Source organism: Ammospiza nelsoni, chromosome 1 (genome assembly GCF_027579445.1).
Source record: "Ammospiza nelsoni isolate bAmmNel1 chromosome 1, bAmmNel1.pri, whole genome shotgun sequence".
NCBI classification, from domain to species: Eukaryota; Metazoa; Chordata; class Aves; order Passeriformes; family Passerellidae; genus Ammospiza; species Ammospiza nelsoni.
The window spans coordinates 37,051,286-37,195,464 of NC_080633.1; the positions used below are offsets into that span (position 1 = coordinate 37,051,286).

A 144,179-nucleotide genomic window follows, 5' to 3' on the forward strand; every position below is an offset into this window, starting at 1 on the left:
GTGAAAAGAATTGTCCCATCTACTGGCTGGCTGGCAGAGGTTGTGATCAACAGCTGACATATTGATTAAAGAGGAGAGACAACGGGTAAGCAGATAAACTTTTATTTCCAAAAATAATAGCAAGTGAAATTGAAGCTAAATCACTGGAAATATGCCCCTTTGAATCTTTAAAGGTCAGGAGTGTGGCTCAAAGGTCAAGTAATCAAGGAAGTGGGAGGGTAATAAATGCCCTTAAGGGCCTGAAACAGCCTGAGTTTTGGCCTTCAAGGTTTGTGCAAAGCATCTCCCAAAAGGAGGTGGAAAGGAGGAGGGCAATGTGAAGCCAAGCCCTAGGGCAGGCGGTGGCAGATGCTGCACGCTGGAGCAGCGCTCCGTGGGACATGATGCCAGCCCAAGGGTCTGCCTGCACAGAAATGATACGTTGGATTAGGCGTTTCACTCTGGCTTCAGGAATGAGCTGCATCAAATGTGAAATGCAATCACATTGCTTTGATCTGCCTTCACACTGCGCTCTTTCTGTCCAACAGCGTTTGCAAGCGGTGTCAGGCTCATGGGCTGCGTGGTGCCCTGGGGAAGCGCCCCCAGCAGTGGCCATCCCATCACCCAGACTGTGTTCCAGAAAACCCAGTGAGAACTGGAGGAGGAGTCCTGGAATCAAACCAGTACATTCCTGTGATTCTTCTCCTGGCCATCCTGTAGCGCATCCTTATGTCACCATCATATTTTCTGAAAAATCCCTTCGCCAGGATTTCTTCTCCTGGGAAGCTGAGAAGCCTCAGAGAAAAATGAAAACAATAATTATCTGAGCCACTTCTCCTGTGTTTTGCTGCTTTCAAATGTGGTTTGGACATTGTTTACCAGCTGGTCATTTGATTGGTTTCATGTGAATTGTTTTGACCTAATGACCAGTCATGGTCCAGCTGTGTTGAGACTCTAGAGAGTCACGAGATTTTCACTAGTATCTTGATGAGCCTTCTGTGAGTATCCTTTCACTATTCTTTAGTATAGTTTTAGTATGGCATAATAATATAATATAATATAATATAATATAATATAATATAATATAATATAATATAATATAATATAATATAATATAATATAATATAATATAATATAATATAATATAATATAATATAATATAATATAATATAATATAATCTTTAGCCTTCTAAGAACATGGAGTCATATTCATCATTTCCTCCGCACGACAGGGGACCCTGAAAACTCCACATCCTTAAAAAGCTTGGGAGTGATGGCCTATCAGGCCTATGTAAATACATAAATTTTTGTTTTTCTTTTTTAATCCTGTATGAACCTTTCCGCAGGGCTTTTGAGGAAGAGAAAGGAACAGGTCAGCTAAACCTGAATAGAAGTGGGTTGTGCAGAGCGAAGACTGAAAGAATGGTGGTAAAAAGTGATAAAAAATGGCCCAGTTTTGTAGGCAAATGGAGTCAAAGGACTCCTACTTTACTCCTGCTGCAGCTGGAACACAGTTGTGAACAGCAATTCTATTGGTACCATGGCAATGACCAAAATTATTTGGGTATAAATTTTCATTGCTGGCATGCGTGGGAGGGAATGTTTTGTAAATATGAGGCAACCTACTCCTCAATGAAATTATTCAAATCAGTTTTTAAAAAATCTGGTTATGAAGAATATAGGGAATAAAGTACACAAACTGCAGCTAGCATACCTGACCAAGAAGATAGGAAATTTCAGCCCACTCCAATTTGTCACACTTGTGGTTATGGAGGACTCAAAGCAACTGGCTGCATGCTCAACACTGTCCATATGGATGCCATCACTGTGTTGCCAGCTGTCCAGTAAAAGAGTGGAAAACAGTCCCTGGCCTCTCCAAAAGAAGGTCAGATCAACCCTTTGTTTTCACAATTTCTTTGCATTTTTTAAAAGCCATTTGTACTTTTTTGGTATGAAGGGGCATGTATAGCAGTGAGTTCGGCAGTTGGACGTGCAGAAAAATGCTCCCTTTTACTGATTTTTAATCCTGCTAGTTGATGATTTCAAACATCCCCTCTAGCTATGTTACAAGAAATTTCGAATTTTCTTTCTGCATTCACCTTCCATGCATCACTTATGGTTGTGCAGCAAGCTGGGCTGCCTTTTTACAAGCCTCTTCTATTCAATATTTCCTCTGAAACAACTCAGTGCTCAATCTTTCCCCATTTTCACAGGATATCCAATATCTGAACCACAAAGTGGTCCTCACTTATTTTTTCTTTTGGCTAACTTGGATTTCCTTTAATTTAAACTAGTCTTATAGTTCTCCAGCCATCTCTAGGCATGATTGCCCCCAATAAGATTTTATCTAGATATTTCTTCTCACTCCCTTTTCATAATTTTCTCTCTCCTTTACTCTTCTTCCAGCTGATATTAAATCCTTATTAGGCTGGGGATATAGCATTTTTTCTACTAAGGCAAGCCAACAACAACACCTCAACTTATTTAACCACGCAAGCTGCTATGCTGATAATGATAAAGAATCACTTCTCTTTCCCTTGTGAAAAGACAGCCCAGTTTACCTTTCCCTGCCCTGGTTTGCTGTAAGGTAAGTTTTTTTAAAATTGCTTTTCCCAGGTGAAAATGTTGACTGCAGGTAAAACGCCATGGTTGATGATGGGAGAGTGAAGATGAGTGAAGCTGTTTTTGGGCATGCCACATTCAGGGGAACCCCCGGAGATGGGGCACACATGAGGGACAAATAACTGAGGCAGTGCTGCTCATTTTCAGGACAGGGTCCTGCTTTAGTGTAGATGTGGAATGGTAACAAGGTTTGTACTGCAAAGAATGTTTATTTTGTAATGCAAATAACAAAACAGGGTGCCCTTTGTTTCAAATTTTGTTCTAGCAGAAGATCTTCTGCAAATATAGTAGGATTTTACATGAACTGATGTTTTGAGACAACTACAGCAGTAAGAAATCTCTCTCTGAAACCTCTTGGGGCATTTGACTTGCTCTAAATTTCTGACCTGTGTGTGCTTTATACATCTCTGTACCCACAAAAGTAATGTTTTTTCTATTTTCTTGCTCTATGATGAACATCTGAGCTATACAACACATTTGCTGTGGCACATCTTGTCTGAGGAGAAGGAGCACTGTGGGACACAGCTCCAAAAAGTAGGTTTGAGGCTGCAAGCACACTGTTTGTGTTTGGATGTGATCCTGGAAGAAAATGAGAGGGTTTACAGCCTAGATGTTACTTTAGCACATTTCTAGGTAAGCAAGTAACCTAGAAAGAGAGTCCCAGCTGCAACTGCCATGCTAACATGTCAGCAGCTGGCAAAAAGAATCCTGCATATCTTGCGCACAGGGATGGTACCAGAGGACAAACTAGGGGACCTCTTTAGCCATGGACAGCTGAGAAGATTTTGTATTAAACTAGATATTGCCTGACAGAGTAAGTCCCTCAATTGGAGAAAATTGTGCATTTTCCACGGAGTTTTGATAGCACTCTGTAGTATTTTGAGTTTTGCCACAGCATGCCTTGCAAAAAAGCTCGATCGCCCATGCAGGGGTAGCTATTGTGACCTGATTCTTTCATCTTTCTCTGGCATCTTCCTTCTTTCTCCCCTGTGGAATGCACACCTCCTTGCCCCCTCTGCTCCAGAAGTAACCTGTCTCCTGGCAGTTTGCTCCGGGTGTCACTGTCTTCCCAATGCCAGTGGCTTTTTCAAGCAGCTCTGCAGGGCTCACGGCATGAATGGTGACGACAAAGGGTAGGTGACATCAGACACATGCAGTCCTTGCTGCCTCATATTAAACTGTGGCACATATACCTGAGTAATGGCCTATAACCAGGAGAGATGACATTTGGCCAAGATGACCTGGATCAGGAAGAGTGCCTGGGTCAGGCCAAAATGAAACAATGCAGCTTGAGATAGTGGGAGGGCTGCCAGGAGCAGAGCGGCAGGAAGGCTCCCGTATGAACCTGAAAGCAAACAAACTCACTGCCAAGTAGCACTACTCCTGCTCCAAGGAGGATCACTTATTGCAGTTTGAATTATTAGCTCATTTGTTGTAGTAAAAGAGTGTGTGGACACAAGGCACTGTGAGGAGACCAACCTAAATTACCTCTGTGTGCAAAAAAAGGCCTGGGAGTATATTTATATCCCTGCTTTGCTGTGGGACTGTTATTCAAAGCACAATATAAATCATTATGTAAAAATCAAAATACCTTTGGTCTCCGCAATGTACCTGACTTCAAAGCACAAGTTCAATAAGTTAAGCAGAATTGGTAATACTTGATGTTCTAGCACAGCCTCTACAATATCTCATTTATACTGCTCTTAACATATGGAGCATTCGCTTTGGCAAATGAACTTAGTAATATTTGGTGCTTTCCCAGCACACAGTCAAAGCATTGACTTTGTAAATCATTGCAACAAATCACCAGTTTGGAGGAACTTTTTGCTTTCTTCATTTGCTGAACCTTCCCAACTAAAAGAAACAAGTGAGTGTAATAATTTATACATGGACAGTTTTTCCTGGGTCATCTTACCAATTTAGGTAGTTATACAAAACACGAATCTAAACCCCTGCATTGTAGGTAGTGAGTATTTATAATTATAAGCAACTCGTGGATGTGACTGGGGCTTGAGACTATCCCCAGGCCATGGACCTCTTGGAATCTGGGGCCTATTTGGGTTTCTTTCAGGGTGGAAAAACACACACTGGGGATTCTAGAATATACATGTAAATCTTGTCAGTTAAATACAGAATAACGGGAATCATCAGAGAGTAAAAATACTCCACTTCTTATGGTAAACACCATAACATAAAACATGGTAAATACTTAACTTCAGTTTTATAGCAAAAACTAAGTCCTGCCATCCCCTCCCAGTACTCAATTCACTCTTTTTTAGGCATTTGGCTTTCTTTGCAGCTTAAAATCTATTCCTAGTAATATTCCTTCCCCGTTCTTCCCTAAGTATACATGTAGTATATAATACTACATATTATATATATATGTATATATGAGTATATAATAGTCATTTCATACATTTAGAGAAGTTCTACTCAGTGAGTTTTACTAACAACTTCCCAACTAATAGTGGTTTTATGTCTCAATTTTTGTGCTTCATTACAGAATTCCAGTCTGATATCTTAATCTTTGCTGAAGTGGAAAAGTGTGTTTGTTCATTTGGGGTCTTTTTTGTTTGGTTTTTGGGTTTTTTTTTGGTATGTTTCCACCAGGTGGTAAAAAAAAAGAACTTAAGGAACAGAAAAGGACATAAGGTAATGTTCTAGGCAGACTAACTGGTCCATGAGTCAAGGTGGCATATGCTTGCTGTAGCTGAATACCTAACAGTTCAAATCTCTTGCATTCACAGAAAGCTGGAATCCTTAATGCCCATATCACCTTTGAAAACACTGCCAAAGATTTAACAAAAATGCTTTTGGTCACATAGGCCAAGTTAAAAGACTGTACTTGCAGCCCACCCACTGGGACACAAAAAGGCAATGATTTGAACTCCTGTGCAGGTAATGTGTGACTACAGAGGCTGAACCATTTGGAAGATAACCTCAGCTACAGTAGGAGAAAGAACAACGAAGATAATGGAAAAGAAACAGCTATAATAACCATCTGCAAGCACACACGGCCTCTACTTCAGCACCCATAAAACTTAAAATGATAAAAGAAAAGGAAATTGCTTGCAAAACAGCAAAGACTAAACATCTCTTCTTACACTTTTGTAGGGTTGCCCTCTTTCAGGTATTTGGAGTGCTGTGTGTACTGGCGTTTATTGTGGAAACAAGTACATTCAAGTCTTTTCTTCACTCCCCCTTCTGCCTTGTATCTGCACACATTGTTAGGGACAGAGTGTACCCAAGGGTGCCAGCAGCATTGTCCTGCCCACCAAATCAGCTTGCAGTGCCTGAGCCATGTACCCTGCCCCTCAGCTGTGTACAGGGGTCAGTCCTAGCTCCATCTGCATGACTGTGCACAGCAACAATGCCATTGAAATAAGGGAAGAAATCCAATCACGATCACAGTCACTTCCCCAGACTAGGCTTATTTTTGCCTTTTAGTGACCAGCATAGCTTTGGGCTATCGATAGTTTTATAGCTACTACAAGTCCCTTAAGCGAGAGCATAGTTTTACTGCCTTTTTATTGGAATGCAATGCCAAATCACATAGATGTGTCCCTCCTAAGGCTTATTTCCCTTCCAGAGTGGTACTAAGGCTTTTTCTTTCAACTGGACTGGATCCCAAACCCAAAGCATGGTGTAGCCCCAGACAGTCCTGGAAGAAGCCAAGAAGTGCCACAGCTGAGAGCCGCTCAATGGACCCACAAAGGACATTGAGACCAAGGACAGCCTGCAGCAGTTTTAAATTTCCCTATGAACTTAATAGAACTAAACAAAGACTTTTGCTAAAAGCCAATAGTCCCTTTGAAATTCATGTTGAGTTTTGTAAACTTTTAGTCATTTCAGGAAGACTGAGCTGAATCCCCATCCTGGGTCCCACTGCATGTAAGTTATTTCTCTCCTAGGAGAACAGTGTGTGCTTCATAACTTGTAGCTGCAGACTGGTCTCTAGCCTAGACATGAGCCTTGCATAAATTCAGAGGTCACCAATTGTTATGGCTTTATCAAGAACCTTATTAGTGATCATTAAAAATAATCTTGCTTAGAAGGAGACTGCTACGGGCAAAGCCCATCTTTCCTATTTATTTTATGACTATTAATGTTTTTTTTAATGTTTATACATTAGTGCAAGGAACAGTGTTAGCATAATTCTAGTGTAAAATAAAACCAGCTGTATCCATTATAAGTGCATTACTGCCAGGAACTGTAAATATGTTTATGCCTGATAGCCTTCTGACTCAATAATATCCTGCTATCTCTGTTGGGCAGGCAAGTTTTTAAACCAAGAAAAGACAGGTTATGATTTTCATAACCAAACTGTGTTTCTTTTTGAAGTATGTTATCTAAATTCAAATTTTAAGAAGGTCATTAAAAAAATCTGCCTGTGATTTTAAAGGAGAACAAAGTGGTGGCAAGAAGGTATGATGTGCACTAAGAACAAGTTATTCCTCCCAGATATACACATACACAGACAAACCCTGCCATATCATACCATACAAACAATTTTAATTGTGTAGTTACAGTCAATAACCACTCCTAGTCAGAACATTTCTGCATAAAGAAAATTGTGATACACTTATAAAAACAGCCAGCTGTAACAAAATAACTGGTGTTTTCATAGCAATAAACTCATAAAAAAGAAATACACCTTTATACAGAAAATTTATACAGCTGTAGCTTTAAAATTGATTGTAAACCAAAGGAAGACACATTGCAAACATCAATTATTTTCACATTAATTGCATAATTTTCTAAGGTGATCTATTAGTTTTATTTACCTAAGCTTATTTGCATGATAGTAAAAATTGCATACAACAATAAGAGTGAAGCTTATAGTATGAATTGCTTGGATAACATAGAGCACTTTTTATAGGCAACTGTGTAAAGCACATTTTCTCTATTTAAAACTTTTAAGACACTTTGTTTTACTGCCCATCAAAATACATTTATAAATAGAAAAAAAAATCAGTATGGTAACAAGAGAAGCAATATTACATTTAACGGAAACTTCCAAAAAAATTAATTACAACATGATGCTGCAGGATCTACAAATAAATAATGAGGACTAAATCGTGTTTCACATTTTCTTTTTCATTTTCTCTAAAACCATGTAACAATGAGAATGGAAAAAAAAATACAGTGACCTTTATTTCCAAAAGAAAACAAATCTGAATTACGGCAGTGCCATATAATACAAGGCATTTGTTGGCATATGTTATCTTTAAACTGCATTCCACAGTCTATAGTTCTTTTGTAACATACAATAGAACAAGAGTAACAAACTCTTTTTATTTTATTTTTTTAAATAAATGTGATTTTTCAAAGATCAAGTGTGGAGTGCTACAGTAATAATTAAAAAACAAGAACAAAACAGAAACGAAAAAACAGTAAATCACAAAAGTTGTAATGCTTGTCTGAAGGCTCCAGAATCAAAATCACTGGTATCATGCTTATTGGGTACACTCACAGTGTATCCAGTGAACACAAATTAATATCAAACAATCCTCAACGCTTCATCTGTTGCTGCGAAGCAGTTTGTAAAATAGAGTAAAACATCTAGTGCAGTCTGCATTATCCTTTTTTTCAACTTTTGTGCAAGTTTTGGAAGATTCATTGGCCAAACAATGAATAATAAGGGTTTTTGACACAACGCAAGATGGAATTTTCATTTCATTAGTAAATACCAGCGGCACTGTTGAAAGAAAATAATACTTTTAGATCAGTCTTTCAATTCAGCATTAATCTCTGTGTTCCCTTCTACTGATAACTCTTCTTCTAGTTTAACTGAAAAAAGCGTGTTTGCATTTTTGTCTTGGATGCTGTCTTCTAAATCCTTGAGCAGCTCTTCTTCCTTGTATTCTGCAACATCCACCTCCAAACCAGAATTGTCCTTCAGCTTCCCATGGTGCTTGAGATAATATCGCTGGTTCTGAAAGAACTTGATAATGGTGTACTTGGGCAGGTCAAGCTGAGCGGAGAGAGTCTGGATTGCTTCTTCATCTGGATACAGGCCTACATCTTGTATGAAACTCTGTAGGATCCCTAGGGCCTCCACAGAAATCTTTGTTCGCGGTCGGGGTTTCTGACGATTTTCATCCTCAGATTCAGCTGGTGATGCTACTGTCGGTTGCCTTGGGGGTAGTCTGGGACCTGGCTGTTGTTGCTGTTGCTGCTGCTGTTGTTGCTGTTGCTGCTGCTGCTGCTGCTGCAAGACAAAGAACAGCATTTTTTTGTACATGTATTCTTGCTCCTATTTTGTTCCAGAGAAAATCCTGAGGAGGGAGTGGGGGGAAGAAATTGCAGAGCTACAAACAAAGGCTTAGTAAGTTTAAAAAAAAGGAAGGGAAAAAAAGAAAGAACAAAAAGAACACCGTAGTTTTGCCAGACCGAAAGCACTGATGATACAACATCGGTGCGGTTTAGCTGACAAATTTTAATGAACATGCTCCATGAGTCAAGTGCAGACAAGACAAAATGCTAAATGACATAGTACAGGATTAACTTGACCAGCTTAGCCAGAACTGTAGCAAGGGCAAAGTGAGAAAAGTGCCAGATGAGGGCAAACGTGCCGGAGCTCTGCCAGCAACGGCAGCTGCTGCCCAAAAACAAGGGCTGCAACTCTCTAGCAATAGCTAGACAAACGGGCTGGGTAGTCAGGGGGAAGGAGAGCGTTTTATCTCTTTGAGTACAGAAATATCTCACTGCTGATCTGACCTCAGCATGCACTGAAGTCTCGTCAAACTTGCAAACATTACAACAGAAAATGCTGGCTGGAAGTGCCTAACGTGGCGCTGACAAACCCAGCCTCGGCAAGGACAAAGGGATCTGGAGGTAGGAAATCTGTGTTTCCCCTTCTGGATCTGACCTCTCCTGCCTGCAGTCTCTGAGCTGGCCTGCACTGCCTGTATCCCAACAAATAAACAGGGAATAGACCTATTTACCTGCCTCTGTGTTTGTGCTGGGGATTATTTAGTTAATATTTATAAAGCACTAAGATGCAAAGCTCTAAATAAGTTGCACTATTATTATTAGACGGGAACATGCTGCATTCCAAAAACTCAGGCAATGAAAATGAGCCAATATGCACATCAGAAGAATAAGATAAAGCAAATCATGATGTAAATAATTAACAAGAGCTTAAAATGAAGTTTTGCAAGCATGGATTCAGAAACATTCTTAAAAGGTGAGGCACTGAGCCCTGGGGATAGAAATGTTTTTCTCATCTACCACCAGAGTACAGTACACTATAAGATCATGTTTAAAATCAAAAGCAATTTTATCAGCTACTGTTTGTGTTGACAATTCTTTTGCTGCACAGCACAGGAAGCACTGGTTAGTAAGATATTTTGGATCAGTGAATTTCTTGTCATATGGTACAAACTACCAGTTATTATTAAAAAACAACCACAGCAAAACAAGCAGTAGCTATCACTGCATTTTATTTCCCTTTGAGAGTCTCCCTTCAACAAGTTTTGTCTTTTGGTAGTGGCTTCCAGGCTTCTAAGTAGCAGTTCTTTGAGACCCTAAGAAGCACAAAATGCTGTACAAATGGTATAAATACTGGAGGGATTATAATTCTGTCCACTTCATAGGGGCTCTTGTGGTTGTGGAGACTTTGCACATACATCCACAACGGGTTTAGAAGCCACTGCTTTAAGTGATCTTCATATTTTAAGATCTGACATGAATGCCCTGGAATTGGGGCTCCTTCCTCATCCCTGCTCAGGTCTTTGCATGTTTTATGGTCTGTGAGCAGTCCCATTCAAGGCTCCTGTCCTGAAGAGATTCAAGACTACTCCCAGTATATTAAATTCTTATAAGACTGGAGGCTTTGTATATACAGTTTGAAAACTTGTGTCTGAGCTACATATTTATGCATATACAACAATTACCATGTAGAACAGCAGAGACAAAGCTCAGGCCCAATCTCCCAATCCTTACTCTTACAAGTCATATTAAGAGATTACAATGCAACTGCTTATGTGAATAATATTTATGAGATCAAACACACAACTTTTATCAACAAGGCAAGAAAATCTAACTAAGTGGCATAGTGGTTGAATGTTTATATTGTGCATAAGCTTCTCCTTTTATCCCCTTAAGAAGCAATTTTATTAAAAACAATGTACATTTTCAAACAAGTGCTGTTTTATTACTTAATATAGATCTTTCTCTCTCTTTTTGCTAAATCAAACAGCAAGTTTCCAGGCTTTCACAATTATTTTAGTACTTGATATCCTAAGGGATTGTCTTATTCAGTTTGCTTTATCTTTAATATACACTCGTGTTGTTTCTGGCTGCGAGATAACTCTATCCTTCCTAGCTTTGTAAATATTTTTCTGTGTAGGTAATACAAGTGATACACAGGGTCTCAGCTGAGGCTGGAAAAGCGTGGGGTAATATCTGCCCTTTAAGAAGGAGCAGTTACAAGGTTGACCTCAGGCCTTGTGTGAGAAGTGATTAAAGAGTCCCCAGCTCAGAGAGGCAGCAGTCCCCACTGACAACCTGGGCTACACAGCCGAGCACAACAGCCAGCTCCGCTCCCGGCTGGCAGCACCTGTGCCAGCAAAAAAGGGTGTGTGCAGCTCCAGCTCGGGCTGCCCTGAAGCAGAGGGCAGCAGCTCTTCCAAGCCTCATGGTGTGGGTCTTGCATCCCCTCCTCTCTCTCCCTGACATGGTGCCCTTGTGCCAGCTCACCTGCGGAGCAGCACCCAGCCAAGGTCCAGCGGTCAACAGGCCTGGTAGGAAAGCGCCTCTATGCTCTCCTTTCCCAAGGGTGGTGGGAGAGGGGCTCTGAAGGAAAAACAAACAAATATTGACTCACCCCAGTCTCAACTGGGGTTAAAGTGGGATGAGAAATCCCCTTCCCTTCACTCCTAACCAGGAGGAGCTGCCACTGCTGAGGGTTCTTGCTTGGTTTTCGATCAGCAGCACAACAAGGTCCTCCCGGTCTGCTGGAAGGAAGGCCCTTGACCGGTGCTGCCTTTCGGCCCTGGTGCCTGTCCAGGCAGGCACAGCCAGCACGGGGCCGAGCTCGCCCTGCCCGCACACAGCTGCCTGTGCACTGCCACCACACACGTTAGCAAACACCAGCGAACCGCAACAACAGCTCTGGGTGGTCGCACGGTCTCCTTTGAACCGTGCTGGTGGATGGCAGCGCACTCTTATCTTGCACCGGGAGACCTGTGCTCAGCCTGACCAGGAGGGAAGAAACACTAATTTCCTTTGCTCCGTTTAAAGCTTTATTTACTTAGCGCTCTGTGGGATTGGCCAAGGTAAACTAACCTGAATCTGTTCTGCTGGCACATGGATAATGTGGGAAGGCCTGTCACCATGGTGATGAACTGCATTGCTTTCTTGTTCATAAATGGCATCGCGTTCAGGCTGAGGAAGACTGAGGAACCTTCGGATCATGGAGAGATTCTCCCAGAGGGTCCTGTTTTCTGGTGATGGATCTTCTTTCCAACGTAACAGCTCACAGAGCCACCCCTTGAAGACAAAACCAGCAAAACATTAGGTATTTTTTCATCACACTGCAAGGGACAAAATGAGGGTGAAATGTGTACTTTAGAGGTGCTGCATTCTCTCATCCTCTCACCTGATCAAAAGGGCTTTCACTGCACAGGCTGGGCTTAAAGCAAACACCAATGCACTGAGAGGCTGCCCAGCCATTTCACAGACCCTTACCAACCATAGGCATTTTGGAAAGCATCTTCCCCTTGGTCTCACACCACAGTGCTGCTATTTGTTTGCTTGACTGGAGGGCTGCCTAACGTAAACCACAGCAGTAGAGGAACTCCCTATCATCTCTTCAAAAGACATCTATGACTAGATGCAGTCAAGCGATAATTTCTTAATTTTTGCTACAAGAAGAGGTTTCTCTGCAGGTGAATTTATTTCAAGTGATACAGAACTGTTTCCAGATTGTCCTCATAGACCCAGAAAAAAAATCAGTCTCTCAGTTTTACGTACAGGATTACTAGCGGTTGGGCGGAAGGAAGATGAGCTCTAGCTTCTGATACTCCCTTTATACATTTCCCCATCAAGGACAGAAAGGTGCCTATGAGTATTTGGGGTACATAATATGAAGTCAGCTACATAATCCCCTGCAAGAACTGAAGCAGTTGCTAGTTTGCTTCTGAAAGAGACACAGGAGTTATCACAAAAATTTAATGTTTCTTTACATCTTCTTAAAATTTAATTGAGGATTTTTTTCTCAACTGTGCACTGGTAGTTCTAAAAGAGGAATGCAAACCCTCTAGCTAGGACAGTGTACATCAGCAGAAATTTTCTAGTATATTAAAATTTAGGAACAAAATATTACATGTATAAAACATGCATATTTCCTTTATTTTAGCTTCAAGGATCTGTTTTCAAAAATAGGTCCATGCAGCTTTATTTCTTAATGGTGTAGGAAAGATAATGTGACATTTTATTGAAACAACAAATAATATAAATGTACAGAAGCTTTTAGGTCCTTTTTATACATACCAGTAGTGGATTAATGGTTTATCCAGAATGGTTTACAAACACATACAATAGACTCATAGATATGATATAGATATGTATTTTCTTGAAGATACTCATATCTTTAGCTAATAGTTAATAAATGCAGTGTAAAAATATTCCCACAACAGGAAGACTCAAAGTAAACAAATAATGTTAATGCATTCATATTGTATATGAAAATATTTAGTGAGGTGTGTATAAAAATTGGAAGTATATTTGCTTGGATATAAGGGAAAAACTGAACAAATGACACAGAAGAAAATGCCCCCAAGAAACTATCAAAATGACAAATGTTATAGAGATGGTGGTAGCAGAGCTGAAAAAGCAAAAATTTAAATGGGGCCAAAATCTGCCAGGTGCTCATGAGGTGTGCGAGGGAAGGAGCAGAGACAGGGGAGAGTAGAGGCAGCAAAGGGCTCCCTTACACCCTAGGGATGCAGCACACCCCATTCCTTGACTAAGTGGGGATGCTGGGTATTGCCCCAGGGTTTAGCAAGACGACTGGGAAATGTGGCCAAATGCCTTCACACAGAGCAGAGACACTCAGCCTGTCCTGGCTGGAATTGTATGGCATGTTTTCAAAACAGTAGCAAGGGTCTCTGGAATCTCACTGGAATGTATTAGCAGGGCGAGCTCTCCCTGCCCCTAACAAAAACAGCATGTTGCTCATGGCTCTCTGCTCACCTTGCATCCACGGGGATACTGAGTGCTGGGTTATGCTCAGCAGCAGTATTCCTTTATTGCAGTAAGTTAAAAGTGGTGCACTCAGAAAGCAGAGGCAGCTTCTTGGGGACGGAGGAGAGATCATGATGAAGATAAACCAATCTTGATCTTTTAACAGAAGAGCAGTTACAAAATTCTAAATTAAGGAACCCCAAAGCCACAAAACATCCCATGCCAAAGAGTAAACACTGTCCTTTGGTTGTCTGGAATCTGCGCTGCTTTACACTGAAACTGTTGGCTTTCTCTCTAAAGTGGTGAAACAAAGAGCAGAGCTGTCTATCATGACAGTCTGGTGGAATTAAAAAAAAAAAGACAACTCATCTCCATCTATGACACCTCTCCAAGGCATACACACAGGCTAGAAAAGAAGTCCACCATGCATTTAGAAGATGCAGATGTTTTGTCTGCTGACCACAGGAATCACAGCGTTTGTTTTTCTTAAAAATGAAGTAGAAACCCTTTATAATTAAAAAATATCCAGTAGAAAAAATAATTCCTAGGTAATAACATTTTCTGTTGATGAAACAGATTTCACAACAGTTTTTGATAACTAATGAAAACCTTCTGTCCTTACTGTCTTTTCTGTTTCTGTATTTACTAGGTCAGACCTTATTTTTATTAACTACTGATAGCTAACATTGTATTTCCAACAGTTTTCTCTCAATTTTTGCACTGAAATAATACTTCTAATGCCTTATCTAAAATTACTTGATGAATTGTAACCTGAAACATGTCTCTGCTAGCCTTTCAGGGATTTTGAGATAATGAAGACAGATACCTCTGACAGGGTACACAGAAAAGATTACTGTTCTACCAAAATGTCTCTATTCCACTTGGCACATTTTTAAAGAAGTAGACGCACTCTGATGAAACATTTGATGGAAAACATGGAAACAAACAACTGAATTCTTTTACAATTGCAAGGATAGAAAAAAAATTTTTGGTCTTTATGGTTTATTTCTGCACATATTTATGAAAGCTGATCTCACCAATGTTCTCAGATGAGATAGTGGATGGACAGCAAGAGAGGCTATAGGGGCTGAGTTTGTTAAGAGAGTATGAACTTTATCCCAATATGCTTCCTTTTGGTTCAAGACAATAATTAAAGATAGAAGTATTTAATTTAGTTTCCAGTTCAGTCTTCTGTACATGAAATAAAGGTCATTCATAAAAGTCACCTACATGAGAAAGTACGAAATGTTTTTTACAAAATTTTGGAAAAAAAATAATCCAGACTTTTCTATTGGTTAATTTAAGTTCTGTAAAATTTATAAGTTTTGTTTCCATTTGATCTAAAAAAGGTATGAAGTGCTGCAGATAATGCAGCTGAACTTAAAAGTGAATGTAACAGGGCTGGTTTTTCTCCTTTAATACTTTTTTAAGTCTAGAGCAATTTCTGCCTACTTTCCTTTTTTTCTTGTCTTTATAGTTTTACAGGAAGTGGAAATGACCACAAAATAATAAGGAAATATTTATAAATCAGATTAGATCACAACCAGTTTATACAGCATATAGAGTACATTGTTAAGAAAACAGCATTAAAATAATGAAGTTGATGCATTTATGCAGAAAGGCAAACCCCCCAAAAACTCTGCAATGACATTGGGAACAACCTTGATTTTAAAACAGTAAATTTGCCAGGCAACATTACACTGAATATAAAGAGAGTACAAAGCAAAATATAAACATTAGCCACATGTAAATATGTTTGGAGAACTTTCAGGATGTTACTACTTTTCAAACTGACAAAGTTTAATTTGACACCTTCTGTTCTAAAACCTTTGTTTCTATTCAAAATCACGCCTTTAGCTGCTATCAATCACTATGCTCTCCCTATTACTTAAAATACTGGCATGGGCCCTGGATAAGCTGAAAATGCCATGCAGATGAATTCTGAGATAATATGTTCAAACCTGTTATATACAACACAAATCCTGTAAAGTTATGTATTGTAAACCTACATTTATTGGGAACTAAAAGTCTTAAATCCATCTGCTACAAAGAAAATACTGTTATGCACTTTCAAGTAACCAAGTACCATCTGCAAAGGTCTTGCTACAGTAAGCAAGAAAATGGTGAAAAAAAAAAAGATGCTAAACCTAAGATATTTAAAATAAATAAGAGTCTTCTGTCTGGTTTTCTGATAGGGATTTAGTAAAGAAACACAAGACATTAGAGGGAAAAAAACCTGTGAAAGCCGAACTGCCAAACTTGCAGGAAAAGCGCAAAGAGGATAACTGCCAAAACTTAGGTTCTGCAATACCCATGAGCATGCTTATTTTAAAGAAACCATCTACACATTTTATCCATATATCCAAATTCTATTCTTTTCAGTTAGACCTCTGCTGTGCTTAAATAAAATCTGCTCTTTCACACAGAGTTTCTAATAAAATATTCTTCCATTCTTTATCATTGAAAGGAAAAAGAAATCTATACCTAAGGTGTAAATATCTAGCCTAATTACATCAACTAAGGATAGCATTGCAATAATGAAGAATGTTCTTTGGCCAAAGCCTTCCAGATCAGCAACAAACAGGTCTAGTCTGAAAAGGGAAGACTACAAGGTGAAGCAATTGAACTTGTTTGGTTAATTTGTTACATTGATAATAATTTGCCAAATGATGAATATTTCTTACAGAATAACAATGACTTAAGCATTTCTTAGAAAGGGTTTAGCTTAAATCTAGTAAGGGAAAACATTTTAGAGGATCAATGCTAAGACATGCTCAGGTTTTTTTGGTTATAGTATATTTAAGATTATTTTGTATCATTCTCTGGGGCATATAGTATAATAAAAATATATGGTGCTAAAATAAATCAATCTAAATAGGGAGGTATTTGATACCAACATTTTAGCAGAAAGTGTGAATTGCATTTCAGCATCTACCGTGAACAAAGACTAAATACATAATCCATTAAACAGTACTTCTAACTAAAAAAAAATATTGAGTATTGTAGACTAAACTAAAGTAGGCATTTTGAATGAGCACATTTTCAGCAACTAACTAGAAAGCTAGCAATTTATCATTCAACAAATAATTTTCTACTTTTAAAAGAATCTGTAAGTGTTACTTATGCTAATGAAGACTGTTTTTAATCTGCCCACAAACATGCTAATAGAGGGCAATTTTTATTATTTACAATGCTGAAGGCACTCCAGTTTATAGAACGCAGATATGAAATTACACTTGGTAAAATGGGCTCTTAATTGTCTGAGCAATCCAAATCCTTCACCTCTAACAGGAAAGCTTACAGACAAAACAAAGGAAAAGAACTCAGGGACTAAACTTTAAATATTGACTTTTTCCCCTTCAAAAGCCATCCAACTTGCTTTACAATCTCATTATTGTTCCAAACGGCTGCACTCATCTTAGATACTTCTATTTCTTTACTCAACAGACTCCACATGTACAAGGGAAGAAAAAGGGTCAACACAACCACTACCATATATGCATATAGTATCAGTCTTTAGTATTAAACTTGTAAGCTGCACATTGCACAGAAAGGTTGCTTTTGGAAAAGTCATAATACTTTGAGTGAGATACATAATGGTAGCAAAGGAGTACTGAAAGCATTTTAAATTATTTACTAGGTTAAAAGGGTGAAATGGTACTTTAAATACATCAAATTTCATCATCTGGGCCATTTTTTGGTGGCAAAGTGGTATTGATCTTTCCAAATGCTTAAAATTAACTATTTCCAGAAGGTCATTATTTGATTAAAGGCATTAAAGTTGAGGGCAAGAAATGATGCACTTTGTCTTCTTTCCCATTCAAATAATAGTGTAATTTAATCAGAACTATCCCTTCATGTCCTGTAATAAAAATGTTTGTCTTAAGATATTGTTCTTTACCTAACATATTAACCTTTAAATGTTATGAAGTTCTTAAGAATAATCTCTGCTTAGAGAAGATTCTTCCATAATGCAATGAAAGGATCTCCAGCATTTAAATTGATAAGGCCAAATTTCCCCTACACATTGATTGGAAAATGCATTAAACCCTTCAATTGAGATTTCTCACAGTGTTGAACAGAATCAAAAATTCAGGGAGTTCTGAATCAGTAAACTCATGCATATGGCATTGAGAAGCAAAAATAAGCAAATGTCAATTCAGCACAAACAAATATGACCAATAAATAACAATGGACACTGCTTATTTTCTCTGTGAAATGCTGTTTGTGCTATATTTACATTATCTGAAAAAACAAAACAGGGAACACCCACTGCAGGGTAAGAACAGAACATTTAATTCAAAATTCATTTTCATGCTAAGATCCCTTAAATCTGACTTCTTTCTGTATGAAATACCTGTGGGTTCAGACGTGGGAACAAGCCTACATGACAAGAGCAGTCTTTTTTACCCTTAGATGTTATTCCGGAATTTCCTGCTGCAGGAAAATTTGTTCTGACTGCAGGTTTATCTTTCCTAAAATACATAAAGTGCCCCAGCTACCTCCTATGCAAAGCTGAATAGACTTAAGTGCTTCACAGAAGAACTGAAGTCTATTAAAAGAAAAGCCACTGGGTATTTTTATAAAGACTGGGAAAACTAATAACCTATCAGAGTTAGCAATTTTTGATACTGACCAAAACATTTGTTAGAGTTCATTTTAACTAACTTTTCAGGAAATTTTAAGCACTGATTTCCTTCTGTGAGGCATATAGTTTTGACTAATTTTAAAAACGGCAGTGAATATTCAATACTTTGGGATTTTCCTATTTTTCTAACAAAATTGTGCATCTTGAACTTAGGAAGCAAAAGTTTATTTTCAGCTGGTTACAGAAGATGAGCAGAGATACCAGAATATGAATTCTCTTCTTGGTATGTGGCCTAAAGTGATAATAAACGTACCCAGAACAATGGTTGCACCAGTATTTTATTTACACTAATCAGCCTTAAATTCCAGGCTTTGCCTTTGAGCATTGTCCTAAATCAGAGAAAGTTTGAAACCTGAATCTGTCCTTTATCTCCAGATATTCCTGGTTCATCTATTTTACTGGCTTTCATTACTAGAATGTTGAAAAGGGAAGCCAGATGTGGATTTTAAGTAAATCTCTATCTGCCATCATCATAGATGAGATTTGAAACTGAAAACCCCACAACCTCATACAGCTTTTCAGAAGAAAGGTAAACTTCACTGGCAGAAAAAAACTTCCTTTGAAAAATACTGAGACAGATTATGCCATTCCTTAACTTTCTTATCCAGCCTATTATTCAGCTACACCATCTGTCTGCATGGTACCTCCACCTTTTGTCTGTGTGGTTAAAAACAAATGACCAAATACCTAGCAGTGGTACAAAAATTTTCAGTGAAGTTTTAGGGGAAAAGGTTTCCTAGTGTCTCTTCATCCCTCTGCCTTTTCCTCTCCCTAGCTGCAGCATTTCAAAGTTAAATACATATTTCTATTCTTGTAAACATCCAAACAAATAAATAGGAAAGGAAAACTTGCTAAAGCAACCTCTAAAAATCAATGACAAGCATCCAACAAGTACAGAAGCAAAATGACGCGGAGAGCTGTTGCGCTGCTCCCACAGCCTTGTCTGTCTTACCACATCTCTGTTTCTACACAGAGCCATGGTGAGTGGCCAAAGGCCAGTGCTCGCAAAAAACTACCTAGATTAAGGTCTGAGGCTGTATCAAAACTGGCCCGTGCGTCCCCTGTGCATGAGCACTGCAGACACCACCAGTTCATGGACAGAAAAAACCTGACCTGTAACTCTAAATCTGACTGAAAACATAAGTATCGTTACTTTTTAGTTGAGTACTGAGGAAATTCAATAATCTAAATGAAGAGCTTCTCCCAAGCTTGGCTTCTTTGCTCTCAGCTTCCTTCACCTTTTCTTTCTCCTGTTCAAAAGTATCTTTTTTACAGCATTGCCTTCAATTACCTAGCAATGATAGATATGTACAAGCCCTCATCAAAACCACAATGTATATAACTTTGAAAATCTTATATAAAATGCAACTACATTCATATGCAAAAAGAGAAAAAAGTAATAGATGCAAATATAATGGGTGCAGCTTTACTCTGCCTTTCTGTCCTCCAGATCCTTCCTCTTTCACACACACCTGAGTCAATTGGAATTGTAACTGTGAGAGAACATCTGACAAAAATGGACTTAACAATAATAAAAATAACACAGAAAGAAAAAACACCTGCTAATTATTAAATAAGCCAGTCTTAGTCTGGTACATTGCTTTTTATAGTACAGTCATATAAAATGGGTCAATGGGTTTCACAGAGGGTGACTGATAGTATTTATCAGCCCTTTATCTTTTATTTAAGCAGAAAGAAGTACTGATCTCACTGCAATATCAATGTGTCCCCTGAAAGTAAATACAACCCTAAATTCAACCACGACCCTTAACAGCCCACATTTATTTTTTCTTAAACATGCAATCAATTTTGTATGGCAGCTACATCTACAGTTTAGTTAGAAAAGAGTCTTTAATAGAAAGCGCCTGGCAATTTAAAAAATCTTTTTTACTACTATCAATTTACAGTGAACAGCAAATGTTTATTATTACATTGCTTAAAGAGATTTAACATTTGCTTTGGGTGAAAAGACCTCCAGTAAAAGAGCCATTGGGACAAGTGTCACTTTTGTAATTACTTATATGTTAACCCATCATGTTGTTATATATATATATATTTTTAAAAATATTATAATTTCCCAGATGGAGCAATTTAATTTCATGGCTTCTTGTCACATGTTTTTTTCTTTCCAGAATTCATTTTGGATCAGGGGAAGATCTACCACACATTGAGGAATCACAGGCTCACAGATATTTGGACTTCATTGTAAATGCAGTTCAGCTGACAAGATATTCCAACAAGTGACATCATTCCAAAACATACACAGCTCAAATCCATTCTCAGACATCCCTTAAAATTTTCACAGCCTAACTAAAAGCTTTCATATAGACTTGAATTAGACATTTAAATATCCTGAGAAAATGTCTCATCTCTTGCAGTTAAGCTGGATTCTGTGGCTCTCAGTTTCACAGTGAAGAACACTTAATGCCTCGATAAAGCCAAGGGTGAGGGGAGTCTTAAGAAAATTGAAAAGAAACTTTTCTCTGACTTTCCTCCAGATTTTGTTAACCACAGAAACAGTCAGAAAATTAATAATGTTCATTATCTCAAAGCAGTTAAAAAAAAAATCTTTAAAATCTACACCTGTGAGAGTTCGATGCCTCCCAGCAAATGAGACAGGAGCAGCCAGAAGCACGTATCTCGCCCATGGAAAAAAAAAGGCAGTGAAATCCTCAGAAAGCTAAAATACCCTTACTCGGAGCACAATTGCTTGCGGCAGAAACTTAAAATAATAGGAAAGCTGGATCAAAAGGGAAGCTGGAGAGATCAGGTTTCTCTCTCCTGGGTGGGAACCAACACAAGAGTGCTTCCAGGTAGTTTGCTGTCAGGATGAGGTCAAGAACAGCCACGAGGGAAAAGTTCCTAGAAAGAGCAGCTCTTAGTGTTACAATTTTTCTAACTGGCCAAGAAGAGTGCCAGCCCAGCTGAGTCCCAGTCCCAGCTGCGTTTCCAGACAGCAGTTTCAGCAGTACCTTGTGCCCTTAAGTCAGAGACTGCAGGGAGCAGCACGTGTCTTCCTGCCCTGAGCCCTCCCATCCTGTTCCTCAGGTGAAAAAGATCAATCCTTTTAGGCTCTCTCTTTATATAAAATAAGAGTAGCAAATGATTTACTGGAAGTGAAGCAAACTGGCTCCCTCAAAGCAAAAAATATAAAGAAACTAATTCAACCCTGTCATAGTTCTTTGGGGTTTTTTTAATATGTGGTCTTACATAAAGAGTGGAAACTTCCTTTATCAGTAGAGCTTTCTCTTGCATGCTATAGGTACTAAAGATGCTAAGCAGCAGACTCAGCAAAATAACCAGTCACGTGAATAAACTCAAAGATTTTAACTGATATGTGTGCTATTCTTGATAAGTTGGGGTCCAAAACTTCAGGGAATTCTGCTAAGGACTTTTCAGTCCAAATATCTTTGCTTTACACAGATTCTGAAAACTATATTTACATGCTTCTAAAATTCCATCCTGAAGTAAGGGAACATAACACTGCATAGGAATAAAAATGAGATGCCCCCCGAATAACAATGTGCTTTCAGATAGAATCTGGCAGATTTGAAATTAGATAAATATTTGCAAATTGGAAATTTCCCCACTTAGCTAGCTGCACGCCTGCTCTAGCCTATTCAATAGATGCCAACAGTTTGGGCTAACACATAACCAAAAAATCTGAAGTTTGACTTAGAGGTTAAATTTGAAGAAAATAAAAAAAAATTGATGCAATGAGAAATTATTAGGAACAGCAAAATAAAAATTGATCTGGAACAAAATATCATCTCCTTTCTCACCTTGCACCTAGAAATCCTGCAACATTCTTTCAGGTGTAATGTGTTTTGAATTGCACAGTTTAGGGGAGAAAACACCCATCTGTTATTTCTTACTCCTGCCTTTGCCCAGCAGCCCTTCACCTAATTTGTAATTGGTCACTCCTGTAAGAAATTACTTCTCAGACTGTTACTGTATATTTGTGCTTGCACAAGATGCCTTTATTTGTTGCAGTTACATATTTAGCAGCTCGGTTTTTCAGCAGGAATTCTACCCTGTCATTTCCTGTTTAGTTACGGGTTGAGCTCGCTTTTGTTTTCCGTGCTGTTTACTTGGTACCCTGCTTCCCCCACAGCCGGGAACCACGGGCTGCTCGCTGACTCCTCAGCCTCCTCCTCGCCTCTGCCACCACAGCTTTGTTTGCTTTTATGCCCCTTGTTAACTCTCATACAGCTCACTCAAACTTTCCCCCTTTTTGTTAATAGTTAAAACACTGATATACTCAATCTTCAAAAACCTCATGAATCAGTGATCTGCTCACAGAAGGCACAAGAGAAATCAAGAGTATGGTTCTTTTCCTGGCTAAATCTGTGTCACCATGCAGAGAATGGGAACAATGCTTCATCCTAAAAGCCAGCAGTGCTGGTGACCAGTCCAGCAAAGGCCAAAGGCATGGAGTGCCCACACTGTGCCCCACACACAAAGGAATATGTGTACAAAATCATGGTATGTGGGAGGATGTGCCTAGGGTGAGATTCCAGCAGGCAGGGGACAGGGGTAGGACAGGATAAAGAGACAGATGGAGCAAGAGCAGGTGGTGAGGGTGTTTAAGGGACAGGAAGGAGTGGGAAAAGTCCAAGGAGAACTAAGAGAAGAGCCATACTGAGAGGAATAAGAGAAGATGATGAGATAAAATCAAAACAGAAGGTGAGGGTATAGAATGCAGGAAGAGAGATTAAGAAAATCCATCCTGCCAGAAACAGCACCTCTTGTCAGGCAGACAGCAGGTGCTGCCTGGGGAAGAGCTGATTCACACATCTGGAGTGTAGGAACCAGAACACCTCTACCTAAGAGAGAAAAACTAAAAATAAAAGACTCAGAGGAGGTGGCAGAGGGTGCCATACTTTCTTCTTTTGGCAATCCAGTGCTTTCCAACTGCATGATATTTTTTGAACAGCTTTCTAGAGAAATGAGTGCTGTATTTCCAGATCTTTGCAAGAATCTTGACAGTTCATTTCAACATTGCCTCGTCCAATATGAGCCCTTCCTGTCCTCCTCTTCATCTTACTTCAGACTTATTTTTCTGATATCTGCACCCACAGCACTTCCAGGGATTTGGCTGCTCCTCCAGAATAAGATTTTCACTCTTTTTGGGGCCTGCATGGATCCTGGGGGAGTCACTAATGGAGATGGCACTGCCATGCAGTGAGGGACACTGATGGCACACCTGCACAGACCAACTCAGCTCTGGGAAACCAGTAATGCAGTCAGAAATGCAGCCAGCAGCTGCTGCCCAACTGGTATGAGCATGAGCCCTGCAGCAGCCAGGGGGGCCATCTACATAGCCAAATCTTCTGCTACAAACTGCATCTTTCAAAACCTGTCCTGTTCACTTTCTTGTGACTGACTTCAAACACTGAGTCGTAGCTCCCTGGCTTTTGTACTCTCAATATTGCCACTGCATCAGAAATCACTGCCAATGGATAAAACCTCTTAGTAAAGCTATTTTTTTTTTTTTTTACCTCCCCTGGGAGCCTTATTACAGATTAGATTTGATGAATTTCTATCCCATGTACTGCTCCACTCCTCCCGCCTGACAATACCTGGAACAGCTTTCGGAGAATCTGCTTAGTTCCATTCTGCACACTTACATTTTTTTTTCCTTGCTGCAAAATTTGTTTTAGAGTCTTATAATTAAAACTTTCTATCAAAATAGCATAGATTTTTTTCTCTGTGTAGGAAAACTAGCCAACTGTGATCTACTACAGAGTAGATAGTTTAAAAAACACTACCTTACCAAGTACTGATGGCTGTTTAATTAGGGAAGGCTGAACAATTTACCTGAAAAAATGAATTTGTGAAAAAAAGCAAAACAATTTACAGAAATTTCTAGTCTGCTAAAAAGTGTTTTCATAAGATAATATTTAATTTTTCATTATCTGTTTTCAAAAGAAATATGGGAATATTTTAATAAAAATACTGATTAATTTTCCATTTCCAAAAATTTCTAAAGACTTTGGGGATTCTTTTTTAAAAAGAATCTTTTCCCCAAAGGAAGAGGTACAGGGAAGGGTTAGCAAGGAGACAAAATCCATGTTGAAAAACTTTGGCAGAAAATTTTATTTCTTCTAAATTTAGGTAGCAATGAAGACTACATTTTTTGGTTAGAAGCTCTTCTTAAAGTGAGGTGTTTGCTGACATGTTATTTTCAAAACCAGCACAGTAGGATGACTTCTTTAATAAATGGGCATAAACCCCAGAGATCAGAAAGTCTCAGAGTGAGTGACAAACCCCTGTGTGGTATCTGATTTCTTTGCCAAAACAGGGAAGGTTTTTAATAAAGGTCAAAGAGAAATAATCTCCAAAGATAGCAGTGTCTCTTTCCCCTGTATGTTTACTCTTTTATTTCACCCCTTTACAGCTAAAGGCAGACCTTAACACACACACGCACACACAAAAGGAAACAACAACCAAAGAGAAGGGGAAAAAAAAAAACAGCCTGAAATTTTAGTTACACCACATGTGGTTTTCATTTGTGAAAAATGAACAAGCTGTTTGTGGTTAAACTGTCTAATCTGCTGTTATCAATCTAGCACTGCATTCAAGATTTACAGGATACATCAGCTTCTGTGCCACATTAGCTGTAAAAGGGAGAGGGGGTGGGAGGAAAAAGGAGGAGGAGAGAGTTTATCCTGAGGAATAATATTTCCAATGCAGCCACACTCACACTACATCTGGTTGTGCTGGTAGCGGCAGTTAAATTGAAATATTTCACAGCGTGTGTCAGAAACATGCAGAATGGTAATTATGACAGATCTGATTAAGCCTGAGTGCCACTAGCTCCCTGGCCAGCTCCGGTTGTGCAGGTGTGACCTTGTGCGTGCCTGCGTGTGTAAATAAAATTAATTACAAGCGAGAGGGCGAAGGCTTCGGTGACATCACAAAGCGGAGAAACTCCCAAGGGGGAGACCTAATGGAATATTTTCCCTCAGTCTAATAATACAGTTCATATTGACTTGAGGTAATTAGTGGGATCATTAAAGCAGTTTTCCCGGCGTATTTGGCTGCCTGATCAGATTAGTGAAAATGTTCTTCAGAACAAGCCCTGTGTGGTCTGCCAGAGAAGGAGGAAATAAAAAGCAACAAAGCATATTTTGGAATGATAAGCAGCACTGGACTTTTTTCACAGCATTTTGCAGGGCCAGTCCTGGGAGCCTGGGTGCCTGACTCTCCTGACCAGTTCAATCCTTCATCCCAGGTGCATATGCTCCTGCTGCACGTCACCCGAGACTTTCAAATTTTTGTTCTGCTATACTTCAAAACTATGCCATCCCTATCCCTCAGTGCTTAAAAAAATCAGATAAAAGGCTTGAAGGATCACAAGCCCTAGAAGAAATACATGAAAATAACTGGGGGAAGGAAGAAGAATAAATATGTGATCAGATCCTCCCCACCTCTCCCCAGAAGTCTAACAGAAGCCTGAAGGACTGGTTTGAGGATCATTAATGTTTTCATTTCCTAACAAGCTTACCCCAGCAGAAGAAAAAGGGGGAAAAAAAGCAAGAAGTTTAACTATGATATAAAGTCTTGCACAGTAACAGAACACAGAGCCCTAATCAAGAAATGGACCATTTGTTTAAAAACAGCCTATTGAGCATGCTCTACCTTGCAAATGGAATATGCCAAGCTCTGTCACAGATGGCAAGCTTTGACAGTTCCCATCCGTAGCGTCGATACTCGACAGTTCAGCACAAGATCAGTGACATTCTGTCTCATTAGAGCCACGCTAATTATCACAGCTAGTTTCAGGGGAAACCATGTGTTGCAATGGTCAATTTGAAGGAGTCTGTGCATCAACAAACTGGTAATAAGGATCAGACACCTTATTATATGACAGCATGCTGCCTATGATCTGATTTACTGAATCAGAGGTACTGAGGCAACACTGAAGCCTGATGGGTTATGGAATCGCGTGTACACAATGAGTAGCTGAAATATGCTTTAAAAATAAAAGGGAGCTATATAGAAACAATACAAATAAAAAATTTAAAATGGTGAAGTTATACTACAGAGTTTTTTCATTTGACATTAAGACATGCAGAGATGTTAGAGATCTTGTCAGCCAGTTTTATCTTTAATCAAATCATATAAGATAAATAATTCAAAATGAAAACTGTAAAATTATGGATTATGCTAAATTATAATTCATTCCATACTCTGATTTTTCAGTTTCAATAACATGTACCAAACATTCCTTATGTTGTGCCGTCTTGATGCTTTAACATAATTTTATATTTTGTAAAGAGCTTTCTCTTCTTGGCTCTCTTTTTCCATTTGTACATTTAATGACTTTAACTTGTACTTCTCTTAGCTTCTCTCACTCATTTATGCTCTTTCCACCAGACAAAATCCATCCAACCAAAACCCCCCACTCTGCTGTTCCTGGACACCTGCGGGCCGCATCCTGCCAGGCACTCAGCGGTCCCAGCGCCTCCCAGGGACGCGCCACAGGCTGCGGCCGTGAGAGCGTTAAGCATTAACTCCCAAGCAGAGCAGAGCAGGGCAGGTGTGCACTGTATCCCTCCAGGGAAGCTCTCCTCAGGGCTCAAATATACTCCATCTCCTGAAGCCCCTACCAGTCCTTTAAACGGCAGCATTTGAACAGCTCCTGCTGCCACCCGTCTGGCTGGGAACCTCCAGCCTCAGCTGATATGACCCCTCGTGTAAAGCAGGCTCAGGAAGTACTCTTTTTCATCAGTGTGTCAACAAATCTAGCCTTTGCCTAACGTGTTGAAAGGGATACCTGGCTCCAAGGTGACGTGGGCAATTACATGCTGATGTGAACCACCTTGAAGATTTTAAGGTGGTTTCTCTTCAGTGCATCTTTGTTGATTCATGAAGCTGCCGTCTATTCTTTATTAGGGGGAACCCAAGGCTCACTGAAGTCTAGCCACTCCACCAAAGCCATACCAAAAAAGTGGGATATAGTCAGGATCAATGCCAGCCTTTTCTTGGGTCTCCCACGGTCAAGAGATATGAGAGTCAGCTAAACTCAATTTTTCTACTCCCCTTCTGAGAAGTATTTTTTTAAAAAAAGCTATGGAAATTTCCTGAGATCTTAACCTTTATTTCTGAGAGGAGATATTGTAAGAGGGACTAGGACATGGGGCAGAGGAAGGACATGGAACATTAATTTTTTTCCCCTACCAGAAACCTGAAAATCCTTTTTCCTCTGACCTGGGCAAGACAGAACACACTATGACTCTGTAACTCGGTATTTTGTGAAAGAAACAAATCAGCTCTATCTGCCAAGTTTCACAGTTTCACTGAATGACATGCCGCTTTATGGGGCAATTCTCGATCGCATGCAAAAGCCCATCTTGCTTTCTCAGTTCACACTCTTCCTCTTGCATCCCTGCCGACACCCGATCCCACCCGACTCCTGCTGCTCATGGCACCTCTTCAACTGCCAGAGCAATCACCCCCAGGCAACGAGGGGGGAGGAAAACAACATTAAAAAATTATAAAAAATAGATGTTGTTGTGTGTTTTTGCAGCTAATGTTTTCTAACTACTGTATCTCGCCTTTGCACCGGGGTGAGGGGTTTATTTCCAGGTGGACCTGTGAAACAACAGACCTCAGAGTACATTGTGTTTCCACCTCGCGTCTCCCTGTGCAGCATCCCCCCCTGCTCCACAGAGAATCCATTGTACACTGAGGTTGGGGGGGAGGGAGGGTGGGGGGGAAGGAGGTTTTTAAGCCAAGATTTAAACCCAGGAAGTGACTCAGCTGCTCTGAGGGAGACAAAGGCAGGAGAGAACTTGACTGAGAGCAGGGTGATGGGCAAAGGACTGAGCCCCCTCCTGCCCTGCAGGTTGCACCCCTCAGGGCAGCCTGAAGTGCAGTGCCCTGAGGAAACAGCTTTGGAAATAAATTTCAAGATCCCCTCCTAAAGCCACATTGTTATCAGAGGGTTACTCTTGGTGATAAAAAGGTTTCTTTTCCTCCAGCTGGAAAATAGTTGAATAGATTGTTCTATATCTGCGGTAATGGCATGTTACATCTCTGTGCCAGATCCACAATACCGTGCTTGTTCAGTGTGGGAAGCTGTTTAAAAATGACTTTCCTATTAGAGTATATAGCTTAGTCTCTAGATGGAAAAAGCCAGATCAAAGATATAGCATTTATAAAACTGCTGGTTAAAAAGATAAAAGTGAGATAACAGACATCAATTTTTCACTATAAATCTCTAGGTTTACTACAACATTAAAATTTCCAGTAAAAGCAGGGTTTTATATACCTGAACTCTAATGGCCTATTCTGAAAATATTTATGTCAGGAAAAGCATGGTATTTGCATGCCAAAAGCATTTTTAGTGCCAATGTTTAGCATTCCCTTCCCATTTAACTCCTTCCCATCTACTCATGAGTGCTAGATGCTCTGCCTAGTGCCTACCCATAGGATCTCCTATGCAGCCTCCTGGAAGAGAACACTCCTGGTGCATACAAAGGCAAAAAGTCAACCCCTTCTAATTAAATAGCCACTGTATAAAATACTTGCTGGATGGCTCAGGATGGAGTCTCTAGCATGTTCTGAAAACCATGATTTTACCTCCACACTTTGTATGTGAAACTGCTACTAACCAAAGCAAAAGACAGGGACGGAAGAACAGGAAACTGGGCAACACAACACAACAGCTCAGAAGTAACAGGTCAGAACTACATCATTAAATGAGGTTTATAAAGGTATGGTGGTACTCTATTAGAATTATTTTCAAATCTAAGCATGATTCTGTGAGAACCAAGAGTCTCACCCTCCACATACAGGTATTTTCATTTGGTGAGAAGGGAGGGCATTCAGCACCTCTGGGGCCATAACAAGCCAGGATTGCAGGATTGACTGCAAAAGAGTATTGATTTCACCCATTTATTTCACTAGAAATTAAACTTCTTTAGGTAAAAAAAGCAGGCTAGTGGCCTGAAACTGTAGTGCATGGGACTCTCAGAGGTATGGAGCTTGATATTACTGCAGTTTTTGCAAACTGTAATTTCCTAAATTTAAGAAAACTTTAGCAATTTAACCTAATTTTCAGCAAAGTATTGCTTTCTTCCCTGCTTCATATTAGCATATGCAAGCCACAGCTTTGCAGGATAAGCCATGACATAAATCTAACTTCTCAAAACATAGCAAACATACAGAAACGCTACAAGTCTCTACCTGCCTTATCTCTCAGGGCTCTTAAGTATGGGGGTTTTGTTTGCTTGTTTATCTGTTTTTATGGAATAAAATTAGATTTCAGCATCTGTCACCATCAAGACAAACTCATCCCTGGATCCCACATGAGAACATCGTAACCACTGCAGAGTTACTGAACCATGATACCTTAATGATCATTATACAAATCAACTGGTTTTTTTCTTTTTTTTTTTTTTTTAATAACAAAATTAAGAATGTGCTTCCTTAAGTAGTTTAATCAGACTTTCAGGCTACAAATTTAATAAAAACCCAATATGATGAAATTGTAAAACTAATGTACGCCACAAAATTTTACGTGTGGATTCTTTTAATTTAGAGTTATTCAGGTGTGCTGATTAAATTTTAGCAAATAATACTGTTGGTATTGCCACTCTGCCATTAAGAATCAACAACCTGCAAGAAGAGACAAAACACTTGGTAAACCTCTGTCTTCCTTTTGTGTGCATTTTTGCAAAGCTTTCTTTTCAACATAATCTAACAAAAAACCCATGCAGGCCTATTAGAAAGACAACCTACAATAAAACCACAAGAGTTTAAACAGGGGCATTACGTGCTTTGCCAATTAAAGTTCTAAAACCCTCCAAAGATACGATGTATTCCAGGAATTTGAATTGTAATATCTTCCTTAGCTCCTCAGTATAATCATATTAACTTTTGAAGTATGTATTTTGAATTTAACAGATTTTTAAATTATTCTGTAGATAATATATCAATCCTTAAAAACATAGAAACTTCAAAAATATACTGAATGTATGCATTCCTGTATGGGAAAAGCATTCAACAATGGAAGGAATGTCCTAGCTGTGTCCCCCAAATCCATATACCAGATAGGCCCTTTCCTTTGGGAACACTAACAATTTTCCAGCAAAGTGCACCATGAAACTTCAAGCAGACAAATCATCTCCCACCTGAGTCAGAAAATGAACTCTCTTAAAAGCACAGCAACCTCTGCCTGATCCCAGGACCTCTGCCACAGCAGGCCCCAGCACGCAGCTGCTTTGTTGAGCATCAGGTCCACATGCGGTTGGTCCTCTACAACTCAGGAGGATTTAAAAATAAAACTGTTAATCAACACATTATTTTCTAAGGTGCTTCCTCCAGACTTTTCATTGTAATGAAGTGATTATCCCAGGATTTCCAGTTCCACTCTTGCCAAAGGCACTAACACAATGCAAGGGAAGATGCTCTTTTTTACCTTGGTGCTACCCAAATAGAAACTCCTGTAGCGCATCATTTAGTAGCAATTCTGTACAAAGTGCTCTAGTCAGCAGAACATTATCTGCAGTCTCCTGGCTCAGGCAAGCCCAGCCACCTTGCAGATGCTGGCTCCTTAGACATCCAATCTAATGCTGCCCCAAATCAGTTTATTAGGGAAAAAAAAGGCAAGGCCTTCTAGGCCTTTGTCCCCTCACAGAGCTGGTTTAGGTCACATATGGTTTTACATCACAACTCCAGACTGCACTCCAAAATTAATTAAGTCCTTATATCCAAAATAAGATAAAATCAATAATGTTCAATTTTAGCAGTTTTTAAAAACAAAAATGTTAATCAACACATCATTTTCTAATATGAGTCCTTCAGACTTTTCACTACAACTTGGGTTATCTCAGGATTTCCAGTTCTGAGTATGGAACCAATATCTCCAAACTGAAAAAAATATCACAAAGAGATCTCTCTCAAGAGAGGTTCTCTTAGAGAATATGTTTGAACAAGCCTCTTTTTTGCGCAAGGGAGACTTTTTTGCCCCAAGAAATGTTTACTTGTACCACTGAAGAGCTCCAATGAAGAATCTTTTACAGTACATGCACCTCCTTTAGTATAGGTGGCAGTGCTACATATTGAAAGATTATTAATTGGGTTACTAACAGTCAGCTAGTTCGAGAAGACCCAGCACATCCTAATCTACCTTGGAGGCTACTTCTGCAAAGCAGCTTTCCAGTACAAATGACACTTTATTTAACTACAGACCTGAAAGCATGCTAGACACATAAATTAACATTGCTGAAATTGGTGGGAAAAATAACCCCTGGGAACACAGGTATAATCACCAGAGTAAAATGGAAAAGAACTATGTGTTTGATGTTGTTTTCTGTACTTAGTAGCAAGGTTTGTACAAGAATCTAGATTTCATATCAATGCTCAACTAACCCTGCAATCCTCTGGAGGCTTTCAGGCTTAATTTTGATTGCCTGTCCCTCTGAAAGTCAGCACTGAAAGAGCTGATCCACCTAGAAATTTTAAGGCTTTGCACTTAAATAAATGCACTATTGCACAAATCAGATTAGAACAAAATTATGTGGGCTGATAGACTGGCTTCATACCTTAGCTTTACAGAAGAATGCAGTGGAAAGGGGAAGGTGCAGAAAACGGACAGTTCTCTAACCCCAAGTTTTGACATGTAAATAAAGACATCTGAGGAGCACACAGGTTGGAAGCTGCTGTAACATTCTATCATAATTAGAAACATTTCAAGAGCTCTGTAATTTCCAATCAAAATTACAGTAATTTCCGATATACAAGCCATGATTCATGACAGAATTTTTACATTCCATGGGAGATTATAGTGGCCTGATGTATGACACACTGAGTACAGCACTAACATAAACAATTCAGTTTAATGTTTAAACAGCACTTGGTGTTTAGAATCCCACAATAAAAGAAACATATTATTGTTGAAATTATCACTTTGACAGTGATTGAAGGGTAGGCAGGCATGTGGCCTATAAAGCTATAATTTTTACAGTCCACAGCTTGAGTTTAATCATTTTGATACAACATTTCCAAAATATCCCTTTAAATGCTCCTTACACCATATAACTTAAGAGACAGCATCCTTTCTGTACTATGAACTCCAAAATGTGAACAGCACAGAAGTCAAAAGTTAAAGCCTTGTTAAAAAGAAAACCAGCACTAAAATGCTGATTGCCCAAGAAACATCAGTCTAACTGAGCTTCACTAGCTTTCCCTGGAAGATGCTGAATTTTTCTATGAAGTAATTTTAGAAAAATAAAGAAGTAGTGATAGTGTATTTAACACTTAATCTAATATGAAAATTCAACACTTGATTTCTTTCAACCATTTCTTTCAAGCACATGCCTTTCTCATTTTTCTATATGTTTTTCCTTTACTTCTTGAATACATTCTCACTTAAATCAATGCATTTGTGTACTCCAGTGATCTTTCTCAGAAGACATGTCATTTATGATAATCACAGCCAACAAGTGCCCGCTGATTTCCCTCTTGCCACTAAACTTGACAGAAAATCTTCAGTTAAAGAAAAAAGAATAGGAAACCACGAAACAAAGGCTTAAAACTGAATATGCAATACATATGTATGCATGCAAGCAGGTAACCAAGCAGACATTGTGTTCGACAAAACTATACTTTTTTTCTCAGCTATAACTTGTATAACTGAAATTTTTTGGGGTCCTTTTTTTGTTGGTTTTCTTTTTTTTTGACAGTCCACCTCTCATGCCAGTCTCACCAGTGGGTCTGACTAAATTATTTTTTGCAAAAAACCAGCACCCCAGCGTTCCTCATTGCAGCACATGCAATTGCAAAACAACAAAGCCTCAAGATGAATTTGGCAGCAATACCCAGATCTTGACTGCAGCTTTTGCCACATCCACACCAGCTCAGAACTGATGAACCTGATCCCTTCTGAGCCACACGAAGATCCATGGGCACACAGGGAAGGTGTCTGGCTGGTGGGCAAAAGGGAGTGAGACATCTCAGGAAGCTGCTTCTCTACCCAGAGGTTAGCTTAGACTCAGTAAGGAGCTCTGAGTTGCTGTACTGAGCTGATACACTGACCCAGCTACCCATTTAAACTCACATAGAAACTGATCTGGGGGAATAATTGCACAGGAAATGGAGCTCTTTGAGCCCTGGGAATTTTACCTGGCTTTTGGTTGCCGCAACCTTCGCAAACAGTGCTTGGGACACCTTAGCTCTCTTCATTTCCTGCTGAATCTCATCATAAATGGAAGCATTAATGTTCATGGAATTGTTTTCTGGTTTTCCATTCCTCTCTGTAGCAATAGTAGCAGTTTTGACCTAGAAAATATGAGACATTTTTCATTATGAAAAAGTTATTTCCTCTCTTTCCCTCCCTAAGTAGTTCCCCTTTGCATTTTATTCCTTCTATCCAATCTTTCTCTGATATTCCTTCAGCATTTTGCAGAATAAACATTATAAGTTACCTATAGTTCCAGCAACTGGGAAACAGGAAAATTCTGTGCATTGTAACAGGTGCATCTGAAATTCAAGTTACCATTAACAGACCATTGCAAATTTCAATGTCATAAATTAGGTGGAAACCTGTCAAACAGTCTTATAGAGACTTGTGAACCCTTACATGATTTCTTTGCCCCACACAAATTAAGTAAAAATTGTAAGTGCAACATAAAAGAATCTCTAATGAAATAGAAATCTGACAGATATATCTTGATTCCTGTCTTATGCCCAGTACACTCAAATGCATGATAATGTTGAAAAGTTGTGTCTTAAGATTGAATTTTTAAAAATTTGTCTTATCAGTTTGATTCTTAAGCTGTTTTTAAGAGACAATTTAGAATAATGCATACTTTAACCACTCCTTCATGAAACCAAGATAGGACTTTCTTAAAGCTACTGATTCTAGTTGTATTTCGCTTACATACACCAAATATTTACTCTTCTTGCAATCCAGATTAAGTAAACACCAAACATGTAAACAAGACAGAGTGATTACAGTACCACCTTTATGCTGCATCTGCAGCATTAAGAAAAACAACAAAAAAATACATCAGTAGCGACATGATGTGCAGGAGACTATCCTTTCCTTCATCCTCTGGAAATGATGGAAGTGATGTTTCAACACCAAGCATCATCCCACCAAGGTTAGACTGCAGTTTCTGCAATATCAGTTGAGAGGTACAAAAAATCAGCAGGTACTCAGCTTATCCTACAATATTCTCAGTAGTTTAGGATAACGTCTGTCTTTAGCAGTTACTCTTGCAAGGCTTGCTCAAGATTAGTGGACCTAATGAGCCACTAATCCTAAAGTGGATCAGAGGAAAGGAAAACTGGATTTCTGCCGAGAACCCACAAGGTGATGATGCAAACAAAATCAAACCTTAAGATTTCAATTCAAACATACTGACTCATACAGAGGTTACTGAGAGCTGAATTAATTTGGTTATTCTGAAGTTACACAGCTAGTTGAAGACAGCCATTCAGCCTAATTCTAGGTCTAATGGACAGAGCCTGGCACTTCCAGAAGGTGATTCAGCCTACTCTTAAGCACATGTCTGAACCCACACTTTCACTCTCAGTTTGATCCAGTGCAAGTCAGCTTCTTCCTGTGCTCTGAAGTCCCTTGAGGTTCAAAAGGAAATCATGACAACATGATAATTCATCTTCTAATCTCACACTCTATGAGCATTCATATGTCACAAGTCTCACAATATGGGAGTCAAAGGGTTTGGATGAGAGATGTACTTAGGCAAATCAGCAGTCCATTTTTTCCTAGAAATGCCATCCTCAGTTTGTGTTAGCTATCTTCCATAGTGCTTTTAATATAAAATAATCTAGTCCAGAAACTGGGAGTGCATGCCACTTTTGCTGAACATGATTCGTCCATCAGGCTTTTCAGGAACTGTGCTAACACATGCCCATTAACTACAAGGGGCAAAACTTCAGAAGAACAAGTTGTCCACAAACATTTCCTTGTCCCCATTCTGGCAGGCATTAGCACAAGGGTTCTAAGTAAAAATGGAAATGGAGAAAAATCCCAGAAGGTGGCATAGAGTTATTAATATGATTTTTTTTTCATCTGAAAACAATTAGTACTTTGCAGCCATGCCCTTTTCTGTAATGTGATATTTTACCAGCCACATTGCACAAGAGGGTGGCCAAGCCTGGAACAAAGGTTGCTCAGAAACATTTGAGGCACCTGGCAGCAGGGAGGGAGGATCAGCACCATGAAACTCTCTCCTTCCCACTGCAGAGCAGGAAAAGGTAAGCCTCACACCGGACAAATCAGTACAGGGTTGCAAGAGCAGGTGCATCTCCTGAAGATCATACAGTGAAATCATTTAAAAATACAAAATCAGTGGCAATTTTATAACTTTTAAATAAGAAGGATGTGCCAGAAGATAACTGACAAGTGGTGGGGATGTTAAACATACAACCGTAGACAGACTTATCTCTGTGCATCAGCCTAAGCTAAATTAGGGAATGAAAAAGTGATGGCTTTGTCAAGACACCTTCTTGAACCTTGGGCTTAAATTTTAGGAAACAAATTTCAGTCCTTCCCCCCAAAATAATTTAAACTTGTAACTAATCTTTAGAAGACCGAAGGGGAAGATGAGAAGATGAAGGTATTCAGCTAGCATACACTAGTTTTTGGGAAGAAAACACTTTGCTCTTGTGATCTTGATCAAAATGTGTCTCTTTGGTAAGCACACTGCCTTTTTGATTGCTCCTGAGCTTCAAAGGACAGCTTCATGTTGTAGCAGTACTTCACAGAACACTTAACTGAGCTGTGAACACACAGATCATCAAAAGCCATCACACACCCATGCTGTAGACATAATTTAAACTATGCTACTTGGTCCACACTTCTCAGTGTCCAGTTTAATATGGATATGCATTTAACCCAGGGAATTACTGAAAATCCTCATTTTGGTTCGCAAATCACATCTATCTTTATAGAGGTACAATAAATTCAACAGCATCTAATATGTCATTAAGTTAAAACAAACTCCTATTGCCTTCTGTTGATATTTAATCAGGGAACACTAACTGAATTCAGAAAACACTAATAACTGCATCAAAAAGCAGTATTAGCCCAAAGATCTTCAGGGGAATAAAGTCTTAAAGTTATAAAATGATGGTTTGGGGATTACCAAGAGTTGTGGTTCTCAGTCATACCCTCTCCCTTTCCAATTCACTTCATTGGCCAAGTATAAAAATTCTTTTCCTGTGTCTTAATAATTTCTCTTCAAAGATAGGTGAAGACTCTGGCTGGTCTAGATTGACTATTGGTCTGCTCTGGTCTGATGAATTCCATGCAATAATGTCAATTAACCTCTTGGAGAATATCCATACATATAACTGTTTCATAATTTATACATAAGCAGCATCTAGGCTGTTGTGTTGAATTTAGAATTGAGTTCAAGACAGAGGCTGTTTGAAGCTGGGTTGAAAAAACACCCTCCTCCTCAAAAAAACCCAACAGAAAACAAAAAAGCTCTCAATGGTGCAGCTCCAGGACTTGAGAGAGGAGGTGGAAAAAGTATTCATTTTGGAGAGAAAAACAAAACAAAATATAATCTCTCATCTCATCCACACTTAAGCACAACCTCCCACCCCACCCACACCTACGTTTTCTGTTTAGGAAAGAAACCATAGATAAGCTAATTCTTTTTTTTTTTTTTTTGACAGTAACCAAATATTGGAAATACTAACTGAAGAGGGGAGCATTATTTTACAAATGTAACACACTGAGAATCAGGAATTCATTTGGCCATCTTCCTATCACCAATCAATCTAGTCTTCTAAGAATACTTGAAAAAAAATAACATATCCATCTCCTCCTGGCCTACCCAGATATATCTTCTCATCAAATAAGACTGATTACAGCAGCAAGAAGTTCTGGATTAATTCAGTTTTCCAAAAAAAGGGTAAGTTGTCATAGAAGGAATAACCAGCATGAAGAGGTTTTCACAAACATGGAAGCTCATTCCTTCCCCATTGAAACTGAAACAAAAAAATCTTATATAACACATTCTCATAACTACTGTTTTAGCTTGGGAACAAAAATCTTCTTTAATCCTGGTTTAGTTTTTAATATTACATTGTACATTAAAATTCATAAAGTAGTTCATTCCAGGCAAAACAAACTACTTTTCAGTTCTGCTCTGCAAATAGCAGAGGAGGTACAATAAATGCTGTTGCTTTCAGAACAGCTTTTATCAGGACAAGGTTTACTACTCCATTATTACAGTGGCGCCTGGAAGTGCAGTAATAGTTAAGTGTCAGGGTTTCCATTAACTCTCTTCCATGGTGGTTTTTGTGGGGTGGGAGGAGAGGACTGCATTTATTATTTTGTTCATTTTACTTTCATTAAAATGCAACTTGGCACAAAGATTTTCAACCTAAATCTAAAATTTTGCCAACTTGAAAATAAAAATTTTGCTGGTGGTGATGCATGGCACATGCATATGGGACTAGGACTTCACCATAAAGTTTCAAGGAAGCTGGTATTGTCCCGAACTCCTTGCAATGGAGATTCACTGTTCCTCAAACATCATCAAAGCAGCGCTCTCCTAGATATCATTCTTTCAAGAGTAACATCCTATCTCTGAGACCCAACCCATGATACTGCTTTAACTTGCAGGTACTGTAATTTATCTGCAGTCAGAAAGGCCAGGATTGTATTTAAGAGTTGAAGGTTTTGGTCAATGAGTACCTAGAACCATGACTCATGCAAGATTTTGGCTACTTCTTAAAACATTGCCTTGTTAAAATAATATTCTGCTCTTGACATTACACGTACTCTATTTTTACAAAGGATGATGATGGGCCCCAAGGGTTAAAACAAATTTTCTTTGGGGAATATGGGTGGCATAAAGGTTTCTTCCTTGGCTCAGCTGAAATGGAGATTACTTATCTTGAGAAAGAAGTGTTTGTAACTGCAGGATGGCTAAAAACCTTTAAGCAGAATATTTTGGAAAAGCAAATCTGTAACTTGGCCACCTGTCTCTATCCTTCCCACAAACTGTACAGAGGAGGGGGAGTCATCTTCCCTTCACATCCCAAACTGTCCTGATGAGACATAAAGACCATCCCTAGCACCTCATCATCCTCTAAAGTGTTCCCAGATTCTCTCATTTCCATATAACATGCAGTAGACCCATTCTCTCAACTTGACCTAGGAATATCCCAGAAGGGCCTTTGTGGGGTGATCTGCAAGATGAAGGTGTTGAAGAGTGCAGGGAAATTATTAAAAGAAATAGAATGTGAAAGGACCTTTTCCTTTCCTTCTAGATTGCAGAGGTTAAATGTCTCCATGCAGTACCTACCTGATGGAGATGCTAATACTTATAAATTCCAGTGCCCCAGGAAACAGCCTGACAGACAGGCTTCTGCCCCAGGGGTGGCAACTCGAACAATGTCCAAGGGAAAAATCCTTGTGCACGCCGTCTCCTTGTGCTCAGTCCACCAGTGTGGAAGATAGTAGCAGACTTTTACAACTTGACCAGCTTAGAGGGCTATACACGCATCCCAAAAGCTCATGCATTAGAGGCTAATGATTTCAATTAAAAAAAAAAAAAGTAAGATTTTGCATGTTGTTTAAGTCAGAGAGAAAGGGAGAAGTAACGGGGACAAAGAGCTTCTTAAAGGATTTCAAAAAATAATTGGAACCAATCCAGATACATTAGCTCAAGTAGCAACTAGTAAGAATGCTGCAAAAATGAGATAAATTCAACACTGTTCCTTCTAACTCCGGCACCAAGGTTTATGCTTGGTGAGTTCCTACTATCCAATCAGACCTCCAAGGTCACACTTTCTGTTTTTGCATACAACAGAATGGAAAATTTACACAGAACAAGCTCAGCTGCTAAATGGTTAAGTCTGCTCTACTGTCTGGCCACCAGTTGGCAACACAAAAATGCAAAATAGATCCTTTTCAGGATGTTTATTTTCACATCCTTCCGAAACTGATAACTTGCAATTGCAAAATAAACCTTCATGTGTGGCATATTAGCTCCCATTTTTCATGGTTTCATAGTTTAATTGTTTCAAACATTACACTGGTCTAAAGATTTAATATTAAATATGTTGGCTCTTGTGTAAATTCTGTTGTCAGGATAAACGGTCTGTTTTCTCTTTCAATGGTTATCCGAGAAGCTCACAGTCAAGCTGGAAAAATATTATGCTGTATTCCTGCAAAGTGATCTTTAAATAATTGCTTATAATAAATTTAGTAGTAAGGATGATAGTAGTTTTATTTCCTTAGTAGCAAATATTTAATAAACTGTGGACATTTTGCGGGAGGTATCACAGTAGCAGTTTGCATTGAAAATTTTGCAGTATCCTGACTGTAATTTATTTTTGCTGTGATTTGTAAAGTTATACTTGCCAGTGTTACAACTAGGACAATTTCGCTATTATTTCAAGCACCAAGTATTGTAGTTATCTTACCAACACAGATATATCAATTTTCAAACTTAAGACTGAATACTTAGCAGCAGGTGAACAGTGCTTCAGATGTTTATAGTAGGGAATTCTGGAAACAAGGTCACAAAGAATCACAACTCAGAGGTTTCTACATTCTCAATCTATTCACTAGAGAAAATGTGTGTATTTTGCTGAATGACAGAGAACAGCACAACAACTGGAAAAATAAGTGCTTTGTTCTGTAGACCTCAAGTATTAGTCTATAATGTTTCCTTTTAAACTTGCTTTCCTTTTGAAAAGGATTAAAACAAAAACGTGTGCTGTTTCCACTTTGAACTGTCGCAATTAGGTTAACTATACTCCTTACTCACACTAAAAAAATGAAATGTAATTATGAACAAGAGCACAGTAGAGACAGATAGATTTAGCCCCCCTTTCCCATCAAATTTGGACTTACAGTATGTTTTGTCAGTTAAGAAAACCCCTAAGTCTCACTTTCTTTCTGGCTGCAAGGGATTTATACAGTTTAAAGTGTGAATTAAAACCAGTACAAGGACTACCTCTGACTTGACATCCTTCAGGAAGGTCCTGTAATTAACTCTGTTCTTTAGCTGTGAAATTGCCCAAGACCACTTGAGACAGAGTGAGACATTACCTTGGCAGAAAGAGATAAGTTAAGAAGAGGGTTAGCCTTGGCTCTGAATTACCTGGGCTGTGGGAGCAGGTACAGATATTAAAACAAACTCAAATGTTATTTTAAACACAGTTATCTCTATTTAACTATTTCCCACAAAAGCATCCCTATGTAAATAGATTCTTGTCCTTTATCTTGAAGAATATCTATAGTGGATTTTACAGACTAAACTCAGTTATGATAACAAAACTATACCATTAGTACAGCCTGTTTTTTCTGGTAAAAAATTCTTCTCTTGTGAAAAGTGCTGCAGCAGGTCAAGGTGATCTTCTGTCCTCCCTCCTACAATTTTGTTATTCGTTACTTTAGTGTGGTTCTTAGTATGGATTAGCTGAAGGTAACTTAGAAAAATTATCTCAAGAGGAATTTATAGCATTCTGAATGGGTATAGGACATAGTCACAGTCACAAGCCTATGACTAGATAACAAAAACCTGCTGTTTTTTCTCAAAAAAATCACCCATCGCAAAATTCCCACAATCCAAAGCTTTGCTTTGCTTAGCAAAAGTGGACTGTGTATACGGCATGATTACCACATATCTGCAGATCAGTTTGGATTTTCCTTGCATAAGTACAACCTTGAGCCAGAGCAATGCAGAGTGTTTCTGAAAATATACAGGTTTTGGAGTGAACCATGTTTCTTTGTGGAAATTCTGTGCATTCCTACTGCTCACATGCATTTCTCATGTACCTTAAAACAAGCATCAGAATTTCCTTGATCAGCACAAGGACTGCACCATTGAATCTCTTGATCCCACTGTATCAAACTTTGTAATTTTTGAAGAATTAAATCAAATGAATTTTAGAAAAATCAATAGGAGTTTCATTTTAGCAGATACTACATGAAGCTTTAATGAGCATATCCAAATAATTCAGAGCAATGGATATAGCAAGCTGTTATTTTAAGCAGCTGTCAGTAGCTCAAGATGGTAAAAGCACGCCCAGCATTATGGGACAGGATCTTCATTCCCCTATCACTTTAGTTTTACCTGTTTGCTTTCTGGAAAAATAGTTTTTAAGGCACTAGAAGGTGCTCACACTTCTGCTTTTATTCCCTCTCAGTTTAATGGTCCAAATCCCTCAAAATCCCTATCTGAAGCTAAAACATTAAGAACCTAAGAATTGTAAGATGACAGCTATAAGCTATCATCATCCATGCCCAGTAAAGCTTGTACCTCAATAAAATGAGCAAAAAATTCTGTAGGAACCATAATGGATAGAATTTATCTTAAAATTAGAAAATAGGTAGTAATAAAGTGCTACTATCACCCATTATATTTCTTAAATTTAATTTGCAATATGCCCTGCAAGTAATGATTCTACCAATGTTTAAAAAGTGCGACAGCAAAAGGTTTCTTCTTTCTCAGAAAGGTCTCACCCAGGAGGACAGTGAGAGAGCACAAGAAGCAAACCCCAGAGGCAGAGAGAGTAGTTTACTTGTGGAGGCCGGCTGGGCGGTGTGCTGATGAGAGGCGCCGGGCCCATGGCGGACGCTGCGTTCAAGCTCCTTTCCCTTTCGTCCTGGTAAATTCGATCTCGTTCTGCTTCCGGCAGCTGCAAGAAGTTCTGCATAGCCCGAAGGTTTACCAGCAAGGACTGAGAGGCAGTCTTGGGATCCTCTTCTTTTCGGAGGATTTCTGAGAGCAAGCCCTGTAGGGAAGGAAGAAAATATAGGCTCGAGAGTTAGCCTAGGCGAGTGTCTGTAAAACCATGCTCTGCAAAGCCATTGCTTATCAGTCCTTGTTCTTCTTACCACTGGGCTGGCAATGAGAACAGCAAATGCACAGTTCGCTGCACATAGGATTATATTAATGGCATTTCAGGTAGCAGAGAAGACAGTCTCAATTGTACCCTTAATTTTATAAAGCACCTGTTTTAAATACAACATAAACTGAATCTTCCTAATAGGTCTTCCTCCTTTTACTGGCTTAACTTTTCATGGTATTTTTTACAGTCCACAGATAATCACGAGACATTAAGGATAAGTGAGATACACTGGAGGGTTCTCAGGCTTCACAGGCAAAATGCATACCCAACCTTAAAAAAAGGATTTCACATTTCTAGCAACTTAAGTAGATCTTTGAAAGGATGTGATATTTCACAACTAATCTGAGACTATAAAGTTGCAATGTTTCTAAAATACTGCTTCACTGACTCAGGGCCATGTTTTTTATAAGTCAGTATTTCTTTCTAAGAGTTGCATATTGGAGTTTAACAAGTGAGGAAACTCATTGGATGCCCTCATGTTCCACCTTCTTCTTGCACCTTCCTCTCTCTTCATCAGGACAACCCTAATCCTCAAACAGTCCATTGCCTGGGATATTTATATTTAATGTCAACAGGTATTTGACATCTCCTCTCCCTGCCAGATTCTCCTTTTAAATATGTCATGCATTCAAAATGCTCTGCTGTCTTGGAGTAACAGGATGGTGATAAGAAAGGTAACTTTTGGAAAAGCAGATGTGAACTACTATTCAAAATAAATATTGTTGCCATACTGGGAAAGAGAGAGGGTTGGCATGGGAGGCTCTTTCTTATAGTGCAACAAGGGAACACACACGTGAATTTCAAGGAATAAGATAACACAACGTTTATTTTCCTAACAAACTTTTGTAAGTTATTCAGGATAATTGAGGGGTAAATAGAGAGACGGAAGCAAACAATAAAAAGCCAAAACTAAGATAGGTAATACTGACTGAATATATATATTCCTAAGGGGGTACAAGAGAATGATATGGCCAAGGGAATCTTTTTGGGAAGTCTGATGCCTGCAGCACCTGTGGAAGTTGTCGCGTCTCTCAAAGGTCTTATCCTATCAGGCAAAAGACGCTTAGGGAGGTGCTGCTGCAAAGCCACTGCTCTCAAGCAGCTGTGTCTAGGCAGGACCAGGGCCCACCCAGTGTGGGTGTGAGCTCTGCACTTCCCTGCTGGGCGATGAGGACAGAGGTACCAACCACCACACCTCAGCCAGGGTGGTCCTCATGGCCCTGTCTGTGCCTGCATGTGTAACGGGGAAATGGGATGGAAAAAACCCAACAATCTTTCCAGCATTAAGCATGAAAAATATTTCAGAGGAGGAGGATAGAAAAAAATGCTCTCAGGGGATTCTTTCTTACCACTTTTCATGATCCCTCCTGTTTTCTGGTATCCAGGCAGAAATTTCCCGGAAGGTAAATAAACAAGTTACTGAAAAAGTGGCATTTGGGTCATATTTTCATTTTTTTTCTTAATGATTAGTCTAATAATAAATTTACTTATTAGCAAAAACAGCAAATAAATTAGTGTCTATTGTTTTTTCTACTTTTAAGTATTTAAATCCACAGTTAACAGTGTTTGTTAGTGGTAGGGTTACACAATCCACCTCTAGAGGAGGTACAAAATGATTTTGTTCTACTGGAGACAAGGAAAAGCTGTCTGCAGAGCACAGGACATAGAGAACATAATAGAAAATCTTATGTTGGAAGGGACCTTTAAGATCATTGTGTCCATCCATTAACCGTGCACTGCCAAGCCCACCACTAAACCATGTCCCCAAGTACCACATTTATGTGTCTTTCAGATATCTCCAGGGATGGTTATTCCACCACTTCCCTATCTGCCTGTTCCAGTGCTGGACAACATTTTTGGAGAAGAAATTCTTCCTGATATCCAATCTAAACATCCCCTGACATAACCTGAGAACATTCTCTCTCACCCTGTTGTTACTTGGCAGAAGAGACCAAAGCCCACATCATTCATCTCCATATAGGTAGTTGTAAACAGTGATTTCTGACTGTTTCTGTGCTGGAGACACCTGTCCATGAATAAATGAGCAAGAAAATGAAAAACGAAAACTCAAGTGGAAAATGAAACTCAAGTGGACTGATCATTGTCAGGAGACAAGATTCCTTACAAAAAGCCACCCCACTGTCAGCTACAGGAAATGTCCTTAAAAAATAATTTAGCCCATAATAGAAAATATTTGCTTGAATAAGCCTTAGCCACATAGTGGGCAGCTAAATAAGTTAGAAAAGGCTGGTGTTCTTGTATAACTTTTCCCTCTTCAATGAAATAAGTAAACAAAGAAAATGGTGTTGATATTTTCTTTTTTTTTTTAAACATTTTAGCATTTCCACTGCTGTGGGACACCTCTTGGTGATCAGAAATGCCACTAAGTATTCATTCTCCTCTCTTTCCCAATCACTGTCATGACTCTTTGACCTGGGAGCAGAGCAGAGCAGAGAATAGCAATGCAGGGAGAGGAGGGGAGATGACAGAGCACAGAGAAAGAAGGCAGGAGGAGTTTGCTTCTAGGCTCTAAACCTAAAGGTCAGAATATGTGAGGAAAATCCATGAAAATGAAGATGCAGCACCAGGTGCAGGCAGACTTAGAACACATTTTGCCTGCTTCACATATTATTTCATTGCTACTACTTCAATTTTTGAGCACAAAACTTTAGCTAAAAGTTGTTAGACAGGGTGTACAATGGGAAAAATCCTAGAAAGAAAACATTGGCTCTCACATTCTGGCCTGTGCTGATGTGGACAGATTAACTGTCCATTTTACCAGGCTTAAACTGGTTTTCCAAGATACTAGTCTTGGTGTGATCTCCTGATACTGTACCTCAAATTGCATAAAAACTAAGCTTGTTTTGCAAAGAGATTATAAATACTGTTGGGCTCAGAGCCCTCATCAATGTTCCTCCCTTCTTTCCCTTTGCAATGGAAATGTATTTTTTTAAATATTCCCAGGTTCCATTGGAAAAAAAAAAAAGCAAGTTTACATGTCATCACAAGTATAATTCATTACTAATGGCAGAAAAATGTTCAATAAATATTATCAAGGCTTTCAAAAGCTCATTACAAATTCTTTAAAAATGGAGATAAATTAAAGTGTCTGCCAATATGAACAAAAACACTGCCTGTCTGGCCCTCAGTTTGTCTCCTCCTTGAACATAATCACTGATTCAAATAGATTTTTATCAGTGTGATAGAACTTCAAAGCTTCCAGAAGAAACATGCAAGTTGCCCAAACCTTCCCAAAACACGCAGAACATCCCTGAACACTATCCCTCTTGGTTGCAGGGCCCTCCTATCCCATGTCCAGGTGGAAGATTATTCCCAAACTCCACTCCCAAGCCTGGACCCTAGCCAAGTAAGTTATAAGCAGACACATTCATCTATGTCGCTTAGTAGCAAGAGGAGAGCTGTCATGATAGCGTAATAGCACCTTTTTACCTTTTATTCAATAGTGATATGGATAGTGTACTTTTTCTTAAATTACACTATGAAGAATTATATGAATACAGTGGCAATTTCTGTTATACTTAAGCAGGCAAATTTCTCTCTACCACATAATTTACAGAACTCAAATTCAATAAAACATTACATGATGGTCCATTACTGTTATCAATTTTGAATAATCCATCTTCATTTTTCATTTTACTGGAAAATAAAGTGTGCCAAAGACAAAGTGGAAGGAAAAAAAAGAGTAGTGCCTGAGAAGGTGGCTTGTGTAAACTTAGGTTTTGTTTTACAATTACACAGAGCCACTTAGTGCATCCAAGCATTCTCCTTCAAAATAGCATTTGCCCAGAATTAGCATGAGCACAGTCCTAAATACACAGAAGTTTTCACGTATGAGAAAAGGCATTATACATGAATGAAAGGCAGTACATGCTGGCAGCTAATATTTTAAACAAGCATGAGGCTCAAGTAGAAAGAAGGGAGAGAGAAAACTGGGAAACACTGAGAAATATTCAAAAACCTTCCAATCAAACACCATCACTTGTGGCAAAAGTTCAGACAGAGAAAAGCAGCAAAAAGCACTCTTCCTTCTTTCATAAAGACAGAGCCATGAGGTCACCTCTGTGTAACAGCACTCAAGTCCCTGCAGCAAACCTTACAGCTGAAAGTGTACACAGAGAGAGGCAGCCCCCAGTTCCAGTTCCAGCCACAACCATGACTAACATAACTCCTTGGTCGCACAGTCCGCGCTCGTCACCTTGCCATGCACCAGGCTAAGCTGCGCCTTCCAGTCAAATGTCAGACTGTGGGAACTCAAGCCTTTCGCTTCCTGACTCATGCTAACATCTAGAAACACACAACACAAATGGGAGAGGAGTTTATTTATTTGTTTAGGGCTCTGAGGGCAGTTCAGCCCAACAAATGTTGATGTTGCACTCCAGCTTTAAGAACAAAACAGAGAAGAGTTTAAACTCCCACTTTAACTTAATATTTGAAACAGCAGGCAGAGCTTCTCTGCTGACAGGGGCCTGTGGCACCACACTTTAGGGGGCTACCCCAATGCCTCTTTCACTGTCACCCTGGGTGCTCGGGGCTACCCAAGGCAGCAAACTGATCAACAACTGATCATTTTCTAGCCTGCAAAGCACAAGAAAATAGGGAACTTGCTCTTTCAGGACAGTAGAGGTATCTGCACAGTGCACTGACATCAGCTAAAACAAAATATTATATTTATTATAATATTATGGCAACTGAAACATAAGCATCTCAATTTACCAAAATTATCCTGGCAGACTGGAGACCTTTGGACACCTTGCTTGAGGTGAAACTCAGATCTGCCAGCACAAGTACTAACTCAACAAAGTTTTCCACGGTGAGCTGAAAGGAGGTGCTAACAGGATTCAACCTGTTTCTTTGCATCCAGTGAGTTGGAATCACAACTGCTGAAGGACAAGCAAAACCTCAGATCCTACTGCATGTACTCTGAAGACTTCCTAGACAGACTATAGAGAAATTCCATCTGCCGAAACTACGTCTGCTCCCTGCAACAGTTCTCCTATTGTGCCTGTATAGATGTGAAAGTTTCATTCAAGTTATAGGCATCTGGACCTTGATTAAAGTTTACAAAGCACATTCCTGAGAATTCAGTTTTGAAATTTGGAACTTAAGGGTGGGGGAAATTATTCAAGAACACATTAAAGTCGCATTCTTCCTTAAGACTCGCCTCTAAGGTGTACCTAAGGGGTTTTTTTCTCAGCTTTATAGATAATTAGTAATAGTAAAAAAAAATACTCTCTAGTTCTCAGAAATATCTTTACCAAACTCTTGGATTGTGGAAAGATAGGAAATATTTCTAGTTGACATTTTTGTAGCCAAATTAAAAAATCTTGAAAATTAGGATCAAGTGTTGAATTACCACACTACACTGGGAGAAACTTCCAACCCAAAAACCACCACAAAATTCTGTATTCATATTGTAGAGCATAAGTCTGAAAAATAAAAGCATCTTCAGCCAATTTCGAACTCCATTTTATTGCCTAAACATTAAGCTAAATAACTCTTAATTTATAGATTGCTTCCTTCCTTAACTTTTACACTGAAAGCAAATCTCTCCCCTCATCTGAGACTGTATCTTGACACCAGGGTTTTCTTGCACAGAACTCCGAACCAATTTCAGCGAGTCCTTATGCCTTTAGAAACTGATGGCATGATATGGTCCCTGGACACGGCTCAAATATGCTTGACAGTTTCAAAAATGTCACTGGTAAGCCTGAGTTAGCTTTCTATCTCAGAAAACAGAGCATGAATTTAAACAAGCATTTTCACTTTTCTAGCAAAAAACCCCCAAAACTTAGGATATTACATCACTGTAAGAAAATAACTCCTCAACTGCATCAGTTGTTAAAGTACTATTCTAATTTTAGCTCAATGTGATGTATCCTTCAATAAGCTGTGAGGAATTCAGAAATACAGCAAACAGAGCAAATTTTTAAATTTTTCATGTAAAAATTGCTGGTACCAGTGTTTATCATTGGATATTACCTGTCACTATGGGTAAAATTAACAATTTCCAGGTTTGTAAAGTTCAAATGCACCCGTAACAAACTCTTCTGTACTTCAGTGGGGCTTTGCTTCATATGAAAAGTATGCTGAGATATTTCTTGGCAGAACTGAGATTGACACTCTTTAGGCTCCTAGTATTCTTCCTTTTTGCTCCGTATGTTTGCCACAAAACATAACAAATATTGCAAAATCTTTCCTAGGTAACTGTGAATACTAACTTGATTAGCAAAAACAATTTGTAGGATGTAGGAATACTACTCTGTGTTCTTTCACATAGATTTGATTGAAAATTGCCAAAATATATAGGTGTTATTCATATCACTTTAGGAGAATTGTTTTCAATGTTCATTTTGGGGTTTCCTCCCAGTTCTGGGTCACTCTCAACACATTTTACCAAGCTGGTACACCACAAAGTCTGGAGAAGAACTGAACTTAAACAAATATTTAATAACATTTGTAGTAAGAAAAATACATAGCAATACATATTTTAATATATATTTGGTGTAATAATACTAATATTAAAGTAAAGAATCAGTATTTGCACTAGAAATCTTTTTCTACAGTTGCATTCATCACATTGAAAGAGCATTTTCTCCTACTCTGTCATATAAATTCAATGTCCAGTCAGAACCAATCATCCTTGTATTTCAGGTAACAAGTACTGCTTATGGACAAAGGAAATGCCAAAAGCTGTATGCAAAACTAGCTGACAAAAACTGACCACTTCAGAGGGAGGAAAGCTTAAATAAATGTGGTTTTAGGCAAACATTAGAAAGAAGTAAATATAAAATAAACTTTATTTTCTGAATTACTTGCTTGGCTTTTTTGTCCAGGTAAGATGGCAGCTGCAAACCACTGTAACATGAAGCTACTACTATTGCTTTAATACCTCAGAGTATTAATAATTAAATTTTTAAACACTGTATGAAACAAGAGTCACTTATTTGTAAATATAACAACTAACACTGCCTGGACCTAACTTAATGTAAATAATCCTTGCATGAGTTCATGTAAGCAATTTTGGTATGAAAGGCCCAGATCTTGAAAACCTCCTCTGCTGTAAAGAGGAAAGACACACACACACACAGAGCCCTACAGAGAATTCACACAATGACTGTACTTTCTTTTAGCTAAAGGAGGATGTAAAATATTGTAAGGCAATAGTAATTTGGAACAATTATAAATGACATGCTGATTCAAACCTGCACAAGAGCATATGAAACAGAATTTTTATTCTCTAAGCTATGTAGGGAGAAACAAAAACGCTTCAAGAGAAGCTCAAATGATAATATTTTTTGTTATACTATAATCTACATGGGCAAATTGTTCCCTAAGTATGTGTTTTCATTTAAAAATTGGGAACCCAAAGCAAATTTACCTATGTCTTTTCTAAATATTTCCCATTTTTCAATGTCCTATTAAAAATATTTTATTTTGTGTTATAACATATTTTTAAAATTTTGACATCTTATTATTTGCATCCAATATACTGACATTTCTTCTATAATTTCTGCTTGATTAAATTCCATGCAACATGGCATTAAGTTAAATTCATAGAGCAGAATAAATTATAACAGGGTTAGCTTCTAAAACAGGTGTAAAAAATAACACATTTTAGTGTTACTTATCAGCTTTGCTAGGGCTGGCTTTTTCTGCATTGAAGAGCTGAAGTATATGTTCTGACGTGGACACCGGCAAGCTCAGCAACTACTGCTTTTGCAACAAACTACAAAAATACGTGAAGAGAGTAGATGATCTAGAGATAAAGCTTTTAATTTTTAATCTCTTCAGAAGCCTGAAAAGATGTTATTAGGACTTTCACAGGGAAATAATAGAAATAAATGCAAGTATAGATAAAAGACCATCTCCAGTACACCTGTGAAAGAAGCCAGGTTGTTCAGTGCATGCAGGTGGTCAGAGCGGGTACAACTCTACAACACAAAAGGCAATCTGTTGGTGACTTTGTGAACGGCTCTGCACAGAGCTGTTCATTTCCTTTACTGGGAAATTCAGCTATTCATAAACCATCACAACTGGAGAGGAACCATGCTTCCTGTAAGAACAGTGCATATTTCCACAAACCAGTCCCTGAGGATTTCAGTACTTGGTCAACATGGACAGTAATCCTGCAAGAAAGCATGGTTCCTTCAGAGGAGCTAAGAGACAAGGTAGAAATGACCAGGCAGACTTAGAAGATGGCAATTACTAATTAGAGAAAGAAAGAAGAGACTCTTAGACTTTAAAAAAAATGACAAAAACGACGACTGACCTGAGTTCGGTTAAAAGCCACGCGTGCAAATACTGCCTGTGAGATTCCTGCTCGTTTCAATTCATCACGGACCCACTGGTAGATTTCGGAAGACACCTCTGTGTTCGTTGAGACCTGCTGCTCCAACGGCTTGTTCATGGATCTACTGACAGGAGGAGGGTGGTTCAAGTACTGTTGGTTTAAGGACTGCTGGGCTAGAAGTCTGTTCACTGCATACTGCTGGTTCAGCAACTGGGCCATTACCAGCTGCTGATTTACCAGCTGAGGGCTAATGGGAGTAGATACAAGTCCAGGGTGCAGGTTTGGAAGCGGGGTCCGAACTGATGGTTGACTACCATGAGAAAGCTGAACAGGAGATGGAGGCTGTTCGGCTGTGTTCCCTGGGACTGGCTGCTGACCGAAGTTGACATGGTTGGCACCTTGCTGGGATAGTTCAGAAAGACTATCCATCTCAACTACAGCAGAAAAGAAACATTGAAAAGGCCAACATCAGACTGAAAATCACAACCTTGACTGTCCTCACAAGACATGCTAATAAAAATAAACAAATGTAAAATGGTGCAACGCAACCCAACCATGAGCAGGGCTGCTGCATTCCACTGTGACAGACACAGGGGACTTCAGACAAAGCAGTAAACAACTAGAGATGGGGCAAAGACGAGACAAAAACCCACTCTGTGCTGGAGATGATGCAGGTGAAACAGCAAGTGCATCTGTGCAGAGGGTAAGGAGGGCTTTTGCGGGAAAACATGTCCCAGCCAGAGAGACAGAAGCTCCTGGTGACTGGTTTTGCTCCTCCCATGAAGTCCCTGCCATGACATCTGCAGTTCCCAGCCACTGGAAATCTGTAATAAGTAGGGTGAGGTGCAGACCTCCCTATGCTCTGCTAATTTCTAGATGCTGCATCAATTGTATGGGACTGCTAGGAACTAGTATAATTTATGTAAATTACACAGATGGGCTGCTTTATCTTGCAACCATGTATGCATGGTTTTTTTCAGTGACTTGCAACATGGTTGAATTTTTTCTTATATTAACTCATCTGTCTTTGACACACCCTCCTTTTTAAATAACAGCACAGTTTTTTAAACTACAAGAGTTCTTCCAGTTCCCCTCTTGTGCACGATTAAACAATATCAAGTAACTCAAGGTTGATATGAAGGAGTCTCCTTTTTATCAGCATTTGTAACTTTTTTTATTCTAGGGCTTTAGCAGCTCTGGTCTGGAAATAGCCTTAAGCAAATAAGCTTTTTCTAAAAACCAAAAGTCCAGTATTTTCACAAAAGTGTTGTAGCAATTTTTTTTCTTATCCTAGTAAGACTTTTTTTTTTTTCAAGGCAGTGTCTGAGCTTGTCACAGTAGTTATGATCTTCACTAACAGTCATCAGTGCAAGGCCACCCCTTCCTCCACAAGTATCAGATATGGATGAAGAAATCAGCACTTGGATTCCCACCTGCATCCCCCTCTTCCTCCCCTGTCTTGTTGCAGGCAGAAATTTGATAAATAAAAAACAAGCCAGTTGTTCTGCAGAGATTTCTGGGGTCCATAGCCGGGATCAATACCCAAGCAGCAGATCTGCTACCCCTCACACAGCTGGCTTTGGGGGCAATGCTGCTGCCTCTTCTGCCAGTATCATTTTACACAAGAATACACAAACACACATTTTCTATTCTCTGGCTTCACTGACTCCAAGTGAATGGAAGATGAATCTGTCTTGGCAGAGCGTATAAATAAAAGTTTGCAGGGGTTGCCCCATATATGAGCACTGCTGCAAAGGACGTGGGAGAGGCTGCTGTGGAAAGGTCATTCTGCCCATATGGCCCCTCTGCTGCCACACACATGGACCACCTGAAACCAAGTGAAGTCTTCCCACTAAATTTGGTGGTCTCAGAAGAAGGGTTCCATGTTGCACAGGAGGTACAAAGCAGATTAAGGAAAGAAACTGCCTTTTTTCACTCAGGGAAAGTAGAGATCAACCCAAGTGGGCCATTCACTCGGAACAGTAATTCAAGCAATTATCACAAAAGTGATGCATTGTCTTCATTACAGCCTTAAGCTATAAAAAGCAAGGAACCCGTTTGGGTAGATGAATGATTTTGCCTCAAATACTGAAAGTTAAGTCAAGCTCAAAATTCAATCCAAATTGAGGTTCTATTTCTCCATTCTGTTGAAATCTATGTAGAAATTTTCTGACATATTGTTCAGAATTATGTGAACAGGTTTAAGAGAAATAAAAGGTATCACAGAATTGACAGATTTTTTTTTCCAATAATTTACTTGTGCTTGCAACAAGCAAACAATTGTCACAACCACTATTTGTTAAAAGTAATTGAAATTAGGGTCCCAAGGTTAGAGAAAGATATGAATTTATAAAATTACAGCATTCTTGCTGGAAGGTAGTGATAACTGTAGAAGCCTGTTTCTTTAAATATACATTAGCCAGCACGAAAAAAAAAATACATACATTAAAAAATCAGTTCGTCACAGTTCCAGGAACAGGTTTTCTAAACAATTATTCTGGGTGGTAGAAGATCTCTAGATTTACAGAATGACAGCTTTACATCTCTGGCAACCCAAGTCAGCTTGGCTGTTTCAATAGCAAATATTTATTTAAATGAATTCTTTCACTATATATGTACTTTCTACATCTACTCATCAAAAGCATCCTAAACTTATCGTGAAGGGAACTGGCTTCTTATATGACTGTGACAGACCTCAATGTGACACATAATGGTATGTAACCACCATCAAGGCAATTTTTTTTTTTGCTTACCCATCATATCTTTTGCCTTCTTGAAATGTTTATACCACCTTCCAAATTCCTGACATTTTGCTGCTGAGACATTTGCATAGTAAGTGCTGTTCACAATGGAAGAAATCATACTCTGTGTGAAAAGGGGAGAAGAAAAAAAAAATCTGTAATACAGAGCAGTACAAGTCAAAGCACAAATTATTTCAATTGTTGAGCCAATATATTTTTAAAGTTTGAGAACCATGTTGCATTTAAAATCCTATCATCTGAAGCCTTTTAAAAAACTCATTAATTGAGCATGAAAACTAACCAAGGTATATTGTAAATGGGAGCAAAAATAGCAGATGTACTAAGGGAAGAACAAAGTTATCGACCAAGAAACATCATGCAATTGGATGGGCTCTAGACACAAGATGCTAATCTTGAAAGTGAATTTTGTTCATCCTATTTCTGCTTTTAAATTTGATTGACCCTTCACACACCCACACAGACATACAATTCCTACATTGCCTTTACAAATGCAAGCAGTGACCCAAGTTACCCATGTCCAGTTCCTCTGTGCCACTTATCACAGAGTCGACACCAAAAAAATCACAGGATAAAACTTTATCCGAATGACCTATGAATACGATAAAATATGGGATTTATAGTAGAATAAAATATGTATCTAACAACCCAAGATGAACCCTTGTTTTTCCTAAAACAGGGTATTTTAAGGGATTTGCAAAAACAGGCTTATGAAAAGCTTATTGTCATGTCTAATTCTGTAACTGAGTATTAGCTGTAAAATAGACCAAAGGAAGATCAAGATGATTTTTTCTCAAAGGTTCTCGAGATATCAGATAGCTACAGTGAGAAATTTACCTTCTGCTCAGTTTTGACCAATTTTAAAATAGTGGAATTTACAATGCATAAAACTTTCAGTTCCAGTACATTCTTTTACAAATCAGTTAAGACTAAGCCTTGCAAAACGAGATAATGTTCCAACTTGAAAATTATACTCAGTATATGATGTATGAACAAGAAAATTAGCAAATATACTTTCAACAGACTGAACTTTGCCACCCTTTCAATTTCTGTGTGGAAAGTAGTTACTTTTGGCTTAACTACAAGAATTGTCCAGCGTATCAAAACAGCAATGACAGTCAAGAAGACAAAGCTTTGATTATTACATTTTTTCACTACTTAGCATGTAACATTTAGACATATTTGTGCTGTCTGAAGAATGATTTAGAGCATCAACCCTTTGTTACACCAACTACAATAGCCACTGGAAGGAAGAGCCTGGAGTAGAAATGCAAAAAATGTTAACTTTAGTTCTTCTTTTAAAAGCCTAATTCAATTTCTGACTAAAAGTACCTTCCTTACTGATCTCAGTGAAGTTCATTATAACCATTTTCTAAGGCACTGCTCAGTAGCAAGCTGTTCGTGGAGGCTCAGAACTCCTAGAGTGAGGCAGCATTATTTATGCCAAATGTGGATATCCCCTACTCACCAGGCACATATTTTAATGTTTCTCCGAATCACCAAAATTCTTGCCATTTCTTGATACTAATCTGTTATTTCTGAAACTAGCTAGAAGTCTCTTGTCAATGGTATAAAAGAAGAGTGAAATTTTAATAATCTAGCCTGAAGGACCAGAACCAAGCTCAGCTGATCCCAATTGCAGTTTCCAGTATAAGAGCAGTATACTTAAGGTTTAATATGTAAAAAATTATCTTTTAAGCTCCTTTATAGATTGAACCATCTTAAACATGGGCACATGATATATAAGGTGTGATTCTAAAAGTCCTGTGGATCTGAGCTGGCAAATTATATGACTGCGCAGACTACTGCATAAACTGCAGATCTCTATGTGCAAAATTGGGAACTGCACCTGTCAGAGGCTATCATCCCACACCAGCTCACGTGTATTTTGCTGATGTCATTTACACTTCAAGGTGGGTTTCTCTTATTTTACTTTGCCCCTTTCAGATTTGTTCTCCTGCCCAACTAACTTAAAGTATGAAAATAGGTATATTAATTTTAGTAAATTACCTATTATTGAAGATGTTTGTCTAAGATTTCCTAGTGCTCCCTCCCATGTAATTTTACAAAAACAATACACAAATGATATGGCAGTTTGCAACACATCCCCTGCTTCTTCAGGAATAAATTTAATGCAGTTACTTTACAACCAAATAGGGGACTGGTCTGTTTAAGGAACACTGCTGGGAGTTTTAGTTTCTCTGACACAATGTGAATTTCAAGTTTTGATGGCTAACACTGTGATGGCACTCCTGCTCTTCTAAGTGGATTAAAAAAAAAAAAAAAGACAGACATTATAAACACATTTAAAAATGAAAATTATCCTGCATTTTCTTTGAGAACACTTCATGCAAACATTCAAGTGATATTACCTACGCTAAGAATCCTCATCAGGAGGAATCAATGATTTATTTACTAATTCACTGAAGGCAAAATTTTACAAGCCAGATAAAATATTATTACCTTGTTAACTCAGAAAATATCTTGACAACACTGAATTTCATTGTTTCTATTCTTTATTTATTGTCATTAAACGTGCAGTCACATCAGTGCAGAGAGATGCACTTGGCTATAGAAATTTCCTGCTGCTATAGAATTCTTGTACATTTTAATACCAATCTACATATATAACTCTCTGGTATGCTTATGGCCTAAAACTTAAGATTAACCCCATGAGCTAGTGGTCTTCAGAGATTCACTATCTAGACTGAAGGCATATTGATGCTTTTCATATTATGTGGGTTGTTACCAACGAGGAGTTCCCCATGTCTCAAATTATCAATAATCAAAATCAAAATTATTGTATTTGAAGCACATCATATCCTGGTACTACTGCACATATCCTCCTTATCTGTGAGGCACAGAGGCAGATGCCCTCCCCATACAAGGATGACGAATATAAATATATCATACGAATATTCAAATGCATCACATGCATCATTCATAATCAGATTTCTTTTTCATATGTTACAAAGAAAATTGAGAGAATGCAAAAACTGGTCACATACACGCAATCTTATCTCCTTGTAGTTTATCCACAAAAGTAAGTTGTGAGCCTTCAAGATCTCAAATTTCCCTCTTTTCCCTCTCCCATATCTCCCTCCCCCCAACCACATCACTTGCAGTCATGTTCTGAGAATCGGGAGATCTCATCTGAAATGGTGCCACCTTCACAGAAATCCCACTATTCTGGAATGATACCATCTGCTGCAGCCCAAGTGCTCTTTTTTTAGCCAAATAAGTTAATTATAATTAGGCATCCAACAACTGTGTGAAGGTAGGGGTAGAATTTGTTCTGAGGTTCAGCTGAGGTTCACCCAGCGTAGATTGAACCAAATCCCATTTTCTCTGGAAGATTAAATACCAGAGATTAAATACCAGACACCATCTTTTTCTCAAAGAAGTTGGGGAACTCCCTGGGGAAATATCATAAATCTCAAGCAGGAATCGTTTCATATGCCCATCAAACGAAACCCAATAAAATGGTAGCATCAGACACCTTTTGTTTTGTGCCAGAATCTAACGCAAGGTGCATCCTGCAAGATACGGGAAGGACCCGAGCCTTTCATGCCGGCTCATTGCTGCAGCCACTGCTGCAGGTGCTTCAAGGGAGGCATTTCTGAGTCATTGCCTCTAACACTGCTCTTCAACCAGGTGAAGTGTTGCTCGATCGTCACTAAAAGTATACTGTTGTCCTTTTTGCAAAACAACAAAAACAATGTTAATCAGGTTAATTCAATCATCTAAACCAAAACTGTTCATGCTTTTCTGCCAAATCAACCAACCACAGCAAAATCTGTTATCAGTGATTGCTCAGCTTCCAGTCAAAAAAGCTTTAACCCCCACAGTCCCAAAACTTCCACTAAATAACCTTAAAATTATTTTTATATGGGCAGAATAAGGTTGTTTTCATGCCTCATGAAGGGGTACTTGGGCTGCAGTATTTACACAGAGCAAATACGTGCTAACAGACTTAGGAGAGAGTAACAGACACAGCAGCTTCCTAGAACAACTCGGCTGAATTAGATATCAGGGATCCCTTTGCAATTTAAACATTTTTCTCAAAAGAAGCACTGTAACCAAAACTTATTTAGGCCTTCCAGGTTGTTTAACTAGGAAAAAAAAACCTGAGCTTTTTAGCAACTCATTCATTGGTGTTTAAAGCTTCAAGCCTGCTCAGTGGAAGGGGCAAGGGCTGCAACAACTTATTTACACAATTATCTAAATACGATTAAACAGCTGATGGACAAATATTAAACTGGAAAATGTATAGTCATTTCAGCTTAATGTAATCCCCTTTCTGTAAACACCCAAGATGATTTTTTTTCAACCAGAACAGTCCTGACATCTCATAAGCCTAAGGGTGAATAGCAAGAGATTGTTTTTGATAGTTATAAATATTCAAAAGACATGCAGACCATCTGCTTTCATAATACAGGTAAAGCAAGACTGAAATGGTGACTGCTGTATAAAAATGGTTCTTTTAACAAAGTCTTCCTCTCCTCGAAAACTATAAAGACAGATGTCAAAAACTGTTTACACAGGGTAATCAGGAGCGTGCAAAATGTAATATTCCTTTTACACACAGTGCTTGCTAAAGAGATTTTTTTTTTTTCTTTTTCTTCCCATCTGTGTGTTGCAACACATTTCTACAAGTTAAAAACATTTTTTCAAACAGAGATCTCATGAATACCCAAAAACATGCTATCTGGTTTCTGAATGCTAATTAATTTCAACTAAGGAATCTGATTTTTTTTTTTTCTGTAGAAAGGAATGCATGCTTTTGAAATGGAGTATTTCAACAATGACAGACACTGAAAACAGAACACCCCACAAGTTTAATTTTGCACTAGTTTGACACTGGCTATTTTCACAACTGTTTTTCAAACCCGCATCTGCTAAATCTGGCTATAAGACAGGCAGCAACTATTCTCTCACTTCTCAAATGAGATTATATTTACGTTTTACTATTTATCAAGTTTTTCAGTATAAAGCCTTGTAACAACATAATGGTTTTGTAAAGTGGTAAGTAGAAGATACCTCATCTTACAAGCAGAGTATGAACAGTGCTGCCCATAAACCCTACAGTCAATTTTCAGAGCTGAAACACTAATCTTGACAGTACCCTTTTAATGTATTATATTAATGGTACAGAGGCGTTAAGCACCTTTTTTATAATTCTCAATAAAATGAACATTTACTGAACAATCTGTCAAACCACTGGCTCCATTTTTTAAAGCCAAACTTTTAAGACTTTATTCTATTTTGTGTCCCATAAATCCTCTGCTTTACATCCCTAGACACCAGCAGGGAGGCATGTTCCAATGCTGTAAACTTAACATGCTTTTTTTTAAAAAAAAGTAAAAGAGAAAAGCTATGAGCTTTTGTCCCTAGACTTAGCTTGAATAGTGATAAAGTTGCAGAACAGAACTTAAAGATTTGGGGGCAGATGGAGGGGGGGATCTTTTCATAAAGGACAGAGGAACTTTGTTTCCTCTATTCTAGCCACTATCAGTTTGTGTGGCTTTTGTTTGCGTGGAAATAGCAAGCATCAGTTCTAACAGAAGCTGAACTCTTACGAGTGCTTATTTCTCAGGAGGCTCCACGTTAACCTTTTTTCAAATGAGAAGGGAACATTCAAGCCCCAACCAGATAGCACGAGATTATTCCCAAATCAAAAGATTTTAGCCTGCCTAAGCCTATGCCAGCCCACGTACTGCAAAGACCCAACCAGGGCAAAATGTCGTTCCTAGTGTTCTGGTATGGCAGAGAAATATCATCTGCCATTCTGAATAAAAGCAGACCAAATATATCCAGCCACTAGCTGTTTTTTGGGCAAGAAGTCCTGACATGGACAGTTTAACTGTGTACAAAGAATTATGTTAAATTCCTCGGTCCATTATATTGAACTATAGCAAATAATGCAATGGAACTTGTTGTCATGTGCCCTATAAACATGTAGGATCAGAGAAAAACCCACAGATGGACAGAGAAGAAAAAATCTTTTGTTTGTGCCTTTGGCATTGCACTTGGATGGCTATCTGACCTCCATACTGTTGCCAGGGTCAGGAGAATAAGGATCTGCATGGCAAATGTTAGCCATATAAGTTAAAATTGAATAAAAGGCAGATTTATAGTGATGGCATCAGCTTTTCTTCCAATACATTAGTATGCCTTTCCTCCTTTCTCCTATCCTTGAAAAACTGAAATTATCTCCTCCTCCTTTTCTGTCTTATGTTGTCTTTAAGTATTTTAAATGTATGTATTAATGTAAACATAGAGCTACATTGGTGTAATGAGGGAAGATATAAAACTAAAAGAACCCAAATTATATATACATATATACACATATATTTATATATGGATAGAAATATACCCACACATGAGAAGATTTTGAAAATCAGAAATGAGGATTCAGCATCTGAAGGAACTGATCCTTGCACTATTTTTACCATTCTGTAATGTAAATTCCCAGTTGCTGCATGACAGAGCAGCATTCTCCCAATGTTTTCTGAGCATCTCCCACTGATGGATATAAATAAAGCTCAAATAAAAAGCTGCTTCCCAAGATACTACTCTTATATCTACAAAGGTTAAAAGCTTAAAAGAGAGAAAGATAGGTAGGTGGGAAATGTTAATTCAGATTTGAAGAACTTCATAACTGCGTTACAAGCTTCATGGCACAGTGCCTTAGACTAAAAAAAAAAAAAAAAAGAAAGAAAAATGAAGTCACAACCTCAACCTATAAAATATAAGGAGACATAACACATTTTTGTCTTCATTGTCAGATGTCCAACACAAATCTTTTTAAGAATCCCGATTTTACTGCACACGATTTATAAATGGCAGATACTTAGTAGTAAAAGTCCTGGCTAAACCCTTCCTAAAAACAACTTGGATAAAATACAGAATGCAAAATAACCAGTATTTAATAAGTTAATTCTTGATTTACTTCACAGAATGAAAATGAAATTGAGGGGTGAGTTATTACACCCTAAGATTTTGATTATGCAAGTGCCTTTGCCAGCAAAGCTCTGAAATTTGAGAGTTCCATGAGTAAGAAATGTGCTATCCATTTCAGCCAGGAATCATTTAAAAAAGCTGTTATGAAATGAAGAGATTGCTTTATACTTCTCTTTCAGCTTGAGCTGGGGATGCATGTTTTCAGGAGCCCTCCCCACTGGTACCCACCACAACACTATCTTGGGGTACAGACAGAATTTCTGCTGGATGAAGACAAACTCAGAAGCCATGCTCCAACCCGGGCTGGACTTTAAGTCCAGGCAAACCACGGTAAGATACATCCCTCCTTACCAGTTCTGTGTGGTAACAGCCTCAGCCTCTCTCCAGAAGGCTGCTGTTCCTACACTAGGCTATGTACCACATGAAGCCTGGGCACCTGCAGTCACCTCTTCTTGGGATGCAATGAATGGATACAAGGGGAAACTAGAAACCAAGAGAACAATCTGAATAATCTAAGACACAAACCAGAATTTCTTGTATGAGAATAAAGAGGTAGGTGGGTCTTGGATATCTCACAGACTGGTTTGGTGAAAATACGAGACACCTTCAGCATTCCTCTCTGGTGGATTGCTTTTCTTTCCAACCACTCTGTTCCAGCCAGGTCAGAGCACTTCTGCCTTGTTTCCTATCTGGGATGCTGTCCTAATGAACATGCTTTCAAATACTAACCTAATGCAAATGCTTTGTGTGATACAAGACATTTTAGACCTATTAATGCATTAAAGTCAGCTTTGTGTACACTAAAATTTTCTACAAACCTGCAGTATATACATACTCCTGATAGAGATGTTGATAATTGCATTATCTTCACCCAGCCACAATGGAAGTTTTCATTTTAGTTTTTGCCTAATATTACCCACCATGTTAAGGAAGATTGCCTTTCTGGGAAATAGGACATGATTTTCAGCAACTCTCTTCTCAGATTCCACTGTTCTGCTAAGCAAAGCATCAGATGTCTGGCATGAAGTTGAGCCCTAAGGCACAATGTCCAGACAAGAAGTCATCAGACTCAGTAGCACTAACAGTTGTCTTGTTGAATTTCTTTTGGTGTTAAGGATAAGCCTTTCCTTTAATCTCTTTTCCATTTTCTACATAAGTTTCTGCAGATTTTTAAAATTAAGAGGCCATTTTGAGCATCCATTTTGGGATCTACATAAAATGAGACTCTAAAACTTCATCCAGCAATTTCCAAATTCAGCCAAGTTACCAGTGGCTAAGCTAGAGAAATCGTCAAGTATTTATCTGAAGACTTCTTGTGCTGGATCTTTCATCATATCCATTGTAATCTCTTTCTGTAACCTCTAAATGTACCTTTCATGTATCTTTTTTCTTTCTTTTTTTTTAAATGTATGACTAGCTTTTTGAACTTCATTGATTTCTGCTCCTACTGAGAGCATTTCCCATGCCTCTGATTGCTTGCTTAAATACCCCTCTAGTGCCAAACGTAACAACCCTTATCTATCCTTTGTTTAAATGGTTGTCTCAATTTTAGTGTTTCATGTCACATGCCTCTTTATGAACTACATGTACATCTGATTGTTCTTAATCATATAGACCCAAATTCTATGAGGAATGTGCTGCTAAAAGCACGCAAACTCACTTCTTTCTGTACTGAGAAAAACAAAAAAATTTGTCAGGAGAAAAGTAATTTATAGAATGAAATTTGCTATGGATTCTTAACTTTTGCTACGTAAAATTGTAAAGGTGACATTGTAAGCAGCTGTGTTAGCCGAGGTATTAGTTTTGCCTCTGTGTTGCTATCTTTCACTAGCAAGAGTTTGTGAAAAGTGTAAACGCTCTGAAGAATTCATAAAAAGATCCAAGATTCAATGAAGGTTTCTCAAAAGAGAAATGTTCCAGCTAGCTTTCCACGAGGAATATGTATGTGCACTTTAGGGTTCTATTTACTAAATTTTTCTTGAATAGTCATTGCATTAACATTAAAATATATAAATTAAAAATAAAAAAAACAATTAGCGGAATTAGACTTAGCACACAAAGACCCTCCTTACAAGTAATGCAGATTAAGGAATACACATTTAGGAGCTCAGGGATGTGCGAGCTGGCACATATATCTTGGTGGAATTTTATTGTGATATATAGATAAATACACACACAACCCTTAAAATTCTAAGGAAGTCCCAAAATACTGATTCAAATACAAACACTCTAGGTAAACTTAACTTCTGACTGAAATCTTCTCTCTGGCTCTAGAAAGGCCATTGATACCAATGTCCTCTGCATGTGTCTCAGTTTTTCAACATCACAAAAGCCATCCTTCTCCCTGACATTTACTGTATATTATCAAATCCCTTGGAACAGAGGCACAGCCAGGCATACTTTTCCCTCTTCTGGTGCAAGCTTATAGAGGAACAGCAGTTCTCAGTGTAGGAAATCTTAGTACTTAAAAAAACAAAATAAAAATAAGTGAGACAAGTGTATATGAGGAGAACATTTCATCTTTTTCTACCTCTGGGGAACAGAACTTCCCCTTTTGAGCAGTTTAGTGCATGGCTTCAAGTGAGCCACATCTGAGGCTGCTACTGTCCTGAAAAACCTGTCCTCTGATCACTGCTGCAAGGCACCAGTGGAATCTGATACCATTTGTGCTGCTCTTAAGGAAGTGTCCAAGCAAAGAGAGACAAAGCTCACCCTTGCCTTAGGGTTCTCCTACCATGGTTCTTGGATATAAAAAGGAAGAACTTAATCACCAATTAAAAAAGAAAAAAAGTGGTGATGGTGGGGAAGCAAGCTTTCAGAGTTTTGCTCAGTCTGAGAAACTCATCTCTTTTCTTCTAAGTTATGATCATAGTGAAGGCACGCAATGAGTCCGGTCTGACAAGGTGAGAGTTGCATGTCTCTGAGCACTGCCTCCCAACAAGTGAGTCCTGCTTGCTTTTGCTCCTGCCAGGTAAAAATTATTACCAATGCAAGTAATTTTTCCCTGGCTCATCCTTATGCCTACACCCCTGCGTCCCCTAACACAGATGTACCTCAGCTTCAAATCTGCTGACAGTGACGCTACAGCACCTACAGAATTTGCTCAGCTTTTGGGTAGGTTTTATAACCACGCTGATCCCTGTGCCTCCCACCACTGCTAGTAATAACTGAACCAGTCAGAGAAGGTCTCTGCAAACCAGTCACAGCAGTGATTAAGATGTAGACATACGTATCTCCTCGCCCTTTAAATAGAAGGCTTAATTGGCGATGTGGATCGCAGCTTTCTAATGGACAGAAATTAAACTCCATTTAATTCCTGAGCAGACACTTCCAATGTACAAGGTTTACCACACATTTGGAGTGGGGAGGGAGGGGGGAAGGAAGGAGCCGCATGCACAACTCTCTCTACCTCTGACAATCACCGAGGAAAAGCAACATGAGGACCAGAATGGCATAAGTGTGGCAGGTGTGAATTGACCTGCACTGGCAAAGCTGCGAGCTGGGAAACTTGCAAATCACATGATTGTGCAATACTTGGCTCCAGTCAGTGCTATCGTGTTCTTTATTAAAAAAAAATCTTAAAGACATGTACATCAAGTTAAGGGATTAACTGTCAAATGACATTACTGAAAATAGAGACAATATATTTCTTTATTGTTAATGAAATTCAGTTAAAAGTGAAGGAAGTGATAAAGAATGTACTGTTTTGTAATGTATTTTACATAAGAACGTAATATAGAAAGGGAAGTGCAATTAAATCTTAATGTGGACTTTTTTATTTTTAGTTTATCATCTGGTTTACATTTTGAGCCCCTTTGCAGCAGTAAATTATGCTGGCATTTCTTAGGGAATAACTACCATGTTAATTTAGTTTAATAAAATAACTGACAGAAAAGGGGGAAAAGAAGCAAGAAAAGACAGTATCCCCCCCACCCCTTATCTTTAGCTAAGTATTCAAATGCTTTCTACATGAATTGTCCGTGGTCCAACTCCAGTACCATGTAATAATACAATACATTACAACACAGTACAATACAATCTTGGGTTTCTGTAGCGCCCTTCATGCAAGCATCCCAGGGTGCTTTACAATCATTATGAGTTAAAATTAAAACTGAAGTACATACAATTCCTAATAGAATCATTTTAAAAATGCTAAACAGAACAAATAACTTTTAAGTCTAGATTTAAAAGTCCCAACAGCCAAGCTTTCCTTACTTCAATTGGCAATGAGTTCCAAAGCTAGGGAGCAAAGCGACTAAAGGCTCTCTCATGTTATGTTAAAGGATCTCTCATGTTGTTTATACTTGTGCAGTACTCCATAGCCAAAAATTTGCCAATAATAAGAAAAAAAAATATTTATTTGCAATCTTGTTTTAAAGAACACTGGAGAAGTGCTTTGTTAACTCTTTAATAAAATTATGGAAAAAAGAAATGAATCAGGGTTAGCACTTGGCTGTGACTGTGTTAAGAGGTATGCAAGAAACATGAACGAATGCCAATGAATACAAAATTCTAAAGAAGTGCATTACTTGACTGCCTCTTAACCCACTAAATGTACCCAGAAGGAAAAAAAACCCAAAAAACCCCATGGTTATGTGTATGTGTGTATTTACAAAAAGAAGAACATCACTACAAATATTTAAAATGCAAGTTATTCTATATACCATTCTCAGGAACACTGAGTGAAAACAGAAGTCAAGTAGGGCTCAGTTCTACAACGCATGCATGCTTTAGGAGAAAAATGTATCAGAAGAAAATGATCTGTGTTCCTTTTTCACCCTGTAACTTCTCTAAAACTTGAAGTCCATGTGATGCAGATAATCATTCACATGACACAGTTCTCAAAATTGCCAAGATACAATCAAAAATGGTTGGTACTCAAAGTACAAACAGAGTCCCAAAAAAGCATTAATTTTGTACTTTTAACAAGAGAGCCTGGTGGAGGACAGGTGCTTATAACTCCTGACTTTAGGAGTGTAAAAACAAAATTTAAAAATCAAACAACAACAAAAAAAAACCCTCAACACTAGCACCATTCCTCTCTTGGACTCCTCCACTTTGCAGAAGAAGAAGATCACATTACAGCACAGATACTAAGGGACATGCTGACATCTTATAGACACCACTGAAGTCAGACACTGCATTTGTTTGAAGAACAAAACATATTTTCGCCCTCCTCTCACAATAGTTTCAGACCTCGTAACTGTTTTCTAAAGTGATTTTACATCCTTGTTATACTTAGTTCTAACAAAGAGACAGAAAAAAACTATATATTTTCACCTTTAATAGGGTGCTACACAGATAAAACAGTTGCAGATAGACTGGTGTAGCTTTAACACTGAGAGTGTTTAGGTGCATCTAAAGAACATAAATCAATGATCAAAGGATCAATCGCGATTGAAAGGTTGAATATCCTCACACAGCTTTACCCAAATACCTACTACATACATCTTGCTCATCCCATCAGCAATAGGCTCTGCAGTGCCCTTTCTATCTGGATGACTAAAAATTCTAGGCACAAATTTTAATAGTTAATTGAAAATGTTTTAAAAATCCAGATACCATGTCAGCTTGAAGAGACATCACAGTGAATGCTCTTGAGCAACTGGAGGGGTGTGTTGAAAAGCCCTGCCTGCCAAAAGCTGAGCCCAGGCCCTCAAGGATTTACTTCCCCAAAATAATTAATGGCATCTTTAAAATCTAAAGTACAGTAACTTCTAAAGCAGAAAAAAGAGCTGCATTCCTTATTCAGGTTATTAATTATTGGGGGAAGGGAGGAAGACAGAAGAGACTTACAAGCAACAAAGAAATCCAAGGACTTGATCTCAGGTCTAGGCAGGTAAAATTGAAAGGGGAGGGGGCAAAAAACACCTTTGGTTTAGTAAAGCAGGAATCAAAAACTGCTCATAAAAAGTATATATTTTGGCAACTCTTAATAGCTTATTCCTTGATTATCTATAGGTACAGAAATTTTAATTTTAGCAAACACAACTTTTCTTGTTAGGATTTTGGAAGGGTAGATCAGAACAGCCGTGGAAATGTGAGAGGATTTCTATTGAGCTGCCTATTTGCTATGATGGCCAAGTGCCTTCACATCAGGTGAATTGAGAAACACTGATGTTCCAAGAAAGCTTTCTGTCTGTTGTCTCTGCCAGATCATATGAAGTCTGAACAAAACAGCATGCAAATTCAGGGCAGGGTATCTGAACAGAAAGGAAAGCATATGATCTATACCATGCCCATGTCAGGTGAAGAGAATCATTCACTACAGGATGGAAGCTTGTTAAAAATGCAGTCAGGATAGTTATATTTGTCACAAGTGCAAAGCTATGCAGACTTGGGTATCGTACCAGCACTTGTACTCTGTATGCATACGTTTCATGCAATGCAAGCATACATCCCTCTGACTGAAATAACGCTATTCCCTCATCAGCAAGAGCAAAATTATGTAAATGATATTACAGGCGGGGGAAGGGGGGAACACACAAATATCTTCCAAAAAATTTTAAATAGTCCGTAAATTACTATGTCCCCAAGTATCACAGCCTCTGGATATATTTTTTTTTTAAATACCGCATGTCCCCTACAAAATATCAAACAAAAAGCCATTGAGATTTGAGATTGTACTCTATATCAGGCCTGGAATTTCTCATCTATAATGTACTGACTCCTGGTTGTCCTGAGAGTCAGACTAGATACAAACAGTCTCAAAAGATGAGCAAAAGGGAGGGGGAAAAAATCCCCAACCAAATACCTTCACATTTCAGGATACTATGGGGTAAGAAAAATAATACCTTGCTTCAGAAGCGCTTTTGCAGGGCTTTGTTAGTGCCTGTTTGTGAATACTAACAACAATCATTTAGAATATCTTTTTGTAGAAAAAAAATCAGACAAGATAATACCAGTAGAAAAGTCAATGTCATTTGATCACTGCCATATTTTTAAAGCAGTGCCCAGATACTAATGAATCTCTACAATCTCATCATTTGGTAGGTGACTCATTATCATCTTTTCATGGAAAAGGTTACAGAAACTGAAGATAAGGGATACATCTAAATGTTCAAAACACACGGTGAGTTTGTTCTAGAATTATCAAAAGGATTTCCTGTCCTTTTCTTAGACCAATACCTCACGTTGCTCTCCTCTTCCTCATAAAAGTTGATCGAACTATCTATCATACTTATATATAAATACACAGACAATCAGAGAAAGATGTAGTAATTCAATATGAGCAAAAGAGGAAAAAACCCTCATTAATATCTGAATAAATACAGAATAAATATATAATTCAATAATATTTCACAGTTATTAACTGTGGTAGTAAGAAGAAAGTTCTGCACTAAAAAATAAAACAGAGCAAAACAGTGAAAGTGATGTATGAAAATGCTAAGACTAAGGCAAGACATTGAAGGACAAACATTAAGTAAGTAAATGCAACAGAACTGCCTGCCTGATCACTTTAGAGCAGCTCCCAGAAGGCCAAAGTAGAGTAGAGCTTCTGTGCAAGGGTTTGGAAATAAGAATTGATGGTAGAACAATTTCTTTACAACCCTTTGGAGACTGAAGAGCCAAAACAGGAGGGAAATGAGATCTAGGCCACTCGCGAGATAGACCAATTTAATGGAATGCACAAGACGGCCCAAAATTGAGCCCTAGATTAAATTCCAAGTTACCTTCCCCATCAAAAGAGGTCTGGAGAGGAAACAGAAATGAAGCAAGCTGTGTGTATCAAATGCAAAAAGTCTTTCAGTCGGCATCTGCACATGCTGCCAGTCTATACCAATAAAATCTGCAAACCTGATGTAAAGCATGAAAACATGCACTTTAGTGCATAATTCAGAACAGGCTTGGGTTTTCCGTGCAAAATTTGAAATGTCCTTTTACCTTGACTGCTCAATACCCAAAATTTGAGGCTAAATGTCTGAACGGCTCTTTGCAATTCCACAGCAATTCAGAGGCACGCGCTTGCTCCTGGCCGTTCTAAGCGCTCCAAGTCATGTTGACAGGGATTCCCTGTGATGTGGGCTCATACACTGAGCAATAAAACTGACCTTCAGGGTTGGCCACACAGAGAGAGAATTACAGCAGCTTCAAAAAGGACCATGTATTCAACTCTCCCAATGAGTGCAAGAGTCACAGTGGTATTTTATCAAGAAAGGCATGAAGAGTTCATACCTTTACACCTCAAGGTTTTAGTGGGACAAGAAAATAAATGGCTAAAAAATAAAATAAACCAAACTCTCTAGCAAATAATATTGTTAAGTTTTCAAGACTCTATAATTGAAACGGACTGGTTCTCAAAGTTTTGTTCATGTATTTTCAAGTTAGTAAGTATGTCTGCACTACAAAATAGTTGGCTTGGTTTTAGTTCTTTTCAGTATATAGAATGCCAGTATTCTGAACAAATATGAGCAATTTTTTAAATAGACAAAATTCAAGATTGCTTCAGAAAATACAGTAAACTCTAAGTGAAAACGGGGCTTCAGAGATGCTATGCATTGAGCACAGCGGCTTAATTACTTTAAAGCAAGTCCTTCCATACCTACACAAAACAGAGTATTGCTAATGACAGTGACAGAAAACGATAACTACTCTCGTTTCCACTTTGAGTCATTTTTCTGTGGTTAATAAATTATATCCATAACAGTGTTAATAAGTTATGGTACGGTGTCACTGCATTAGTTTGCATTTATGATGAAGCACTTCATATGGCATTACCTATACCCATGGAAGAACAGAACAGGAGAGAGCCCTTCTCTGCCCTGAGAAGGATTTCTTATGCTGGCACTTTGATGGATCCCCTAAATAAACGCTGTCTCCTGACCTCTGCCTTGCTCTTACTTCTCACCTCTGCTGCAGGAGCACGCCATGGCAGGGCAATTCAAAAACTTTAATACCTTGAATAAAACACTGGCACTCTTACATCAGTGCCCTTTCCATAGGAATGATATACAAGGAGTTAGAGGTAAGGCAAAAACGGGAAGTATTCAGATCAATTTACTCATGTGAAAAGGACACTGTCAGATCAATTCACCTTCCCTCAAGCTCCCAGAGGAAAACAGGAATACTAGACTGACTGATGGGCTCTTGATCAACTACTGTAAAAGCTTGTTTTTCCTAAAGTTAAGAATAAATAAATGTGCTTTAAGCTTAATATGATTTGATTTTTAAAGAAAAAAGAAAAGCAGAAGCTATTTAAATTCTTGCAACCCAACTATGGCAGCACTGGTGAAGATAGAGATGACAACAGTAATAAGCACACTTTTAGCAACTGGAAGAAGCTCATGGCTTTAAGTATATTCTTTTACAAATAAAGAAATACAAACCAGTAAACAAACTGTCCCAAATCAGAGTTCTGTAGTGTGGAGTTTTAGTCATCTTAAGCATTAACTTGAAGAGCTGCTATTAAGAAAGATGGGGTTTTTTGTCCATTAAAGTTATTACATAAAAATTCAGTATAGTTTGAAAGAAATTTTTTTAGAAGAATGTAATTATTGATTTGTCTCCTGTACCAGGATACTTTCTATAGTAAAGTATTCCTTTTAAAAGCTTTTTCCTGCTTTATATATACTTATATACAGAAACTCCTTTGTGAAACACAATGTTCAAATAGAAATGAGATATTCCACCTCAATAGAAATTATTTGCTTTCTATCAGAATCTAGTAAAAAGTAGCACTATTAGATTAAAATGGAGAAAAATCCCAAGTTATCTGCAGCCTCCATAAGCCAGCAGTGCAAAAGCTCGCATGCTTTTACAGCAGGTACATACAAGATAAATTCATAGACATATTACTGGAACGGCTTGCAACCAGTGAAGATAATTTTGATTATTTCCACTTCAAAACTTCCTATATTGGAGTCACATCACTGAAAACAATCTAACCGTAGGGGGAAAAAAAAGTGATGGGAAACAAGTCTGCTAATCTCTTCATGAAACCCAGACAGAGGAGGAGAGTAGTCTCCTGTAGATTAACTGAAGTCTTTCAGAGACAAAGACTCCAGTATTCTAAGCAAGAGAAATAAAATCGCCATAAAAATACCTTCACTTAATTTTTCTTTCTCCCTCCCTGCCACAACTAGCATAATTTATTTGTATACTGAATTTGTCTCCACGGTGCCACAATGAAATACATTTTAAAATTTAAAAGGTAAAAAAAATACCATGTTCCCACCACAGCATCATTGGACACCATACTGCATAGAAAAATGAGTTGTGCCTTTGCAGTAATTTGACAAGAGAAGAACAAAAAGAATGGCAAAAATAGAACAATACGACTAACGTTTGAAGAATGCATTGGTTCAATATTTAGCAACGCATAAATTGAGGTCTCATTTTTGTTTAGGTATATTTTGATTATAACTAATAAATGACTGATATTCCTTTGGTTCTTTGCAACAACAACATATCACCCAAAGAGCTTTATTCTTTATTCCATTCTCATATAGCATGCCAAAGACTGTCTCAGTTTATGAATTAGCATTTAAAACTACTGTAGGTTATCTAACAAGCATTCAGATTCAATAGTACTTTTGACAGCAGTAAGTAAAGAGCCTTTTAACAACTTGAACACATGTGCTTGAAAAAAGTAGTTGCATCAAAGCAGTTCAAAGACTGCAGACAAAAACCAGTTAAAATCCAGTTTGCTGTGAGATGATTTTAGTGTGGTGTAAACAACCTTTCACGACTTCCCATGGGAAATGTTGTAAGACTATGTTCAAAATGAATCAGGCATATTTATAAAGATCATGAAGTGGTCAAATGCATTTGCATTTTTGGCAGATCCACTCCACGGGTACTACTTGCTACAGTCTGTAGAAATCTCAAATCTCACATCAGCCTTGCCTATAGTGCTTTATTATTTATTACATGTTATGCTAAGTACCTGCGAAAGGGGACATTCCTTGGCCAATGAACTCTGGTTCATATCCTTCAGTAAGTCCTTCAGAGCATTTCTTACTGTTGTGTGAGACCATTGTTCAGGAGGCAAGTCTTCTAGTTTAGGGCAACTATTTGAAACACAGATTAGAAAAGGGATTATTACAAGATTGCATCCTGCTGCAGAACATTCCTTTAAGACAGACAGATTTCATTTTGCGCATCAAGCAGATGCATCTGGAGATTGCTCTCGGTCTCCTGATTGTTCCGATTAGTTAATTACTTTATACAACACATCTGCTGTATTGATGCATGAATTATACATCAGCTGCATGTGGCGACTATTTTTTCATGTTACTTCTACCTTCCTGCTCTGATGCGCTTGGTAAAACAATTTAAGGTGTAATGCTTTCTCACGACTGATCATGAAAAGCATTAATATATTAACCATTTTTGCTTTTTTGTTGCCGTGAAATTTAAGAGCCTAGACAGCAACAATAAGTGAGAGCAAGTCATTCTTTTACAAAATGCACACAGATGGTACTGTTCATGATATGCAAAAATATTTTTCTCTTAAGTAAACTTTATGTAAAATGCCTTCTTGTAATGCATCATTTAATTGACTAAAATGCAATATAGTTTTAATGAGATATCCAAAGAAAATCTATGTATCAGAGCTATAAAAGTTTTCTGCAATAGTATACTGTAAGGCAAAGAAGAATTAGAGTAACTAAAAAGGAATTTAGGCAAGCCTTTGTACTTTGAGCACAAAGCACAGTGGGAATTAAATACAAGCAATATTAACAGTTAAGAGCAGACAAGTAACAGTTCACATCCCAGAACTGGTATATGACTTACCTGTGTAACTGGATTTTCAGTGTGACCACATGATACACATCTTGCAGCATGTCTGCTACTGTAGCATCAGGGGCATCTGTCACATAGGAGAGTGGAACTGGATTCCACTTCCCAACCTGGATAAGCCCTGCAGGATTGTAATTTTTGGAGAGGAGGGGGAGGGGGCAAGAAGGGCAGGAAAAATTGAAAGAAAGTGATTTACCTAATTCCTAGGGGCAAAAGAAATATCTGATTTTAACAAGATCACTACCTTTGTTTCTAACCTCTTAAATTTGGCAAAACAAAAGAACAACCCCCTCTAAAAACCCCCCACCCACACACCATCAAGGATAGGCCTTATCTATATTATGAAATAATACAAATGCATTGCAGTAGAGATTTTTAAAATATGTATAGAAGTATATTTTCCTAAGCTCCCATGAATTCAGTAGGACATGATATAATAGTTAGCATTCCTCTCAACAAATTAGTAAGAATTTTGCAATGCAAGAATTGAGCACAAAAAAATTACTTTGCAGTCTATAAAACCATCAGGAACAAAATAAAAGAAACAGAGCTGGATATTCAGTCATAAATGCAAGTTGACTCTCAACAGTCCATCTGCTCAAATATGCTTTACACTTCCTTGTGGATCCTCAGTGGAGCAGATTATTAAGGTCAATAAGCATACTAATGATTCAGTTGAAGTCTTTTTTCTTCTTAAAAAAAAAAAAGAAAAAAGGAATTTACCTTCACATTCCCCATGAACAAAATGTGCACTAACTAAATAAAAACACATCAAGGAAAAAAAAATACAGACACAGAATCTGTAAGAAGTTTAAGAAGTAAAACCTGCATTGCATTCCTGAAAGAAATCCTGCCCCTCCCCCAAGACCCCACAAACAAACACAATTCATTGTACAATTTCATAATCTTATTTACCTTTTGCTTGGGCAGCAGAGCTGTGAGAATATCCAAGAGATAGCAATGCCATTTCAATCAGCTGGTTGAAAAGCATATCCTTCCTCACCAATACAAATTCTGCATGCTCCTCCTTAGAATCATACTCAATGGCATTTTCATAATGTTCCACTACACAGAAAACTGGAAGCATACTTCCTATTAAAAAAAAATAAATTTAACGTATTAAACTTGAGTTATAGTAGAGTAGGTGGGTCTATACAGAGTTATGTAAATAAAACCTGTACGAACAGGCAGAGGAGGCATCAAGAATCATCACAAATATTTGATCAACATATTCCCCGAGTCCTTTCCCCTCACCCTCCCCAAAAAACAGAAAGTTCTACAAAACATATATCTCCCTGAAAGGCAGAAATGCAAAATTATCTCCCTTGATCAGATGCAGATTTAAAGAATTACCTTCTGTAGAAACAACAAGGTTGACTGAAGAGAAGTTGCTTCTCTCTGTCCTGCCTGATTTGTTGTGAGTAGCAGGCAGCATGAGAACCTAAATACATACTGCAGATGTCTTCACTGTAAGCCATTTTAGTACCAGCCACATAATTTTGTTTGTTAACATTAAAACTTTCTTAGTCCTGCCAAAAATATTTAATTGGTTTCAACATCAACAACAAATCACCTTGTGTGTTATTCATTCACTCTGAAAAGAGTACACAAGGAAACAAGGCAAAAGTTAACACTAATTCGTGCTTCATTCACTGAGTGCAATTGAGCACTACTTTCTCTTGCATCTTTAAGGAACAAATCATGACTTCAATGCCACTTTAAGAAGTGTACCTGCAGTTCAGGCTTATTTTTGTTTTTCTTGTTGTTGTCTCCTGCACTTTACATCCCACAACGCTATTTTGGCATGCCTGAAAGTTAATAACTAGTTTCCAGTTTTGTAGTGTCATATGGCAAACCCTTCCATACACTGCACAGAATATTAAGCAAGTAACCTTTTTTCTTTCCTTTTGCCTTTTCCTTTTTTCTTTTTATTTATTTTATTTTATTTTCCTCCCTTTTGATGAGAGAGAGAGAAGTAACAAACAACCCAAGCTGGTTTAGGGACAAAGTCTCTCCCAGCAATCAGATTCCTGGACTTTATGAAAATCCCTCCCAGCCTCCCAGATGGACATTGATGACACAATGACCTGTGGTTTTAAGCTCCAATCCTGTTCCACTGTCTCCAGCAGCACAGGTTAGGATCTCTTAATGACAGAAAGGAGAAGGGTTAAAAGGAGATGTACAGAACTGTCTTATGGCAGCCTGCCAGAGGGGTATCATCTTTAGCATAAATGATGACAAGGGTTATTTTAACAGGGCACCCAGGAACTCCAATTAGTCCTACAATGTTAATGCCTCTATAACCACTGCCCTCTAGACTTACAGAAACCTCCTAACCCGCTAAGGTGCACCAGACATGGTGTAGTCTAAAAGGAAGCTTTACTCTTGACAATAGAGTAAGACCACATCTGCTGATTTGTGCTCTAACATATAGTAAGAAATCACGATAAAAAAGATACCTCTGAAGCACGTATATTTAAACTACATCTGTTCACCAGAGAGCCAATCTCTGGCAAACAAACCCCTTCAGGCTTGCAAGGAAAAGCTCACAAACTCACTCCAGTTTGCCCAATAGGCTCAGCATGAAAGACTGAAACACAAGAGCAAAAGCTTGCCAATATTTATGTAGCGCAGGAAGGAGATTTTTTTTTTCTTTTTAATTTTTTTTTTTTTTTGTAATCTGAGTGAGACTGGCCAGGAAGGGAGAGAAGACCAAAGCAAAATCAGTACATGCAAAGTGATGTTTATTTCACTGGTTTTAAATAAGCTGTGGACACACACGATTCATCTGCAAAAAGGTGGTGGTTTGTTTTTTGGGCTTTTTCTCCCTTTTAGGCTCTCACAATTGATGTTTTACCTACTACCATCTGACTCAGAGTAAGGGCTCAAAATTCTTAAGTAGTTTCATCAGTAATTCCTGAAGATAAAGTGTAAGCAAAGCTTCATTCTAACAAACAGTGCAGATACATCCTAAACCAGCTACAGCATATTTATTTTTCCCCTTATCAGCTCCTACAAATTAAGCTATGATCAGACACAACACACAGGTACTTTGCTGCTTATCAGCACCTTTTTTTGCCGGGTACATGGTTTCTTCAGTTGCAGCATTTTGGGAAATGAGGTACTTTAAACAACACAGGAGAGCCTCCTGGCCAAATTTTGAGGCACAGCATAGATTAAAAGAGGTGGATCCCGGTAGTGCGACACAGGTATCATCTGACTACAAATCAAGCCACTAAATCTTTTAGCAAAACTGTCACTAGTGTCCTTCTGTTAATGTGAAAAATGTTATACAGGAGAGCACAATCTCAGCTGGCTGATCACTCCTGCTAGTACTTGGCAAGACCTCCAAGTGCAGCAACTTCATAACCTTCTAGTATTAAAGGGGAGAGCATTGGTCAGTGCTCCCTGCTAAAAATACAGCATGATTTAAACCTGAAGGCAGTGTTAGAGCTTTTGCTGAAGGTTTACGAGTCTGTGTAAACAGCACGTCTGCCATAAGGAGCACTGAAGTCTGTAGAATCCTTGTCTAAAACTGTCCTGGCATTAAAGTTTGCTGTGCAAATATCACATAATACCAGAGACAGCTGAAATCTCCTATTTAGGAATTTATGGAACTTATATGTTTGCAGGCGTCAGAAAGTCCTTTTTATACAGCTCCACTGCTTCACTGTACAATGTTAATGCACTCTGCTTGAAAAGCCGTAATAAATTATATTTTTAATGCTCTTACCCTGGCTTTCTTAAGATGCATACATTCTTGGCAAACAATCAATAAATAGGGTAATCATGAGCAGAGGCCAAAGAATTTGCTGAAGTGCTGTTTTTCCATTTTTAATAGATAAAGATCTAACAATACGGACTGCTGTGTCTGTTCATTTCAGGATCAATATATTCTTTGTTTTCGCCAAACCGAGGAAAAAATAAATGATTGTACGATAAATGTTATGCATCAGACACAATGAAATTCCTCTGCCTTCTAAACTTTGTGCGTTTAATAGTCTTGGTTGCATTTTGCACTTTGCTTAGCAAATACAAGAAAAATCTGGATTATAAACATAACTGATTATACTAGGAAAAGTAGAGGCTGTTTTAAGATACCAAATTACATGCAGCATATTTCGATTTAAATTAGCAAGCCTGCAGGACATGGTCAAAAAGACTTACAAATTTTGATAAGTAAAATTTGCATATTATTGTCCATTAAAAGTATTTTCAATGCAAACAAAAGCCATCCATATACAAACATCAATGATTCTAAATGTGCCTTTTCCTTGTGTAAATGTCTAATTACAGCAAACCAGCCACTGAAAAATATGACACCCAAGTTGTTCATTGTTCAATAATGAATTGTACTTAAGAAAATAAACTGCGAAGATTGACATCATAAATGACTTTTCCAATGTGATACCTAAAGATTTACACTCTCTCCTTTAAACCAACTTGCAACTGCTATGGAAATACTGCTGCCCTTCCAATCATAGGACCATCATTAGGAGGAAAGGCGAAGAATTTTTGGGGGGGGTTCAGTATTTACTCTTACATATTTTTGCGTTTCTTAGCCCAGCGCTTATTCAAAGAATTAACGCACCAAATTACTTATATTTCAATGTAAGAATTTCCTTTAATTACAGTAGCTAGCCTTTACCTTAACAAAAATCAGACTCCACCCTGAAAAGCAAGATGCTCCACCCAAGAATGAACCTTACATTTCCCAAAAGTGATTTATATCAGAATTGGGAATATATAGTGTTTTAGAATGGAGATTTTAATCCTGAAATATAAATGAAGTCAAGTCTGCAAAAATATGTTTCCCCCCCAAATATTATAAATCATATTTCTCTAATGCAGAATTATCAAAAGCGTTACCTTTTCTAATATTAGTTTTCATCAGGTGTCCAGAGTGTTTTAAAGGCACTCCTTGCATTTTAGTTCCTGTACTTCCAAGTCTTCCTCTTCCTAATGGGCTCCCATTCTGTTCCAAGCGCGCAATTTTGGCTGGTGGACCCTTCGGATCGCTTACATTGTTAGACATTTCTGAATGTTCTTTCCCCTGAGTTGCCTCGTTCAAATGATCCATACTCAGTCCCGCCTCTAAAGATCACCTGCCATGATTAAAAAAAAAAATATATATGTTGTACACGTGTGCGCATATGTATACGTACACAGCCTGCACATGTACAGAGACAGATATATATGTATCACAAGCTCATAAAGAAGAATACATAACTGTTTTAACTAGAAATAAATGCCTTTTTTAAAAGAAAAAACTTATTCTTCAAAAATTACCTCATACCCCAGTTTACAGAGAGATTGTGTCATAATCTAGTGGAATGGTTTTTTAAAAGCCAACCAGAGTACTTCTTAAAAAAAAAATTAAAAAATCTTTGGAGATATTCTACTAAAACTGAGAGAGTCTAAAACCCATATAAGTGATGATGATTATCAAGGTGTGTGCTCCAAGACAGGTAGTGTTACAAATCTCACAGAAAGGTTTGTTATTATTCGCGGATGTTTTTGTTGTGGAGGGAGAGAGAAAGATTCTAATGAAAAAATTCTTGATCTATTTGATTATAAAATGGACAAGCCAAAATAGAGAGATTGTTAAAACTTAAGTTGAAGAAGCAACAGATTTATTAGAGATGTAGACTATTGTCCATTTACAATTCCTCTCCCCCTTAAAAATAGAAGTTAGAAAAGAATTTGACATTTAACTTCAGAAAGCAGTGGTGGGAGAGGATTGCTTTTGAGTTTCCTAACCAATATTATACAGAGTTTATCAACTTTTGCAAGGTTCAAAACATGCAATTTCTCAGATATTAAGCTTCAAGTGTTAAACAAAGTAGTTTATTCAATTAAGATAAATAACTGAGTAACTTCTCATCAAACATAAAGCTGTGGAAAAATCCTCCACAATTTCTACAGTACTTTTGATGCCCTTAAATATAAAAAAACCCCAAAACCTGAGTGATGCTGCTACAGCTATTTGAAACCAGAATTTCAATAGCAAATTAAGAAAAGGTATATATTAGCATGCTTGTATTCCCTTTTTTTAAACTTTTGAAACCTCTGTCCATGAATAACAATTACAGTCAAATCACTAAAAATCTCCCAAGCCTACAACATAACGGAGTAAGTTTTAAGGATTTTTGCCACTCATCAGTACCTGTTTTTCAACTATATTAAAAAAGCTTGCTGAGAGCAAAGGCATCTTTCTGGTTATGATTTCACTAATCAATACTGTTGTGATTGTTAGGTATTTTATCTACCTTTCCCTGACAGGGAAAGGTATAACTATACAGACAATTATGTTATATATATATATATATATATATAAAAATAATATAATCGCTAAGGACAGGTCAACAGACATTAATCTTTGAACCAGTATTTACATTAGCAAGTACAAATAGTAATCCTGGGGAAGTCACATTTAGAAAGACTGGTGTGAATCGGATAATTGCTACTTTTCTTTCAGTTGCCTAATAATTCAATACATTTTCTGCACATTTCATAGCCAAGTTATTAGAGCCCAAATATATTGGAATCTTTATATATATGCAGTTCTATGTCACTAGTATACATGCCAGTGATAATTTTCCAGACTATTTTTTTCTTGTTTGAACATCACGCTGTTTTTCCCGATACGGTGAAGAAAAAAGCAATGTATTAACTCGAACCTTTACAAGCAACCTCAAGAATGCAACCAAATAGATGAAGTTCAGACAATCATTATTTTTCCTTATGCTGTTAGGTGACAAGCTAAGGTTCACTATTCATCTTTATCCCATCTGTTTTAGGTCATGCGTCTCATTAACAGTAAACATGCCTATTTTAGCCACTTTTCAAAAAGAATTTTTTAAACTGTGCTAAGTGTAACCTAAGCAAAGAATTACAGACTCAAACTGTTAACATCTTCCGATGTTTCTAACAACACTAACAGACCATAGGGCTGCTATTCTGAGACTGGTCTATCTCAAGAAAAAGAGGATTAACAAAAAAAAAAAAAAAAAAAAAAGAAAAAAAGAAAAAAAAGGGGTGTTGGGGGGGAAGAGTAAAAGAAAACACACACAAAAAAAGCTTCGAACAAGAAATTCCTCATCACTTTTGGCAACTTCAGAAGTACTCTAAGGCAGGAAGGCTCTTTGCTACAAAAAGTATCTAGTCATCATGAGTCAGAATCGCACTACATCATGTACAGTGAATAAAAGTGATAGATCGCCACTTAGTTAATACACTGACTGCAACCAAAACACCAAATGGGTCATTTTCGCTTGGCCTGAGAATACCCACCCATCGGCATCCTTTCACCGCTTAGTCATCTTGTAAAAAGCTTTATGTTACAAAGCAAAATTACATGCACATAAAACACCTAATTTATTCATTTAAACTCCATGCCCAAGGCTAAAGTTCACTGAAACCTCAGTTTGGAATAGTGATGAGCAACAACCAGCATGGCCTGCCCAGGGAGAGGGTGGCAGGAAAGACCTATCATCTCCGCCGGTTCCAGGCCAGGAGTTTCCCCGGGTTTCGCATTTAGGCATCTTTCACAACTACAAGTTTTCATCACAGATCAGTGAGAGAAGAGCACAATTTCAAGGCACAGTTTCCCGGAGCCAGCGTACACGTACAGGCACACCGCGCAATTTCTGAATGAGAGTCGGTGCCGTATCTCCTTTTGTCGCGATGTAACGCTGCCGGTATTATATTATTTCTTTCTCTCCTCCTGAATCAGCCCCCTCCCCATGCCTTTCCCCTCCTCTTCCCTCCCTCCCCCATAAAAACCCATAATCACATTTGAGAGAGGCTCCGCACTTATCCGTTCCATATGGCTCTCACAATCCAGGCCAAGCTTTCCCTGTGACCTTTTAAAGAGACAAAGAAGCAAAGTACTTATCTAGAAACAGAAACACTGCAGTTTTCTGAGTGAAATTAGCAAAACCGACCCGAAACTCACCACTTCAAAACTTGACAGCATATAAATAACAAAAACAAAGGAGGTTTCCTTTGCAGCCCGAGCTCTTGAAGAGGAAGAAGTTCAAGACTGATGTTTTTAAGTCCCCCCCTTTCTGAAGGGGGGGGGGGGGGGGGGGGGCAGCAGACCTGAGGACTACTTCCCCTAATATTCTCTTTTTTTTTTTCTTTTTTTTCTTGTTGCTATTTTCCTCTAGGCGGGGAGGGGCAAAAACAGATAGCGAGAAACAGAGTAGCCATGAGCAAAAATGGCAATGGACAAAAAAAAAAAAATAGAGATTAAATATCTTTTGAGAGAGCCAGTTTTCGAGGTTTAGCAACGGAAGACAGAGCTGCAGATCAAATTGATCAGACAAGTGTAACGCTCAAAATGAGGAATTAATAATAATAATAATAATAATTTAAAATAAGTAGCAGGTTTAAATTAAGGTGGAGGGTGATTTAAGTCTAGCTATCCTTTCAAAAATAAAACCAATGCATAAAGGATCAAGTGAGAAAGGGGGTTATTAAAAAAAAAAAGCAAAGAAAAAAAAAAGGCAGCTTTTCTATCCAGTGTGAAGAGCAGAAAGTCTACTTCTAGGTTGTCACTTACACTATTATTCTCCAATAGGCACCCAGAGGAGCAGCACACACAGAAGGAGCCCGCTCCCCTCCCCCTCCACAAAAATATACACCGTAACAGCCCCCAAACTTTCTGCGGAAACCTCAGCCCCAGAGATCGCTACTGGAGATAAAAAGAGGAAAAAAAAGTGGAGAGAAAATTGCAGGAAAAGGCACTAAAATGCCACTTTTAATCTCGCCTCTGCGGTCCGGGGAGGGGAAAAAAAAAAAAAAAAAAAAAAAGGAAGAAAAAAAAGGCAGAGAGGACCTGTCTCCTCTCATTTACCGGGGGCTGTTGTGCGAGTGACGGGGGGAGAGAGGGAGCGAGAGAGGAGGGGAGAGAAAAAGAACAGAGGGGAGGAAGGAAACACACAACAAGGCACACCACCACCACTACAAAAAAGTGACGAGGTTTCACTCCCTCCGAGTCCAACACCGGGAGAAATTATAATTAAAAAAAACCCCGATCGTATTAGGAAAAAAAATTTAAAAAAAAAAAAAAAAAGGAAAAAAGAAAACCAACAACAAAAAACTGGTTCTGCTTCTGCAAAGAAAAAAAAAAAAAAAAAAGAAAATCTGGGAACTCCGTGAAGAGTTACTCGCAAGAAGGGGTAAAAAATATAAAATAGAAAGGTTGCAAAAAGCCAACAACAACAAAAACCAAGCCAGCAAAAAAATCCCAGTAACAATTGAAAAAGAATAATAATGGTAGGCTTTGTATTTTGTCTTTTTTTTTTTTTTTTTTTTTTTTTAATTCTCGTTTCCCCTGGCTGGCTGGGTATGGTTGTTATTTAGGCCGGTTTGGTGGTTGTTGCTGGATGTTACATGGATATGTGTGTGTGTATGTGTGTGTGTCCCCGGACGGAGCTGCCTCGCTCTGCTCTGCTCCCCCCCCTCCTCTCTCTCTCCCTCTCTGTTTCTGTCCCCATTAAATTATTAGTTGACTCATCACTACTCCTCCTCCTCCTGCTGCTGCCGCCGCCGTCCCCTGCTCACAGCCTCCTCTCCTCCTCTCCGCTACCGCTCGCTGCCGCTGCTGCCGCTGCTTCTTCTTCCTCCTCCTCATTTTAATACAAAATAACACCGAGGCCACCGGCTTTTTTTTTTTTTTTTTTTTTTTTTTTTTTTTTTTTTTTCCTCCACAGCCGGAGACGGGAGGAGGACGCAGCCTCTCTGCTGCTGCCCGGAGCCCTTCCCCAGCGGCCCCGGATCATCCGACGCGTCCTGGGAGAGAGAGAGAAAGTGGCAGAGGAGGAGGAGGATGAGGAGGAGGTGGTGAAGGAGAGAGGCGTGGGGGAGGGGAGGCCGGGGAAGGGGGAGGGGGTCGGCAGAAGTGCGGTGGCAGAGGGGGACCGCAGCGAGGAGCGGGGAGGGGGCGCCGGGCCAGGCCGGGCCGGGCCGGGCCGGGGGGGAGGGCGCCGACGGCGGTAGGTGAGCGGGGGGGCCGGGGGAAGAGGGCGTGCGGCTTCCGGGCGCGCACGAATTTGCAGCTCGTTGGGTGCGGGTGAGGCGGCCCTGCCTGCGCCGCGCACAATGCCCGCTCCGCGCCGCCCCGCTCCGCGCCACAGCGCGCCCCCCCGGCAGATGGGGCCTGCGGCGGAGGGGGCGAGCCGGGGGGACGGGCATGGGGGCACAGCAGTAGTACCCGCAGCAGCAGCAGCAGCAGGAGGAGGAGGAGGAAGAGGGGCGGGGGTGAAGGCTGAACAATATCCTGCCGGCGCTGCCGGGTGCGCCGCGCTGTCGCAGCCTCCGCCCCTCGGCGCGGAGCCTGCGCGGGCCGCACCGGGCAGGTGCACAGCGGCGGCGGCGGCCCCCCAGGGCCGGCAGGTGGGGACGCGCCGCGGGGGCCGCCTCGGGGGGCCAGCGGCCCATGTGGGGGAAAGAAGTTTCTCCTTCCCTCCCCTCGCCTTCGATACCGACGGGGGTGAAAGAACAGCACCAGCCGCGGTTCTGAAAGGCGGCCGAGGCTGAGTGAAACCGGGCTCGTTCCGCGGAGCGCATCATCCACCGCGGCTCTGGTGGCTCCGCTGGGCGCCGCGGCCAGCCAGAGCGAGCTGCAGCACACCGTGCGTGAGAGCGATACACCGCCTCGGGCTCGGGACGGCCCCATGCCACATCCCCACGCCACAGAACTGCCCCTGTGTCGAGTCCGCAGCGCGGGACCGAAAGCCACCCCTGAAAGGTGAAAGCTAAAAGGTGGTAAAGTATTGACAAAATAAGTAACTGCGAGACAGACAGGGCTTGTTCCCATCATGCAGTTGGAAGAAAGTAACCCAACTAGACAAACTTGAAAGCAACAAGTTTGTACAAGCTGTGAGATAAGGGAAAAATTAAACTTCTTTATTGATAAAATGCATAGTGTTTGAATAGACTATGTCTAAAGGGAAAGTTGCATCATCGACCAAAGAAAACATTAATTGCTGCATAGACAGGCATATAACCAAAATGTTTAGGGCAGTAACTTTAAAACAACCGACAACAAAGCAACAACAAAACACAAACATGAGGCAGCAGCAAAAGTAGGTGAGTGAGAAGGCTAATACCAGTCCTGTAATACACAAAATAGTATGGCCTCTGAACACAGAAAAGGAAAATCATTAATTCTATAAAGAGAAAATTTTGCACTATGCATATACTACTTATTATTAAAAAAGAGGAATGCGTCAAGACAAGGTAAAGAATCACATTGATGTTTACTAAAATAAGCACAAACAGCATATAGGACATGCAGGAAAAAGAAAATTGTAATAGGGCGAAATGCATGAAATATTTATCATATTCTGCAGTGCATAAAATAGATTATAATCTCAGAAGCAAAGAAATGCAAGGCTGGAAAATGAATACACTGTTACATAATACTATTATTCAAAGCAGAATAAGTGGAGGTGGCATATGTATGAAACATGAAAAGTTGTACCTATGCTGTATGTCTTGAAAAGGCTTACTAAGATCATTACCAAGACTGCTGAAAAGGAAAAATAAAAACCAAAACCCAAAACCAAAGAAACATGTTTCACAAAGAAAAACAAGGGAAAACGTAGATGACATCTTCCATAACATATGATCAAGGGGTAACTGTCTAGTGGGTTGTTTGTTTAGAAACCAATCTTTTTTTCAACAAGATAGAGTATCAATCAGTCCCTCTTAAAAAAAATACATATATATATGTATTTCCCAATACATTTGAATATTTGGAGGAAAACTGTATTAACTAGTTTAATTCAAACTTTGTGGGCACAATGGAAAATATCAATGTCCTATTTTTTCAACCTTATCAGAAAAGCCTGATAAGGTAAATTTAAACTTCAGCAATAAGCAGGACTGGCCACTAAAGAAGAAAATCATGAAGATTGTGAGAGTATCAGCTGGCAGTATGCTGCCTGCAGCATGATGGAGGAAAAGGACACTGAAGGTAATTTAAGAGATGCACAGCTGATTAGAATAGAGCAAATATGATCTGGAACAAGATTTGGGACTAAAATACCACCTTATAAAAATGATTACCAGATATGACAATAACAAAACCAAATAACAACAACAAAAGATTACAATCTTCTAAAATAACTTTTGCTTTGGTGTTCACAAATCTTTCTGTTCCTGGTTAAAAAAAAAAAAAGACAAACCAAAACAACACAATGTTTGGATTAAAACAATGTGATTAATCTAAAAAGCAGAGATGGCGAATTAAAGGAGCAGGGAGATAACAATCTGATAATACAAGAGCACAGAAGGCCTAATAATGATATTATTACGCACATAACCAAACACTGACAAACAAATATTCTGTTAATTATATAATTGTGCATATGCTTCCTATGCTTGAGATAAATGATTATGGAAAAGACCTCTCTTCTTGAAATTGCATATATGCACTAAACCTTATAAACTCTCTACCACATGGATTAATCTAATTCCCATACACCACTTATGCCTGGTAAAGTATTTACTACAGACTTGGAAAGCTGAGCGTGAAACCCTTGCTTTACTAGAAAGCACGAATTACTGAAGGCTGCTACTCTTGACAGACAACAATCAGATATCTCTTATCAATACCGAACTACTTGGAAATAATTCAAGATACAGATATCTGATTTTCATTTGACCTATTCCAATTTGCACTTCACTGTGTCAACTTTGATATTAACATGTTCAGCTAGAATAAAGATATTTATAATAAAAACATATATAAAGAACAGAAGATGAATAGATATTGTCATGGATACATATGCAGGCAATCATTTAAACACGCGGCAATAGTAACATCACATTTTTCATAGCTTCTAGTCAACGTACAGCAGGCAAATATATGCTTAATAAAGGTTATTAATCCTTAATAAAGTGTTTGCACTGTTTTTATTATATATAAATGAATTTTGCCCAAGCATATTTTGAAATAAGACAAATATTCAAAAAGTTGGGCTGCGTATTTTCAACCCCCTGGTGAATTAACTCTCGAGCAGCAGTCTCAGTAGCTGCAAAGCAAAACAAATTCTCCAGTGTGGCATGCTGCCTCAGTGCCTCCTAAGGTCTCTGTTCCAATATTTTCTTGTTCAAAATAAATTAGGAAATATGGGCCCAGATCTTGAGGCTTGGCTGTTGTGCAATGCAAACAGAAATGACCTGGCAGCAGAGCAAAACCAGCATGGCTGTGTATTCTCTTTTATCAGATTTCTTTGGGGAGATCAGGCTGATTGGCTTTTACGCATATGTACTTCTGACAACGCTGCAGCCCTTTGGGCAACCTGTAAGCACCATCCCATGCTGGAGGTGCTGCAGAGCCGTGCAGCAGCGGCGGGAGAGCAGGACAATTCTCTTCAGTGGGAATTTGAATGCATTTCCCCCACTGCAAGGTGTGACGGGCGCACGTCTATGGGTAGTGGTACTGCTGGACAGCAGGGCAATGTCAGTACCATTCCGTGACTTTCAGAATGTAAACATCTGTGGCCGGAAGGTGGGTGACGCCCCAGAGGCTTGTGCCTACTTGCCCCGTGGGTTAAACAGAGCTGTGGCTGAGGGGGAAGGATGCACCCCACACGCCTTTCCCACGTCTACCTGTGCAAACCTCAGCACATCACCGCTGCTGTGCCAACGCGGTCCCATAGCCCTACAAGATTTGCGCCTCGGACTAAAGTTGCTTTTTGGTCTCCTCAGACCCACTTCCCCTTCGCTTTGCCCTGAGCAACAATAGGTGCCTGACACCGCTCAAAAGCTTCAACCAACTTGGCTGCGGCAATCTCAATTTACATACGACCCAAGAATCCAATGCACACCAATGTGAATCACAGCATTCTGCGACATCCCCCACGCTGAACTCAAAAGTTACATACCAACCTAGATTTTTTTGACTGCAACCTGCCCCAGCCTGGATAGGATGCCTGTCAAAAAGCAAAAGTGCTATGAAATGAAATTCATAGCACTGAAAGGCATCGCACACAAGCTGTCGTCCCCTCTCACATTTTGCATGAGCAATTTCTGCTCGTTTGTGTTCTCTCACACACCATGTCCTGAAACAGTTACGTAAAATGAATATTTAACTTACGATAGTCAGCTGTATTGAACTGCACTTAATTGGTTATTAAGTGAAGTAAATTATCCTTACCATATTTGTCAGAGGTGAAAAACCTACATATATGGCTACATGTAGTGCATTCATTAGTTTACAGACCCCAAGGCTCCTGGGAAGTATCAGATATCTACACAGTGTCCCATGGTGCAGCATTTTTTAGCTGGATGTCTCAGCTAGCTTGCAGATATGTAAAATCATATACAAACAGACATCTCCCTATTGATTGCCTCTGTGACGAGGCTCGTTTACTCCTGCAAATATTATCAGCAATGTACTTCAATCACTGAATCTTTTTTTAAAATGGAGTTGAATAAGAATATGCAAAATGTGATTATGGATAAAAGAAGTTACTTTTTAGTCAAACTACTGCACCATTTTGTGCAAGTCATTTTGTAGCTGTATGTCTATTTTGACTAAGATGCTTGTGCTACTGAAGTAAATACATACTTCTGCAGATGTGGCCCCAACAGTTATTTCAGTTCACCCCTTGGTGAGTCACAGAGAGGCAAAATGCTGGAAGAAAATTATGGAGTAAAATCCAACTAATCTGTTTGGCATGATGTAGAGAAGGGTGAACAAGAGCACTAATGAGAATAGTGAGTCTTTCACCCCTGATTGCCACAAGAAATCTTAGCTGCTTAAAATTGTAATAAGAGAGGTGCCCACTTTCCCATGAAAGATCAGAGCAATCATCAATATTAGTGGTTAATCACATAAATCTTACTCTCTAAGTTCACAATCTCTTGCCTGCTATGTGGACAAACTGAGTTCACTTTTTGCTATCAATAGTAGGACATAAACTCCCACAAACACTACCTATACGTCATTTAATATAAGCCAGTATGTTTTATGACTGTGGACTTTAGAACCACTTCAAATAAAAAGCTTCAACTTTAAAAAAAGCATTTTGAAGACCATATTCTCTTCCATCCTTAACACGAGACTAGGACCTTGATGAGTCATGCTTGTAATTTCCATGTGGCAACTACAGCCAACTACTTCCACAAAAAAGAACAAATTAAAAAATGCAATAAAGCTTTATATAATAATATTTTATGCAATTAGGCAGCTTGAAGAAAGGAGGAAAGTTGGCATCTCAGGATCAGTCAAGTTTCCCATGTCATAAATGTATCTTCAGCAGGTCACTAATTTCACAGCTTTGTACCCAGAGGTATAATTTTTAGGTCTTTCATGTGAAGATGCTTAATGTAGGACACTGAGAGATGAAAAAAGAGTGGTTCCTGCTCCCTCATCATCACAGCACTAGATAACTCCTAGGCATGAGATGGGCATATAATTGTTACCTAAAAGAGTCAGTTGATAAGTGGTTATTTTAGGGATGTGTCTGAAGAGAAGCTCTATTAATTTAAGAGTATATAAATCATGATCCCTGGACACAGAAAGCCACAGTTCCTGTTATTTTTACTTGTTAAAAGGAAAGTTACAGCAAGTTATCTCCTAAGTGTTTTTCAATGTTGTTTGCAATTTTTTGACTGGTTCTGCTTTTTCTTTTCCATTTTGTGACTCATTTTCCCTCACTTCCAACCACTGTGCTTCTATCCCAGTTAGTATGCTTTTACAAATACAGAAATTTGATCCAACAATTCTAGGCAGGGATGAATTTCACACAGCCCAAGCAAAGCTGTGCATTATGGTAGAAAACATCTGAACTGTTGCACTTAGCTCTACAGAGGATGATTCAAATATTATTATGTAGACCTAGATGTTCGTGCTGTAGAGTTCAAACCACGGTGAGTTCTTACATAGGAATTCTTCACCAACAGAAGAATCATCTCTGTCACTGACCTGGTGATACAACTAAAAATCTAGTGACACAAACTGAAAACATGGAAGAGTTTAAGTCGAAGGAAATGGTTAGAACTGATTGATGAATTGAACTATGTCAAACTTTCATTATGAAACACAAAACCACATGAAATGTCCTGTTTCCAGTTTCATTAACTCAGAACTCTGCACATGTTCTGCTGCACTTTTTCTACGGTTCAAAACCTTGTAAGTAAAACTGTGCATCTAATTACGGCCAAACTTGTCAGGAGTCAATATTCACTGTACATGAAATACATGCAAAATGTGTGGTTTTTGTGTAAAACAAAATGAAAGTTGGTGGTTTTGGCCAAATTAGCATTTTCTTCTAGGGCTCCTTCCAATCTCAAACTCCGATGATTCCACAGTAACAAAGATGAAATGAATGAGTTTTTTAGTTCTTTTCAGGAGCAATTAGCTGTTAATATTCACTGCTCTTTTAAGGAACAAGATACCTGTTAATATTGCCAGGTGCTAACTAAAAAAGGTTTAGCATATGTAGTGTCACTAAGATAAAGGTCACTTATACATGTGTCAGAGTATGCTTAGTTTAATGCAAACAACATAAAGCAAAACCAAATAACTTCAAAAAGTTAAACATACTTGTTCTGATTTAGAAAAAAAAAAACAAAAACACAAAAAAAAACCCCAAAACCAAATACACGCACACAAAGAGAGAAATTAACAAACATATATTTAAGTATTTGATGTATATATTTTCTTAAAGCAACTATGTTTCAAGATTTCCTGCTAAGTGGCTACAGTGGAAAGAAACTGAGATGGAGAGCAGCAGCTGGAAACTCACTAGAATACAGTATTTTTAGGGCAAAATTTGGTTAATATTTATGATAGTAATTTATACTCATGAAAACGCATGAAGGAAATGCCGTTAACAGGTGTGTAAAAAGTTAGTTCTTGTGTTAAATACAAAAATATCTGAGGAAAGATGTCTTCTCTGTAATTTGCTTCTGGCAGGTTATACTACAAACTCCTTCCTGTATTAATTTTTCCTTCACAAATCTTGATAAAATGAGAAGTTTTGGAATATTCTGCTCATGAAAGATGCAGTACATTCTCTCAATTCATTTTTCCTTTATGGATATACAGATGGAAAACCTCTCTGCACCACATCTTCAAATGTGCCACTTCCAAAGTGGATGGGGCCAGGTGAAGAAATGCTCCAAATTATTACAGTTGTAGAAAAAGAACATCCAAATCAACTTACCCCCATATTTTTCCAACACCTTCAAATACACGAATCGCTCAATATGCTGCCATGAATGAACTACACAGAAACACATCTCACATCTAAGTTCATGCTTAAAACTCTTTTAAATACTTTTGTATAAAAGGAAAAAGAAAACATATTCAGATCTTCATTTACTTAATACCAAGTGGTCATTGCTATGGGCATATCAAAAGAGTTATTGTCATTTTTGCTTGATTTAGTTCCGTAAAATTTTTTCCATGACCAAAAGAAGTACTGTGCTCAGTCCATACTGAACTTTTTAATAAAAAGCAGTAAAGCAATCTACTTCATTGTCAAATGATTGAAATAAATTTAATTAATGCCTTTGGAGGGAACGCCTATATAAGTATCACAATCACAAGAATGTGCATATATGCATATATGAATACATATGCCCAGCCGCAGTCTACCCTGTTGCTTTAATGTCATAACACTATAGTCCATGAGCAGCTGAAGGCAAAAATGAACTCCTATAATTTAAAATATCGTGCTGACACAATTTTAAGGTCAAATTACATTGTGTAGTTTATTAGAAGATTAAATGCTTGCTTCATCACAGGACACTACAGCCCTAGAAAAGGCAGGCAGTATAGACATGCTCACAGACAAACAAATTAAAAATAGTAAGTTATAAACAGGGGAAAATAAGTTTATGCCACACCAACAAAACCAAAAAGAAAAAAAAAAAAACCCAAAAAGCAAAAAACACAAAGATGCATGAAAAGCAGTATGCTATGTTAGATGTTTATCTATACATAAGAGACAGGTGTCACAAAAACAAAACAAAAAAATCACGAAGCTAAAGAGAAACTTTAACTCACCAGTTTCCATCTGTTATATCTGAATTCATGCATAATTGATTATCCATGACTGGTAAGTTCTTTTTTTTCACTAGCCTAACACAGTTTTCTAAACATTATGTGTTAAATCACCACCAAAGTAAAGGGTGTTTGAGAAACCGTAAGGGCAGAATAAAAATTTTTAATGAAAAATAACATGTCAGTTAATAATAGAGCTGACCTATGTTTAAGAGAGAAATTTTAATCATGTGCATATTAAATATTAATAACCTATTCTGTTATTGTTATAATAAGGTTAAGTAAGCTTCTCCATGCTTAAGGAAAGAGAAAAAGTAGGAATATGTAACAGTGAAAAAAAAGCGCTGAGAAGCAGAGACATAAGGAAAATGTGTCAACAATAAACAAGAGGAAATGAGAAAGAAGGAAAAGATGAAGGTGGAAACTAATCTCTATGTGTCATTATGACTGCCAGAGTACTGGCAAAGCAGCAGCATCCTTTTATTTCAATTTTAATCATTTCTGAATTTTAATACCCTGCTCCTTTTGTAATTCTCCTGGCATTCCCTATATGCATCCATCCCAGCCAAAACACCAGTGTAAATTAAATGGCACACAACCACACCACTGATGTAGTTCTCCCAGTAGAACCAATTGAGTGACCAAAAAGCAGAGAAGGTATGACTACTTTGTATCCCCACAGACTACTGGCCAATTAAGTGACTTAATGTTCTTCAATTCCTTTAATTTTGAAAAGAAGGGCAGTGGTTAGGTAACCCAGCAATATAGAGCCATTAAAAAAAAATAAAGCAAGCCAGTAGTAATACAATAATCAGTGACCATCAGGGCCTGGAAAAATGAGTTTGCTCTCACTGGCACTAAGGAGCATCACATGATTATTTAATTACAGCTCTAATTTTTGTCTCGTGGATGGCAACATATCAACAATTAATAGGGCAAATAGAGGAGACTGCATTTTTAAAGAGACAGAACCTATAAGAAATAGTGCTTGGTAATGCAATTTATCAGACAGTATAATGCTTCTTACGGCATATCTGTCATCCTGCCAAACACATAAAGAAATTCTACTGGTTCAATTCTCCTGCATGGTATCCATAAAATTCTTCTGGAATGCTTAGAAAACCATAACTACACCTATGAGTATCCTAATTGTCATTTTAAGCGGCAATGCAGAAGTCGGTTACTTGTAGGGCTTGCAGCCCAAATAAAGTAGTGGAATCACAAGTTTCAAATGCAAACATGCCATTAAATTGTCTTGAAAAGATTATAATGAAAGTCATCAGGAATGGCAAAAATTATTATGGTATTCAGTGAGTCATGTGAAAAAAAAAAAGAAAAAGAAAGTCAATAAAATACAGTCAATGGGACAGAGATTGATTTTAACCGATTGACTTTACTGTGAGATTTTCTTACAAAGCATACCAAAACTAGGGGCTCAAAACCTATATCATACCGTTCCTGCACAGGACTGCTAGGTAAGAAATGAGAAACAAGACCTAAAAGAAGATGTATGATAGACATTATCGACTGCAAAGCTCTGCTTTAAAACAGCTGGATGCGGTTTCTTTTCCCTCATGCCTCATCCTGCAATGACAGCAGTGCGGAACCTGGGAACTGTGGGAAGTTCACTATGTCAAGGAGCACTTTCCACACTTAGGGAAATCTGGAAACTTATCAAAAAAAACCCTAATTTTATGCACCTTTTTGCAAATGCACTCACTTTTTCACAGCAATGGGTGGACCAAGCTATGATCCCCATAAATTCATATTATCCAGTGTATGTTTCAGACAATAGTCAATATACAATGTAGCAAAAGCAAGCTCCAAATTTCCTCTCAGCAATAAACTGTACCCGTGAAAAACCTACCATACTATGCTTAGAAGTTTTTTTAATCCTACTTCTCAATATAAAAATTAGACATGCTTTTTCATTTGATATTCTAAAATCTACCCTTTGAACAAGCAAAGAACACTGAGTTTGGGCCCTTGCGCCGAAAAAACCCTCTGCTAAACAGCAGTTCAAGTATTATTGCAAAAGTGTGACTAGAGAAGCAGTACTATTACAATAAATGCTCCATTCCTCCCCAGAATTGTGTCAAATTAAGTTGTTTTCATTGAAGTCATGAACATTCTGAATTGGAGATCTTAATCTATAATCTTAAAAAGAAAGCTGGCAAGCAAGAGCTTGTATGTAAAAGTAAATATCATTCTTTTTATGCACTGGTTACTATACAGATAACATGTCTCACAAAGACTGTAATTAAATGTCTAGTGCAGAAGTAACACTAAAAAGCATACAGTATTATTACATTACAATGAATCCTTAGAAGCTAAAACTGTCATTTTTAAGTTTTAAGATGCCTTTAATTATTCTTGAGACTTCTTACCTTTATCAAGAAAGCCCACCTATGATGAAAAGCACTAATGATTTAAAATCTTTCTAATACTGCTCTCCACAAAAATATTAATTTAATCTTTGATTATAAGCATTTTAAAACTCAATCTGGAATTCCTCCCAACTTCATTTTTTGCCTTTGGTCCTTCTGAGACCCTGCGTGCATGCACGCTCTCTCTCACTGTCTTTTCCCTCCTCTCTTTTCTGTCTTTTATTTAATGTAAAAGAAGTAGGAATATAGGGTGTGTATGATGTTAGAACTTTCCTCCTTTTCATTGAAAATGTTTTTAATTACCTGGCTATTATGACCAGACACATATTCTAAGTGCAGTTACTGAAAAGGAAACACCTTTCTCATACCTTTGCATGTGGATTTGAGTTCAGAACAGCAATTCTTGGCACTTCTGCTAAAAATGTTTTCCACTCTAGGACTAATTTACAAATATAAAGAATTACTTAATCCTTCACTGTTCTATGAAACACATTTACTACTAATTTTATAGCTGGGTAAATAAATCAGGAGCATATTAAGGCTGCATTTATAAAAGGATAGTGTGCTGCAGCTTCCTTTTCCTTCACATGAAGTTATGTGCTGAGCATTTTCAAAATTCAGTATTACAGCATCGAAGATGACAAAAATGGCATGGACAGTTATTAACCCAAAATTACACTTTTTTTTTTTCAGAGCTAAAACCAGAACCAGGAGTCAAGACACCAGAAGAGATGATGAGACAGTCCTCCAAGCACAGGTGGTCTGAGTGTATCACCACTTCGTCTAGCAAGCAGCAAGTGCAACGACCCACAAATGATTGCTGCTGGCCAAATAAATCCTGTCAGAGCAGGATCCAGGGAAGACAAGATGCACTTGAGGTTTAAAGCACCTCCCTCATCTCCTCAGGTCATATCATGTCATAATGCGCCACGGGAAAGAGATAGAGCAGATAGTCCCTGGAAGTTATGTAAGGCCAGCGCAGCTGACAGACGTGGCCCATCCTGATGTTCTGCACCCAGGTGCAGCTGGGGTGACCGAGGCCCATGTGCAAGCCAGCAGGCTCCTCTGCCTCTCTCACCCGCAGCTCACAGCAGCAAAGCACGAGGTAGCGAGAGCTGACTTCTGTCAGCATACAGCTGTGCAGAGGTGTCACCAGCAGTGCCGTACAGCAGCTCAGAGACAGCAGCTAGCCTGCACTCCGGTGGAAACAAGTCTTACGCTCCCAGTCCCAGCAAATGCACAGTGTTTCACAGGGGAATCAAACTCCAAAGAGATTGCTGTGCGTTGGTGTTCTAAATAAATAGCTGAAAGGTGGACCTTGCCACAAATACCGAGTGTTAGTGTGTCCCTCAGCCCATCTGAACACCTAACACTGATCCTCTACAGGAATGGTGGAAACCGAGCTCTGCAGTGACACACCAGTGTGCATGGGAGCAAAGTCAGGCTCAGCAAGTTTAAAAGGAAATATTTAGAATTCAGACAGTGCCTGAGGTATGTTACTACACTCTACTACTGTACTCTACTATTACTATGCCATTCCTAGTACACAGCACCAGATAAAACAGATTAGGAGTAGATTACAACTAGTACGGGGCACAAGAACCAGATCAGAACACATGTACAAGATCAGTGCTGGCAAGTCTCCTTAAAATTAATCTCTACTAAGACAAAGGTACTGAGAGCAATGCTGTGCAGAAACCATGAGAAAGCTGACATTTGCAAAGCAATAGAATGGATACCCATTATGTAATGAAGTGTTGGTGATAACTGTGGTAAACTTAGATGCCACAGGATGGCAAATATTCAAAACCACCAGCATTTTTGAAGGGAACATCATAGTGTATCCTCTTGGAAGTAACAGTTACAAGTTGTGGTCAGGGCTGTTGAGAGTTCATGATACCAGAGCCAAGGGAACTGACCAACAAGCCAACTTAGTGTTAAGTATAATACTTTGAGAATCTGAGGGAGGAATTAACCTCTCAGGTAAAAGTTATTAATGGAGTCCTTCAACAGAGAATTTAGAGAAGCTTTTTACAAACTGTGAGTTATTCTGACTGCAGTTATCTTCAGTTCAAATGCCGGCTACTTGGACTCATCACTCCCAGATTAAAGGCAACATCAACAGTGCTTTCTGAGACTGACTTTACAAAGTTACAAATCTCCGTATAGCAGGCAGTAAGAACTGTAAGTTACTCTTTAACCGTCAAACTGTTTTACTTCTTTCTTTTTTTTCTTTTTTTTTCTTTTTTCTTTTTTTTTAGAATCAGTAGCAACTTTGTGACAACTAAAGTTTAAAAAATGCACTTGATTGCATAGTGACAGATTTGCAGAACATTTTTCATCACACACACATATGTGCTTTCAGTTATTAATAAAATGCTTCTGCCCTTAATCTGCCATTGCCTGAATATACAATTACAGTGTCTTGGATAGACAAATACTGTTAAGGAATTCTGTTTTCCCTGTTTGAGATGCAATTCAATTACATCAAGTAAAACTGAATACTATGTCTTTAAAACTGGCTTCAGCTTGCCACAGAAAGGAATACTGAATCACTTTTCTATTAAGTTCCTCTTAGAGTGGAATGATAACAAAACTTTCTTCTCTTCCTCACCCCCACCTTCCTTTTTTTGCTTGTTTTAAACAAGGAAGAGCCAGCTGCCCTGGGTAACACCACAGGTAGATATTAAAATGGAGACAGCCATTATTTAGTGGCGACAGGAATATAAATACAGGCACTAACCTATAAACTGGTGTTTACTTCAGGAAAGTAAGTCATATTTTTTCCTCTGATTGCTGTGCTGTCAGTTTAATGCAGCGTAAATAAACAGTAGGTGCATGATAGCTTTAAGTAGAAAGTATTCATTCCACAAGAGCAGCAGGTTACTGAAGCCTGATGCCTATAACGGCAAAAACAGAACTTCCATTTTACCTGGCTAAGAGACTTGTGGCTTTTCTATTAAATTAATTTGTCAGAATTCTATGAAAAATATTATGCACTCAAAGAACTTTACAAAAAACATTCATTTTTGCAGCCCTCAACTTGAACCATTTGAAAAAACAAAAGCCAATCACTCCTCTGTAATTTCATCATCCCATCGCTCTAAATGAAAGCTTTATATAATCAACCTAATATAACAGAAAATAAAATGATATATAGAATTGCCTATACTTTGAGTTATTTTGTTCTTATAAATATATTCCCTGACTGAAAGTAAAAAAATTCCCCTTTGGAAAAAGCAATGATGTCTGAGAAGATTGTATATACACTCTACATCTATTAACATAAATTATAAGAAAGTAAAATGTTCCAGATGTGTTTAAACTGTTGTAGAAGGAAAGTTTGTGGCTTCACTGGATATATATGAAATATATCTAGAGAGAGCAATGGCAGTTATATACAAGAAGGCAATAAAATGCTTCACTAGAGTCTATGTTAAAATACCATAGTTCCTAGAAATATGCCTAAAACATTTCAGAAGTCATATTTCCTCCAGTTTTAATTCAGAAATCTACTTTAATGTATTTTTCTATATATTATGACCTATTTTATTAATAAAGTAATCTTCTTAATTTTTTTTCAAATACAGCTGGAAACCTAAGGAATTACTTCAAATTCCTCTGACAATACTTAGACTAAAAAAAATTAGATGACATTAAACAGGTAACAGTACTTTGAAAAATCAAGTAGTTGATACATTTAAAAGGTTCGGTGGGGTTTTTTGTTGGTCTTTTTTTTAAGTAGAACACCAGACTTCAACTGATTATCATCTAAATGGCAGTTGCACACATGTAAAGCCCTCTCTATCCCAAACCTGTAACGTGGGAGAAGCATTTTCTGTAGAGAAACCTCTCTGAAGAGGTTTTAGTGCTGCTGGGGTGGATGTGCCCACGTCCCCAGCCGGGCTGAGCGTGGTGGTTGGTGCCTGTGGGATGCTGGCAGGGCTGCAGCGGGGCTGGCGCTGCCTTGGGAAGCACGGCCACAGAGGGCAGGTGCGCTGACCCGCTGGGCCTGCGCTGCAAACCTAAGGGGTGCCCTGCTCCTGGGCGAGCTGGGGCTGGCGTGGCAGCCTCTCTCTGCTCTGACACTGCCAAAGCACCGTGTCCCACCAGTGACTTACAGATCGACTCTGCTTCACACTGCTTTCTCGGGAGCTCAGCAGCAGGTTAGGATTCACACGAGTCGCTAAAATAGCATGAGAGGGGAAACTGCGAGAGTTACTTTGCTATTTAAAGTATCAAGAACAAAGAATATAAAAAGGAAATGGCCAGTTTTTCAAAATTCATGCACAAAAAGCATTTCATTTAAATATTTTTTGTTCCAGTAAACTATTTTGCATACAAAGCACTTATTTATTACATATTTGAACTTGTGGGAAAAAGGGAAGGAATGCACTGATTCCTGAAATAACTCTACAGCCTTTTTGGAGGCTTTGCTCTTCTGTGCTCTTTTCTTCTCTCAACAGTTTTATTGCAGGGACAGAGGAATTCCTTGGAGTCAGTTGTTTCTTTTCCACTAGCTGTTCTGAAGAGTGGGCATACATAGCATACTAGCCAAGGATTTTAATTTCTCTTCTATTGCCTTGTTTGTGCACTATCTGTTCCGACGCATGCTTATATGTGAACACATTGCATTTTCTGCCTGCTCATTTTTTTACCTACTCTACGTTATTTCACATTTCCTCACAAAACTATTGCTTCAACTCGAAAAGCAAGGTAATACCAATAACAATCTCAAACGGAAAGTGAATTAGAAAATGAGTGTGTGTAGGTATAACCATATTTAAAAGCATACAGGAGTACAGGACTGGAAAGAGCATTCTCAAATTCTACAAATCGTGCTGAAGAGTAATTAGAAGATAGAAATTGCAGAGAACATGCTATATTCATGTCTATACACTCTACGCTTACAGTTTCAAGTTGTTTTTGAATAGTGCGCCTGATTTGACACATTTCTATCTGGTGATTGTGTTAAATGCTTGAACAGATAGTGAAATATCCAAGCATTCCTTGTGTTAACTACAGCTGAAATTTTACACTTATTGTAACCTTTCCTAACAATGTGAGAAAAACAGAGTAAATATATTAAATTTGTTTCACAACAGATGCTTAGGTTGTTAATATTTAAGATGCCTATTCATGCTATTCCTGTCTGCACATTTGTCAAAAATGTAAGCTTGAATGCTAATGTTTGCCAGCAGACTACAGCAGACAAATATATGAATGCACTGTACCAAAATAATATAAAGTAGAAATAAGGGGCCGCTGCTAACTCCCACCCAAGTAGCACGGACCAGAATGAAAGAGCACCTCCTGATCACACGCCCTGGAGTCTCTGCATCTGAATTTGTGAATTATTTTCGCAGAAGCACTGCGCTCATTTGCACGGACTAAAACCAGCGAAGAGCTTTCCTCAGTTTAAACTTATTTCAGCTTAGGAGCTGGTGCAAAGTGTTTCAGAAAACTTAGAGTGTAGCGAAGTTTCTTCCGCAGTCAGAAAAAGCTGGAGACTGGCAGAGGGAAACTCCGGGTCGGGCAGGTGCCTGTCAGGAGCGCTCCCCCCGGCAGCCGGCGGACACGGCGACAAAGGGGCGAGGATTTAGCAAAACCTCGGGTGGCGGGTTCGGAGACGGAGCGGAAAAAGCAAAAGTAAATCCTGGAGCACAGAGACGAGCCCCTGGCACTGCTCCCCGTGACAGCGGCAGCGCCGGGTCGCGCCGCGGGCGGGCGGGGGGGCCGTGCCACCCACCGCCACGGGCGCGCCCCCGGCTGGGGCAGCCGCCGCCGCTCGGCCGCCCGCGCAAGCCCCGCGCCCCCCATCCCCCTGCCCGCGACCCCCGGCCCCGCCGCTTCGCCCCGCGCCGTCGGGGGCGCCGCCGCCCCGCGCCCGCCGCTGCCGGGAGGCGCGCGGCGCCGGGTAAGAACTTTGCCAAACTTTGGGGTTTTTTCCCTCTGCCCCCACCCCCACCTCCCCCCGCTCCCCCCGTGCCGGCGGCGGGCGAGGCGGCGGCGGGCGAGGGAGCGGAGCGGAGCGGAGCGGGGCCGGCGACCGGCAGCGGCGCGGCGGCAGGTGTGAGCCCGTGCCGGCCGGGAGGCTCCGGCAGCGGCAGCGCCGAGCGCAGCCACCCGCCCCGCGCCTCCCTCCCGCCCGCCCTCCCGGGCCGGCACGGCCGGGTAAATCGCCGCGGCGGGTGCCCCCGGCACGGCTCTGTCCCCCCCCGTCCCCCACGTCCCCGAGGAGAGACGCCGAAGGAGCGGGACCGACTCACTCATGGGAGCGCGGCGGGCGAGGCCGGCGACACCTCCGGCTTCCGAGGCGCCGGCGAAGTTAATTGCACTGAAGTTCAAGTTGTCTTTTCACCCATCAGGAGTGGGCGTTTAAAGGAAGGAGAGCGAGGAGGAGGAGGGGGAGGGGGGAGAGTCTCTCTCTCTCGCTCGCTCTCGCACACACACACACACAGACACACACACAGACACACACAGAGGCACACGCATGCACGCACGCACACACACACACGCACACGCACCCGCCCGCTCGGCTCCGCTCCCGAGCTGCCTCAGCAAGGAGGAGCCCGGACGGAAAACACCAGGGCAGCAAGGTACCGGCGTGGGGCAGCCCTGCCTCTGCCTGCGTGTGTCTGTGCGGGTGTGCCTGCGTGTGTGTGTGTATTTGTGAGTGTGTGTGTGTGTGTGTGTGTGTGCCCGCGTTCCCCCCGCCCGCTGCCTCCTCGCACGGCCCCTCCAGGCGGGGAGGTGCGCGCTGCCCCCGGGGAGGGGGCGGCGGTGCCGTCGGGGCAGCGCGGCCGCTGAGGCCGGTCCGACCGGGGCCGGGGTCTCCGAGCCCTCGCCGCCCGCTCTGCTCCGCGCCCGCTGCCTCCTGCCTGCGCGGCGGCGGTGGGAGGGGGGTAGAAGCGAGCGGCGGCTGGAGCGCAGCGGTGGCGTGTGTCTGTGTGTGTGTGTGCGCGGCGGCTCCTTTCCTCCGGCGGCTCCCGGCCCCGCGGGGCGGTGGAGCTGACTTGGTGGAAGTGCCGGGGCATGGTGGTGTGCGTGTGTCCATGCCTGCCGTGCCCCCCTTCCCCCAGACCCTCGGGTCGAAACCCTCCACCGTCCCCGCATTGCCTTCCCCGGCACCGCGCCCCCGCCCCCCTCTTCCCCCTTCTCTCCATCCTTCCCCCGCTCCTTTATTTCCACAGCTGTCCCCGCTCCCTCTGGCCGCCCCGCGCCGCTGCTCCCAGAGCGCCGGCGGCAGCCCCTTTCGGGCAGGCAGCGCTCCGCGGCCACCCGCGATTTGGGGTGGCCGAGGGAGAGCGGCTCCGCTACCGCGCTGGGTCTCCGCGGGCTGGGGATGCCCGGGCGCGGACAGCATCCCCCGGAGGCCTCTGGCTGCCGGCAGCTCCGCTGCCCCGTCGGGCCCGGATCGCTGTGGTCCTCCTGCCCGGTGTTTCACCTGGCACCACGTGCTCCTCCGTAACGCTGTTTGAGAATTGCCTTTATTCATGAAACTTCTCCTAGGGGAAGTACTTTTCTCTCTTTTTTCTGTTTTTAAGACCTTCTTTCCCCTCTTCGCTGATGCAGGATTTGGAAGTGGAGTTCCTGGAGAATGACCCTGGCAATGAACGCAGGTTTCCCTGAAAGCTGAGGCTGTTTCTTATTCCCTAGAGGGGAATAAGAGGGGACCCCGGATGTCAGCCCGACCTCCGTTTTTTATTTGTCTCGACTTTGAGGCAGATTTTCTCTTTCAGCTTTGGCAGCTGACAGGTACAATTCCCGTAGGCACCTTTGCATGAAACAAGACCAAGGCCAAGAAGTTGATTTGTCATTGCTTTTCCTAGTTAGCCAGCAGCATGTCCTTCTATTAATTGCTATTAGTAAGTTAACCTTGTAGCTCAGTTATTGAATAATCATTAATCCATGGAGGATACAGAAGCCCAAAGGTTAATAATAGGAATAGCAATTAATAATATTGACCTTGCCAGTGGGGAGAGTATTTTTGTCTCAGTTATTAAAAGGCACTACTATTTATACTAGGTACAGTGGTGCAAATTTGGACTCAATATGTTGAATACCAAATTACTTCAACAACACCAGAAATTAATTCACTCCTTTATCTCCATGTTATCAGTCCTCTGACTTTTTCTCAGTTTAAAACATATCATCCCCTACTCTCTCATTTTAAATAGAAATGCTAGGTCTTTAATCAATTCTGACATTTCCACTAGAAAATAACATTGAGCTCACTTACACAGATAAAAATTTATTTGCCTGCAGCTGATTTGTTGTAGTGCTTTGGACTCAGAGAGGACTTAGCTTTTTATGGTCTTTTGATACCATGGGGTAATAAATAGGAGATCAGTACAAAGGGAACATTCTCTCTTTTATAGGTCCAACTCTCCACTCCCTAGAGTTGCCTCCTTGCAGAGCTACTCTGACTGACTGACTGACTGACTAACTTACATCCTTCTATTGTCAAAGACCCATCTCCTTTATTCGTATCACATTTCTGACTGGCTGGTCAGTAAGCCCTAATAATAATCATGTTTCATGTCTCAGAAATCTAATAATCAAGTTAGTCATTGCTACAAATTGCAGCTAAGCTATTTGGGTTAGTCACGTTATCCCCACTTTAAAGGCAGGGAAACTGAAACAGGAAAATTAACACATTTGCCTGAGGCTACACATGGATTTGAGACCAGATCCAGAACTGGAACTGAGTTTAGATCAAGCTCCCTCTTAAAGATCCTCAAATGCACTATGGAAAATCCTTCCTTAAAATCGAAATGTAACATAAACCTTATTTTCTATCAACTTGGTATATTAGTCAAAATATACACCCTTTTTAAGCTCACATTTTGTTTTTAAAAGATAAGGTTTATTCAGGTTAAAAAAAAAAACAACAACAAACTGTGGTTATACTTCTCAACTACATCAGGCAGTTTACTTTGGAAACAAATATTTTAATATCAGACTGTGAGTAGTAATGGGAATAGAATTGCTTGTTGTTAGGCTACTGTAAACAATATTAGCTGAATATTATGGTATTGTTACAAACCAACAAACTATGATGGGAAGTCCAGGATTAGTATAGATAAGGCTCTCTTGCTTACCTAGTGTGCACTGGTTTTCACCATAATGCTCCTTCAGTGCTTTCAGTATCCAAATACCTAGTATGAGTCTAATCACTGAAAAACGTATGGGACAACCATATACTGTGTTTGAGAGTTATGATTTATATCATTAAGCAGTGAGTTTTACCAAGTTGTGTCATTCATGTCACTGGAGCAGGACATATATTGCCTGTCCTTTAGCTGTGGCATGTCATCAAAGCTATTTGGTATGACTGAGCACAGATGGCATGCCTAAAAACCAGGTATACAATGTAACTTTCCTATTACTGACACGTAGATATTTCCTCTTCCTCAATTTCCCCCCCTAGATGTTTGCTTGCCCAGCCTTCTACAGAAACTGTAGAAAGTCCTGTTCATCCTGCTCATCCCTGATGCCTGGAACTGTGGAGTTGAAACCCTATACAGAATAAGCGTTCACATTCTTTTTTAATTATTTTTTATTTATGCTGACAGCTCCTTTCTGAGCATTTTTAGAGTCCTGATTTGAGGGAAGTGGGTGCAGATCTCATTCAAATAGTCATTCTCCAATACCATTAGCATTACCTGCCAAAAATGAAAGTGGCATATGAATCACAATAAGCCACTCATTAATTTGTGGATTTAGAACCTGCCAAGGAACAACAGATACACACACGATTTCAAAGACCCATCAGTTTTAGGTACTTCCAGCAGTGCATAAAAGTACATTTATCCAAAGACCATCTTATTGATGGCACATTCTATAAGGCCTACAGACATAACTGATTCCAGGGAAAGATAATAATAACTGAAAATATTTCTGTTTCAGTCTTTCTTTTACAAGTGAGGTAGTGAAAGTGATGAATCTGCTAATCATAACCATGTCAGAGGCCTTTCCTGAGCTGCCCCTTACTGAAGTGCTACTGTGACATAATGATGTGTTGCTTTTCTGTGAGAAGAGCTTTAGAATCCACTGGGAAATATCACAGTTGCTTTCCAGTTCCTTTCAGACATGTAAATACCTTTATGTTTAGACATGAGTACAGAGGGGTGGAAAGTGAAGTTCAGCAAGGAGTAGAGTGGGGTTAAAAGCATCCACATGGATCCAGGAACCAAATACATACATATGTGGACTTTTTTCTGTATCTGATATTACCTGGGGCTTGAAATGAAAATGTTCATTTTCAAGAAGAAATGCTTAAGGAACATGTGCCTACTTGAGAGTTATGTTGACCCATGGTTGACAGAGAAGGCCATCTTCTGCCTGAAATTGCAGATGAGCAACAGAACTCTCAGTAGTGCTCAGATACTTGTGTCGTTCCCAAGTTATATGTACATTATCGAGTATGGTTTATTTCCAGCATGTAGTGTGTGGATAATGCTATATCAGTGAAAACCACCACATGCCACCTATCATTCTTTATAATTGCTCGCTTTCATCATGGTTTGCTTAAGCTGAGCACATCAGAAACTGAAAATAACATTCGGGTATTTTTTCCTTCTTAACATACAAAAATTCCAGCCTACGTTTTGAAAACTATTTATATGCTATTATTTGTGAAACCTTGCAAAGAAACCTGCATATTGGCATGGAGTACACATGGATGTCTCAGCAGCTTGATGAAATGTTAAGACTTGGTTTGAACTGTGTTCCAACCAGTTATAAATGTTATCTGTTGTAGATGAAAATGGTAATCAAACAGATAGAACCATGCTGAAGTAGCCTTCTGTGCATATCTTAAATGCAAGTGGCCATTACCAGCTGTACCACAACCTTTTCTCATGTTTCATCTTGCAAGTGGCTCAGTGGAAGATAGTCAGATGTCTTTTTCTGAATATGTCTTTAGTGCATTTCTGCAGTCTGTTGGTTATTCTACTCTGTGTTGGTTAGACACCAATGTCTTGAGCTCAGGCCTATATCACCTTGCTACTTGAGTGTTTGTTCTGAAAATTTCTTTACTGAAGTGGGCATCATGTCAATAATAGCATATTCATCAGTCTATCTCCAGACTGGCTTAGGTTCTCTCCAATCATACAGTGAAGGCCCATGTTTCCAGGCCCTTATGCTACACTGTACCTCAGTCCATTCGGCCTCTCTCCAACATGGTACTGCTCCAACTGCTTTTTCCTCCACATCTCTGTTACAGGAGATCTTTGGATTGCCTAAAAAAGTAAAGTGCATCCTGTAGATTTCCTCGTAAAACTTTGCTTTTTGGAAAAGAAGATCAACTTTTTGCAGGTGCATCAGTGATGCCAGACTCACTTCTGTTTTGCCCAGCTGCTGTCTCCCTCTTCCACCAGTCTAAAAGTACCATTTTTTAAAGGATTGAAGGAGATAATATTAACATGTGTGTAACCACTTATCCTGCACATTGTCTGTTCTTTTCTCCTTCCACTTGGTGTCTGGTTTGTCTTGGCTGCTTTTAAAAATTCTGTTGCCTCTATTGAGAGACTGCCAGATTAAACCAGTGAAGAGAAACCAGGTGACTGTCTACTTTTATGAATATAGGTTGTGTATAATAAATTCCGGTTTTACATCTATGCAAATTAAATCATCATATGATTCTGACTACATGCATTTTTTATCAAATATGGCATATATTTCACAAATTATATTTAACTTGTAGTCGTGTTGCAATTTTGAATACCTAACTAGGAGTTACAAGGTGTGCCACTAGATCTTAGTAAATAGGTTTACAACCCCAGAAGAAACAGGAGATCTTTAGCTTTTTTTCTTGTATTCTTGTTAAATCTAGTGAAAAAGCTTTTCCTGCTATAGCTGATAATATAAATGCCTCACTACTATGCTGTTTAGAGACAAAAGTACACTTAGTTTCTAGAAATGTAGAGATTTTTTAAGGGCCTAAACAGAATGTGCCCAGAATAAGGAAATTTCAGAGAAACATGCTTTTGGTCTGGAATTAGTGAGGCCTTTTATTAATGTTTCTTGTCACAGAGTAGAAGACATCAGTCACAATGTCAAAATAAACATTTTACTTCTGAAAAATTATATTTTCACTTCAGGAAAACAGGATTTAGCATAATTCTTCCTGTGGACAGACAGGGCAGTTTTAGTGTCAAGCTCTAAGCCTTGCAATATGATTCCCAACCATAGGTGCACCAGACTTTGAATAATCAGTCTGTCAGATGAGGTATGACAGGCATTATGCTGTAAAGGTAGCCCCTCAATGCTTTTAATGTTAATAATTTTCAGTAACTGCTGGTGCTTTTTCCTAAATAAAAAGATATTTTGTTGACCACAAAGCTGTCTCTGTCAATACTTGTCTTTCAGTCAATAAAAGGATCTGGATGGGTTGAAATGTGGGAATCGGGTGGAATTCAAACATATGAACAAACAGCTGTGATTCACAAAACCTCTTCTAAGAAGTTGCCTAAACCTCAAAACACTGGGTTTGCCTTAGAGTTAGTTCCTTTTCCACCTGGGACTCCTAAGTGGCCATTCAGGACTGTTCATGCCCACCCAAGTCCTCTATACCTGCAACATTCTTCTGCTCGAGTGTCTTGGTCAGCCTGGCCTCCTGGTTACTCGTGGAGTGTGCCCAACCTCCCTGACATGACTGCATTCTTGACAAAATGCAGCAGGGTCACTGTGGTAATAATGGGACTTAATCCCAGGACTATTTTTATTTTTACTCTGATTTTTGTTTTAGTTTTTAATTTTTTTTAGGGGGATGTTGTATGTATTTCACAACAATTTAACATAGTGAGGACAAAAATAATCCCGAGAAAACTTAGTGTGTGCCCCAGCCCTGGGAATAAACTAAACATAAGATTATGATCTAAGGAATCTTGAATTCGTTTATGCTCAAGGGCACTGTTTCAGCAGAAGGGTCGAGACTGCCTCTTTTAAAATAACCATCAGCCTGGTGGTCAGAGTCCTCCCTGGGGTGAGAGGAGTTGTAAATTGGGGCCTTTCAGGGCAGCAGAGATGAATCCCATGATTGCATTAGTGCTCTAATCACAGAGTTGTTATATAGAGGGAGATGGGAAGCCAGCTTCTCCTCCAGCTATGTTTTAATAAAACATAAGTTTTGAAGGAAAGATCACAGGGACCTATTTTCATAAAAAGAATGAGGGTGTAGATACTGAGTGGATGGAGGCATCTCTCAGACAGCCCTGGGTAGAGCTCTGTCTTTAGAGGTAGCCCTCAGGTAGAGCCTTTGCTTTAGAGAAGGAGGCAGGATTGTAGACTTGGGACAAACCTCATTTTTCCCCTGGTTAACTCCAGTTATCTAGTGTTAAGGTCAAGACACACTGTGCTGGCTGTTTTCCAGCCCACCCAGGTGTCTCTCCTGGTACGCCGCAGGAAAGTCATGCTTTCAAAACATGGTTTTGGATACCTGATAGGGAGCCATGGGACAAAAATTCAGTGTTGGAGCACCAGGATGCTTTATAGGATTAGGCCATAAATTATATAAATCAGTATCTAATTATTAATAACAGCTTATTTCATAATAACAGCAGTACTTGGTATCTGCTGGGAACTACTCTCTCGGTACAGTTTCAGGTCCATTTTTATTTTGCATCACAAAGGACAGCACAGGAAACTGTTGGATTGCATATTACTTATAATGAAAATTCTCTCTGTAAGTGTTTCCCATTAGAAACTCTAATGGCTAACATGGCTAGACACTTGTATTTGTTTTGAGTCCTGTGGGATACAAGGTTAAAATTATCTTTTTATGGAATTTATCTAAATTAAAATGGAAACATCCACTAAAATTTTGGCCTTCTCTAGGAAAAGTGTGATAATAGTTAAAGATGCCTATTTCTTCTTTTAAAATACTTTTATTTTGCCTATTTGAAAACTTCCAAAATCAAGGGACAATATATTCCTCCAAAAAAAAGGCAACTACTTGACAGCAGTCCATGGCATGGATTTCCTCTGCCATGGCATAGCTGACTGCTTTTGCCACATATAGGATGTATGGGCACAGTTCAGACAGTCTGCCCCATCTGTGTTTTCTTCCCCAAACCTGCTTGATACAACTGAAGAGTAGGTTACAAAGCTGTCCTGGAACCCTTCCACTTGTGATCTACATCCTATAATATGGAATATTCTAAATATCTTGGGCTTTCCCTAGCTAACAAGCTGGTTATTCTGGCTATGCATGAAGATACAGATTTGGGTCTTAATTAACATCTGCAGTTTAATCAAACCATTTATGATCCTGAGAAATTTGAACTGTAGACTTTCTGGTTTTTCTGATGACAGACAAATACCATGAACTAAAATAGTAGTTTAATATATAAAGCATTTGCACCAGCTCTATGGCCGTGGTAACTTTTGTGGAAGCGTGAGAAGTCTGAGGATCGTATTTTTCAATGTCTGATGAAGAATTCAAAGATAATAGATATGAGATCAGATACACTAGGGACTTGACAAAAGTTTTTGGTGTTTAAATTTAAATAGCATTCCATGACACTTTACAGGGGCTAACTCTCCTGTGGTGACAGTCCTGTAAATCTTTAGCTAGGCCCAGTTTTATTATAAAAGAAGTTGGCTGGCCCAAAAGAGAAAATATGGAATAAATTGCCATGAAAGTGGATTGGCCTGTTTAGTCTGGTGACCCAGTGAAACAGTGGAGGACTTTATAATCTGCAGTGCAGACAGGTCTTCATTGTTGAAGGAAGCAGGAAGTGCTAAGAGGGCTGTAATTGCATATTCTTTAATAAGAAATATAATTGTTGCTTTTGCCAAACAGATCTCAGACAGATTTTAATAGTGTGCACACATTCAGAAGCCTCTGGAACACACCTTTTTACCCTAATTTGTTCATATACATTGATATATTCTAATGTATTTACTCCCTCTAAAAATGTAGTCCATGTAGAGCATTTCTGAATTGCAGGGTTCCTTACTCTTTTTTTTTTCCTTTATAGATTGACTGTGATGATTCAGTAAGACAAAAGAAGATACCATAGATGTGTTTCTTTTAATACTTTTAAGTTTCTGTCCTAGAATAAAGGCTTATGTTTGCCATGATTACAGTGGTCAGTCTGCACTGCACTGTCAGGGCCTTGCCATCTTTGATTGTGCAACATGTTTAAAAAACCCACATACCCCTCAGTACTGCTTTTTTTTTTTTTTAAACTTCAAATTTGGAAACCAAATTTGTGATGTAGTGTGATTTTTTTTGTTCAATCTGAAGGGGTAAAATCTTGTGTTACACCAGTATCAACATGCATCTTTGTCGATGTATTGTGTTGTGCAGAGCCTATCATAACCACTGAATGTGAAATCAGTGAAAGGAGGCATGATCTTCTAACACTGCTTCAGGTGGCTGAAATTCAGTTTTTCTTATTTCACATTCTATGATCTTGTGTCATTGCAAAACAAATAGTTTTCTTAACTGGCATTAGGTGTATGGCTTCCTGTGAACCATGGTAACCGAGGCTTGAGATTTATGAACGATTGTTTAGTTTTCATCAAACTCCCTCAATCTGTAGATCTAAGCAAAAATCACACCATATGTTGCAAATGAGTTCAGTAGTGACTGTCTTTCAGCAGCTGCGCTAAATTTGTATTGTTCTGCAGTGTTATGGACAGCTTTTTTCAAAACAATTGAGATCACACATATAAACTTAATTATTTTTATTACTGTTGAGTGTCACATTTTAAAAGGCTTGAAATCTTTTTTCTGTGAAAGGTGAAGCTAGGAAAAATTTGCTTTTTGTCCCAGGATACTCATGCTTTCAGTTTATTTGTAGAAAATATAAATCATAGATAGATAAATAGATAGATAGATAGATAGATAGATACATACATACATACATACATACATACATAGATGCTCCATGATGACCAAATTCTAGAATAATCAGTTGAAAGGTTTAAATATAAAAGGTTGCAAGCTCTGCACCATAATTTTCATGTATTTTTTTGCTTTACTAAAAAAACAAAACAAAACAAAACAATAACAAAAAAAAAACTCAAACAAAAGAAAAAAAGTGCTGCATTCTCTTGTAGATTGGACATTGGCTTTAGACTATAAATGCTTGACTGATAGTAACTTGTGTGAGTTCATAAATTCCTTTTATATTGTCTGCTAATCAATCACACTCTGTTAAAGGCTTCCATTGCTCAGGTGGCCTATGTGTGAAGTATCCTACTTTAGTCCCAGGCAAATATTCAATATCATTTATCAGATCAAGGAAAGGGTAGGACAGTAGACACAATATCTGCTGATGATATTCAAACAACTGAGGTTTAGGAAGACATTTTATTAGAAAGAACATCTACAGAAAGAAGAAAAGCACCACTACAGTTGGTCACAGTTCATATTTGTCCCTTTTAAAACTGCATGACAAGGTAAGTTGCATCTGTGCAAGCAGGAAAATGAAGTCGTGGTTTGCTACTGCTTGGCAATATTCATGCAGTGAGTCAAGTCAACAATACTGAGGTTGAGCAGAACACAAACCAAGGAGGCCGCCCATGCAAATGATACATCCTGGTTGCTTCCTCATGAACTCTTCCATGAAATCTTGCTGCACCCATCTTGATTGCATATGCTAATCCCGGATTCTTAATTGACTCATAACAGATTTATCTGGATTTCCAACTTCCTCTTCTCTTTTGAATGTTAATTAAAATAAAAAGATTACATTTAAGATATTCATTACAGTAGCAGAGTTTTCTGCTAGAGGTGTTCAGAGCCAAATTTTGGTTTTATTTAGATGGGACTATTTAAAATCAATGAGCTTAAGTCTGTTTTGCACTAGGGATCTTTTGATACCCACATAGTAAAAAATGGCCTTAGCAGGAATTGAGGAATTTATAAAGTTCAGAGTATATTTTCTACATTTTACCTCATGCAGTAAAATTGAGAAAAAGCTCCCAGTTTTTAATACCAAATATATGTAACATTCCAAAGTCAGTTTGTTTGGATTAAAATAAGCTCAGAACTTCTCATATAGACTTGTAGATTTTCCCTATCTTCCCCTAAATTACTCACTATCACTATTAGACCTGCAGAAGTAGGAAAAAGAGGGCTTTGATATCCTCTGTGTGGAATATGGAGACTTCAAGTCACGTTTCTAGCCTAAACAGAAAATTTTCCTTTGGTGTTTTCTAAGCCAGATGCAGAGCTTGTTTATTTTTAGTCAATATCTAGGAACACTTTAAATAGTAGGTTTTTTTTTTTTTTTTTTGTTCATATGGACAAAATAAGACCTAATTAAAGAAGAAGTAGAATGAAAATTCTCTTTTTCCTTTTTTTTTTTTAAAAACAAAGCAAACCTCGTTCCTACTGTGGAGTTGTACAGGGATTTTCCCCCCACATTTTTGTTGTTGTTATTATTTTTGTTTCTCCTTAGTAAGGTATTTTGTAGTTATATTCTTTCTTGGCAACCCACCATATTGTTGTTGGTAATTTGGGGTTTTTTATATTCAGTAGATTAAATCATACTATCCTATTTGGGATCTTCCCACCATTACAGCTTTTGCCACCCATAACCTTGTTTTATGATCAAAGGGGAAATAAAGGGAAAGCAGTAATGTTAATAGGCTTTCCCATGCAGTCTCTCTGGGAATGGTCTTTTTATAAGTGTCTTGAACTTGACCTCTTCAGAAGGCCCAAAGGTCCAACACACATTTTTAAAGTTGCATTTAAATTTTAATATTTTTATTCTGTGAAGCCATTTAAAACCTGGCCCTCAAAACACAAAGCATAAATCTTTCAGGACAGTCATCCAGTAAAATTGATGTGTGCGGAAGAGAAATTCCGGAAAACCCCTACAGCTCTATTGCTTTGCTTTTCATGTTGTTTTATAGATACGTTCCCTACAACACTACCAAATAATCAAACAAAATCCAATGAATAATATTGTGATTTCATCATTCTGGCACTTGAACTTGCAAATACAATTTAGCAATGAATTAGGAGAGGAAAAGTTTTGCATTGCCCCACCCTCATTATAAAAATGTTCTTCTGAGCCAAGCATTTGAGGCATTAGAAAGATTTACAGTAATAATATAAGTAGCAATAATGAACTTGGGAACAAGGGAATCTTGTAAGGGGTTCTCAGAATGAGAGAAAGGTTTTGTAAGCAATTCTATCAACACTAAATAAATATTTAGGAAGATTGTCTTCTCTCAGTGAGTCTGTATAATAATTGTACTGCTAATAGGAGGTATATGATTTGGATATGAGAAGATACGTATCTCTGAGTCCATTCAACTTGTTTGTGTGGGTGAATCTAGTTCTCATTAAAGGTACTGGTTAGACTGTCCTGATTGCTACTGTCTTCTTTCCATGAAAATGTCAGCTTTGTCACCTGCTGTGCAAGGTTTCCAGCCATCCCAGTTCATCTGAGGGCAAGCTCTTCTATCTGCTGTTCTCTTTTATTTTGGAATGGTCAACAAGGCAGCCAGGTGTGACAGGGCAGTTTGATAATGTAGTTGGAAAGGAAAAAAAAAACATGTGGTAAATGCTTGGACTTGACCTGTAGGTGGGGGTCACAGTGTTTCCCATCACCATAAGGTCAGTGTGCACTCCCCACAGAATTCATGTGTAATTTTTCTTCTGCATGTCCTACCCCTGCATACCTAAATTCAAGTCTCTGACTGTATCAATAAACAGAAAAAACTCGGGAGCAGGAGAAAGCAAGGCATGAGGGAGGCAGGCAGGGGTGGCTACTTGTCTGCCTTACCTCCTTGCTGCAAAGGGAGCAGCCAGGATGGAGTTTGACCTCTTGCTCCCAACGCTCTTCCTGGCGTCCTGAGTGCGCGGCTGAGCTGAGGATGTGGGCACAGAAACAGGGAATCCCGTTGGAATTGCTGGAAAAAACTCTCATTAACTTAATGAGATTTGGAACATTACAAGGGAACTCCAGCTGGAACCAGATCTGAACCTGAGTGCGAAACATTCCTGAATACACTACCACAAACTTGTTTCAAGGAGAATATGTGCTCAGACATACAAATGGCTAGATTCTGATCTTGCTAATGCCAGCATGAGTGTCTTGACTCATACAAACTGCACTCAGAGGACTAGCCCTGAAGACTATAAAATGAAGATGCACACATGCCACAGGAGACTGCAAAAGGAGGGTGGAGCTATGAGGATTCAGCCACACACCTTGCTGGAACACCTTAAGACAGGTAGACCTGGCAGCAGTTGGCTGAGACGAGACTTTCATCCTGCATAATCACTACTTTCCATAATTAAGTGCAGAGTCTGACTGGGTTCACACTTCATTGTGCTGGAGTCTAGCTGCACTCACATCCTCACTTCCAGACTCCTTGTCCAGCTCTGTAACAAACACTCTCCACTTCCATTTCTTTCAGATCAGTAGCTGAACTGCCATTACTGCTGGGCTTCTGGGGGAAAGAGAACTGCCTTGTGAATATCAGAAATATAGATGGAGAAGAGAAGAAACAGATTCTCCCTTCAGCATAGTGTGATACAGCAGCAGGCTGGTCTCAAAATAGACAGAGGAAGTGCTGAATGACCCAAGTGATGACAGGCTTGGTGGCATTCTCCTGCATGTATAGAAGACACTTGTTTTGTCCATATGTCTTCATATCCATACTGTAGCTGAGAAACTACTGTAGTGTTCTTCTGGAGTGATATTCAGACCACAAGTTTAGTCTAAAGGAGAAAGCCAGTGTATTTCCATCTAGTTTATAAACTGTTGAAAAATGTCAGTAGAATAAAGATCTTTACGTTAACTAGTCTGTATTTTTTTCCATCTGTGGAAGAACCAAAAGCTCTTGCTTCAGTAAAAGTTAATGTGAGATTTCCTGGAATATGAATTGGCCCTCTAGAAAGAGCTTTGACTTGTCACCTATTTAAGAGTGTTTTCATTATTTTCTGATTACTTATCCAGCATTGCCAAATTTTACTTTTCTTTTATTAAGTAATTTAATACTCAGAGCTCACAGAAAACTTAAGATATCATCCATCTCTTTCAGTTTAAATGATTAAAAGCAAACTCCATTTCTTGAAGTAGATTCTTTTTTTACACGTTGCACATCTGAACTTGCAGTGAGACTAATACCAAACAAATAAAAACTTTCTTTTTTGAAACTTTTGAGCAAGTTAAAACACATCAAAAACTGCATTCCCAGTAATTGATACTAATTAAAATGCTGAAGCCGCATTAACAAGAAATGAAAAGGAGTATTTTGGGTCTTATCTTTTGCAACCTGAATGTTTTTCAGGCTCAGCTTTTCATAAATGCAGAAATATTATACCTTGTATTATTTCCGTGGAAAATGCTATTGCTGCTTGGTATTTTATGGGGTGTGGTTTATAATTTTATTAACACCATCTGTTGTTTAAAAGATAATATAGAATGTTTAAAAATTACCAAAAATGCTGGTGTACACAGAATTAGGAGCAACATTTGCAGTTTGCTCTTTGCCTGGCAATTCATCTGCACATAAAGCTGATTCATATTGAAGACAGTTGAATTTAACTCCTTATGGTTGATGGTATGCTTTAAATATCTCCATTGGCTTGTGTATTAAAACACTGTTAGTATCAGAAACACATTCTGTATCTGAAACAGCCCTTGCTGCCAGATCTTCAAAATACTAGAGGGTAAGAAGGGAAATGAAAGGCCATATTATGAAAGGACTAAGAACCCTGAAGATCACCTTCCACCAAAATTACAGAATTACATGGCTTTAAAAGGGAAAGGCAGGCCAGCAAGATGGATGAGGAATGGAATGTTTGCATGTCTTATACTCTGCTAGAAGCGTTTAGGCACATCCAAAGACAAAATAGAGTTTTTAATTACTGAATAAATCTTTTTTTCCTGAAGCTGAATGGAAACACGTCATCATGGGCAGGTGGTTTTACACATTTCTCTCCACCCACAGCCTGAGAGCAGAACCAGTTAAAATACAAAGGCAGGAGAGGTCATAAATACAGGAGGTAAGAAATGCCTGAGTGAACTTGGAGAAAGATAGGTGCTACAAGACCAGGAGAGATGCCTGTGGCTGGCTGGTGTCTTGACCAGGTGGAGAGCTATTTCAGCTTTGCTTAACAGGCAAAGCATCAAGGCCTTCTCAAATCTTTGTCTATTACCCAATTGTTTAAAATAAATAGCCAGTTGCATCTAGAGAGAAAAGAGAGACAAAACACTATTAGATAAGAGCTTGCCCGTCACAATTTGATTCTTCTGGATTTATGGGCCAGAAACAATTGTTCTTTTTGCTAGAGATATACAAAAAAGAAGATAATTTCCAGCATGGTCCCAGATTGTTCCAAATAAAATTTGTAACACTTTGGCTTCCAGCTACAGATCTCCTATCTAAAGAATATGCTGGGGAGGACAAGTCCTCCTGTTACCAAGGAATGGAAAATCCTTGTCAAGGAAAGGCACATCAGCCTGTTACAGGCTGCCAACACAAATATTTTGGACTGAGAAAAACTACATTTCAAAGTAACAAGAATCCAGGTGACATATGCTTTTTTTAACTCAATATCATAACCTCATCTATCAGGGAAAATGGACTGACATATCTATTCTAGGGGAAAAAGAAAGTGTTCTAACTGCTCATGTACAGAATTCATATTCTGTGGTTAAAAAACCCAAACCCCAAGCAAAAAGACAAAAACTCCTGCATGCGTGTATATACTTTATTTTGGAATTAGGTTGGGTTTTATTTTAGAATAATTATTTCACTAGTCGCAATGCATGGTAATTACTCCCAAATAAAGTCTTTTTTTTTATTGCAATGAAGTGTCTACAGGGAGCTATCACATAGTAGTTATCCTGGAATTGCTATGCTGCTTAACTTTCTCCAAGTAGACAAGCCTTAAGAAATCATATCCAAAAGAAGTTTGAGGAGAAAAAAGTGTCTCTGCATGTGTTACAGCATGAGTGACTGCTAAAAGTTATACATTGTAATGTAGATGCTGTAAACCACACATTTATCCCAAGAAGGCACACTGTAATAGCAGCAGAAAAGGATTTTGTGGAAACGTGTAATAAGAATTTATGCCTTTTCTTTTTTTCTTTAAAAATTACTTTCAAATATTTCAAATTGGGCTTTCATCTTTATTCAAAGCAGATGCACTGTTTACTAAACAATTTTATGGTATTCCCTCTCTGGATCTGCTGGGAAGCTGTGATTAACAGTGATGTTCAGTCTTTTGGAATACGGTAGCCATGGTATGGTGCTGGGTCATAACTCCTTAAATGACCTGAAATGCTCAACCTGTGGTATGTGCCTCAACAAATTAAAACAAATTAAAATCAAGGATGAGAATGAGGAATATTTTATATGCTAAGCTGGTACTCCTCCTATTATATTAATACTTTACTGAAGTGCACAGCACCATTCAGCACAGTACTCTTGCTTCAGCTTGAGTGTAGTGTGTGTGCGTGTGTGTGTGTATACATATATATATATATATATATATATGTCATATTTTCACACTCCTTGAACTTGTAAAGTCCATAAAAACTATGTATAAGGCACAAGACTCATTTCAATGTCATCCCTGGGGCACACACTGCGTGGCATGCCATTGGACTTGTCCCCATTCCCATAGTCACTGTGGGATCCGTGGTAAAGCCATCCTAACCCTTGATCCCACATGAAGGTCCTACCAATATGCATGCTCGCTGCAGTATGTGGCCACTCACAGGGTTGGAGAAGGAAGGGAGGAAGAACACAATGTTCCAGCCTAGAGTAGAAAATGCCAGTTCTGTTGGAGCATGAAAACCAGTTGATCAGGCACCATATCTACCATCCAAGGCACCTTGACAAGCACCAGTGTTAACTCCATGCTTGGTCCACAGTATCTGGCCGGTAAGAGCTGCTGCCTCTGAGCCCAGATCCAAAATTCTCAGCTACTCTGAGTGCCTGTCACAAGCCAAATAATGCTGCAGTTATCTCCTGGGTAAGGAACAACTGACCCTCTGCCTGTAATTTTGGGATAGGTGAAGGAGCAAAACTGTTTTTTGCTTTTCTTTTCCTTTATTTTTCCTGAAGCAGGCAAGTCACTGATGCCAGGGCAAAGGCTGGTAGGCACTGTCTTCTGGAAGGTCACCAGGTAGCTCTCCCCAGCTTGGGGGAGAGCAGCTTGTCGTTTGCTAACCCACTGGCCTTCCAAATCCAAGCAACGGGGGGGGAGAGGGAGGTCTGCAAGGTCTCTGCCAAGGCTTGCCGTGACCTTAGGTGCTGCCTCAGTAGACACAGCTCCGGCAAGAGGAGAGCCATGTGCAATGCCATCTGGAGCCACGCTGGCGAGGTGACCCTCCCTCCGGCACTCTGGTCACGGACACCTGTGCCTGAGTCTGCCTCCAGAGCCCCAGTCCCTGCTCCTCTCGGATCTCACCCCGGGAGCTGCTCAGGCATCTCCCTCTGTCCCTCCTCTCTGCGGACAATGGTGACAAGCTGCTGTCTGTCCACCCCAGCTAGTCCAGGGCTCAGCAACACACACGTTTGGGATGTGGATCTCTGTGGCTCCTGGATGAGGAGAAGTTTGTGCAACCTCCTGGGATCCTTGCTTGTCTGTGCGGCCACCCAGCAGATGTAGGCACTCAGGGACTGGCTTGTCCTCTCTCTCACAGCCCTCTACAGCTCTCCCAGAAAATAGGACAGAAGCAGGGGAATTCACCTTAATATCCCTTTGATTTCAGTCAGTTTGAGAGGACATGCTTGGCAAGTATGAATAAATGATATTCTAATAAATAATCAGCATTGAAAAGAATACTTGAAATAATGTAGGGATATTATCCTCAATATACAAACACTTCTCCTAACTTCTTGTTTGGAGAAATGGGAAAAAAAAAAAAAAGATCCACCAAAAAAACTGTTGGGAGGGTTTGTTTGTTTTTGTGAGTCTTCTAGCTCTTCTTGTGTTTTCATCTTGCTCAGCAGGACTGCCAGACCTTTCTCTTCACGTTCTGATATTTCCTCTTTGTGATCTGGATGAAAACAGTAATTGCAGAAACATTTGAATTTTTTAAAAACATGTTACTGAACTTTTTTAAAAGAATTGTCAGTAATGTTTGGACTCAAATTTGAGAGCTGGCTCATGAATCCCATGCTGGAGTGATAATATTTGTATTTTTTTGGCACCAGATACTTGTTCCTATTGCTTTCAACTATTTTCAGGCAGGAAAATAAAATATTTGTGCTGTTTCTGATATTCAGCCTGTTCCTGCACACTTTCTTAACTGGTGTATTCTGAGGATAATCTTGTTACCCTTTCAAACACCATGAAAAATGTCCCAGTTAATGCCTTTGCAAAAAATGGGGCAGTTTGTCCACAAACATGGAGGTATTCTGATATTCCCACTTAGTTTATGGTCTTCATAGTATTTCTTCCTGCAATCCTGATCATTAGCACTAGAAAAATGAGCTATTCAGGCTAATTACCATGTTTTAACACATTTCAAGTAAGAGTATAGCTGTTTAAAACCATGTCAGCAGGTTGCACACTGATGGAAATCTAATTCTCTTTTTTACTCTGTATCACTTGCATTACTGTCCCCTCAAAACCTTCTCCATTGCCTCTTATATCCCTCACCTTTTCAAGAGCAGCCTGCCCTCAGTCTGTCAGCCATTGTGACTGTAATAAGTAAGAATGTTAATTATTTAGCTATGAATTCCTGGTCTTGTTTGCTCTCAACTTTAGGGTTTCTTCATCACATCTTTCCAAATCGAAAGCATTGGGGAAAAAAAAAGAATAAATGCTTTTCTTTGTTTTAACGCATGTTTTGTTTTGTTCTGCAGTAGATCAGGAAGTATGTCATTCCAACACCTAAAAGGTCCAGGTAGTACAGAGACCTGCAAGAGAATACCTGCTGTGGTTTTACTTTGCATGCCTGAAAGAAAGGTCTTTTCCTTCCAGCACATTCCCTGCATTTCTGTAGGAGGCTCATTTTCCAGTTGCAACTTTTGTTGGGATTCATGTCCCCAACACTCTTTTACAGAGACATGCAAAGTGATCAGCCTGACATCTGTGGGTGTCCAGTTGCATCGGGGGGTTGTGGTTGGTGTAGATGAAATCATCTTGGCCTCATGAAAGTCAGTATGAGGACTGCAACTGAGATTATATTCCTTTCTTTTTCCTTTAATTTTAGAGAACCTCATTGGTCTGAATTCTGTTCTGATCTTGAGATGAAACTGGCTAAGAAAGCTTGGCTTGGCTTTTTGAAGTTGTGAACAACTGGACAGAAATGGGGGCCAGGAATACCTTGGTGATGGACCTCACATGGTTCATATAATTCTTAAGTTCTCCTTGGCACTTAATAAGAAAAAAACTTCCTAAACAATTAATCTGATTTAGGTCTGATGCTTTTCCAAAACAGTGTGTTACCATGTGAATCCACTGGTCCAATGAGAGTTACATGGGCTGCCTACGTAGAATAGCTGTGTGGAGACACCACAGTCCCTTATGGACTGTCCACCACAGAGCTAAAAATGGGATTAACCCTGGCATGGCATCTCATGTACAAAAAAGAATATTTGTTTTGGTGGAATGTCTGTGACCCCTTTATTCCTTATTACTCTTGATGTTTCACTTCCTGATACTGAGGTATGTCAGGGTATAAAAATAAGTTTCTTTTGTGCACTGCATATAAAGAGGATTCATTTCAATGAGCCATTTCACTCTCACAGACCCAACAAAAAGTCCCTTATGGTTTAGCTTCATTAGGTGGGTTAACTTTACCCAAGACCCACGGTGCTGACAACTGTATGATTCACAAAGAAGCATATCATCATGAATCTCAAGGAGTAGAATTCAGATGTGGCTTGAAATATAAGACAGAAATTGAACGTAATAATGAAAAGCATTTGATTTTCACATAAAAGTGGCAGATACAAGGTCAGCAAGTGAAATATGAAAATGGGTACTAATACCAGTGCTTCAGTCAGACTTCCAATCCAAAGTTTTGTTCAGAGGCTTGTGACTCATTTATAAATATTTACCAAGGTGGAAAAACCGTCACTGAGGAGCCTGGGAGGTTTCTCTAAACAAACATTTTATCAGAAGAATAGGTGTTCCATCCTGAAGCTTTGTGAAATGATGTGAGAAATTTCTGTTCTGAGTTGGAGTATTGTAATGCAAAACATTGGTAAGACTGCAAAACAACAAATGCAGAAATGGACAGTTTTGCATTTAGTTTGTCTTGGTTTTTCTTTAAACCAAGCTTGGATCAAAACAGATTTCAAAGAAAAAAAAAAACCACCAAAAAACAGTTTTCAAACACTTAAGAATAATTTAAGCACAGTTCTACTTAAAGCCATCTATCTTGAAAATGGTCCAGTCCAGAGGTAACAAGGTCTGTACACACCACTCAGCTTTCCAACTAGTTGAGCCCTGAATTTTCAGAAAAAAAAATATATGTGTTATAATAAATCTCAGAAGCATTATTTCACTTGGAAACACATTTGAGAGAACTACATGTCCTCAGAAGTGTAGTCACATTAGTAGTAGGTCATTAAATGGTTCTAACTTTTTGAAGCATGTTAAGTCTGCAGTGTCTATCCATGTGAGGTAAAATTGCAGACTGAAAAACTTGTAGATGTCTGATAGTACAGAAGTTACTCTTGTTATAAATCAGTCTTTTTTGTGGTTAAATGATAGGGTGGAGAAGGGTGAGGGTGAAGCAAGTAACTATCTTTCCTCTCCATCTAATTTAAAGGAACATTAAAAGATGAATGAGAAAAGGTCTTTCTTAATTTTAATGTTACAGCAGCTTCACAGCTGTCTGAGTTTAGCTTTTTTTTTTTTTTTTTAATTTTCTGGTAAAATTGGCCTTCACTGAAAGAATGCTACATGTGTAAGATACTGCCTTTCCAGAGGCAGCATGTTCCTAGATGGAAGAAGCAGGATTTCCAAGCAGTGTCAGATGCTGTTTGGGAGCAGAGTCCTGGCTCTCTCTGCTCCATCTCCCATATGTTGGCTGCTCATGTTGTAGTACACTAATGAACTCTAATAGACCTTAACGATGAGGAAGTTCTGCTGAAACCAAAGGTATACACAGGACAGCACCACTTCTCTGCACAGCAGGACAACAATCAGAAGTTATGTGCACATGGCCACTGGCAGATGCTTGTAAGAGATTGATGACTATTTTTTTTCCTTGTATTTTTATTCTTTATTTTTTCCCTAGCAGTCCTTGGTGGCTTCCTAATTTAGACAGCAAAATGTAAATAGAAAATGAGTCCTTAATTGTAGGGCTGCACATCCATGATCCTCACTTTTAAAGAACAGCGCATGGCCTATGTCTCTGAATATTAAAAAGATTTTATTTATGTGTCTCTTTTTGGGAAGCTGTAAAAGTGTTATCTGATTTACTATGATCTGTGAAATTGCACCCAGGAATTGCCTGAACTTTTTTATTTTTTTCCTCCATGATTGTATATTTATTATTTAATAGCTGTGGAGCATTTGGTCAACTAGTAAGATCATATTTACATTCCAGCAGTGATACGTGACCTTAGTTAGGGATCAGAGCTAGATCATGGGCTTTTTTACAAGTTGCTCTGGTTTTGTTAAATTAATAGGAAAAGAGATTATTCTAACCTAGCAAGTTTACAAGTTTACATCAGGATGCAACAAGGGGCTGAGACAGATGAGTAAGTGGCAAATGTGTCAACAGGAAAAGGAGGAGAAAAGCATACTTTTCCCATAAGAAATAGTAATTTCCATTCTTTACCTGTTCGGTCATTGTTTCTTCTGGGATATAGATTCCAGGACAGATTATTTGCAAGTGAATGAGTCCTCCATCCTGCAAAAACCTGCACAGGTGACTAAATCCATACATTTGCTTTAGAGGATTGAGGCTTCAGGGTTTTACACTTTTGCAACTTCAGCCTCATATTTGATTCTGTCTTTTGATTACCTTCTTGTCTAATGTCATAATGACAAAATGGCAATCAGGCACTTCTGCTTTTATATTTACAGTAACTTTGAGTGATCATATGGGGACTCACACAGGAAAGCATAACTTACTTTGAACCTCCTACCCTTTCCTCATGCATGGCTTAAAATAAGTAGGCACAGTTATCAGACTCTTGTCAGGACTTGTAACTTGTCTGCAATAACAAGGTTAACCAGCAATAGCTGTCTGTGCTCTGTGGTTGCATGCCAGTAAAACACTGACAAATTGAAAACTGTAATGAGAATAAACACATTATGAATATACCGAGCACATTGACACTTTTACATTAGAAACTGCGGTCATGGTAAGTTGCCTTGTCCTAACCAACCCCTGCTGTTTGAAATAGGGCCCCATTTTAAACTTATCATGTGCTCTAAAACAGTGGTAATAAACTTGTCCCGTGTGCCATAACCCTAGGTTTTCAGGATGTGGTTTAAAATGATTTGCCTGCTTGGTGTATTCCTACTTCGCTCAGTAAACAAGATTGAAAGTTAATAACAAGAATGGTTTCATAAATGAAAACATAAATTGTCACAGAGCTGAATAGACTTATAATTTATAGGCAATCAGAATTTTCAAGCAATAATTGTTCTATTACTTTTGTTTGGGCTTCTTTTAGAAATTTGTTTTTCCCCTGCAGATATGATTTGGCACGTGTAGATTAATAAAAGATTCACTGAAAATAATTTTCCAGCACTGAATTATCTTAAAATGTGCTCAGTGATGTTCTGTAAATCACGCAGAAGATTCTACGGGCAGAAAAGTGCGACTTCCTGCGACGGCACGTACACAGGTGGTAAGAATGCAAAGGATGTGTTACTACATCAGGACCGAGAGCTGTAGGCCTGAATTTGGCTCTTTGCAGTGAGGCGGAGCGGACGGGGTGGTTTGGCGGCGGGAGCGCTGCTCGGGAGCGCGGCCGCACCGAGGGCAGCCCTGGCACGGGCAGCGCATCTCAGCGAGCAGGTGTGCCGCAGTCAGCAGCGAGCGCACTGGCAGCGCTGACTGCGCGGGAAGTTTGTGCCGGGGCTGCCAGCGCTGGCTGCAGCAGTCATTATCTCTCTGCTCTATGTGAGCCTTCTCAATGACTGCCTCAGCTCAGCCCGCCTCCTGCCCCTCTAACAGGTGAGGTTTGGCCAGCAGGGGACATGTGAGGCAGGAGCGGAATGGCAGGGTAGGAAGGAAACTTTGGACCCTGGTAACCCAGTGACTGGAAAAGGAAGGAAGTGCTTTTGAGTCTCCAGAGCTGTTTGTGTTGTGGAGGATTTGCTCCCAGCTGAGCCTTGGCATCCATGCAGGACCTGACAGGTTGCCTTGTGGGTGTCCTAGGCAGCCCAAGAACTACGGTAGCCTTTGTTGTCACTCAGATTTGGGGAGCAGCATGTCAAAAAGGCAAAGGAAGGAGGTGGGGCTGTAGACCTATTATCCCTCTTTATCAGCCTGTGGAGCTGGGCCAGTACCTGAGGGAACAACGTGGCGTGTGATTGCTCACCTCCCATGAAGAGAGGGTGCATGCCTTGAGACTGTAGCTGGGTGGTTTTACTATCCTGCCAAAAATTCAGAAATTTTCCTTTTTGTATCAGGATGAAACAAGTGTTCTAAGGCAACTCTGGAAAAGCCAGTAATGTACAGGATATTAGGACACTCACATGGCAGATGCTAGTGTCCCATGCTTCAAGCCCTGATTTTACTTCATTCCAATTGAACATTTGAAACTGCCAAAGGCTATGTACCAAACATGCCCCCTTTTCACCATCCTAGCATTTTTTCAAGGGTGGGATTTTCCCCACCTCTCTGCACAAATATCACCTCCACCCTGTGTGAATTTAAATTAAGTGCAATTCACAGTCAGACAGAGGCCAAGCACAAGAGGTGAGATACAGCAGCCTGGATCGAGATGCTGAGCTGCAGACTTCAGCATCAGGCAGAGTTTTGCCATTGCCTCACTTCAATAAAGTTCTCTCCTGGACAAGGACAGGAGTCAGCAGAGGGAAAAGGACTCCAGCACTGCACGACAGTAGACTCAATACCATTTTAGTCTTGGTGGCAGGAGTGAAAGGTCACTAATACTGAGGAGAGAATGTGTATTTCCAAGGGTGAATGGACAAGGCCACCTGTCTGTGTAAATACTTTCTGAGGGCTGTAATCATATTCTTTAACTTCAGCACCCTGAATCAACAGATGCAGGTGCCAACATCTTTTTGGGGGTTACAAAGAGAAATTAGGCTCTCAGATCAGTTTCCTGAAGAGACACCCTCCTGTCACCTGCCTGGCCTGCAGCTGTTGCAGCAGAAGGGCACTGCTCTCCCATATAGTGTCTGTGTTACACCTGCCAACCTTGGGTTGATATCTTGGCTACCCTAACTTATTCCATGAACTTGATGCCTAATTTGGAAGAAAGCAATTTAATCCTGGGCTCATACTTTTAATTACCTTGAATTTCAACTGGTCTAGGTGTCCGAAGTAAAGCATGCCTATATATGACAATTCCTCCCTCACTGGGGTCTGTGCAGATCAAGTGGGAGTCCTAATCTTGCAGTCCTGGCAACCTTGAGAAGAGCACAAACTTGGTTTGGAAAAGTCACATAGGTGGTCCCATCACATTGGGCTCTGCTGGCAGAGGTGAGATGGCAGGACTTATACCATATTTCCATTCAACCTCTTCTTAATCTCCTGTTCATTTTCTCATCTCTCCCTGATGACTGATGACTAGACTCATCTGTGATTCCTGGCAAAAGCTTACATTAATGCAATCTCTCAGATCACCTTCATATTTGGCTTCTTCAATACAAATATTCTATTTTCTTTTATCCCCAATCAACAGACTTAATGCTTTTCATTTCTGTAATTTACAGATTCAGATGGCATTGAACTGGCTCTTGGAAAATAGTAAATGAAGTAGATAAAAGTGTTGAAGCAACAGTATTCATTTACTCATTTTTCAATCCTAAGGTGTTAACTACAGAAATGATGCTCTAGAATAATTTTCTTTTCAGCGAGCTGAGGTTTGAGCTTTTACCCCAGGAACAACATTCCTAAGAAGACTAAATTGTTTTAACTATCGGTTCTGTCAGGTCATCTGCCATATTGATGTGTTTGGCACACATGTAATCTTTGTTGCTGCTAAAGAAAGCCTTTCCAGTGATTCTCTGCTTTTCTACAGCACTGCCTTTGGCTACTCTTAGTAGCCAAGCTAAGGGTAAACCTGTGCTGGAGACACCAGCATCACGTGGAGCTGTGCAATAATGCAGAGCTGCATGGAGGTTAATCTACTCTGCCAAATAGACTTTGGCTGAACTAGCCAATAGCCACCATCTCCTATTCAATTTTATATGATTTAGTCCAAAACCAACTGTCAGTCACAGTAGGGGCTGTGTTACTAAACTATCAGTGCACTGTCAAGGAAAAAATGCTTCAGGTGCATGGCAAAGGGGTACCCACTCAGTGCTTTGCTATAATTACATGGATGTAACTAACGAGGGAAAAGGTGTTGTAAATCTTTTTCATCCAGTCTTTCACTGTTCTCTTGTCTTTCTCCAAACAATGGTCAAAAACTGCCTGGAACCTAGATAAAAATAACAAGCATTAAAATTCAACATTTAGAAGAAACAAAGACCAGTAAACTGAAAAGAAAATGGACCCTTTTAAATTTCCCCTTTAACTGATGTTTTCTTCCCAACATTTAGGATTATATTAGCATTTTGAAAAGATTTTTGATAAATATGGATGTGGGAAAGAAATACTGCAAAGGTATCTGCCACATATAGCTTAGAAAAACCATGTGCGTATTCATGTCATAAGGAGAAATATATTACCTGGCACCAAGGCAAAGAGCTTGCAGAAGATATGAGTGCTCTAATCTGAGTTCAAATTTTTTTAAATTTAAATATTGTTTTGTTCATGTTAGATTAGGTCTTAGAAGTTATGGCTGAGAACAAGACCCTAATGAATATGCAAGGAATAAAATGACACTAAAGAAAAAATTATTATTAGAGCTAAGCAAGAAATGATTTTGAAATGGCACTAATATTCAAAAGTTATATTTCTGTTCCAGAAAAGGCTGAACTGTCATAATCTGAAACACCCTTAGTATCTCATTACTATATTGCATTGTAGATAAGCCCTTTTCTGCTACTCCTTTTCTCAAAGCTGTGGCAAGCTTATAAACTTCATGCAATATAGAAGGGTTCAGTAAATCTGGGTTTATTATTTTCTATTTTGTTAAATACAGAGAAACTTTCACTCTTCTCTTAAAATTTCTCTAGAAAATAATAGAGGTTTTCCCACCACTATTTTTTTGTAGCCAAACAAGTCCCAGCTACCTACCGTGTGGGAGGAGAGAATCTGAAATGTAAACACGTTAATGCTACACCATGACATCTGGTAGTGATGAAGCTGAAAGAAAGATGGTTGGAACGATGCTGATGAAAGGTTGCTTCAATTCAAGCAGAGGAAAGAAAGTTGTTCAAGTAAGTGAGTGAAATGGAGAAGCAGATGAGAAAATTATGCTGCAGGCTAAGCTGCAGGAATCAAAATGAAATTTCCTTGAATAAGCGTGTTTTTTAACTGTGCTCTCTAGTCTAGGAAACTAAGCAGACTGAAAACAGAAAGTTGCAGCATTCAGGTAAAGGGCCAAAACACCCTTTTGAATAAATAAAACACTCTTTCAATCAGGGCACTTTTAATAATTTTTTTCTGATGTCCTTGTCTTTCACAGACAATTCTTTAAGTGTTAAATCATAAACGGCATAATTTTCACATGTATTTTGTGAAAGTAACAGAATTACAATACAGTGCAAGTTATATAAATAATTTAGGAACCAAAATGCCACTGCCATATTATTGAAGGGCCTGTGCCATTACCTACCATATCTTCACTTTTGCATGACTTTGAGCACTGGTTTTAAAAGTTATCCCTGCCAACCATTTAGACAGACATTGATTATTAGGCAATCTGCTTATGCTCTTGTTTGCTGCTTCACTTGTATGAAATGCACACTTTTCCATTTCTATTTTTTAGCATTTTTTCATCAATCTTTTTTAACTAGGCAGAGACAGCTTTAGCAAGCAGCAGTAATATGTAAGTGGGATAAATTTATCTTTCAAAAGCTTACACTTGGTCTTGCATGTTTTCTTGTTATTAAGGTTAGATCTCTCTCATTTTAAATACTCAGTGTTGCATTTTTAGATATCCTGCCAATCCAGTTTTAACTTTAGGGTGTCAATTTTTACTTTTCACTCAAAATTCAATTCATTTGTTCTCCATGAACTTGAAATCATCTTCTTAACGCTTAGTCCCTTCTGGCTGTAAAAATATAAATCCATGAATTGATGAAAGCATGATGCACTGCTTTATAATGCTTAACAATAGTGTTTTTCTGATAACACAATTAATCATTTCTGTCTTATTTATTTTAAATAAAATAAGCATTAAAATTGGTCTTCAAGAGCTCTGCTAGAGTTATACTTCATTTGTAGACCTCTGAAGGATTATTTTTACTTGGATCGTTTCAGGGATCTGGTTTATTTCACAGCCCAACATCTAGTTGTGTCAGCATGACCAGGGGGAGGCAAACTGTGAAATGGGGAGTGGGAAGGAGGAAACAGAAAGTTTCTTCTCTGCCAACTCCTCTGTATCATTTAATGACAACTTGCATCACTCCCTAATTTTTTCTGCACCTGAACCCTTTAACTCCAAAACAAGGGTTACTTTTCATAAAATGACCTGCTGAATTAACTAGGCACGGCAGGTTTGAGCCTTGACTCTGCTTGCATTACCCTTTCTGCAGTGAGGATGCAGTCTCTAGAAAAAGCATTATGTGATTCTTCTTAAGCCTCCCCACACATCCACAAGGTCAGATAAAGTTTTCCTGTGGTTACTGGAAACAAATCACAAGATAGCCAGCTCATCACACTTTAACTAGTATTTTCTATTGAACTTTTACCCATAAGAACAAGGAGGGAAGAAAAGCCTTTGGTTTTGTGTCGTTTTTGCAATGTGATTCTCAGAAAAGCGAGTTTAATCTGAATCGTCAGGTATTGGTCATCAAGACTAATTTTGATATGGCCTCAAAGTTTCCATCTCTGAAAGACACTGATTTAATCACTATTTTCCCTTCACCAACATTTGGAGGAGAAATTTTACAGTAAAACCCCTAAGAGTGGCCTAACCAATGACATATACAGCAACACTGATGAACATCACAGAAGCCACCTCTGACACAGATGAAAATGTCTGCTAGTGGCTCATACTTTTTGCACACAGTGGACACAAAGAGATGGCTGTTACATTCCCTTTTTTTTTTGATTGTATACACGACTTTGTATATGTAAAGTACTCTTACTGCAACTGTTTATGAGAACCACAGGAGAAAAATAACTTCTCAGAAAGAAACAGCAGCAAATTTATATTCTGTGGAAGAAACAAAAAACTTGTTGGCATTTAAAGAACCTGTAGGAGATCTTTAAATGAAGCTGCAAAATTTGGAGAAACTTTAATTTCATCAAGTGCTGATGACACTTGAAACTTCTTGCAGCAACTAGGGAATCACTCAAAAATTATGCTGCCTTTGTGCTTCTCAGTGAAAAGACCATGTAAATATGGACATAGTTCATTACTTCTAAAAAGAAGACTATCAATTACTTTTAACAAATTCCTCACAAATACAGAAAGTTCAGGTTGTTTTTTTCTTTTTTTAAATTTGCTGCAAGTGTTTTGGAACCTACTGTTTTTCAGCCTTTTTAAATTAATGCAGAAGCTAACAAACATTCAGTTTTTTGAAAAAAGAAGGATTTCCTCATGTTGTACAACTACCACACTTTTTATTTATAATCAAATAGTTCTTTACTATTGCCTCCTTTTTGTTTGACTCTTTCCTTATGTAAATGTTGGTAATTAAATGTTGCAATGGCATTACTGTCCACTGCAATGCTAAGAAATGCTGGTCTACATTACCTAATCATTTTCCAAACCTAGTGGTTGTGATTCACCTCTAAAATTATTCAAAGAGTTTTCCCACAATGCCTTTCACAAGCTAGCAGCATTATCCTGATAGCAGCAAAACCAGCTAGATGTGTCCTGGTTCCTATTGTTATGGCAAACACATATGATATATATAGATACACCGTCTGATATTTCCAGCATAGTGTGAAATAAGTGGGTCAACTGGATCCACGTTCTCCTGGCAGATGAAGTACATTGTGCCAAATGATCTGCATTAACTAACAACTGACAACACAGGGATGTGGGCATGGGGCATATCATGGAGAATATTATTCACTTCCTACGTGCCCAAAAGACAGCAGAAAAGACACCTTAGTTTCCCAGAGCGGGCTTTTGGGAATGTGAGTTTAACACCATCAAACACATGTCCAGCCCAAGTGACATAGGAGACAGGCAGACATGAGGATACAGATGCAGTCTGGTTGTGGTAAGACCAGGCTGTGACAGACCTGTCACCAACAGTGCATCACTTCTCTTCCTCATAAAACTGACAAGCTCTTCTCTGATGCATGCTGTTGCAAGCATCTTTTTTATTCCTTGCAGACTAAAATTATGCCATGTGTCTTTTCCAGTGAATACAGTTTTTCAGCAACTATAAGTGAAATTTGATCCTGAACATATATGTGTAAAAATGTGGTTTATAATGATTTTACACCATGCTTCTATAAAATATGCTATATTAAGGTTGCAGTACTAATGACATTGCTGTTTTTCATTGCCCTCTTTCATTCTTGGATGTCTGAAACTACAGCTTGATCCCTAGACTTCTGAAGTCTGTGAGAGTCTTGCCTTGGCATCAGAAAACTTTAGACCAGTTGTGCCAGTTCATCAAGAGAAGGACCCTATCCTTTGAATTTATCAGTGCCCAGTAAACAAGGTAAGTTGCTGGGTCAGGGACACATGGTTCATTTGAGTTCATAACTGTTCTAAACTACACAACTTGCTCAAATGGTGGTTCTATGAATACGAAAAAATAGTAAGTGAAATTAAAACTCTGAAACTATGCAATTAATTTCTGTTCTGGAGAACTAAGAGACTCCAAAAAGAATGAGTTCTCAAGTACTGAGGTGACCAACATTTCTAAAATACACCAGCACGCAAGCTTTTGCTGAGTAAACTATAAACTCCCACTCTATTGCAGAATGACTGTCAGTTCCTGCCTCATAACATCTGAACACCATTTTTTTTTTCAAAGAGTTAATCAAAGTACACCACCAAGAATAAGTAATTCCAAGAAGTGCCATCAACGAACTCACTTGAACCCAGCTGAGGTGCTGCCCTACAACTTCAAACAAATGCACTACTTATGCCAAGCACTCTCCCATTCCTCCCTGTCCACCACACCTCTGCGACAGGTATATATAGAAAAGTCTAGAGAAAGCCTGACACTAAAAATGTAGCATTCCTTTCTCAATGTGCTAATCTTGTTTTTGCTTTTACTAACAGTGGCTGGTATACAATTTTGCAGTTTTCTGTTCCTGGCTTGATTTTAGATCACCTATGGCTAAGGGCCATGGATATTACTATGAAATAGTAGTTTTAATTTGTTCATTTATAACATGTACTTTTTTTCTGGACTTTTAAAATTAAATGAAAATTTCTCTGCCCACAGACAAGCTGTAGTAACTTTTAGTGGGAAAGTAACTTTCTGTCAGCATTTTTTTGCATTTCTTCTCTTAAAAAAACCCATGCTATGAAAAAAAGCTGCAAACTCCACAGTTGCTTGCAAGAAAAAGAAATTGTAATTGATTCCTACAACCGAGAAAAATTTCTTTGATATTTGCACTATTCACAAGGAGTTCATCAGTGAAACAACAGCACATCCTGGGAAGCACACTCCAACATTGTCAAAGCTTTTTATAGTAAAATAGTCTAAGGGTAAAGTATTCATGTAAGTGAACAAGAATGTAACTCATACATTAATCAGTGATTGTGAATCAAAATTATTCTGGGTAATTAAGTAACTCTGAAGGTGTTTAAGTACACTAAAAAAAAAACCCCAAAAAACCTATGACAGTATAAAATATCTTTGGCCTAAAGAAATCATAGATCACATTAATTTACCCCTGAATTCAGCCCAGCTACTGTTTAAGGTAGAGTACTGTGTAAATCTACAAAGCCAGCTACTACAGGCTCTCAGTTTGTTGAATGTTTTAATTAAGGGGATTCTGTCAAAGTATTTCTCACTATTAGGAGAATATTGTATACAAAACAACTAGAGATGGGTGAACTCATTTTACCTCATTACAAGCCCATTCAAAGACCACTTCTAATCATGAAATATTATTAGCTTCTTGTTCTTTTCAGAAGATGATGACATAGAATAACACCTAATGATAAAATAAGGGAAGTAAAGAGAAGAAAACAGCATGGGAAAAGAAATACCAACACCATGTGAAGAATGAATTTGATAACACAGACAGAAGAAAGGAAATACTAGTAATAGTAAATACCAATAAAGGAATACTAGTAATACCTTCTATTCATGGTCCAATATCTGGCAGATTACGTGTGAGGTTTTTTTACCATAACCTACCTGCTAAGTTATAGTACAGCTCCAATTCCTACATGGGAAAAAAAAAGGGTTTATGTTACATCAAAGAAATGTCTGCAAAGTCAAGCTAGCTCTTCAAAACTAGAAGAAGGTTCTGTGGTCCAGAAGAATAATGTAAGATGTTCACAGACACTGAGTTTGCTCAAGACTAACGATAATCCCTTGTGAAATGCAAACTGAAATTTTTTTGCCTACCAAAACAAGGCCTTTTTCCTACCCCCCTTTCCATTCACAGATGCTGGCATGTGTTGGCTTGTTATTGTAGTTTATGAATGTTGGCCTTTATTTCTGTGAAATAAATGTTATCAACTTCATTTGACAAAATGTAAAATTATATGTAAAGCTGACAGACTTGGAAAAAGTAATAGAAATTAAAAGGAGATAAACATAGCTTTAGAATATGTGTTCTCTTGAACAGTTCTTTTACTCTGAAGGGCTACATAATTATACCAAGCCATATGTGTGTCTTTTTTTTCCTTTAATAAATATTCCTGAAACTGGACAAGTGCTAATAGCGCCGCTCAGAAGAATGACATCTATCATCCAGAAAGTTCTCATTATATCTTACTTTATCAGTTCAGTGATGAAAAAAAATTAGCTATAAATCAGAATCTCTAATGATTTAGCTGAACTTAAAATAATATTCTAAAGTCTGACCATAAAAATGTGGGATTAGGCTATCCAGCCACACAAGATGTCACTTCTCCTTTACCTGGGGATCTACATGATGAATTATACTGTTACCACACCGCACAGGACAGGTGGAATTTGAATGATACATCCCATAGCATATAAATCATATCATATAAAGTAAACACTCCATAGGTTATGGGTTTTAGTACTCTGGAATCAAGATTTCTTATGTCAATTGGTAGCTCTTTATGTTCTTCATTGGTCTTTTAATAACAAGCTATTTGATCTTTCTGTCTCATTGCTCTCATGTTAATAATTATGCAGGATTAGGAAAGCTCTAACTCTTAACTGTGCATATGGGAGGATGTATGGTTATGACACCCCTGTAAAATCTTTGTGAGAAAGACATGACCCAGGGCAGTGAGGAAACTCTCCCGGCAGAGCTGACAAGTTGGGCACAGTGCCATGCTGACATAGCTGCCCTGTGGCAGCTTGCTGTGCTGCCATGCGTGGTGGTCACCCCTCATACACAGAAATCTGCCCCAGAACCCCATGTCTGAGGGTGGCAGGGGACTTCCAGTCCTTTTATGGGCTCCATTTTAACTACATCAGAGTATGCCAGTCTTTTGCCTACTTGCTGTGTCAGGCAGGGAAACTGATTTTGCAGGTGTCAGGCTAAGGCTCCATGGGGATTTGCAGGACCCCCTGAGAGTCACCAAGCAGGGCCCTGAAGTCCATGTCTTTGCATCACACACACAAATGATAGGAACATTGTTCCTGAGACTCTGATGGTTCAGCAATGGTGGAAACCAGTAGACAAGTTATCTTAAAAAAGCTGGCTGAAGAATGCTGACTTTCTGCTTATTCCAACAGCTTCATGAAGCAATACAATGGACATAAATCTTTTGAGGACAATCACTCTATTTTCATTTTCAAAGCACTTCTTCAGGCTTGGCTACTTCAGCTACTGCTTTACTAAGGAGCTCCATAAAAACTTGCACAACCATGACCGAGGGGCAGAGGCTAATACAGAGGTAGGAACATGTCAGATCCACTTTGTTTCTAGTCATATGTTGGAACAACAAGATCCTTGCTGTTCTTGTTTAGCCACACTGGCTATTGCACAGAGCAGGTTGGAAATGGAGGAGGAAGGAGAAACTTAATTTCTTTGCCTTCTCCCTGACTGCATAGGAAGCTGAAGTTCCTGGTAGGAAGATTCTGCTCCTCCCCGAGTCTCATGGCCCGTGGCACGGCTGTACAGCAGGCATCACTTTTTAGACAAAATTTTGCCCCTTGTGTGGAAGACCATGTCTGTTTTATCTGGTTATGGAAGGATGAATCTAAGGATGAAGAAAAGATGTCAAAATAGTTTGGACAATCAGCTTCTTCAGTCTTGTTCTTGTTTGAAGGGGTCTGGGGGACTCCTGTGTCGGCTCTGTGTGTGTGTAGGAAGCCATTTCTACACCCCTGCTTGAAAAACAGGTCTGACAGGGTACTGGCCTGCAATGCTCTGGAAGAGCATGAGGCATGATTTCCCCATTTCCCATTTCCTTATCTTTTTTGATTCACTAAGTAAAAAACAGGGCTGCAAGCACCCTGGTGTACTTGGGAGTGAGCTGGTTTCTGTTTCCTTCCTTCAGGCTGCTCAGGTGTTCATGTGCGGGCCCCACTGAGAGGAGAGACACACAGCAAGAGTGGAGGGAGCTTCAGGTGCTGCTCTTCCTGCCTTATTCCTCACATCCCCTCCACATGCCCACTAGTTAGGAAAAAAAAAAATAAAATGAGCCACACACTCACAAAAAAACCCACCCGGCCCAGTCAAGTCTTTTCAGCAGATTAAACTCATTTTGACTGAGCCATTCTCGAGGTGTTGTTTTTACTTCACTCAGTTTTGGGGCCTTCACTTTTAAAAGGACATTGAGGTGCTGGAGTGTGCCCAGAGAAGGGCAACAAGACTCATGAAAAGTCTAGAAAATGTCTTCTGAGGAAGAGCTGAGGGTGCTGGGTTGTTTACCATGGAGGAGGCTCAGGAGGAACCTCATTCCTCTCTACAATTCCCTGAAAGGAGAAGTGTAGTGAGCTGGGGGCTGGTTTCTAGTTCTACTGTGACTGCAGTGAGACAACCAGAGGACACAGCCTTCAGCTGAGACAGAGGAGACTCAGATTAGGTATTACGTGAAATTTTTCACTCTTAAGGTGGTCAAGCACTGTTAATAGGTTCCCCCAGGGAAGTTGTGCAGCCACCATTCCTGGAGGGGTTTAAGAGGCATTTGGATCTGGTGCTGGGTGTGGTTTAGGGGTTAGGCCTCGTTTAGTGGTTTAGGGGTTACAGTGTTAGTGCTGGACTGATAGTTGCACTGGATGACTTTAGAGGTCTCTTCCAACTCTGATGTATCTGTGATTTGTCAGTGTACTGACTACTAACTCTCCATACAAAAAACACTATTTTTTCAAACCTCTGAAAAGACGTATTTCACAGAACAATTTTCTTTTCTCTGGAATGGTCTTTCCCAAGCTGGTCTTTTCTTCCCTCCTCCCTCCACAGCAGCAGAAAGGGATGATGCAGCAAGGACTGGACTTGTGAAAGCTCCCTCCTGCCTCTCGTCTCAAGCAGGCTGTTACTGTTCCCTAATACAAGCCAAGTACTTCACCTGAGGACAGTCATTACCTTTTTCCATGCTAGCAGAAGATATTTCTGCCACCGTGCTCTGCCTGCCCCTCCATGTTCTAGCTACAACAGCAAATGTGCGCTTGCACCTGCACTGCTCTTGCCAGAGGCACGGTGAACCAGAACCAGAACCACAGAACAGCTCTCAGGCACATGGTGTGTGATTCCTGGGGATGTGCCGTGCAGAGCTAAGGGTTGGACTCGCAGTTGCGTGTGGGTCCCTTCCAGCTCAGGCTGTTCTGTGACTGCGTTCACCTGCAGGGTGTGCGGGCGGCGGCGGGCCCCGAGTGGTGCACGGAGGGCACGGGGCGGGGAAGCCGGAGCGGGCACGGCTCCTGGATGAGCAGGGCTCCCGGCTCAGCAGGGCCCCTGGATGAGCACGGCTCCCGGCTCAGCACGGCTCCCCGGGAAGGAGGAGCGCGGGCCGGCAGGGCGGCCGGCTGCCGTTCCCGGCGCGGGCCACGAGGTGGCTCCGCGCGGGTGACCCGCAGCCCTCAGAGGCCCCGGGGCCGCGCCGGCTGGGAGCACGGAGTCCGCGTTTCTCGTTCTGTCACATTTCACAGGTGGTTGCTCATCGCCGGGTCTGCCGGAGGACAGGCACACCCCTCCGTGCTTGGGAAAGAAGGAGGCGGCCTGAGGTGCCCGGGGAGGGTTCGGGCTGGGGTGAGGCCGGCGAGCGCCCGGCCCTGGGAGGTCACTGGCGGCTGCCGCCCTGCCCTCGCCTGCCCCCTGAGAGCGGGCGGCTGGTTTCCACGATATGTGTGCCTGCAATTTATTTAGGAAATAAATATCTACCGGGCGATTATTGGGGTGATTCAGTAAGTAAAGGTGAAAGAGATATTGCAAAGACTTTCAGGGCTTTAAAAGTTGTAATAGAAGTTTTTTTTCTTTTTCCTTTCCACACTCCTTTGAGGTGGGCTATTTCTATGAAGAAAATTCTGCTCACATTACAAAAGGGGGATGTCAGGGGGTTTGACTGTCATTGAAGTTGAAATGAACTTTGTCACCCTGTTTAAATATTTAAGTCTCCTGACACAGGCAAATACATCACGAAGTGCTAAAAAATATATTTAAAATTACAACTGCCTTTGAGATGAAGCATTTCTATTCCCACTGTATCAGTTCACTTTGCTCAAGCAACGCCAAGGTACAGAGTATAGCAAGAAACTGTGGACTGGATAGGAAGCGCCATTATCAGAACCTGTGCATTTGGAAGGGTAACATTTTGTTTTATGCTGTTTTAGCCACTCTGTTGATTAAACTGGTTTCCAAGAGCTTAAACATCTTATCAATATGCACATGTATCTGTTTTCTTTCTCCTTCCAGTCATATTATGTCCTATTCCCTTAAGTAGCTGTAGTTTTACTATAGTTTCATATTGTTTTGCATACTGGTAATATTTAGGGGATTTTTTTAACTTTCTCTTAACAGTCTCACCTTCCCTGCACATATACGATGTTTCCAATTTTTTGTCTACTTTGGTTGCATTAAAAGTGCTAATTTAACTCAGAAGTCAGAAAATGGCCTTCAAACCTTGCTCTGTAACATCTTTGCTTTGTATGCAACATCGAGGAAGATAATGGATGTACTTTAAAATACAAGTGGTTTTTTTTTTTTTTTTTCCTTAGATTTGCTTTGATAAGATAATTGTCATGTGAAAACTTTAATGTGATTCAGGGCAGAAACCAGTTTTATGTTGGTGCACTTTGCCTGAGATGATCTCAAAGGGCAATAGCTTCCTGGGCAGCTGTGAGTGTGCAAGGCTAAACCTGGAGGCACTTGTGTGAGTGGGAGCCCTCAGTCCTAATTTAAAGAGTTGTATCAAAAGCAAACCATATGCACTGTGTTGACAGCAGACAGTCTCTTCAGTCTCATGCCTTCACAAGGAGGTGGAGGGACTCATGACCAGCACAATGTTTTCATCTCCTGTGGGCCACAAAAGTAATTCTCTGAGAAACTGGAGCTGGGGATTGCCCTGAAAAAGACTTGAATGAGCTGAAGGAGACTGGCTCATAGTGGAAATGATGCCATAAAGGTAGAACCCCTCCATTCTGCTGATTTCTGGTGGTTTCTCCAACTCTGGCCCCACACCAGTTTACTTTTGGTGGGCTTAGCTGATAACACAAACATCTTCCAATCTCCAAGGGTGCGAAGGGTGCTGCCTAATCCTACCGCTGATGAGAAGTGAGCACCATTCTTATAGGTTGCTTTGTGTATTTCTTGGAGACAGAAAAATATTCAAGATAGATTGTTCACAAACATTTTGAGTAAATCCTTCCATATCTGGAGGAGGAGGCCACTCAGGTTGTGCTGTATCCTTACAACTTTTCAGTTGTTTTCAGAACAACTGAAAAGTGCATATGCAGCACCTGTTGGGATAAACAGGGGCTGAAAGTTCTCCTAGGTATTGAAAAATAATCATTCCAGTTTCCTTACTACAGTTCTTTTTTGAGTCTGAAACGATATAAACTATATATCACATATTGACATTTATGTCCTTCAGCAGTGTGACATCACTTGTCACTTAATGTAAATTTGTCCAAGTCATACAAAAGTCAAGTATCTGAAATCTGAGCTCCTAGTTACAAAGAAATATACTCTTACTGACTGACTCATAATTTTTTTGCTCTTATGTTCAAGCTTGTGGAAAATGAATATGCAACCAGGAATTAAGACAGAAGTTAAAACCTACATAAGGGATTTTAAACAAACTGTGCAAACTCTACAAATCTATGTCCAGGTCCCATCTGCTCTCAGTCACAAAAGTATTCAGTGTATAAATAAGCCCTTCCAATGAGCACAGTGTGATGGGGATTCATTCCTTCAGCATGACACTGATGTGTTTGACCTGGGGTTGGCCTACAGATGTGTGCCCATGTGTGAGCAGTGAGGACACTATCTTCCTGACAAGGTACATGCAGGATAAACACATTGGGCTGGTGTTTTAAGCAATTTAAAGATAAGTTTTGGCTATATTTTTTAAAGCTGTGACTTTTGTGAAGAAAGCAGCTAATGTTTTTAGTCTGTCATACCCTCAAAGACATCTCTTTGTCCATCCATCTGGCTTGCTTTGTTTTCAGGCTGTTTTGTTGTGAACGTGTTTTTAGGGATACCCTGTGGGATATATGTTGTGGGATATGTGGTGGGATATATGCTGTATTTGAGGTAATGACTGTGGTCCTCCTGTGCATACCAGAAGTGAATTCCTTTCTAATTATGCACACCAGCTGCTGTCCAAGTCCTGTCTCCTGCACTAACATGTTTCTGCACTGGGAGAAACACTTTGTTCACATCTGGGGAGTAGCTGATGCAATGAGTCATGACTGCAGAGGACAAATCCTAAACATAATTCAGACTAGTTGTATATGTGGATTTGAAAGTGCAGGCTAAAATCTTAAATATTACCTGTTCTTCAACAGGATGCCAGCAGAGGAAATGAAGTAATGGTGTGATGTCTTCTCAGCAAAGAGGCTGTTGTCATGTAAATCAACTTTCTTGAGATTAGCTGTTGTAAACTTGAATACTTGGATTATACTTGTGAATTTTGGTCACCAAATATGCATAGATTGCTCTAAGTCTAACAGAGGGAAGAGAGCATTTTTGAAAACAGGGATGAGTTGTGCAAGGAGAGAAGTGTTCAAAGGAAGCCTGAGTCCAGGCCCATCTGTAGTGATCTCAGAAGAGATATGGAAAAGGGAGACGTTGTGTGGGTGATGGTGATGTCTACAAACTCCTCTGATAAGGAGTTGATCACTTCTATGTCTCTGCATGGATTATCAGAATTAAAGCAGAGGGAGCATTTGGAAGAGGGCAGATATTAGTAACTCTGTTAAGAGGATAGCAGAAAAAGAACTAGGAAAATATGATAAGTGATCTTACAATAGGAAGAGAGTAAAGATAAAGTGTCAGGTCAAATTATTTTGAGTCATGTGTGGTCTGTTTTCTTGTGTTTATTGGAACAAAAAGAAGGTAGAAGAGTAGAAATTCTGTGTTTTATATGTGAATTGTCATATATATGATTCATATATATATGAATTCTCATAAAACAGCTGCAATCTGGTTAAGGTGTTCTCGAGCCCTAGATTTGCAACTGTGATGGAGAAGCAGACAACATGAAAATTGTTTTTTATTTTCAGCTTTGGTCACTGATATAGATAAGAGAGTGTATGTGAACATCCGTGTGTTTGGTGAGTATATAAGTGAATATATAGTGAATTTACCTCAAGTTTTCATGAAAGTGTCACCTGGCTTTGCATAGCAAATGTATATGTGAACAGAGTAAAAAGGGAACAAAAACCCCTTAAGTTGTTTTACTTCATTGTTATCTAAATGTTTTTAACTCAAACAACATAAAATATTATTTATTGAACTTTGGATATATGGTGGGGCTGGTTTATGATATATCTTGTAGGTCAGTTGCAGGAATCACAGCTATGGATCTTCCAATTTCTGCCCAATTTTGATTCCAACAATTCACACTATCATAACATTTTATTTTTTTTATTTTGAAAAGGAAAAGGTGAAAAGATTTGACAATGCAGTTTAAAGAATGTATTTGGATTAAGTTACAGACCTAGAGTATTTGAACCATTGTTTGCACACCACTGAGAACACAATGCCTCCTTTTAGATAATAGTGCTTTTATCCTCATAAACAAATTATGATGGTGGGACCTGGGTACTGTCTAGTACAATGATACAGAAAAGAGTATCAGATACGTTATTTCCCTATTGATTTTATCCTGAAAAATCAAAAATTCAGGGGAAATTCAGTCAGTTTTTTCAGTCAGTGACCATGTGGATGTTTGATTTTTGGGGATGAACAGGGTGAGATGTGTACATCTATATCTATTTCAGAGTGCCTGAGCAAGTGCAGAAAGTCCAAGATACCATTATTACAGGAAAAAAAAGTAAAAAGCCCATTCTTAAGAAAACCCTGCAGCAATGGAATCTGTTTGGACTTAGGAAAACGAAGTAAAGAGCATAGGACTGGCTTCATTCATAATCAGAGTTAAGATTTTGTCAGTGGGATTGTCTGATGGGTGGGAATGCATTTCACTTCATGGGCATGGGAGATCCTGTGCGGCTCCATGACAGTGGAGACTTGGTGGCTTTACTTGGCCCTTAGAACTCTGTCTTGGTAGGAATTTTGCCTTCCTCCAGTATGCCCCTTTCCTAAGGAAAACTGATTGTGTTCTTTATGTATCTTGGGAATACGTACTAATAGCCAGAATCCCTCATACCACTTTCTACAGGAAAAGTGCATGAAAGTAAGGAAAATGACCTTATTGAGTTTGGCTACATCATCCTTTGTCACAAAGAAGAAGTTTCACCAGCAAAATCACAAAGCAAAAATACACTGGCCTTTCAGAAAATGAAGCCTGTATTCGGGTAAGAAAAGGCAGAAAAATTTCAGAAGTAGTTTGGCTTAATGAAGTCATGGTTACAACAAGCATAGATGAGGTGTGAAGTTCAGCACTGACTACAGTCAGTGCAAGCAAATCTCACACCACAGGGGCTAGGACGAGAAGTAGGCCCAAAGGAGCTCCTGTCTTGGTTCAGCAAGTTCCAGCTTTGTCAGCTTCAGCTTCAGCAGCAGCATCCCACCTCAGGATTCCCACCTTGAAAGTTAGTATTTCTGCCAGATTTCTGTGTGCTGGGTAAGCAGATGGCCTGGTTTCTTCTTTGCCATCTTCCTTTCTGTCTCGTCCGACATAAAGCAGGCTGGGGTGAGGTTACTATCCCTTTCTCCTTTGCTGAAACTTGGAAGCAGCTCCACCTCTGCCACCTCCTTTCACCCATTCTGACTCTGAGCTGTTAGAGGTGTTGCTGCCCGACATCCTCCCTCTCTCCAGGCTGTAGGGGTTGTGTATGGGCTGGGGTGAGTATCCTTCCTTCCTTCCCTCTCGTTCACCCCTATTTCCTTGCAATAATGCAGTCACCTGATGGTCTGAGTCAGCCATGCTTTTCTACCTCCAAAAATATTCCCATTCTCTCTGTGGAAAAGTCAGGCTGACAAATCAGAGTTGGGTACCTCCTGTAGACCAACTCTTGGGTCAGTCTAAGCACGAACATGATACTTATTAAAGAAATAAAGGACAGGAATTTGCTAGGAGCCCAAAGTGAGGTATTGAGACATGGTCAGCTCTCAGAATGAGAGATTTTCCTAGACTTTACAAGATGTTCCCTTTACTTGCAGCTAAGCATATGCTTCTGAGTAGGGTCCTGTCATTAAATGGTTGAATGTGAGAGGTTTGTCATCTCTAGCAATAAGAGGGGAAGATGGTTTTGGTGACAATATCATTACTCTTTAATATTGACTTATACTTAGGGAATCCAGATTTGGAGTCATCACTTTGACATTCTGTGCTGTCTGCTTCTTTTGACCAGACTTCTTGCTTTGCTCACAAAGTTTAAAGGAAGAGAAATATTAATGAAATTTTAAATTCACTTTCTGAGGAAGTAAGGTATAGTCTTGTTTTACTTTTTAAAGAAGTTTTACCTAAATAAAAGGACATCTAAGGGAACATGCCTTTTGTTTGGTTGGTTTTATTATATGTTTTATAGTTTTGTCTGGTATACAAAGACCTAAGCAACTTTACTAGGATCAATAGGAAGCACTGATCCGTCTGTCAACCTGGCCCAGACTTCTCCTTTGTAGCAGCTCCAGAGCTTCAACTCTCCAGGTGGACTGTGTCTGGCTCCAGGTAAAGTTTGTCAATACTTTTCATCTCACACAGTATACGTATTGTTCATATGCATTAAAAAGGCAGGTTCAGCAGTATCAAACAAGTCTAAGAATTTGATTTCATTTTATCAAATTACTTGTCCAAACCAACCAACCTACCAAAAATTAACTTCCCTTGAACTCCTTAAAATAAATTGGAAGACATATTTTGTTTTTTCATTGCAATACTTTAAAATAAATGGTATCTTTTTCTGATTTGAATATAATATACATGTTCAAGTTTCATTGAAATATGTTTCTAAAAAGTAAATAAAATCAAAATGAAAAGTCCACTTCAGATTTAGGTAAATATTTCATGGAGTTTAAAATATTGTTGAAAAAATTTCTATTTGCCCACTGTTTTTCACTTTTTCTGATTTTCCTGTGAAAGGTAGCATCAACAACCAGAAAACTTTAGTTACTGAATCTTTGATTTAACTTCATTCCTGGAAAAAAGTCTGGTTTTCTGTCACTTATAACTAGGGTCCTACAGCCAATATTAGTGCTTATTTTCCAGGATTTTAAGCTGCCAGGTACATGTTTTTAAAGGACTCATAACAGATTAAACATACAAGTCAAAATACAGAGTCATTCAAAATAGAGAAATACCTACTGCTCTTTCCTTACTTGATTGATTCTACACTTTTGAGTATTCTTTAGGACTCAGTCAGCCTTTTTTTGTGAACATCTCTGTTTATTATGACCCTCCCACAATTTCCCACACCAAGTAACTTGACTCTACTGATCAACTCCAGATCAAGATAGCATCAGGAAGTTCATTGCTCTGCAGTCTAGACTAAAACAGAAGCTTCTTTTTTTGTCTTCAGATGTCCATACTGATCTTACAAGTAAGGCACAGATGCTTAGGATCATTCTTTTTCAAATTAGCCAAAAAACAGACACACGCTGCACCACAAAGCCACCTATACATCATAGTGTCTGAAAAAAATCAATCCAGAACTTAAAAATGGTGTGATGGGTTAATCCTGGCTAGCAGCCAAATGCCCAGCCAACTGTACTTCACCTCCTCAGCTAGACAGGGGGAGAAAATAACCAAAAAAACAGAATGAGAAAGCTTGTGGGTTGAGGTAAGGACAGGAAGATCAATTGTCAATTACTGTCATTGGCAAAAAAGGCTTAACTTTGTAAAATTAATTTAATTTATTGCCAGTTCAAATAGATTTGGGTAGGGGGAAACAAGAACACAAATACTAAAACAACTCCTTTTCTTCCACCATTCTCAGTCTTAACTTCTCCCTTTAGTCCTGACTCCTGTCACAGCCCCACTGAGCATTGTGGGGAGGATGGAGAATGCAGGTAACAGTTAATACATAACAGTTCTCTCTTCTGCTCCTTCGTCCTGGCACTTTCACCCTGCTCCAGAGTCCTCTCCATGGGCTGCAATCCTTCAGGAAGAAACCTGCTCCAGTGTGGACTCTTCCTGGGTTGCTGTTCCTGCAAGAATATCTAACCTCTCTTGAATGGTCCTCTCTTCAGGTTGCTGAGGAACCTCCACCTCTGATACAGGTGTTTCCTCTATTGTTTCTCACTCTTTTTTCCCCTCTCCTCCTCCTCCTCCTCTGACTGTCCAATGTTTTCTGCCCATTCCTAAATATGTTTTCAGAGACAGCCCAAATTCCCTGATGGGCTCAGCTGTGTCTGTGGTGTGTTCTGCTGCTAAGCTCACTGGAGCTGTGTCCAGCATGGGGCAGGCCCCAACCTTTTCTCACAGAGGTCACCCCTACAACTGTCCTGCTGCCAAACCCTTGCCAAACACAACCAATACAGTGGTTCTTATGTGGATTTGTCAAATAATCCTTTCCTGTTCCTTTATTTTTCCTGGGAAACTGTAGGAACACTGCAATGAAGGCTGGCAGTTCTTGTCATGACTCCAGCAACATATAGAGGGAGGAGATGTAATGAGAGAGGTATTTTGTGTATGTGTCTGAGACTTAAAAGCTCCCCAGATCTGGGAAAGTTATAAGTTACTGAAATTAGCTCGTGCCGAAAATTGCTTGTTCACTAATGGCAATAACAGCTATGTCACGTGTTCACTCCAGAGCTGCCCAAGGACACTCACCTGTAGTGTACTAAAAAAGAAGAGACCAGAAATGTATTAGTGCTGTATAGATAAAATATTTAAATGGTTATAGCTAGATGGACTATAAAGATAGTAATCTGATATGTATGCATGCACTGTACATTTTTGTACTAGAGTTGCAGCATAAATGACCCCATTAAATCCTGTTACTTTCCTAATCCAATAAGCGCTTAATCTCATTGCAAGTCTTGGAAATAATTATTCATTTATACACTTGTTTTTGCCACACATTTTATGTCAACAAGAAGTGTGCCTTTGACTAATCAGTTAAAACAGCTGGCGAATAAAGGAGTGAACGAGAATTGGGAATGTGCTATTTCTGGGAAGCAGACTATTGGTAGTTTTTCTTTGGTCTAAGATGTTATTGATTCTATAAAAATGTTGTATTATGCACAAAGAAAAGGCTCTACTCAGTGTTAACAAGGGACAAGGGTGAAAAGTAAAAAGCTTTGTACTTCTCAAGCTGCCTCACCCTGCTGCCTTACTTGACCCTAACTCATTGAATTTTACGGCTATGAAGAGGTAGAAGGACTCCGCCCTTTTTCAACAGTCTGCACTTACCTTACCTCTCAAGTGTCTGCCATCCTGGGTTGGGTGAGGAGCATTGTATAAAAGACAGATATATGGGTTTTTCTGATTTACAATTCTTTCCCAAAAGAGGAAATGCTCTTGAATACCACTGCAAAGATAACCTTGTTCTTTTGTACTCCTGTGGGAGCTGTAATAGACAGAGTGATTCTGTTCTGGTTAGCAAGAACCAGTTTCATGGTCAGGTATTTTTAAGTTTGTTCAGTTCAATGCTCTCCCACTCGTTTTTAGTCATCTTGGGAAAAAACTTCACTCTCCTCTTTAAAAGCAATTTACCTGCACACCAGGACTTAGGGTGGGTTTACTGTTCCACCCCAGTAGGATACTGGGGTGAAAGTGGATTCCTTACCTCTTTCTGGATGAGGGCCTTTCTCCAGAGCAATATGGTGCTACTTGTAGCAGCTGTAACTTACGTGAGGGCAAGGAAGCAAACACCAAATGAATAATGTTATACTATGGATTTTTTCATTCCAACTTGCCATACTCTGTCTGTGTTTATTACAGTTATTGTAGGTGCAATATTTTACTGCTGCAGAGAAGTACTAGCCTTTGTCAGAAGAAGGAGAGAAAAAAATATGATGCTTTTGCTGTCACAGTTGTGGTCTGGAACAAAATGCAAGTATTAAAGCATTGGGTAAGAAAGGAAACATTTTAAAGCTTAAGGAACACTTTGGAGTAGAAAAGTTTGAAGTTATTTTTAACACAGGTGTTCCTGTAATGGTGCTATACTGTATGAGGAAACTTCTCAGTTCTCCAAGGCACTCACAATAGGTGTAGTTTGCAGAATGATTGCTTAGAAACTCTTGCTGTAAGGTAATAAAATTAGGAAGACTTGTAAAATCTACTCCTGCTAAAGATATTTCCCTTTTTGCAGTCTGCATTTTTCACATAAATGTTTATTTCAGTATTTGTACTAAAAACCTTTTCATAAAAAGAGTAAATCAGATTTGAAATTTTAGCTTACCTTCTACTCCTCAAGTAGCACCACTGCAAATGTTAAGAGTAGGAAACAAAGGAGATGTACACATTGAAAAGAATGTGTCCCGAGGTGTGTTCACTAAGACAAAATCACTGCAAAGAATCATGCAACTTGCCCATCTGTTCTGTCATTTCTATCATTTCTAAGCAATAAATGAAGGAAAGATCCAGACCTCTTCTATCTCAAAGTACTGTAGACATGGCCATGAAAGATATGCTATTTTATCTATTTTAGCTTTCAAGATCAATTATGACAATAGAAGAGGGACAATACTGAGAAACGTTGGTGAAAATTTCAGGACATCTTAGCACAGCTCTTATATCTTTGAGTAGAAATGTTGTTCTCTTTGAATCTTTATATCATCCCATCACCTTCAGATAATGTTTTTAGAGTGAATGCTGGTCAAAATTGCAGGTTGTTTTCCTTAACTTTCTGCCTTCTGTCTATTTTAGCAAGGCATCTGAAAAAGGA

General features: G+C 39.3%; 1 protein-coding gene across 3 annotated transcripts; it reads right to left on the reverse strand.

Annotated features, from left to right (window-relative positions):
• Window positions 1–7,093: 7,093 nt before the first annotated feature.
• On the reverse strand, window positions 7,094–98,811 carry SATB1 (SATB homeobox 1). Of its 3 annotated transcripts, none has more exons than XM_059482591.1 (12): window positions 98,764–98,811; window positions 76,946–77,181; window positions 72,992–73,168; window positions 72,071–72,197; window positions 71,220–71,343; window positions 53,366–53,477; window positions 50,592–51,046; window positions 41,972–42,184; window positions 33,575–33,730; window positions 11,893–12,096; window positions 11,305–11,400; window positions 7,094–8,812 (listed from the first exon to the last, which is right to left on the reverse strand). In XM_059482591.1, exons 2-12 carry the CDS (start codon window positions 77,154–77,156, stop codon window positions 8,327–8,329), a joined length of 2,361 nt encoding a protein of 786 aa, XP_059338574.1. In that variant the 5' UTR covers window positions 77,157–77,181; window positions 98,764–98,811; the 3' UTR covers window positions 7,094–8,326. The 3 variants fall into 3 exon arrangements, with proteins under 3 accessions (XP_059338574.1, XP_059338565.1, XP_059338583.1); XM_059482582.1 differs by lacking the exon at window positions 98,764–98,811 and adding an exon at window positions 80,034–80,855; XM_059482600.1 differs by lacking the exon at window positions 98,764–98,811 and adding an exon at window positions 79,708–79,770.
• Window positions 98,812–144,179: the final 45,368 nt, after the last annotated feature.

Coding starts and splice junctions, on each gene's coding strand:
- SATB1 (XM_059482591.1), bottom strand. CDS start 77,156: ATGGATCATTTGAACGAGGCAACTCAGGGGAAAGAACATTCAGAAATG. Junction 72,198..72,991: donor CTCTGCTGCCCAAGCAAAAG/GTAAATAAGATT, acceptor ACAATCCTGCAG/GGCTTATCCAGGTTGGGAAG. Junction 42,185..50,591: donor TGGCTTTTAACCGAACTCAG/GTCAGTCGTCGT, acceptor CCTTCCCTACAG/GGCTTGCTCTCAGAAATCCT.